General features: G+C 40.6%; 4 protein-coding genes across 4 annotated transcripts in view; all 4 read right to left on the bottom strand.

The window, feature by feature from the left end:
- Positions 1 to 19,315, bottom strand: part of LOC308368370 (NLR family CARD domain-containing protein 3-like) — a gene marked incomplete at both ends in the record, with an annotated part of 23,092 nt that extends 3,777 nt beyond the window's left edge. The window contains 5 exons of the mRNA XM_080842542.1: positions 3,013 to 3,186; positions 12,958 to 13,131; positions 15,613 to 15,789; positions 16,274 to 17,864; positions 19,060 to 19,315. Coding sequence (XP_080698668.1) covers positions 3,013 to 3,186; positions 12,958 to 13,131; positions 15,613 to 15,789; positions 16,274 to 17,864; positions 19,060 to 19,315 — 2,372 coding nt within the window. The remainder of the gene's footprint in view (positions 1 to 3,012; positions 3,187 to 12,957; positions 13,132 to 15,612; positions 15,790 to 16,273; positions 17,865 to 19,059) is intronic.
- Positions 19,316 to 29,188: 9,873 nt separating this feature from the next.
- On the bottom strand, positions 29,189 to 41,721 carry LOC308368360 (uncharacterized protein; the record flags this gene model as incomplete). The annotated part of the gene is made up of 8 exons (XM_080842531.1): positions 29,189 to 29,730; positions 32,654 to 32,700; positions 33,236 to 33,409; positions 35,070 to 35,243; positions 38,520 to 38,696; positions 39,083 to 39,770; positions 40,890 to 41,060; positions 41,469 to 41,721. 8 exons carry the CDS (start codon positions 41,719 to 41,721, stop codon positions 29,189 to 29,191), a joined length of 2,226 nt encoding a protein of 741 aa, XP_080698657.1.
- A 17,451-nt stretch (positions 41,722 to 59,172) lies between these two features.
- Positions 59,173 to 94,653, bottom strand: LOC308374268 (NACHT, LRR and PYD domains-containing protein 12-like). The gene is made up of 13 exons (XM_080850006.1): positions 94,543 to 94,653; positions 90,368 to 90,876; positions 88,351 to 90,151; positions 78,971 to 79,141; positions 71,656 to 71,826; positions 71,353 to 71,505; positions 71,062 to 71,232; positions 70,466 to 70,633; positions 70,123 to 70,293; positions 69,304 to 69,474; positions 67,343 to 67,516; positions 65,081 to 65,127; positions 59,173 to 60,207 (listed from the first exon to the last, which is right to left on the bottom strand). The coding sequence occupies exons 1-13, from the start codon at positions 94,608 to 94,610 to the stop codon at positions 59,687 to 59,689; spliced, it is 4,296 nt and encodes a 1,431-aa protein (XP_080706132.1). The 5' UTR covers positions 94,611 to 94,653; the 3' UTR covers positions 59,173 to 59,686.
- A 6,963-nt stretch (positions 94,654 to 101,616) lies between these two features.
- Positions 101,617 to 128,003, bottom strand: LOC308368350 (uncharacterized protein; the record flags this gene model as incomplete). The annotated part of the gene is made up of 8 exons (XM_080842519.1): positions 127,908 to 128,003; positions 121,808 to 121,886; positions 109,543 to 109,627; positions 108,692 to 108,805; positions 105,561 to 105,674; positions 104,867 to 104,980; positions 102,480 to 102,593; positions 101,617 to 101,755 (listed from the first exon to the last, which is right to left on the bottom strand). Exons 3-8 carry the CDS (start codon positions 109,590 to 109,592, stop codon positions 101,617 to 101,619), a joined length of 645 nt encoding a protein of 214 aa, XP_080698645.1. The 5' UTR covers positions 109,593 to 109,627; positions 121,808 to 121,886; positions 127,908 to 128,003.
- Between the last annotated feature and the right edge of the window lie 16,176 nt (positions 128,004 to 144,179).

The raw sequence follows: 144,179 nt of genomic DNA, 5'->3' as shown, positions 1-144,179 counted from the left end.
TGATGACACCACTGGCATAGGCTTGATCACTGGTGGTGATGACAGGGCACAGGAGTGAGGGGTCAAGCTGAGTGACATGGTGCCATATGAACAATCTTTCCCTCAATGTCAGCAAAACTAAAGAGATGATTGTGGACCCGAGGAGAAGGAACAGAGGATATCAGCACCAACATCATCAGTTACTTCGCATAGACGGGTCAGTAAGTAAGTGGCAGTAAGCTATCTGCAACTAGTCAGACAAAGACTTTAAAGAGCCAGTGAGAAGCGGGGCTGACGGGAGGGAGAGAGAGACAGAGGGGAAGGTGCCGGTAGCTCTGATTGTAAGCCGGAGGGTTTACCCCATTTTCTGTTCATTTGACTACCTTTGTTGTAAGTTTGAAGCCTTAATAAAGAACCTGCCTGTCAGGATCCTGCTCTGTCTGTTTTGTGTTTGCCCTTTTTTGTCACGTGTTTCTTGTGTGTTTTTTTGCCATGTGTTTCCCTGGGTTTGTTTATCAGTGCCATGTGCTTCTTTGTGTCGGTCTGAGCTCCGCCTCCACCTGCCTTCCACCATGTCCTGGTTTTTTCCATCAAGGGGGTTCAACGACGGACTCGTGAATGTCCGCACAGGAGGCCATTTTAAGGACGGAATAGTTCCGGGAGGGATCAGTGGTACGGTAGGTAACGTCAGTGATCTTCACAATCGTTTACACTCATATCTCGCGGAAATCTTGACGGATTTACAAATTACTTGATTTACAAACGTCATTACCTTGGTAATAATTCTTGATGCTTGAACATGTTGAAATGTGCAGCTTTATTGTGTATCACGGCTATTGTGTTTCATTCAATCATTTTACATCAATTGGCGAGGCATAATTGTTCTTTCTTTTCAATACAACTTAAGTTGCACATAATAAAACTGAAGTTGCACATGATTTCCAATCGGGTTGGTTTGTTAAACATCTACATTATGATTTCCACAGGAAATTGCTGACTTTATTGCCAATGAAGATGCCAGAATTTTGTGCAGTCTGTTCTATTGAACGTTCCCTTGAAACGAGATCCCGTGGCATCACCTGTATTTTATTATATCAGTAATATTGCTTTTAAAAAGTTGATAATAAAAGTATACATTTATCTCCTGTTGCCATTCTGTATGCTGAGTTTTAGTAGCCTATTGATTTTACATAAATAGCTTGTGCATGTGTATTTATGGCACCTATCTGAGCGAGCTATTCCGTCTCAAAATGGCCGAATTGTGCGGACATTTGACTCCGTCAGCCAGCAACGCGGGCAACTTATCTAGCCTTTATTATAGATATCTATGTTTTCCATCCCCTACCAAACCTGCCTTGTTAATCACTTAGTTTGTTTCCCTAATTGGTTCCTGCTGTGTCTTGTTAATCAACCTGGTTTTAGTTTACCCGTGTCTTGTTAACTAACCTTGTTTTCAGTTCACCTTTGTCTTGTTAACTAACCTTGGTTTAGTTCACCTGTGTTTTGTTAATTAACCTTGTTTGTAGTTCACCTGTGTCTTGTTAATTAACCTTGTTTGAGTTTGCCTGTGTCTTCACGTCTAGTTCCCCCTCTGTTATTTAAGTTCAGTCTGTCCTGTGTTCCCTGTCGGTTCGTAACGAAATGTTAGTTTTCAGTCCAGTTTGGATGGTAAGCAACTCTGTCTGCTTTTGTAATACTTTTGGCGTTTTTGCAAGGATCTGCTGTGTTTTTTGTGAATAAATCCCAAGTTTGTGAACATCCGGTCTGCGATTGGGTCCTTTCCCTGCTGAATCCTAAAACTGCCTTTGAGGAATTACCTTGTTGCATCTTGCTGAGAGCTGAGCTGCCACATAGTGTGTGTTTGTGTTTGTATGTCACACTCTTCAAGTTTGTGAGACTCAGGAACTGGAAAAGGCCAAAGCGTGAGGATTTAGACACGTCCCCAAAGACCCCATGCCTATCATGTCCCCAACTTACACTTTGAACCAGACCACAGACATACCCTTTATGCTAATTTGTGTATTGTATTGACTTCAACTCAAATGTAAGCTAAAAAAGAGGTCTGTTATATTAAGGTATAACAGTGGTGTTTTCACGGGAAATCTGATGGAATATGCCGATATTCTGTGTAGCATTTCCACCCAGCCCCAACGATATATTTCACTGAGGAGTTGAGTGTAACCTAAAGAGTGTGTGCGTGGAGTAAATTAGCCACCCTTAATGGTGGTGTAGCTTTATCATGTGTTTTGTTCACGCCTGTATTATAATGCCAGTGTTGTGCCTAGCTGAGGGTTGCAGTGGCTGAGTCATATGGGGTCTTTACTTTTGTGTTTCTTTTCCAATATATTGTATTTATTATTTCCAATTGGCCTTTCTGCTAATAGTGTTGTTCTCCTCCCTCTTTGTGGTGCCTGTCTGTGGCTACTGTGCTTAGCCCCTGTATGTGGCGATAGGCCTGGTCTAACCACATACTGTATTTTGCCCAGGGACTGTGTGTGTAACTAAGTGTGTGTGGCTGCTGGGCCTCTAAAATAAAACTGGTAAACTTCAGTTGTGTCTGGTGTTTTGTGTCTCAGAAGGGTCTGAACCTGTACAACATTGAGGTTGCAGTGCCAACAGAAGGAGTGTAAAAACGCTGATGCTATGGGGACCAGAGCCAACTGGATCCACCCACAGCACTGCTGGGAAACTTTGGATGAGACTGACGTCTGGCAGCAGAACTGACTGCCATCAGTCCTGGCTGCAGAATGCTGTTACTGAGAGACGATGAGGGGAATCTAAATGGCTGCTGACTGGTGATACTAGCAGGAAATGTGAACCCATGACTTCCTGGAGTTTAGGAAGAGGAGCATCATGCACATCCATGTAGGAATAGAAAGACGATGCACCTCCAGCAGTCCAGACTTGGTGCTCTTAGTGAAAAAACGTTCCCCATCCGCTACATATGAATCTCCCTCCACACCCCATGAGCCTTGTTGCCCTCAGCAACTGTTTAAAATGTTATACACACCCAGATTAACACCCAGCACTCACCTGCAAGTCTCTAGTTTACAGTTAGGATCATTCAGTCTGTCTGTGAGCTCTTTGACACCTGAGTCTCCTGGGTGATTGTAGCTCAGATCCAGCTGTTTCAGGTAGGAGGGGTTTGATTTGAGGGCAGAGGCCAAGAAAGAACAGCCCTTGTGTGTGATGAGACAACCAGACAGTCTGAAACAAGATATCATTTTTCTTCATTATTAGAGAAGAAACATGCATTAAAATGTATGCAAGGCATTTGCAAATTACTTAATATTGTTAAATTACTATCAACATTAATAAACTGACTCGGTCTGCTTTAAAACAGAGCTGATGATGAATGAAAATTAAAGTTAAGGGATCCATTTTTAGTTTTTTTTTAAAGAAAATCTCAAAATTAACCTATTTTTAGAATCCCTTATTTTTTCTTTCTTCATTTATCTGAGATATTCTATTCAGAACTAAATTATAGTTATTATATTAATGTCCTATTACTCTTCTCACATGCCTCAATGTTTCTTATAATTAGAAGTAGGGTAAGCATATAGCTGTGTGTTCCTAAATGTGCCATTTCTATATGTGTGCCTGTGTGTTTCTCAGTGATTGGGGTGTTTTGGTTATGTCTCATAGGTCATAGGGTTGCTCTAACTCCTGAGTCTGAACCCAGGGATGCCCACGTGATCCGAGCTCTTTGATGGACTCTCCTTTGAACTGATAAAATACTGTACTTAGTCATGTTTGTTGCCTGTCTAGTTAGAGAAGTTGTTGAATCTTTATGTGAAGGCATGCTCTCTCTCCCTGGATGCGCCTTGTTGTTCTTGATTTTACTACCATTCTCTGACTTAGGTCCCTAATCCTGTGTTTTGAAATTCCTAACATATCTTGGCCTCCTTGAGGCACCTCTGTTTCCGAGAAATTTCGATTTATTTCAAACGGGTTAAGGCCAGACATGGCAGGTGAATAGGGTAAACATTTACCAGTTGATTACATACATCATTAAAGAAAGAAATATATTACAAGTTTTTGAATTGTGCATATTTAATTATGCTAATTAGGCTGAATCTCATTAAATATGCACGTTTTTGCACATATTTCCGGTGCAACAATCTTAAACTGTGATAAAGCCAGGACCAAAATTCTTTTTTTATTTTTGTTTATACATCAAATGCCAAAAAATCCTCACATGGATTTTAGGATATCTGCTTTTATGACCTGGGAAATCAAAATATACTATCCATGGCCTTAAAACCCTATTTTCGCCATGATTTCCAGGTAAAATGACCCATACATCTGGCATAAATAAATACATGAGTAGATGTCTTCATAACAATGCCATGTGTGAAACTGTGAAGTGTGGTGTACCTAGGTTCTACATTGGCTGAGAAATGTGCACCTAAAAATGAAAAAACACTCATTTTGAGAAAACCGCATTTAAAGACAACACGTCAGGCACTGAGCGAATCACGTTAGCAGAAAAGCGCCGTCAGCCAATGAATCGACTTTAAAGTCAGAATTGGTTGCTGTAAAGAAAGGAAATGCCCATATGTGGATTACACAGCCTTCTGGTCGAGGCTCAGAGCTTTAAAATCATACCAGACATGACAGATGTCGTGTAAAAAGACGAAACGCTGAACGCGGTCGAAGGAAGAATTCTTGATAAATTTAGGAGAAAATGGATGCCGCGGCTGAACTAAATGCAGTGAAACAGACACATAAATGTGTCATTTTGACGTTTTCTTTATGGTAGTATGAAAGATAAAAAGTTAACTGTCTAAGGTCTATATCCCTCGTCCGGGATATTTTTATTTTTTTGTCAAAAAAAATGTTAAGCTCCGCGAGTTTTCGTCTTAGAGACATAAAAAGAACAACCACGGAAACATTGAACCCTTTTGTTTCATAATATATACAGTTCAAAATTTTAAAATAAATAAGCACTTTGTCAGGGGAATAGAACTGATGTGTTGCACTTTCTAGTATCTGAGTGGGGTTTCTGCTGCTAAGGACCCACCCATTAGCAAATGACAGCTATTCATATTATAAGGAGATGGTGATTCAGTGATCTCCATTGGGTCATGGTATGGCAAGATTCACTCCGGGGGTTTTGGGCCACCAAGTCATTCTAGGGCCATTAGGATTTGGCCTTTGTCTTTGCGAGAGGTGTCACAGGTTTGTTCACACCAACTCATCAATATGCATTTGTAGGGGCACAGATTTAGGAATGGCACAGGACACTCTGAAATTATAAATATGTGGTAGTGAAACAAGACATACTTTCTGAGTGCTAAACTAACATGTGTTTAGCCAACACCTATGTTTACAAGGCTCAGAAATAAAAAGTCTTGTGAATAAATCTTTACAATGTGTTTTTGTACAAAGTCTGAGCACCTCTGAAACAAGGGTATGTTTACATTTGATTTAAATTAAACTATTTTTGACTACATTCCTTTTACTTACATGATATTATTGCTGATGTCTTCTAGAATAGAATCATATATTCCATTTGTGCATCAATGTTTTTAGTTAAGCAAAATGTACAAAAACATCAAGGCATGTCAGACAACTTAGAAAAGTCTAAAAGGCCTTGGACCTTAGAGTGTTAAAGAGGCAAACTAGCCCAAAATCTCAAATTTGACCAGGGCATAACAAAAATCGATATTTCACCTGCCGTGTTTTGCATTAGTAGATTTATTTTTGGGCTTTTCATGCCTTTAATTGTATAGGCCAGCGAAGTGTATGACAGGAAGAGAGGCCGAGAAGAGATGGGTAGAGGACCGGGAAACGACATCAGGCCAGACTTGAACCTGTGTCCCCACGGGCAATGAAGCCCGTAAATGGGGGGCTTGTCGGCTTGCGCCACAGTGCCCCCCGGGTTAATAGACTTTTAATACAAACAATACAAATGGGACCCTTTGTATCAGTTCTTTTTAAACACTACAAATGTTCTTACAGTGAAGAATGAAAATAAATCATGAAAACCGATTCAATGTTTTTCGGCTGGCTCAGAGATTATAGAAGTGCAAAATGTTGGTATCCAAGTCCAAAACAATTCTGACCTATACTGGTTGACTGGACATACCATGGTTCAAAGTAATAATAATTATCCCCTGAAGAAATATCACTTTGAGAACCACTCTGAAACAATTTACTGACCATCTACACCCAAGCATTGGATAATCTGTGTCAAACCTTCATTACACCATTACATCTATGTAGTGTACCAGAAGACATTGATATGTGGCAGGAGTGTTCCTTCACTTTCTCCAAAATGCAGATGGTTTTGTACAGACAGAACAGATCTTACCCAGCAAACTTATCTAGCACATGCATCAAAAGCTCCAATCAGGAGTGATACTAGATATTAGAATGAAAGTCAAATACCAACCTTAATGTCTGTAGTTTACAGTGAGGGCTACTTAGTCCTCCAGAGAGAAGCTGAATACCAGAATCATTCAGGTCATTGTTTGTGAGGTCCAGTTCTGTCAGGGACGCCGATGACTGCAGAACACAGGCTACAACCTTACAGGATTCCTCTGTTAGCTTACAATCTTTAAGTCTGCGTAGAGTGAGAGGTAAAGAGACAGAGAGTAAAACATGTCATGGCAAGTTTAGAATGATACAGACATTGACACTTTAACCATCAAATAAGGATCCAAATGAACTGAAACAGTGCATGGACAGCAAACTAATCTAGCACATTTCTATGCTTTGTAAACTGTGGGGTTGTGCACTTTCATTAAAGGTCTATATGCTGAATTGGCTCTAACTCCGGATGCAGGGTGGCCCATGTGATCTGAGCTCTGTGATGTATACTCCTCCCCTTTCAACTGATAAAATATTTAGTCATGTTTGTTCCCTGTGTAGTTAGAGAAGCAATGCTTCTTTATGTGCCATGCATCTTTATGTGAAGGCATGCGCTCTCTCCCTTGATGCGCCTCAATGTTTCAGATTTTTCTACCATTGCCTGACTGAGGTCTCCATTCTTGTGGTATGAAATTAATAACATATCTTGGCCTCCTTGGCCTCCTTGGGGAACCTCTCTGTCTGAAAAATTTCAATTGATTTTGAAACGGATTAACAGACATTTACTTCAAACAATACAAATGGGACCCTTTGTCTCAGTTCTACTTGAACACTGCAAATGTCTTGATAGGCAGCGATTATACAACACAACAATTCTGACCCCACTGATTGACTGTCAATCCATATCTTGGGTCAAAGTTATTAAATAACCAATGACATCTAATTACTTCATATGCCTGCTGACATTTTACTGAGGTTCAACCATTTGTGTCATTAGGTTGCCACCCTTTTGTTAGTGTATTGCTCCATGTTGTGAGAATCAGGAACTAAATAAGGATCAACTGCGTGAATTCTGACCAATCATTTCCACTCTCTTCATGTCCATATACTGTTAAAAGTTTTTTTTTTAGTCTGAAACTTATTTTTTCAATTTTGGTATACATTTTCTCATGTTTCAATGTTCACAGGCTTTTAGTCACTCTTTATTTTCTCTTTTTTTCTTTCCTCTGGCAGGTGGGACTGCAATTTGAGCAGTTCCTGAGAGAAGTGGAGAAAGCAAAAGGGGAGGAAGGAGTGTAACAACACTGTTGCTATGGGCACCAGAGCCAATTGGATCCACCCACAGAACTCCTGGGAAGTTTTGGTTGAGACAGACGTCTCTGACAGCATCACTGATTGCCATCAGGCTGCAGCATGTTGTGACTGAGAGAAGATGAGGGGACTAGAAGTGGTTGCAAATTGTGATATCAGCAGAACATTTGCAACCATGACTTCTTGGAGTTTAGGAAAAGGAGCAGCATGCAAATCAATGTAAGAATAGAAAGAAGATGCACCCCAGACTAAGGGTACATCCACTCTTATACATTTTAGTTTCAAAACAGTTATTATTTTTACGCCTGGCGCCTGCTCTACACTGCTGAGTGATAGAGAAACTTGGACTTTAATCATGTATGTACTAATGTATGTGTGTTAACTCTTTGGTGACGGTCCATTCAAATTTCGGTCACTCATGACTGGTCACGTATCTGGTTACATTCGTGTTCTATTTCACTCAATCTTCTTCCCATGGTACTGAAAATGTTGTTTACAGTTGTCCAATCACAAGGATGTATTTTATTTGAGTACCCAATCTCAAATACCATTGGTTTAGAGACGTTTTACCGGAAAAAATAATTGACGGCGCTTCATTTCAAACATGGCGTTTTCAAGCAAAGTGTATACGCTCGATCAAGCGGTTCAGCTTTGTTTACAAACGGACAATGAAGAGGATAACGATGCAGATAGTTCAACTGGTAGGATGAGCAGTGGAGAAGAGTAAGAACTTGACAATCTGTTAATGAATGATTGTGATCTGATCAAGAATTGAGGTGAGATGCGTCTATGTTGACTTCTGAACGACACGCTGTTTATCCTTACATTACAATTTCCGCTTTTTTGCGCCATCAATATATACATAATTTTTATTAATACTAAACGTTTGAACATTATATTATTATTTGGAAGGGGTTATTGGAAGTTATTAGACGTTTTCTTGAAATAACCGATGTGTTTCCAGTGTTTTGGTTCCACGTGGAATGACGTGTCATTCATGCATTCGTTCGTGTCATATGTCCCGCATTTAGATCGCGATACAAATTATTTTATACAATGCTATCACTTCTGTCTCATAGTTCTTTTGTTTTGTATCTTGATCAACCAAAATAAATGCTTATATATTTCTATGCTTGCATTTGTGTTGTTATTTCTCGTAATAGCTTTGTAGTTTTCAAGTTTGGCACAGTAAGGGCTACCACAAATAGGTCACTCTTGACCTTCCATGCCATGTTTGTTTATTGAAGTAACCTGATCAAATAATTGTTGTTCATGTTGTTCAAATGTTCTATAGTGACATGTTTTATATCTATTTAGGCAAATACATTGTCGTTTCAACAAGATACAGAAAATATATTTTTTTGGGAAAAAATTATGTTTTTTTCTAAATAAATATGTTTTTCCGGTTTTTTCAGCAACCTATAGATGCATGAAAGGAGATGAAGATTTTCTCAAATTGACTCCAAACTTGGCAGGAAGATTCCTTACAATATATACTAAAACTTAGCGTTTGCACAATTGCAGTAATTTAAACATGATGGCAACCACAGCAGATTACACCTACATTTTGTGTTTTATTTCAGAAATATCGCCGCATAAATTAGCATAAATTATGTATTAATAATTTAAATTGAGAGAATTATTTTTCAAAATCTATTCTAAATTGATTCTACATTCATCACCCTTTAAAATGAATCATAATATATGGTGTTATGTTCAATATTTGCAGAGATATCCAAGATTTACAAAAAGTCACTAAAAATTGTCAATTTTGGGGCAGTCACCAAAGAGTTAATCAAATGCCTTTGTGAGCTGATTGTTTGATGCCTTTGCATTACTTTTATGTTTTTTCGGTACTAAAACATGGCTTTTTTGTGTTCCTGTGTAACTTTTATTCTTATGTGCGGACACCTCTGACTATACAGAGGGGAGTTACAGTGAGAGCCAGTCTTCTGTCCTACATCCAGACGAGCTGAATGCCTTTTACGCTCGCTTTGAGAGGGACAGTGACCCCCCTGCAGTGGAGTTACCTGAAGACCTATCCAGTGGTGTGCCTACATTAACTGTAGCTGAGGTGAGGCACTGCTTCAAAAAGATCAACCCTTGCAAGGCACCGGGCCCAGATGGCATATCAAGTAGGGCCCTTAGGGGTTGCGCTGACCAGCTAGCCGGGGTCTTCAGCGACATCTTTAACCTCTCCCTAAGCATGTCTGTACTTCCCACCTGCTTCAAAAGGACCACCATCATCCCTGTGCCCAAGACAACCAAGGCCATCTGCATGAATGACTATCGCCCTGTAGCACTGACCTCTGTCATAATGAAGTGCTTTGAGCGGCTAGTTAAATCCTTCATCTGCTCCTCACTGTCTCCCTCCCTGGACACTATGCAGTTTTCATACCAGTCCAATAGGTCTACTGACGATGCCATCGCCCTGACTATGCACACCGCCCTCTCCCAACTGGACAAAGGGAATACATACGTAAGAATGCTTTTCATTGACTACAGTTCCGCATTTAACACCATCATCCCCTCCAGACTCTTCTCTAAGCACCTCCCTATGCAGGTGGATCTTTGACTTTCTGACGGGGATGCCACAGGTGGTGAGAATCGGTGACCGCACCTCCTCCACAGTAATCACCAACACAGGCACCCCCCATGGCTGTGTGCTCAGCCCCCTCCTGTTCTGCTTGTTCATGCATGACTGTGCGGCTACGCACAGTTCAAATCTCATCGTGAAGTTTGTGAAGCCTTTTCTTTCTCAGGACACTGAAGAGGTTTGATATGGAATCAGTCATCCTCACTAACTTTTACAGGTGTACTATAGAGAGCATCTTGACTGGTTGCATCACAGTGTGGTACGGGAGCTGCACAGCCAAGGACCGTAAGGCCCTACGCAGTGTGGTCAGGTCTGCGGAGTTTATCATAGGCAGGGAGCTCCCAGCCCTTTACATCTTCCATACACAATGCATCAGGAAAGCTGGCAGGATCCTTAAAGACTGCTACCATCCATCCTATAAAATATTTTCCCCTTTGCCATCTGGTAGGCGTTACCGAAGTATTCAATTTCGCACCAGTAGATTGGAGAGCAGTTTCTTTCCAAGGGCCATCAGGCTTTTAAATGGACAGTGATACAGTCTTGCACCTTTCACTTTACATGTTACAGTTTTCCATTGTTTGCACTACAGTAATATTGCACTACCTGATACCAGGCACATTTGATTTGTCTTTAGGTTATTATAGGTATATTAGGTTAGTTTAGGTTACTTTATGTGTATTATATGTTTAGCAGATGGCGAAGCTGTGAAGCCACCTATTGGTTTTCTATTCATTATTATTACGCATCATCTTCTTCTGCCATGGGAGTCTATGGCAGCCCCTAGAACTGCATGGTCAAAAGTTGTGAAATTTGGCACACTTATTTGGACCAGTCCCCTCATAAATTTCACCTAGTTTCATGTCTCCCACTCCAACCCTCAAGCGCCACCAATGGGTCAAAGTTGAAGATGTTTTTACACATGTTACTTTTGAACAATATGCCACATTTTCCACAATGAGGTATCGTTGGATTCCCAGGATCAAGACGAGTTCAACGCACTCTATTACATCATAAACAGTTTTATAGATTTTCTGCTAATTCCAATGTTAAAGAAAAGCATTTTTTCGCAACTGCTCCTACAATTCTTGTAGAATTTTCTTCAAAAATTGCCACACATGATCTTCAGACCAAGCCTCACAAAAGTTATCCCCTGGCGTATTGATTTTCGCAACCGTTTGTTAGTTACAGTCAATCAAATTGATGTGGCAAAATTGATGTGGCTGCCATTTTGAATGAATGAAAATAATGTTTTTGGTGAATATCAAATATTCACCAAATTTGGCACAGATTATCTTCAGACCACAATCACCTCGACTTGTCAAAAGGACTGAATTACAGCTGTTTAAACTTGGTCCAAATTTGACAACCATTGCCACAGGAAAAAACACTCCTATTTTGACACAGTAACTGAACTCTGAATTTTCCATCACCTACAATAGCTCACTAGGTAAGTGAGTTGGTGATAAGTGTCCTGTTGTTGGTAGCCTTATCGGTTCGAACCCAGCCTCTCCTGAGTATATCAAAAGTCTCTTCTGAGTGTATCGAAGGCTTCTTCTAGGTCATCGGACCTGCTTGGCAACCACATCGCTGCTTGCAGCTATATTTATTTTGTAGATTTATTATATGTTTATTATATGTGGAATTTATGTTCAGAGTACTTTTTATGTTATGTATTTTATGTTATTCTATGGTAGGTTGTTGTGAGGTGTCTTGTCCTAATAATTTCAATGCCCAGTCTGACTCTGTTTTTCTGTGTATATGACAAATAAATACTTGAACTTGAACCTCTTTCTCTGTACAAGTGCTTAAAATGCTACCTTTTGTCTGTGTGTGAGTAAAAGAAGGGCTGATGGGAAGAACTACGTATAAATCCTTCTTTTATGCATTGCTGATGCAATACAGTATGTTGCAAAAAGAATGGCAAGATGACCTAGGATGTGGGAGACCCACCACTAAGTTATCTCTAGTGCTTTTGGTAACAGAGAACACTAGCTTCATACTATATTAACCTGGTGTGATGTGTTTAACTTTGCTTCTCTCTCATCTGCTGCAGTCTAGAAGTGAGCCTTTGCCTCTCTCTTGTCTGCCAGGACATGAGACATGAGTGAGTCTGATATGCATATTGAATAAAATTATACTCTGTTGAGGTAAACTTGAGTGTGAATTTTGGTGAACACTGGGTCTTTTTAGTCACAGCACTTTTGGAAACGATGACGCAGCCACCCACGTTCGATTCCTGAATGAGCCTTAGTCACAACACATCCTTCCCTGATTTGACACGCTTATATCATGTGACCCTTTTCCTGAGGAAAACAACAGTATCAGCCTCAACCACCAGTGGCAAATGCAACATGGATAACGAATTACAAGTGTAGCTGATCTTTGTCTTTTGCTAGAAGCTGTTGTGCAGTTGAAATCTGTGTTTCATAATGCTACAACTGCCTACATGCCCAGGAGGAGAGCTATTATTTAAGCGATCTGCAACAATGCCTGTGTCCATGGTAATCAACCCTACATAGAGCACATGCCCAGTGTACGTAAATGGTCATGTGATATGCATGTTAGTATCGATCTTATGTGCCGTGGTTCTGCCTAAGGTTTCTTCCTGCCTCACAGGGAGTTTTTCCTTGCCCCTGTTGCCATTGTGCATGCACTAAGGGGGTTTAGGCTCTGGGCTCTGTTAAGCGCCTAGAGGCAATTGTATTGTTATGGCGCTATACAAATAGAATTTAATTGAATTGAATTGAATAACTGACCTCACTGTCTCCAGCTTGCATTGTGGATATCTTAGTCCCGCACAGAGCAGCTCCATTCCTTCATCCTGCAGGTAATTGACACTCATATCCAGTTCTCTCAGATGGCAAGGTGTCCCTTTCAGTACGGATGCCATCATTTCACAGCTTGCTTTGGAGAGGTGACACTGATTAAGCCTGTTTAAAAAATATTAAATATATATGTAATAATATATATGTGCACATTTGATAGAAACTGATTTAGCCTGTTTGGAAATGAAGATTTAACATCATATTGTCGAGGTATCTCAGTTACATATACAACTCTAATGCTTTTATTCATGTTTACACAGTTAAACAACACAATGCATTTTTATACGCATCTCTCTCATCCAGTTTGTCAGAATACATTTCCAAAAGGGTCCCAACTTGTATCATTGTTGTTAACCAGGCTTTAACCCCTTGGTGCCGCTCCGTGTTAATATCGTTCTTATTCGAACGATGACGTTTTGGTGCCATGACAACGGAAAATAACATATTTTTGCAAAACATTTTTTTTACAGAACCTCAAGACCCATCCAATCATATTGCTTTTAAAATCCATTTTATTGATTGGCTAGTCCCACAGAGCTCGTCAAATCAAGCTACGCGAGTGACATGACTGAGGTTAGATAAAACAAACATGGCGTCCGCGAGTATGCGACACCTCAGAGAGAAACAGGGATTTTCAGCACAAGAAAAAGCAGCATTTCTAATGAATGATGAGTGGCCAAGAAACTAATGTACAGAGTGGTCCTGGATGGATTTCTAGTGGAGTAAAAGTTTGAATTTTTACCGAGGATTGGAAGAAGAAACCGCCGGAGAAAAGTACTCCGACTGCGTTTCTATCACAAGGTACATTTCATCATACACACACCCAACAAGTAGTCACTGAAATGCATGCAAGCTTTCCTCATTTGTTTCTCGGAGTAAATAATTAACTTTATCAAACCTTTGTATTTAGTATTGTGTTCGGCTATCAATTTGGCTAGATTTATAAGAAATTTGTTAGGGCGAACATTCACATGTGATTCGTTTACCGCAAAGTACCGCTGACGCAAACGCACCTTGTGCTAATAGCAAACAACATGTTACTGGGTTTACATTTTAGCATTTGAAAGGCATAAGCAAGCAGGGACTTACAAGGCATTTAGAAGAAAAGATAAAGGAGCATTTATTTTCCTTTCAAGATATTTTTTTTACCTAATTCATGACAAAAATTTGACTGTTACTTATGGTTTTTGTGTAGTTCTGTAAATATTTCGTTGTTGATTTGAGACCTCAAGGTTTTGTGTGCTTGTTATTTCAGCACTGTACAACAATTAATAATAACTTGTATATATATATATATGTGTGTGTGTAAATGAAGAATAGAAAAATGATCTGTTCCTTTTTCTGATCTGAATTGATTTTCAGCTTAGGTAATGGAATATTAGCCACGAGGAGAGCAGCGATGATGGTGCTCCTGAAAATCCGCCAGCCAACCCAAGACCAGCGAGAGGGAGAGGTGTGAGACCAAGAGGGAAAGGGCCAAGAGGCCTACAAGCCAGGATAGTTGGACCTTTTAATATATTGACAAATTCCAGATCTGGGCTTTTATCTTTCAATGGACACATTTTGAAAGGGCTGATGCAGAGCTTTGCAGCGCTCTTTGAAATGGTCAAGGAAAGTTCTGACTTCTCTGAGCTTATGATTTCCATCCTAAGCACTGGGGTCTACCTCATGTAACATGGCCATAAGGGCTTGAGGGTGAATGTTTGGCACCCTGTAGCCAGGCCAGGTGAGTTGACTATGCTCTCTGTTTGCTACAAATTATGTGAGATTTGGGATGGCTTCCCGTGAGGTCATCTGAGGCGTGGCCGTAAAACTGTATGAGGGACCCCCAGGTAGGTTGAACCCTGTGTAAGGGGCCCCGTAGATGGGTAAAGCACATGTGTGTGTGTGTGTATGGAGGTGGGGGGGCACTCTCGATGGGAGAAGTACTCTTGGTGGATGCGCGAGGAATGCCTATGTGCATGAAGCACAAGGGTGCACTTCCCGAAGTGGAGGGTAGTGTGACGGAGTGCTGCACTACAGATGAGTATAGTGCTCTTACTCTGACTATGGAGCCTGGCTCATTGGTATGGCAGTCAGAGTGCATGTTGGCACCCTGTAGACCTAGGTTCAAATCTATGCTTGGGGTAACGCAATCTCCCATATTTGATCACACAGAATTATACTGGAATTTTGAAATGTACATAATGTGGAGGACGCCAGATATTGGGCTGTAACATTTGAGGTTTTGCTCAGATCAAGCTGAAATTTTAGAGTGATATGGCTGATTGATTATGCTTTGATTTGACACTGAATTCTTTTAATACAAATGTATACTTTGCTCTTCAGATGAGAAATTGTATATAATGTATGCGCATAATTAATACAATTTTGCATAATGCTATTTTTAATAAACAAATATATTTTAAAAATGAAAAAACTGTGTGCTGTGTTGTACTCCATACTTTTCAATTTAAAATGATGTGTCACACATTAATATATGTTACAAACTGTTCTTACACCACTGCTTTAATTGAAAGCACCCTAAATCGGTCATTTTAGGTGCTGGCAACAAAGGGTTAATCCAAGAACCCAGCAAAAACTCACCAAACTCTCCGAGAGACTTTCACAACAGGAAGCAGTCTGCAGAGCCCCTCCTCTGATCTCAGGTATTTCTTTAGATCAAACTCATCCAAGTCTTTAGCTGACATCAGCAGTAGATAAGCCAAAGCTGAACACTGGGCTGTAGTCAGGTTCTTCTCCTCATCTGCCGAGTTTCTGTACCTGATTATCATTTTAAACACAATATTCATAATCTTAGTGATACTTAAAAAGCCTCTTATTTAAAAAGTGAATGCTCCTCTCTACTTTCAAAACAAAGTCCAGATGAAAAGAGCAATACAAATGATAAAAATCAGCAGTAAATAGCATCAATATCGACAAACATCAATTTCCTACGGATAAAAAACATTCTGATGATTGTTGTGGACACTAAGATAATGAATTTGAGGACTATTCCTTTACCTGGGGAATATAATTGCACACACTGCATGATTTCAATGGATTTATGATTATTTTCCTTACCACAAACAGTCACAGTATATATAGGAAACCCCAATATGTTTACAACAGTGAACCACCCCCTCCCCCCCCTCCCAATAACTGAGCCCTGCTTATTAGTATGTTTCAATAACAAATATATGACACTGGTATGTTGACATCATACTCTACTAATTGTACTATTTATGAAATGGTCTGTATTAATTACCTGTTGATCTCGTCAACCAGTGAGTTGTCCCCTATCTCATTCAAACAGTGGAAGATGTTGATGACTCGTTCTGGTGAGATATCTTCCTTGATCTTCCTTTTCATGTATCGAGCTATGTTCTCAATGCTTACTTCTCTGACAGCTAATTGTGGCAGCATCACATTCAGGGGGGGCCTATGCTGCACCTGCCTCTGTGCCAGGCCGAGAAGGAAACGGATAAACAGATCCAAATGTCCGTTCCGGCTCTGCAGTGACTTATCCACTGCCATCTTGAAAAGGTTGTATCTTGAGTGTGAAAGCAGCCAGCTGATCTTTTCCCACCATGTCTGTGAGAGGCAATTTACCCCATGAGATGCATTTTCAAGGACATAAAGAGCTGCCAAGAATTCCTGTACACTGAGGTGCACAAAGCTGAAGATGTCCACTCCAGCTTCACTGTCCACATTGAAGAGCTGTGTACAAACACCAGCCTGCAGTGCTCCACAATCTACATCAATGTCACACTCTTTCAAGTCCTTCTTATAGAAGATCAGGCTGCCTTTCTCCAGATTTTTGAATGCCAGTTTCCCAAGTTTAACAAGGAGCTGCCCTTTTCCCTCTGCACTCATCTTCTTGTTTTCTGGGTATCTGTCATTCATTATTTTTATCTGAGAGACACAATACAGTGTGTACAAACCCGTCAATGTTTTGACTGATTCTTCTTTGCTTTGATCTTCCAGTATTGTGTCCATTACATTGGCTATAATATGACAGAATACTGGTATGTGACACATGAGGTCGAGGCTTCTATTCTTGTTGATATGATCAACGACTTCCTTGGCCCTCTCTGGATTCTTTATGTTGTTTTGAAAGAACTCAATTTTCTGGAGGTCATTGAATCCTTGAATCTCTGTCACCAAGTTGAAGCAGCCTTCTGGGATCAAACTGGCTGCTGCTGGTCTGGTTGTAACCCAGAGGAGTGCAGAGGACACTAGTGTACCTTTAATGAGACTTGTTATGAGCATGTCTACTGATGACTCTGCTTCAAGCTTAGAAATCCAGTTGTCAAAGTCCAGATTGAGTCTACTTTCATCCAAACCATCAAGGACAAAAAGAATTTTGCATTTACTCAATCCAAGGAAGTTTTTCAGATCTTCCAGATTAGGGTAGAATATCTGAAGAAGATCAAGAAGGGTGTACTTATCTTTCTTCAAGTTCAACTCCCGAAATAGAAGCACAAAAACCAAGTCTATATCTTGACCTGCTTTTCCTTCAACCCAGTCCCTGACAAACTTCTGCACTGCAAAAGTTTTCCCCACGCCAGCAATTCCAAATGTCAAAACTTTTGTCTTGTTTCTGAACAAGTCTTCCAACTTGATTTTCTTATATTCAGAGCTTAGTCCTCTCCTAATCTCGCTAGTATTAATTGTCGACACTTCATGTGTACTGATGGCCCCACCTGTGCAGCCCTCTACAATGTCAAGCTCAGTGTAGATATCTTGTACTCTGTAGCACTGTAGCGCATCAGCAGGAAACCTTTTTTTCAGTTGCTCCTGAAGATTCAGTTTCAGTGATGATTTCCTCTTTTTAACCTCCTCTGCTGCATTTGAATCTTAAGACAACAACAGTCAGATATAAAATGGTGAAATGGGGAAATAATTGGCTGCTTATAGTACATACTGCATGATACCTTCATATGATATTCACATTGTAGCTTTGTATGCATCATCAATGTAGCATGTTATTTCCATCTTTCTCTGGTTATTTCTGTAGTTATTTTTGTGTCATTGTTAATGATAACATGTTGCATTGACAATCTTCCTTTTTACTTAACTCTACATATCAGTGTATCAATCTCCAAGTCTGACATATACATTCACCAAGGTTGATATTCTTTCATATGTGAAATGCAAAACTATCAGTTCCAGTCAAGGTTCAATACAAGTGCATAATGACCAATACATATGAAACCCAACAATTGTAAGTAAAGCAATACTGTATACATGCCAAAAAAACATTTAGCAAACATAGGGACCAATGCATTTGTACAAAACCATAACTGACATATTTCCTGAACAGCACCCCATCCATAGTGGTACCATTTTTGTATCAGCAATAAAGGACACGTGACACAACTGTTGATCTATCTTCACTGACTTAAGCTCTGATGCTTCATTAGATTGTAGCCACCCCCTCAACAACCTGCGTTTCTATTGAAAAACAATATGCCACTGGATCTAAATGTAAAATTGCAGAGATTTGGGTTCTTACCCCCTCCTTGTTGTGGCATGGGTGATGTCCCTCCAGAGTGGGTGGTATCCAATTTGATCCCACCATCCCCTCTGACCTGCTGGCCTCCCACTTAGAGAGGGTTGGGGGGGGGGGGGTCATAGCAGATAGCAAAGGGAGAGGGGGCAGATAGCAAAGAGAGAGATGGAGAGTGAGGGAAAGTGAGATAGGGAGAAAGAAAGAGGAGAAAAATAAATGGAAAGTGAGGTTGGGGGGGGGGGGGGGGGGGGTCATAGAGTGCGTGTGAGAGATGAAAGAGAAAGATACAGAGGGAACGAAGCGACATATAGATACCCAGTCAGACAGAGGTGAAAGACAGAAACGGGAGTGAATGAGAAAAAAAGAGGTGACAAAGAAAAGTAGGAGAAAGAGATGAAATGACACAGATAGACTCACAGAGAAAAAAAGCAGAGAGAAAGTCAAAGAGAGAGAGAGAGAGAGAGAGAGAGAGAGATACGATAAATACATGTGCCTACATAAGCAGGCACCTCATCAGAGACTGTGAACTACACACTTACATTCTTTTAGATGTCTCTCCAAGTCCTTTGCCTTCTGGTTGAGGGTCATCTTCTTCAAGATGGTCACCATGATGTCCCCAGCTCCTGTGGTGTACACCTGTACCATCAAGTCCACAGTGTCATCTGAGTCTGCCTTCTCCAGCTTTCCCCATGCAATTTGGCCCTGGTCCCGAAGGTAGTGCTTAAACCTCTTAAAATCGGCCCCTGTGAGGTTGTCCAGAGTGTTCCTCAGCACTTCCCTCAGGGATGAGGCCATTGTGGGGTCTGGATATAAGTCAACTACGAACTGGATGCTTGGGGTCAGGCTGGACCAGCTTTCAAATAGACCAGATGTTGGGGGATAGTTCATGTTAAAAATGAAAAAAATATATATTGTTAAAAGCATAATTGAATTTTCACAATGAAATAATACTTTCTCTATTTGTATGTGTGTTGATAGTACTTAATTTTAAAACCATATATTGAAAGACTCAGTCATGGATTTGTCAGTCATTTCCAGGTTTAATCTTGAAACAATGGCGGCCAAACATTGTTGAGACAGAGGTTGAAAATCCACACTGCTTCTCAGCATTTCACCTCAGCATAATTTGCCTGTCTCTTAAAGGACACGGTCTTATATACATAATGTTTAGGGGTGTAACCACCTAGTCAAATAGGCCCTGGCTGCAGACTCTCTGTGCCGACCCAGACGGGGAAGGGATTTCTCACCTCTGTCCCCAGGTCATATCAAAAGAGTCTCACCCAGGAATGCTTACATGCTAATAAAAGTAATATTTATACTAGGTACAAATAAGATGGAATTATTGACTATGGCATATCATTATTACCTATAAATATCAAATAACCGGTCCCTTCAGTGTGTGTGTGTCTTTTTGCGTGTTAGTGTGTGTGTTTGTTTATGTCTATTTATTACTGTAGTGCTGTCAGTTTAACGGGTTATTAATGGCGTTAACGCAAACCCATTTTAACGCTATAAATTTTTATCACGCAGAAATAAAAAATATTTTTTTAGATTAACGTCATTTTTACCCTCCCAAACTGTGTAGTAGGCTACCATTACGTTTGAGTGAATGGTGAGCGCGATACGGCGAAATGGATGACAAAAAGCTTCTGAATAGAACGTTTACCTTTTAAAGTGTGTTGTGCAAAAGAAGTGAGCTCCACTGTTGTCTGAAGTTGTCAACAGGCAGCTGGCTAAAAGCACATAAGTAGTATGCTTACCTTTTATTGGTAACCTAACTGTTACGGTTCATTGTTTTTGAGATAAGAGGCCTGACTTTTATGTTCACAGCAAACTTGAAAAAAAGAAAATATTATGCCATGATTTAACTGCACTATAGGCTTGAGTCCTTGTTTATCTGAAATGTGCACTTTATAATTTTATTTTGTACCGCCCTGTTTGGCAATTGCATAACATTGCATAAAGCAAGCCAATCCACTTTTCCATGTTGATAACAACAACAAACAAACAACAAACAAGGCTGACCATGTTGATAAGAGCATTAAAATAAAAATGATGCAAAGAAATAATTGGAGGGACATTTATAATAGATACAAATTTGCGATTAATCACAATTTATTTTGAGTTTACTATGACAAAAATGCGACTAATTGTGATTAAATATTTAACAATAACACATTGACATTGACATTGTTTTATCTCATTATACACATGATGAGGTCTGTAAGTCAACCATCAATGCATACAACATCTCTATGAACAGGCCCGTAGCCAGGGGGGGTTCAGGGGGTTCGGACGAACCCCCCCACGCACTGGGAGATAAAAAAAAAAAAAAAAAAAATCAATCAATCAAAATTATCAAATCATCCTGCTTGACAGCCCACTGGCTATAGAACTCAGGCGGGAAGCAATTGGGAGTGGATCGGAGACACGTGTAGGCCTCCTTCCTTTGCAAACAAAACAATATACCATTGAGGAGAACGCGATGTTGCAAAATGTGCTCTTGATTAGGGACAGTGCAGGGATATAACATCCCTCAGTGAGCGCTTTGCCCCTTCTGCTATGATTGCAACTTCTTTGATCGGACTCGTCCCAAGTATTCTCTGTTCAAGAGATGTCTGCCTTGAGGACGCGGTCACCATGTATGAGACAGATATGCCGTCACCGGAATTGTTCGAAATGGAACTTAACCGATGGAAGAACCACTTCTTGTCCGACCCTCCAGAATCGCGGCCCGACTCTCCCGCAGAAGCAGTAAAGAGATGTGACGCCACCCTGTTCCCTAACGTCGCTGTGCTCCTGAAAATATCATGCACTATCCCTGTGACTTCATGTGAGTGTGAAAGGAGCGCAAGTGCGTTACGAAGGCTGAACAATTACATGAGAGCTTCGATGGGAAACAGCCGGCTTTCTAACCTTGCGCTCCTTCATATCCACTACGACACTGAGGTAGATTTGGACAATCTGTTGCGTTAAACGTGAGCTTTACGAAAATGTATAGGCCTATATGTATGTAAGCTGGAGCATTTTCTGTTAAAGTTAATTAAATTAGAAGTTATATTTTATTGTTGGATTTTATAGTTGGGATTTTATAAATTACATTTCACCTAGTTCATTTAGGACTTCTCTTGTTAGTTAAGTTATTAGGCTATATATAGACGGATGTTGACATGTTATGATTTTGGGAGGATCAGGGAAGTGAGGTTAGAGTTTGGAAAGTTGAAGACTGAAAAGTGAGCCATTAAAACTGTTCAAGAGCATCCTTGTCTCCCTCCAGTTCGTCTGTTCAATAAGTGAGGATTTCACCTGAACGAACCCAACACAAAAGGTTACATGTATATAATAACATACTGCGTAAGACAGTTATTGGCAGTCTCCATTTCTTGCTTTGAAATCGTTTCAAAAACGCAGGAAATGCCATTTCAAAGGGTTGAAATTAAAAATGTCAAAATTTGTCCCAAATTATTAAATTAAGAACCCCCCCATACAAAATCCTGGCTACGGGCCTGTGAACCCACAACTCATCAACATTCATGCCATGATCCACCTTACCTCAGTGTCAAAAGGAGAGAAGGAGGCTGGATATGGCATGATAGAATGTGTGTGTTTGTGTGTGTGTGTGTGTGCTTGTATGGAAAGAGAGAAAGAGGGGATGGATTTGACAAGACAGAATGTGTGTGGCTGTTTATGGAAAGAGAGAGAGAGAGAGGGCGTGCGAGAGGGTGATGGGAGAGAGAGGGGATTGACATGTAATGGGAGAATGTCTGTGTGCTATTAGAGCAACACTATACAACAATTTGCCACTTTTTGAAGTTCGTTTTTTAAAATAAATGTTTTGGCATCATCTTCAAATTAATTTTGATGGTTTTTGGTCAGTAGACGGACAGATAAACACAACTGTCCTGCCCATTAGCCATCAAGGCTATGCAGTATGTACTGTAGTTATGTGGGCCTGGTTGTAAACCCAGTGACAACGTATGAAAAACTTTCACAACACGCCATCTCCAACAATATCACTAAAAAGACACCAGTCGGCATGTGATCAAGCTTTTATCAGTGCCAGCTGGGTTGTTGGCGGTGTTTTATCTCCATATCCATAATTATATATTTTTTTGTATCTAATAATTTTCTATTTAGCAAAGCCTTATTGTTGCGCAGTGTTGCCTTCATCTCCACTGGAGTAATCTATGACGGCGGAAGCTGCAGAGATTAGATGTGCAGACTAGTTTAAAAGCATGCATGGATTTCAGCCATGTCTTTATTTCTTCTCAGCTAATTCGTTCCAAAGGATTTTCCCACAGAAGCAACACGACAGACACAACTCACATACAAACTTGGTCAGGTGACTTTTTTTCTAGGTTTGGATTTGAGATCAAATTGATCTTGACAAAAGAGAAATGACAAAATACCCATAAAGCGACTATCTGACAACAAGACTCAATGCTCAGAATGACTGCCAGGCTTACACCTAACAGCATTAATATTTGCAGGTTTAACCCAGAATGCATACAAGACTAAAGAAACTGTTGTGATGCTTTCACATAATGGAACCGACAGCTTGGGGGAACAAAATAACCTGCTAGTATTTGGCAGTGTGAATCAAGCTGCTGTTCCTATGAAGGGGCAACTTTGGAAATATATCAGTTCGGTACAAATACAGTCCTACAACAGGTTTGAAGGAATGAACAAGACTCTGTGAATGACCCAGCCATGCAAACAAAAACATGAAAAGTGCAGAATATTTGGACTAATGCAATCGTATCCCTCACCAGCTACATCCAATAACAATCACTTTGATCTCCAAAGTTTGAAAGGTTAAAAAAGCTGGTTTGCCGTCTGCAGTTGTAGACCCACCACCCTTTACTGTCACCACATGATAACACTAACTTACTGACTGACGGCTTCACGCTAATGTCAAGCTAATTCCAGCGTTGCCCAGAAAACCCAAAGCACAAGACTGACGGAGCTTTTTCAAACACTGGAATTTCAGTAAACATCATTGTGCCACAGTCTAAGGTTTCAGCTTCACGTCTAAACATTCCTGACAAGAGACAACATGCTTCATGTCTAAACATTCCTGACAAGAGACAACATGCCTCTACTGCTCTAGGGGAGCTATTTGGAACTTTATCTTGACTCATAATCATTGAAAGCCATTTCTCATATATCACTTTGTATTGATGAAATGTACAATAACTCACATGCCTGTTTGTGTGTTTGTGTGTGTGTGTGTGTGTGTGTGTGTGTGTGTGTGTGTGTGTGTGTGTGTGTGTGTGTGTGTGTGTGTGTGTGTGTGTGTGTGTGTGTGTGTGTGTGTGTGTGTCTGTATGTGTGTCTGTATGTGTGTCTGTATGTGTGTTTGTATGTGTATGTTTGTGTATGGAAAGAGAGAAAGGGAGAGAGAGAGAGGGAGAGGGGGTGGTAAAGATATGGAATGACAGAATGTGTGTGGCTATGTATGAAAAGAGAGAGAGAGTGCCTGGGAGAGGGTGATTGGAGAGAGCGGGGATAGACATGTCATGGGAGAATGTGTGTGCTATTAGAGCAGCACTACACAACATTTTGCCACTTTTGAAATTCGTTTATAAAAGTATTACATTTTGGCATCATCTTCAAATTAATTTAGATGGTATTTGGTCATTAGAAGGACAGATAAACACAGGCGATCCAGGCTATGCAGTATATAGTTCTCTGGTCAGGATCGTAAACCCAGTGACAATGTACGAAAAACGTTCACAACACGACATTACCAACAATATCACTAAAATGACAGTAAGCATGTCATTAAGCTTGATTTAGTGCCAGCTGGACTGTTGGTGGGTTTTGCATGCTTTTAAGGCGAGACACTACAGGTGAATAGGGTAATTTTTTAAAATAATAGATATCACCATACAACTTCCTCAGTTGATTACTTACACATGTATGAACAAAAAATGTATTACAAGTTTCTGAAATTATTATGTTTGATTATGCAAATTATGCCTTATCTAATTAAATATGCGGACATTTGCATATATTTCCGGTAGATATATCTGGACATACGATAAAGCCAGGTGATTTTTTTTATTTTCATTTTGTTTACACACAAGATGCAAACACATTTACAGAGGGATTTCAGGATATCTGCTTTCGATTTTCGCTACTTTTTTGGATCAAAATGTCACATAAATCAGGCCAGGGATGATTTATTTACAAATCCCTCTGTAAATATCTTCAGAATACCGCTAAATGTATAACTGTAAAGTTTGGTGTACATAGGTGCTACATAGGCTGAGAAGTATCTACCGGAGAATGATAAAAAACTAATTTTGAGAAAAACACATTTAAAGATTCAAGGAAGTGACAAGCCATACCACGTGATGCGTCTGAACGAATCACGTTATCAGAAACCACCGCAAACCAATGAAATTGCGTCCTTAGGTTTAAAGCCACGTTTTTACTAACATCATTGGTTACTGCTGGAAAGGAAATGTCCTTATTTGGATTACATAGCGTTGTGTGGAAGATAGAGAAAACATCATTGTGCCACAGTCTAAGGTTTTAGCTTCACGTCTAAACATACCTGACAAGAGACAACATGCCTCTACTGCTCTAGAGGAGCCTGTTGGAACCTTATCTCGATTCATAATCATTGAAAGCCATTTTTTTTTGTAGTTCTGTGGGCCTGGTTGTAAACCCAGTCACAGTGTAAGAAAAACGTTAACAACACGACATCTCCAACAATATCACTAAAATGACACCAGTAAACATGTTATCAAGCTTGTATAAGTGCCAGCTGGGCAGTTGGTAGTGTTTGCAAAATGTTGCATGCATTTCAGGTAGTTATCTCCATATCCATAATATTTTTTTTTTGTATCTTATCATTTTCTATTTAGCAAAGCTTTATTGTTGCGCATTGTTTCCTTCATCTCCACTGGAGTAATCTATGATGGTGGAAGCAGACTAGTTTAACCGCATTCATGAATTTCAGCAATGTGTGTTATTTCTTCTCAGCAACTTCGTTCCAGAGGATTTTCCCACAGAAGCAACACTACAGACACAACTCAGATACAAACTCAGTCAAGTCATTTCTGTACTTAATTTTTCTAGGTTTGGATTTGAGAAAAATGGATCTTGACAAAAGAGAAATGACAAAATACCTATAAAGCGACTATCGGACAACTAGGCTCAATGCTCAGAATGACTGCAAGGCTTACACCTAACAGCATTAATATCTGCAGGTTTAACCCAGAACGCAAGACTGAAGACACTGTTGTGATGTTTTCACATAGTTGAACCAACAGCTTGGGGAAACCAAATAGCCTGCCACTATGTGGCAGTGTGAATCAAGCTGCTGTTCCTATGAAGGGGCAACTCTGGAAATGTATCAGGTCGGTACAAATACAGTCCTACAACAGGTTTTAAAGAATGAACAAGACTCTGTGAATGATGAAGCCATGCAAACACAAACATGAAAGGGACAAAATGTTTAGATTGATTCAAACGTATCCCTCATCAGCTGCATCCAAAGTTTGAAAGGTTAAAAACAGCTGATTTGCCGACTGCAGTCCACCACACTTTGCTCTCATCACATGATAATACTGACTTACCTACTGACGGCTTCGCGCTAATGTCAAGCTAATTCCAGCATTGCTCAGAAAACCCAACGCACAAGACTAACGGAGCGTCTTCAAACACTGGAATTTAATGTCGGTAAACATCAGGCATGTGCACAGACATTTTGGGGGGCAGGTGCTCAAACCAAAAAGAAGGGCATCCATCGCCAAAATTATTAATGATATTAGAATAATAATAATAATAATAATAAATAAATAAAAAACACAATAAGATATTCTCAACTCAAATATTAATTTCTGTTAACAAACTAACTATCTCCTGAACATACTGTAGCCTGCCTGCCTGCCTGCCTGCCTGCCTGTCTGTCTGTCTGTCTGCCTGTATCTCTCTCCCCCTCTCTCTCTTCATTAAACATGACAAATGTCAGTAAACAGCTGGACAAAGCTTTGAAATCACGGATTCGTCACCAAACAACGTTGGGGATTTGTCACCAAACAACGTTGGGGATTTGTCACCAAACAACGTCGGGGGACTGCACAAACACCGTCATTACCTGTTTGTCTGATGCTGCGGGTCAGAGAAGAAGAAAGCTGCACCCGTTTTGCCTGGCGCTCAGCAGTAAGTGGAGGAGGATGAGGGAGGGGCGCAGCAAGGGCTTGAGAACGCCACGGAGCTTGTTGGGCGAAATTCTCCCAAGAACTCAAATAAATTCCCCTTCAGATATTAAAACGGATGACTGAGTAATTTATATTCTTGATTATTGATGGCTGAAGAAAAAATTGGGCTCCAGCAGAAGGGGCACTTATCTCATCCACGGCAAAAGGGCAGGTGCTTGAGCACCACTAGGGGTCTATCTGTGCACATGCCTAGTAAACATCATTGTGCCACAGTCTAAGGTTCTAGCTTCACGTCTAAACATTCCTGACAAGAGACAACATGCTTCATGTCTAAACATTTCTGACAAGAGACAACATGCCTCTACTGCTCTAGGGGAGCCTGTTGGAACCTTATCTCGATTCATAATCATTGAAAGCCATTTTTCATCTATTACTTTGTATTGATGACATTTACAATAACTCACATGCCTGTTTTGTGTGTGTGTGTGTGTGTGTGTGTGTGTGTGTGTGTGTGTGTGTGTGTGTGTGTGTGTGTGTGTGTGTGTGTGTGTGTGTGTGTGTGTGTGTGTGTGTGTGTGTGTGTGTGTGTGTATGGAAAGAGAGAAAGGGAGAGAGAGAGAGGGAGAGGGGCTGGTATAGACATGTAATGACAGAATGTGTTTGGCTATGTATGAAAAGAGAGAGAGAGAGAGAGAGTGTGTGCGAGAGGGTGAGTGGAGAGATAGGGGATAGACATGTTATGGGAGAATGTGTGTGTGCTATTAGAGCAACACTATGCACCAATTTACTACTGTAATACGTTTTGGCATCAAATTAATCTAGATGGTATTTGGTCATTAGTAGGACAGATAAACACACCTGCCCTGCCCACAGGCCATCCAGGCTATGTAGTATGTAGTTATGTGGTCAGGGTTTTAAACCCAGTGACAATGTACAAAAAACTTTCACAACACAACATTGCCAACCATATTACTAAAATTACACAAGTAAGCATGTCATTAAGCTTGTATTAGTGCCAGCTGGGCTGTTGGTGGTGTTTGCAAAATTTTGCATGCTTTTAAGGTAGTTATCTCAATATCCATAATTACATTTTACAAATGGATCTTGACAAAAGACTATTTCACAACTGCGCTCAATGATCCACACCAATCAACTAAAATCAGCAAATACAGTCACCACTGCCAGACCTACATCTAACCACACAATATCTGCAAGTTTAACCCAGAACGCATACAAAAGTGATTAAGCTGACTTACATTCTGACGGCTTCATGCTATAGTCAAAGCTTATTCCAACGTTGCTCAGAAAACCCAAAGCACAGGACTGGTGGAGCTTCTTCAAATCACTGTAATTTAACTCCAGCTGAAGAGGTAAAAAAAAAAAAAACACGTCATTGTGTCACAGTCTCAGGTTTCAGCTTCATGTCTAAACATTCATGACGAGAGTCAGGAAATACAATCACATAACCCCTATTTTACACTCACTACACTGGCTCCCTGTCTCATCCCGCATTGAATACAGAGTCCTCCTACTCACCCACCAATGCATAAACAGTCATGCCCCCCCTTATCTGTAAGAACTCATCACTCCCCAAGCATCAAACCGCCTCACCTCAGATCCAATAACAGTTTGTTCCTGCAGGTCCCAAACACTAGGCTACGCACCATGGGCGACCGGGCCTTCTCCGCTAGAGCCCCGCGACTGTGGAACAGCCTCCCGGACCCGGATGTGTGTGTGTGTGTGTGTGTGTGTGTGTGTGTGTATGAATGAGTGTAAACTGTATGTTTGTGAGTGTGTGTGAGTGTGTCAGGAAGGCAGGAAGGCGTATATTGAGTGTGTGTGTAAATATGTGCGTGTAAATGAGGGCCAGAGTCTGGAATTGTATTCAGACCGTTGGATTATTGGTCTAGTGAGGATCTCAATGAGTAAAGTAGGACCCAAGTGCAGAACTGCAAAGAAGAGGTTTTCTTTTATTTCTCAAACAAATAAGGAATAATCCAAAGCACAAGATTAAGGCAAAAACAAAAGGTCAGTCTGAAGTTAAAACTCAGAAGATATCATTCAAAAACAGAGAGCAACTTGAGTGAAAAACAGCTAAATTGTTTATTTGGTTATGTGTTAATCATAATTCTATCTGTGTTAGATGTGTATATCTTTGTTTGTGTGTGTGTAATTGTTTAGTTGTGATATTGTTTGTGATGGTCATCCTGGACTCATTTATGATTGTGTGTGCGTGTGAGTGTTGACTGTTGCCAGACCGAGACAGATTCACAATTTTTTTCTTTAATCTACCAGCATATTTTTTACAGTGTAACTATGAATACAGTGATGTTTAATTAGCCTTGGTCTCCATAGTAACATGCTGTTCAACATGAAAAAGGCTCAATAAGGAAATAATAAATATCAATATGTTCATCACAGCATCACACAATGGTGTTTGAACAGGAGTGTGGGACTCTTCTGTAGACTTTGGTGATCCTGCAGAATTAGGAGGTCATGTGATCTGGCACAGAGACACTGAGGAGCCAAAATAAACATAAAACCCTGGATAGAGTGGCTCAGTGAATGTGGAGTGGAACGTGTGCAGGTGGGTGAGTGTGTCAGAGGAGACGCTGTAGAAGGACAGCGTGCCCTCTGGCCAGTCCAGGTACACTCCTACTCTGTTGGAGGTGGGAGCTTTTATGGTAGTTGTCTTAGCATTGTGCATGGCAGAGTACCACAGCATTTGTGCGTCACCACAGCATTTCAGACTCCAAGACTTGTCATTATGTCCAAACACACTGTCATCACTCCACCCTTTCCTCTCCATGCTTTTGTATGCCACTGCTATATGAGGACTACTACCACTCCACTCAGCCTCCCAGTAGCAGTGTCCAGATTGACCCTCTCTACACAGCACCTGATACCACCAGTCAAATCTCTCTTGGTGGTCAGGATACGGCTGCTCCTCACTCACATGGGTCACATTTCTGTTCCCCTCAGAGAGGGAGAGTTCTCTGTATGGTGTGTTTGGGTCCAGTGTGAGCTCACAGGCATCTGCAACCAAGAGAAGAGAACATCCTCATCAGAATATGGGGTAGGAAAGGTACTGTTCACTGCACTCATCCACAAACACACACACAAAAACACACACACACACACACACACTCATAAAGATATAAATGTGTTTTTGTATCTCTATCTCTGTCTGTGTGTGCTTATGTCTACTAAGGAGAATTAGTTGTCAGGAAGCATATGTATTATCTCTTGCATGTCAGTCAGTGTGTGTGTGTGTGTGAGAGAGAGTGTTTGTGTGTGTGCATTCTTTTGTATTTGTGATATTTGTGTGTCTCAGGAAGTGTAAGTATGATCTATTGTGTGTGTGTGTGTGTGTGTGTGTGTGTGTGTGTGTGTGTGTGTGTGTGTGTGTGTGTGTGTCTGTGTGTGTGTATGTGCATCCTTGAGAATATGTGTTATTTTTGTGTGTTATTGAGTCAGTGCTCAGTGGGTCTCTTTCTATGTGTGTGTGTGTGTGTATGTACTAGAGTGTGGATCGGGCTGAATTTTTCTCTCAGGGCTGGCCTGCTTCCAACAGAGTAGTGCCCGTGTCCGGCTGAGCCTGACGTCCATTGAAATATTTTGTCCGAACCTGACGCGAGCCCGACGGACTTACTGTCTTAATTGTTCATACTAATGACATATTTACATACGTTTTTTTATGAATAGCCTGCCTTTATTAAACTCGGGCATCAAGGATTCACTCACTCTCACACACAAAAAGATACTACTTATTCTTACTCGCAATAATAGCTGAATTACAAATACACAGGCATCCTCTTACCTCAGAGGCCCCAGCTAGACTGCCCTCGCATTACCTGGATGCAGGTTATATTCCCAATAACTCCTCCTCCCAGGAGTTAACCATTATACAAAAATGAATTATCTTAACAAAAATACTTTGTATCCAGTTAACAGGTGTATAGAATACAACAATTCATATTTGTCATGCTCACATGCACAAATAGAGCGATTTGGCTTCTGACAGCTAGATTTAGTAATGTTTTCCAAACTTGACGAACACATACCAGTCACAGGTGGAGCAGTCCATTGTTTGGTGTTCCTGTGCGAATAAGAGAGTCCAGCTACATGCGCTCAGCTTTGCCCAACGCCAGTTATGCTGCAGGTAAGCTTCCGTGATTTAAATATTCTCCGTATCCATGAGTGATTCTGATCACTGGCTCACAGCACGGCGCCATGTTGTTTCAGCCGCAATTCGGTTTAAACCAAACAATTCCCCAACGTCTTTCAGTGTGCTTTTTAAAGTGACACTGCATATTTTGCTCCGTCACAATATCCTACAGCTTCATTAGAATACGCATTGACTACTAAGCAGGAATATCTCCATACAATAGATTATCCTTCATTTTGTATTATTTAAACCCTCCAGATGAAGAGTTTCTTTCACTTCTTCCATGATGCCAATGTGCTGCCTGTAATCGCGTTGTCACAGCTAGGAAGCACACAGGAAGAAGGCTGTCATCCTAAATATGATTTATTTTATTCTCAAAAACAAACTTCTGCATCATATGAAGCAAACACGTTGACTCCCCTACTTATTCAGATATTTTAAACGTGGAATGTTCACTGCATTATCACACTGATGTGTCTGAGTCAGACCCGAGCCCGAGTATAATTTCTAAATAATTGTCCGAACCCGGCCCGGCCCATTAGGTCCTTTCCTGTGTGTCAGGAAAGAGTATAAATGTAAACTCTTTTCTCTCTCTCTCTCTCTCTCTCTCTCTCTCTCTCTCTCTCTGTGTGTGTGTGTGTGTGTGATTACATGATTGAATGCACCTGTTTGTGTGTGTATGTTGGTCGTTGTGGACTTATTCATGATTGTGTGTTTGTGTGACAGAGTGTGTGTATCAAAACGTGCAAATGGACTGGATTGTGTGTGTGTGTGTGTGTGTGTGTGTGTGTGTGTGTGTGTGTGTGTGTGTGTGTGTGTGTGTGTGTGTGTGTGTGTGTGAGTGTGAGTGTGTGTGTGTGTGTGTGTGTGTGTGTGTGTGTGTGTGTGTTTGATTACATGATTGAATGCACCTGTGTGTGTGTGTGTGTGTGTGTATGTTGGTCGTTGTGGTCTTATTTATGATTTTGTGTTTGTGTGACAGAGTGTGTGAGTCAAGAAGGAGTAAAGACGTGCAAATGGACTGGATTGTGTCTAAATAAGTGTGTTTCACTCGGTTTGTTTGTTTTTGTGTTTGTGTGTACGTGTGAATTTATCTCCCTCTCTCTCTTTCTCTGTATGGCTGTGAGTGTGTGTGTGTTTATGTGATACAGTTTGCATTAATCATGACAATCTGTCAAACTCACACACACACACACACACACACACACACACACACACACACACACACACACACACACACACACACACAGACACACACACACACACACACACACACACACACAGACCAAACACTGCCAGTCTTGGTTCAGTAATTGTCAGATATCAATTCTGTTCAGGTTTCATTGTCATGATGGCACATGCCATGATAATCTTATGGCAGTAAGCTGGCAGCAGTTTTCAGGGCCAGACACTGCAGTTGCTCAGCAGCAACTGTATTAGCTTGGAATGGACTTCTCACATTCATGTTTTAGAATTATCAAGTGAAATGGCATTAGATAATTACGAAATGAAAACAAAGAAACAACAGCCTCCCGTACTGAAGGGACACTGATCTCACACACACACACACACACACACACACACACACACACACACACACACACACACACACACACACACACACACACACACACACACACACACACATACACATACAAATGCACTGCTAAACCTGTGAACATACACAACCACTTTCTCCATTTCATACACACACACACCTCAATGTTTCCATGTGTTCATACACAATCATGCATTTGTATTTTTTCAGGGAACAATAATACAATCACTCACATTTTCTCGGTCCTGGTTTAATCCTGAACTCTCCTCCATGGTCATACCTCAAGAAAGGAGGGGAGAAGAAAATAAAGTTGAGGCACAAAACTGTGAGTTAAGCATATGCACTGATTTGTTATAAGTGTATCATTCTAATCAATCAAAACTATACATGGTTTGTAGATCAACAGGGAAAAAACTGAGGATGCAATACAAACAGTAATATATTTCATAGTCTGGATATACCTGGGATATTTTTTCAGGACAGCTGGCATAAAGCTGTACACAAACACAATGGACCCCTTCAGTTTCCCTATCAACAAATCAGCTCAACCAAGGATCTCATGTACATCATACATGTGTATCACATAAACATACTAACTATTCCCATCCCCTCCATTAGACATATCCTTCCCAACCCCTTGAGCCTTGGTGCTCTCAGCAAAAGCCTGTGTCCCGTACACCAAGAACCACCACTGTGTCCATTTTAGGATGTGGGACAAAAACCCACACATACATGGGGAAAATGGCCAGTTTATCCAGAATGTGTCACCTAAGATCAAAATGTAAATCACACCCAGATAAACATCCAGCACTCACCTGAAAGTCTTTAGTTTACAGTTGGGATCATTCAGTCTGCATGTCAGCTCTCTGACACCTTGGTCTCCTGGATGATTGTAGCTCAGATCAAGCTGTTTCAGGTAGGAGGGGTTTGATTTGAGGGCAGAAGCCAAGAAAGAACAGCCTTTGTGTGTGATGACACAACCGCTCAGCCTGAAACAAGAGATTACAGTTTTTTTCAATCGGATACACACTAAAATCAAAAGTGTAACACAATTATCAAAACCTTCACTCAAGGAGCAAAACAACGGCTCAGATCTGCACAACTATAAGCACATTTAAACATCACACTTTTTGCGAAACCATACACACAAGTGATTTGCAAAGCACTAAACACACTTTTATGCCTTAGACACAGACGTATATCAAGAGGTCACTTCCTTGCAATTCCAAAACACTCTGTCAAGTTACCACACCTATGAGCCGGTCAAATAAACACAGCCATCAAGTGCCCAAACACATGATTGCTTAATTGTAGACACAACAAACAGGTTTAAGCACTATAGAAATGCAGCAGATGAGTAACTGTAATCTGTCTTCAACCAAAATGGAAGGAGTCAAAAGAAGAAGAGTGAGGGTGAGAGGGGGAATCCACAGAGGAGGAGAAGGAGGAAGAGGCCGAGGCCATGCCATGAGGCTGAGGTCAAGGTGGAAGTAGAGGAAGAGGAAGACCTGTAGCGGGAGGAAAATGTGCTCAAAGAAGAAGACCAAATGTATCAAATACAGTAAACTTGAAAGGAGGACAGGCCCATATTCACGCAAAAACAAGATATAGAGATCATAAACAGGCTTTTGGCAAATATGTAATGCTATCAGGCTCAGAGAAATTCAAGCAAATATTATCGGTGACCATGCCATTTTCAATACAGTAATATCCATCAGGTCTCTCAGTCCACTCTGGCGACACTGACAAATCTGTACATTTTACTGTAAATGGAATTGTAACCTGTATTGGAAACATCTTTTCACCTTTGTCTGATATTTGCTGAGTTACAGTGTTATGCACACTACTGAAGTAGCATGAAAACTGGGACATGTTTTGTTGTGATTCTCCATGTTGACATGTTGACTGATTTGGGTATATGGAGAGAATTACGCAAATAATATTTTCATCTGCATTGGTCTTGGTTAGTGTTTTTACTGTATTGTGTATTTTCACTTTCTCTGTGTACTTCAATTACACTACTCTAATCACTGAGAAGTAGTATTGCTAAAAGTGTTTTAGGTTTATAACAGAAGTGTGTAAGTGGTACAAACATAATTCAGTATATGCAATGTGTGTGTTTCATATGGTAACAAAATATGGTTTTGTTAAATGAGTGTATAGATTTTACAAGAGTGTTTCATTTTGCAATGGATCTGATGTTTTTGCTCATTGGGTGTGTGGTTGTGCTTATTGTGTGAGGCGATTGAAAAGCAAAACAAAGCAGTCAAAATTGTGTGTATCCGATCGTAAAAAACTGTATCTTCACAATTATAGTCAACAGTCAGACAACACATTCATAAAAGATATTGTTTAACTAATATTTTATAAACTGACCAAACTTCTTCCAGATTGTATTTTGGATGTCTAAGTAATGTTGATCCTTTCCCTTTATAAACTGCACTCATTCTTATACAGCAGGACACATCTGTTCATAATGACAGCTAATGCAGGGTTCTCAGTACCTCTGCCTATTTTGCTTGTTCTCTGTGGTTCATATAAATAGAAACAAACAGACATGCACACAAACACACACACACACGCATCATTTATGAGCAATTGCTATTGAATTTCACCTATTGAGCCTTTCTTATATGACTCATAACTGACCTCAGTGTCTCCATCTTGCATTGTGGATCTCTTAGTCCCACACAGAGCAGATCCATTCCTTCATCCTTCAGGTCATTATCACTCATATCCAGTTCCCTGAGATGGGAAGGTGTCCCTTGCAGCACTGATGCCATCATTTTACAGCTTGCTTTAGAGAGTCGACAGTGATTAAGCCTGTACATATTTTGTATGTATGTAATTATATATACGTACACATTTTATATTATTCAGGACCTTCATTCAAATTGGCCCACCTTTTCACATAACTCTTCAATATCCTCTCTTTTGACCCTATATGACTGTCATTTTCTATTTGTATCTAAAGTAAAAACACTGGATTACAGAATTGTTGATAATCCAGCACATGCACAGGAGCTCATGGACAATTCTTAAGGGTTCAGACTCTTTCTACAATATGTATGACATGATGTAGACGTGGAAATGTATCCGTTCACTTTATAAACTGCACACAGTCTCATACAAATGAATGCAGCAGGACACATCTGTACATAAAGACAGCAGATGCAGTGTTCTCTGTATCTCTGTGTCTCTTTTGCTTGTTTTCTGTGATTCATAAATAGAAACAAACAGACACACACACACACACACATTGCTTTTAAATTTCACCTATTGAGTCTTTATCATGTCTCATAACTGACCTCAGTGTCTCCATCTTGCATTGTGGATCTCTTAGTCCCACACAAAGCAGCTCCAATCCTTCATCCTGCAGTTCATTGTTACCCATGTCCAGGTCTCTCAGATGGGAAGATGTCCCTTGTAGTGTAGATGCAACCATTGTACAGCTTGCTTTTGAGAGGTCACAGCGATTTAGCCTGTTTAAAAAATACAGTTGATGTACACATTTGACACTATGTATCACTTCTGTTCATACATTTATTCTTTTTTTCATAACTCTTCAATCTCCTCTCTTTGGAAATATATTTTCACGAAGATGTGTTTGTATATAAAGTGTCGACACAGGTTTAAAAAAATATATATATTTATGATCCAGTACATTGACCTGTCCACAGGAGCTCATGGTCAATTCTAAAATGTCTGTATGAAGTAATGAAGACATGGAATTATATCCCTTCACTTTATACACCGCACACACTCTCATACAGATGAACACAGCAGGACACATCTGTACATAAAGATTGCAGATGCCATGTTCTCTGTGCCTCTCTCTCTTTTAATTTGTTCTCCGTGTTTCATAAATATAAACAAACAGATACACACACGCACACAGAAACACCATTTCTGAGGAATTGCTTTTGAATTTCACCTATTGAGTCTTTCTTGTATGCCATAACTGACCTCAGTGTCTCCAGCTTGCATTGTGGATCTCTTAGTCCCACACAGAGCAGCTCCAATCCTTCATCCTGCAGTTTATTTCCACTGATTGCCAGTTCTCTCAGAGAGGAAGATGTCCCTTGTAGTGCAGATGCAACCATTTCACAGCTTGCTTTTGAGAGGTCACACCAATTTAGCCTGTTAAAAAATACAGTTGATGTGAGCATTTTACACCATTCAGCACTTATGTTCACATATGTATACATTGTTTTACATAACTTGTCTATTTCCTCTCTTTTGGGCCTATATGATCATTATGATCAGTTTTTATATGAAGTGTTGACACAGCTTTACAAAAATATTCATGATCCAGCACACTGACCTGTGCACAGGAGCTCATGGTAAAATCTAATGGGTTCAGACTTATACTACAATCTGTATGACGTAATGTATACTTGGAATTTTATCACTTCACTTAAACATTACACACTCTCATAGAACAGGACACATCTGTACATAAAGACAGCTGATGCAGTGTTCTCTGTATCTCTTTCTCTTTTGCTTGTTCTCTGCTTTTCAGAAGAAGAAACAAGCACACACACACACACACACACAGAGAGAGAGATGCAACATTTCTGAGGAATTGCTTTTAAATTTCACCTATTGAGTCTTTATCATGTCTCATAACTGACCTCAGTGTCTCCATCTTGCATTGTGGATCTTTTAGTCCCACACAAAGCAGCTCTATTCCTTCATCCTGCAATACATTGTCACTCATGTCCAGTTCTCTCAGATGGGAAGATGTCTCTCGCAGTGTAAATGCAATCATTTTACAGCTTGCTTTTGAGAAGTCACACCGATTCAGCCTGTTTAAAATACAGTTGATGTACACATTTGACACTATTCAGTACTTCTGGTCATACATTTATATATTTTTTTTTACATAGCTTGTCTATCTGCTTTCTCTTAGGCCTATATGATCACTATGATGTGTTTTTAAAGTTAACGCCAGTTTACAAAAATATTTATGATCCAGCACATTGACCTGCGCAAAGGAGCTCAGGTTGATTTCTGAAAGGTTCAGACTTTTTCTACAATCTGTGTGACAAGATGTTGAAATAAAATAGTGATCCCTTCCCTTCAGGCCCCCTTTACACGGAATTTTTCACACAAATCAAATTGTTTAATGTCGTAACAACCATAATGTATAAACAAGCCAGTAGACAAGCTACAATTAGCAATGTTTAGCCTAACGGCATAGCCTACATTTAATCTGCACAGTAATTCATTATGGTGGTTAATAAAATCAGTGATCAGAGCAGACTTTAGGTTATGCTAAAATTAATTATATTTTCTATGGATAATAAAGAGTTTGGAACAGTGCAACATGACATGTCTGTGAGTTGTTTAAATGCCTTTGCTTTATTGAGAGGCTGAGCTAGAGCATGGGACACCACAATGGAAGTGGTGTGGATCCTGGATGTTTCAATGTTTACTATTGCTTCCAATTTCAATTTATTACTAACAACAAATGTAGGCTATTGTTGAGGGCTTTCTCCTTCACGTACTGTAACTCTGAAGTAATGTCTCTTTTGCTTGTCCCCATGTTGCATATAAACACACACACAGTAACAATTTCAGAGGAATGGTTGAATTTCACCTAATGAGTCTCTCTTATATGCCTCATAACTGACCTCAGTGTTTCCATCTTGCATTGTGGATCTCTTAGTCCCACACAGAGCAGCTCCATTCCTTCGTCCTGCAGGTAATTCCCACTCATGTCCAGATTTCTCAGATGGCAAGGTGTCCCTTGCAGCACTGATGCCATCATTTCACAACTCGCTTTGGAGAGGTGACACTGATTTAGCCTGTTTAAAAAAAATATTATATTGAAATATTACATTTGGTACTATTCTGCATTGAAATAATTCTAAGACTGTTTAGACAGATTAAACGTAATTTTGTCTAGGCTTGTCTATCTCAGTTACATATACAATTATAATGCTTTCATTCATGTTTGCGCAGTTAAACACACTCCGTGTTGTAAGCATCTCTATCAGCCAGTATGTCAGAAAAAAAAAATCCAAAATGGTCCTCATAGATATCATTGTTGTAAACAAGGCTTTACTTTTAGAACCCACCCAAAACTGTACTCACCAAACTCTCCTAGAGACTTTCACTACAGGAAGCAGTCTGCAGAGCCCTTCCTCTGATTTCAGGTATTTCTTCAGATCAAACTCATCCAAATCTTTAGCTGACATCAGCAGCAGATAAGCCAAAGCTGAACACTGGGCTGGAGTCAGGTTCTTCTTCTCATCAGCTGAGTTTATATACCTGGGTAACATTTTAAACATATTCATAATCTTAGTGATACTTAAAACGCCTCTTATTATAAGCATTTTGATTTCAATGCATTTACAGTTACATTCAGTCATATGGCAAACGCTTTTATCCAATGCAATCATGAGTTCCTCTAAGTGATGCAATGCGCCTCGAGCGCGCGTCATTCACAAAGTTTTCCTTGAACCACAAACAGTACAAGAAGGAAAACCAATATATTTAAAGCAGTAACACTCCAATAACTGAGCCATATTAAGGGTTTTTTATTAGTATGTACTCTTTTGGAATCAAACCTATGACACTGGTGTTGTTGACACCATGCTCTTCTAATTGTGCTATTTACCAATTCCTTTGAATATGAAATGGTCTGTGTGAATTACCTGTTGATCTCCTCAAGCAGTGAGTTGTCCCCTAACTCATTCAAACAGTGGAAGAGGTTGATGATCCGTTCTGGTGAGATATCTTCCCTGATCTTCTCTTTGATGTATTGAACTGTTTTCTTGATGCTCACTTCTCTGATAGCTAACTGTGGCAGCACCACATTCAGGGGGGACCTGATCGCTGGCTCCAACATTGGAGCCAAGCCAAGTAGGAAACGGACAAAAAGATCAAATTGTCCGTTCTGGCTCTGCAGGGCTTTTTCCACAGCAAATCTGTAAAGGTCAAACCTTGAGTGTGTGAACCACCAGCTGATCTTCTCTTTCCATGTCTTGAGGAAGGGATTTCTCCAATGAACACCTTCATAAAGAACATAAAGAGCTGCCAAGAATTCCTGTACACTGAGATGCACGAAGCTGGCAGAGTCTGTGAACATGTTTGCCAATTTGACTTGCTTATCTTCAGAGCTTGGTCCTGTCCCCATCTGTCTCATGTCAATTGTCGACACTTCATGTTCATTGCTGACTCCACCTGTGCGGCCCTCTACAATGTTAAGCTCTGTGTAGATATCTTGTACTTTGTAATCTCCAGACTCATGATGTACAGCAGAAAACCTTTTTTTCATGTGTTTCTGAAGCTTCAGTTTTAGTGATGCTTTCGTCTTTTTAACCTCCTCTGCTGCATTGTCATCTGAAGATAACAAAAGTCAGATGTAATATGGTGAAACAGGGAAATTACTAGTTGTTTATAATACAAATGACACAGTAATCTTAAGATATGTTTTTCACTTTTAGCTTTGTATGCATCTTCAGTGTAGCATTTTACTTGCACCTTTCATTTTTGTAGTTATATTTTCAATTTTACCTATTTATTTTTCTAAGCAACTATCATCGTTTTAAACATGTAATGGATAAACTTTCTGTTTTCTTCATTATGTATTCTTATACTTAACTTTACATGTCTGTGTATCAATCTCCACTCATGAATCCCCAAGACTCACCTTAGTAATATCAAAAATATAACAAGGTTTGTGTAAAATGTGTGTGTGTGTATTGCAGCTAATATGGCGCTGAATCCAAATGTGAAATGCTTGACATTGGGTCATTACCCCCTCTTTGTTGTGGCTTGGGTGATCCTCTGCTCAAGGCTGGGGCGTCCAACATATCTCTAGAGTGAGCAATGACGTCCACTTTGACCCCACCATCCCCTCTGACCAGACCTGGGAAACACTGTTCCCCTCCCACTAGATAGGGGGGGGGGGGGGGATAGCGAAGAGAGAGATGGAGAGGGAGGGAAAGTGAGACGGGGAGAAAGAAAGAGCAGAAAAATAAATGGAAAGTGAGAGTTGGAGTTGGAGGGGGGGACAGAGAGAGAGTGAGGGAGATGAAAGAGAAAGATACGGAGAGACCGAAGAGACAGATAGATACCCAGTCAGACATAAAGAGTGAATGGATGAGAGAAAAAGCAGTGAGAAGGTAAAATAGGAGAAAGAGATTCAATTAAACATAAAGAGTCACAGAGAAAGTAAGCAGAGAGAAAGTCAAAAAGAGAGAGAGAGAGAGAGAGAAACGATGAATACATGTGGTTCTTCCTACATACGCAGGCACCTCATCAGAGACTGTGAGCTACACACTTACAGTACATACTTCCAGATCTCCAGTCTCAACTACTTACAAATTTCATAAACATACCTAGGTTCATGCAATGGTTGTGTGTGTGTGTGTGTGTGTGTGTGTGTGTGTGTGTGTGTGTACACTGCAGTTACAGTAATATGCCACTGGATCCAAATGTCTGACAGAGGGCCATTACCTCCTTCTTGCTGTGGCATGGGGCTTTGTCCAAAGTTGAAGGTGACAGGGCCTCTGATGGTGCAGCCAGTCAAGACTGGGGCATTCACCATCCCTCCAGAGTGAGCAGTGGCGTTCACCTCGACCCCTCCATCCATCCCAGCCAAACCTGGGAAACACTGCTGGCCTCCCACTTAAAGAGAAATAAAGAGAAAGACAGAGAGATGGAGAATGGGGGGAGATAGGAAAGAGAAAGATGGAGAGTGAAAGAAAGAGAATGAGAGGAAAGACCATATAAAGAAATGGAAAGTTAGAGTGAGAGATGGACTGATAGAAGGGGTCAGGGAGAGAGGAAGAGAGAGGGAAATGCAGAGATACATTGAAAAAGACTCAATGGGAGAGATGTGAAGAGGACATGATAGATTAAGAACAGACCGAAATGAATGTGAAAGTTAAAATTAAACAAAAAGTCACAGATAAAGTTAGGAGGGAGAGCAAAATAGAGACAAATGGTGTTAGGAGAAACAGAAATTATGAATATATGATTCTTCCCACATGCACAAACAACCGCCTCATCAGAGGCTGTGAGCTACACACTTACATTCTTCCAGATGCCTCTGCAAGTCCTTGGCCAACTGGTTGTGGTTCATCTTCTTCAAGATGGTCAACATGACGTCCCCAGCTCCTGCGCTGTACACCTGCACCATCAAGTCCACAGTGTCATCTGTGTCGGCCTTCTCCATCTTTCCCGATGCGATTTGGCTCTGGTCCCCAAGGTCGTGCTTAAACCTCTTAAATTCGGTTCCCGTGAGGTTGTCAAGAGTGTACCTCAGCACTTCCCTCAGAGTCGTCATTGTGGAGTACAGATTATAAATCCGCTACGAACTGGATGCTTGGGGTCAGGCTGGGCCAGCTTTCAAAAAAGGCCAGATGTTGGGGGGATAGTTCATGTTAAAAACAAAAAAATCAGAGAAACACTTAATGCAATTGTTATTCAAAGCTTGATTTTGGAGTTTTAAACTGTACATTCTGATCTGTAAAAGTGCAAAAAACGATTGTTTTTGAGCATAATCTTATCAAGTGATTTTTGGCAGCTTTCAACAATGAAAAAAAACAATTTCCTGATTTGCAACATATCTTGCCTTCAAGAAACCGTAAGCTGTGACTGATCCAGTATTAGGCTTAAAACATCAGAAGGGTCATGCAATTCTGGGAAGAGAAGCCCTTTTTTTAAACCACTGTTTGGTTTACTTGTAAACGTTAATACGCGTGCTTTGTCCAAAATCATTATATTTTCTCATCAGCACGCTGGTTAAACTAATAGCTTATTTAAACACGTCTGTCAGGATATTGATGTCAGATATTCATATTTTACCAACATTTTAGATTTGTTTCTAGAGAGATATCCAGTTTTTGACATTTAATTAAGTATTTTCGCTTTGAGTTTGATTTTTATTATTATTTGTAGTTATTACCTTGACTTAGATGTTCAGTTTGACGGATAACTAACTCCTTTTGGTGTCAAAGACTGTTCAGTTTTGATTGTAATTAAAACTCCAATTATAATCATCAATCAACAGATTTCCAATCAGTTTTGTTTGAAGAACATTTAAATGTCGTTGGATTATTTTTGAAGGTATTCTCCGTTAGTCTCTACCAGCACACAGCACTGACCTCAGCACACTATGTGCCCCCTGAGCAGACCTGCATTAGCCTTAGGGACAGGCTCAACAATAAGGGCCTCTGTGACCACAGGATGAACCTCAACCCTCTTCTCTACCTCTGTAATTCCTTACCTGATACCAACAAAAGGCAGGAAATCAGCCAACATAACTATTCACAATGAAGCCAAGTCTTAATCTAAGTTTAAAATCGAAGAGACCATCAGATTCTGTGTATGTTAATCTACCTTGACAATCCTCTAGCCAGCAGGTCTATAAGCTTTTGTTCAGAGCATTCGTGTATATACAGTATGCCTGAAAATCCAGATCACTTATTGATTATATTTTTCATTTTCACCCATATCCATTTCAATTTAACAACAAAAGAGGTAAATGCACTTACCTAGAGATCAGTGTAGCCACCAAAGACATATTCCACCTGTAGGCCTACAGGTTGTTTACTGTTTCAGAGTGAACTTTGTGTTTCTGTAACAAGAAGTCATAAAAGGTTTTATAGCTTAGATAACAGTCTCCATCGGAACACCCTCCTTTAGCCTTGAGTTCATATTCTAAAAGAAACAGTTACATGGTTTAGGTTGCTGTAAGTGTTTGGGCCCAAACCTTTGGGTATCCTGTTTCAGCTCTGGGTGCAGACATTGTTCAGGGTTAATGTATCACATTTTCACACTCTCAGTAACACCAAACCCAGAAATCCATACAGGCACCACTGACCACAGACTGAATAGGCAAAAGTGAATGTCACCTCAGGCTGATCTGGAGTCAGTCCCTCACCTATAGTGTCATTAGATTAACTTCTACAAGCTGATCTGTAGTCAATCACATGATATTCATGCATTAAGTCTCACAGAATGGTGCTTTCAGAATTTAGCCTAAATTGTGACACAGATTTCAGATTGGCTGTATTAAAACACTAGACAATCCAGGGACAAAACCCAGAAGGGCAGGTAAGCTGGGCAGAGTCCAAAACAGTGAGACATGAGAACCACTTAATTTGATGTGCTATCAGGATCATTACATAGCCACTGATCTCATATCTGCTCTGTGTATTCTTTACATGATAGAGGATCATTATCATAGCCACTGATCTCAGATCTGCTCTGTGTATTCTTTACATGATAGAGGATCATTATCATAGCCACTGATCTCAGATCTGCTCTGTGTATTCTTTACATGATAGAGGATCATTATCATAGCCACTGATCTCAGATCTGCTCTGTGTATTCTGTACATGATAGAGGATCATTATCATAGCCAATGATCTCAGATGTGTATTCTGTACATGAAAGAGCCACTGATCTCAGATCTGCTCTGTGTATTCTGTACATGAGAGAGCCACTGATCTTAGATCTGCTTTGTGTATTTTGTACACACACACACACACACACACACACACACACACACACACACACACACACACACACACACACACACACACACACACACACAAACACACACTCACACACACACACTACTCGATAACAATAATAGTGTGTCACAATGGCTCAGGTGCTTGCACTGTCGCCTCACAACAAGAATTGATATTCCCCTAAGGGTTCACAACCTACTGACTCATATTTAAAAGTAAAGTAGCCTTTTAGCATAAATCACAAACACACACGCACACACAGAGACACACACACACGCACACACAGAGATACACACACACACACACACACACACACACACACACACACACACACACACACACACACACAAAGAGCAGGCCCCCACTCCAGGTCAGTGAGGGTCTTAATCCTGCTCCCTGACCTGACTGCCACCTCACAGATCCAGGCTGGTTTGTTTGGCAGTCAGAGCTCAGCCAGAGTGACCACACGCCGTCACTGTCCTCATCAGCCAAAGGTCTGGCTGGACGCGTAACTGACCAGTGTGTGTTCACTCACCATATTGTCTCTCTCTTATAGCGTGACCTTTGCTCACAAATACTGACGGCTGTGAAAACATTGTTCCTCATCACCAAATCCATGCATAAGCTTTGTCTCTTCACCCTGGAGTGAAATACTGCATAGGTGGTCCTCAAGCACCTGCCTTTATGTTTACTATATTGATGAGAGCCCTTTTTGCAGGGCATTTTTATCTTAAAATCTATTCTTAATTAAATATTAAAGTTTTTTTTTTACTTATGGCACCAAATTTCAGTTAACTATGCCCAACAACTGCATTTAAGTTCTAATTCTGTAAGATCGCATGAGCCCTTGCTCCTCCCCCTTCAACTTCTCTTGACAACAACTTTAGTTGCTACACGCAGATTAAGCACTCTGCATAGCAGCATCCACATCCACCTTACTTGCCATCATTGTTGACAGCCAGATAACCACACTTTGACCTTCACCCCCAAGTTTATCACACTGTTGTGAAATTAAACCGCTGTTAATCATTTTGGTGCTGACTGCAATGGGTAGCCAAATGTAGACAATAGCCCTAAAAAAACAAAGCTCTGCTAGTTCCTTTGACAGGCAATTTATACAAAAACTGTCCTCTTGCAAAATAATTGTTAATTGTAATAATAATAAGTAGAAACTTTAATAATGATTTGACTAGCATAGCCCAGCACAGCAGTTGGCTTTTGCATGCTATTGAGCAGGCTCAGAGTGTACAGACGTTTACACATAGGCCCCGCAGCCATGGTAACCTGACCACAGACCCTTTTCAAAGGAAGTCCTCGCTGTTCATGCAACAACAGTTTGTCCGTTTTCTTTCGGCATTTTGTAAAAATACCCTGCATGTCATTGTATGCATGTATCGCTTAAATTCTTATAGTATTTAACACCTCACCACTATATTCTCAAATGAGATACATTCATATATTAACAGGTAAGATTTGCATGACAGGTTTGACAACTTTTTTAGATATCTTGTAAGTAATTCCACTGCCTCTTGTATATGCTTGTAATAAAGTACATATTTTTTACAACAAATGTCTGAAAAAGATTGAAATGTTTGTTGTCTTACTTCAGTTTCCAGTGTTGTAGACCCCGAGGTTCAGGACGTGTGTCGTACCCTCACAAAACATTTTCTGTGTGAGAGGAAGTATCCACACATTTCCTACCAACAGTCAAGGGGTGGGGCAATTTGGTGATTCAAACTTTTCCATTAAACAGTCTTCACATTTTGTTTTTTTAAATATGTTGGTCAGTTCTCTTGAATATGTTATGTAACGAAGCCACTTCCAAAAAGACAAAGTGGGACAAGTAGTATGTTTTGGTGGGACAAGGTGGGTCAGACGCGACAACTTAAATGTTGATCAATATAGCCTATATCTTACCAAGACATATTTGTATCCTGCTTTTGAACATTTGATAGGCCTTTGGTTTTTTTTTTTTTAAATTGTGGCTGCACTTTTCTCTGCCATTATTGGGTAACTGGCTAGCTAGCTTCTGGTATATGCCCAGCTTTGTGGAGGACACGGGTCACTCACACACAATGAGTGCACGCAAGCAGGCAGATAGGTAGGTAGGCAGGCAGTCAGGCAGGACATCCCATAATTTCATTCAGGACAAATGTATAAATGAATATCAGTGCTGGTTGAGAACATAAGAGCATTTAAAGATCTTAAGTTGATCTTAGATAGGGATCTGGGCAAGACGACAGGATCCTCAGGAGCTGAAAAAAAATGGTGTCCTTAAAAATGGCCACAACTTTATTAGGTGCTTCCCAGTTAGGAGAAGCCCACGCCATGCGGTCCACGACATGATCAACATCTTTCAGATGTACCTTGAACCTGTTGAGCTCCTTTGTGTTGAGCTTGACCATCATTTTACGCCGTATGCCTGGGACTACGACACTCTTTGCCATACAGCAAAGAGTTCAAATTCTTCCAATTTGAAAAAAGATGTTTATGCACTCAAATAGTAATTGAAACTAATTTATTACATCGCCAGTCCTCTTACTTGCAGACCTTATTATGTGCGTAATGGCATGTGCCTGAAGAGAATAGCAGGGTTCAGACCTGCAAACATACATCTGACAGCTTATTGTAATGAGAGACAATTATCTTCAACATTATTCTGTTGCAAAACAAATATCATTTTTGTACACAGTCACTGTATTTAGACACAAATGTATACATTCATTCAATATAAATTAGTTTTGTAATGGCATTTTAGTTGTTTTTTTTCACAAGCACAAAAACTAAGTGGGCAATGGCATTGTAACAGTACAAGTTTAATGTAATTATATATATAGAATGTGAAAGTGGAAAGAATAATACAAAAAATTGTCCTCTTAAACATTTATAAGGAGTGTTATAGAAAGGAAATTTCTACATCAGAAATCATGTCTTGAGTGAAGGCTGAAGTGAAATCCTTAACCCCACTCTACAGAACAGGACGTGTGTTGCAATCATCATGCAATTTTAGAAAATACCAAATCCAGTTAAACACTAAATTGCAGTCCATCGACTACCTAACACATCATTTATTTGCACATTGTATTGTTTATAGCAGAAAACCACTATTGGATGACCCCTAAATAGCCCAAAATATCCCTGGGGGATAGTAGTCAAAATTGTGAAATAAACCTGCGTTATCTTGAAATAAAGGCACAGCAAAGGACATGCAATGGCTGGTACAGGGAAAAAAGAAGGATGTGTAGAAAAACAAGATGTGTGTCATCATATCATATATCGTTTCATATAAGTATATTAATTTGAACAACAACAACAAGTTGTCAGGCTCACCCACCTACTGGCAAGCCAGAGAGAGACACAGGCTCACTCTCAGAGAGAGAGAGAGAGAGCAGACGAGAGAAAAGCAAAATAAAACACATCATACAGTTGAAAAAGTTAGCATTCTCAATTAACAGTTCACTTTATTTAGCATGGATAGCCACGTGGTGGGTGTCTGTTGTCCGAGGTGCTCTTACTCTGCTTTTTGCCAAGTAATGCATCAGAAAGGCGGATTAGAAAGACTACATCACACACACAGAAGGTACACTTTTTAACACATACACAGCACCGTCAGCACTTAAGAATCAAAGATATACAGAAACAGAAAAGTCATGATTCACACATACTGGCTCTTTGGCGTTGCGGTCAGTGATAGGGAAATCTGAAACTCTGACTTTCACTGACCGCAACGCCAAAGAGCCAGTATGGTGGTTTGGCAGTCAGAGCACATACTCATGTGTAGTGACGGCACTTAGTCACACAATGCATGGTATGTACACTGCCATTCTTTTTCATATGCTAGATGCGCAGGCAATTGAATAACAGTGATTTGACTGAACAACGTTTGTGTAATAAAACTGTGAATAAAAGGGTGTGCTGAAGACACCTCCCAAGCTTCTAATTCAAACAGATCTGGCAACCTTTTGTTGTTCTGTAGGATACTCAGGTTTCTCTGACCCGAGATTGTTCTCAATGGCCTACCCCATTCCCATACTATGATTAGTTGCAGTCACTCATACTTCAGTTTGCTTCCTGACCCCAGGTGACTGAGCAATACCAGTATGGGGCATTTTCCTTTGTAACCATGATAAGATTACCATTTTGGAGATTGTGCTGTCCGACTTTCGGTACCGACGGCCAGTCCGTGCTTCCCAGCAGAGCGCTTGCTCGCTGAGCGCTTGCTCGCAGTACTCAAACCTCTGGCGCCGGGGACTGATGTCACCCACTGGCTCCTCTGTCCTCCTCAGACAAATCAGGAAAGAATTAACAAGAACTCTTTAGGTGTGTCTGTGTGAGAAAGAGAGAGAGAGAGAGACAGAGAAAGAAAGAGAGATACTGGGATTAAGAGAGATAAATCAATAGAGAGAGTGAGTGTGAGAGAGAGAAAGAGAGGGAGAGAGTGTGTTTGTGTGTGTGAGAGAGATAATGAGAGAGAGAGAGAGAGAGAGAGAGTGTGTGTGTTACGCAAGTGAGTGTCTAAATGTTTGCGTTTGTGTGAGCGACAGACATGCTGGTGCAGAAAGAAAGCACAGACTGAGAAAAACAGGATGTGTTTGGCCTGAGCCAGAGAACAGAGAAAAGCCATGAGTGTTGTAAGCAAAGGATGTCTCTTTTGTGGTTGATGTTGCAATCTCAATCTTAGTTCTCAATATAGTTTGATGTTGCAAACTATATACCAGTAAAGATCACACACACAATCATACTTTCAACAAAATGATAATCCCGTCACAAAAGGGGCATGCACAGAGAGTGAAAATGAAACAATGCCTGAGATGACTCTAATAAACCTAAACCAAATAGCTTAAAGTGACATTTATCAATACAGCATCAGACAGCATTGTTGGCATCATTTCTCCACTTACTGAATATTAAAAAACCTCCCTCCTTGCTTAAAGATTGTCCTTCAAGACACCAGCTGTCCAGTAGAGTCAGCGCACGGAGCTAAATGAACGCTAACAGTCACATTGCAATGTGCACAACCACATTCAGACAATCAGCGCTCTCTGTTAAAAGAGCAGCACTTTGGAACTGTTTAGCCACTAAGTTAATAAGAAACACATCTTCACTGTTTTCAATAAAGGTGTTGAACCATGGCTAAAAGAAAGACAATGTTGTTCTCACACTTAATATCCTTGCATAGACACACCTGTGTTGGTATCGTGTTGTATTTAATACCTGCATTTTATTTGTACCTGGATTTTTTTTCTTCTTGTTTTCCTTTCTCATCCTTTTTTAACCCGTGGACAAGTGTTGCTTCAAACACTAAACACAGTGCATCTGGTGCTTATGCATAATTGTGTGATTAAGTTCTAATGCTACTGTAATGTCCTTTGCAAATTAATACATTTAAATAATTTATTTGATCACAATCTCACCTTAGATTCTGAACCTTAATTCAAACACATAGCACCTGCTGCCACCTCGTGTTGAAATAAGGTATCAGCAGAGCTGTAAACCCTAGACCACCATGGCTTTCATACAGGAAAGTTTGAATAAGAATCTCATCAACGACTACATCACAAATGTTATACAGTATTTCAGTGCATAATTCACACAGCACCTGCTGTCACCGAGCTACATATGCAGTCTTTAATTCATGTGTCGTGTAGAGACAAAACTTGTGTGTGAAATGCATCATGGCAGTTGTGTGTACTTATGACCCAAACTTCTGATTGTAATGACCAATAGGTTAAGGTGGGTAACTGGTAAATATCATTTTTAATTATCATGTGAATTGACGTAAATCTTGTTTCCTTTGTTTTGTAAAGGCCAGTTCAGATGATTACAGGTCACAATGTCAGGCTTCATTCTTCATAATTTGGACCACTGAGCTTCAAGCAAACATATTCTTCTATGACCAATCAGCTTCAAGCAGACACATACCATATCTTATAACCCTGCAGATTTCAGCACTATACACACTGTATCTTTAAGTCATTACAAAGTATGTTAGGGCTCTCCCTACAGTTGAACTGGAGTCTCTGAATCTTTTTCTGGAAGAGGATCATGGCAGGTATGGCAGTACTCTTATTATTGTGCCAGGCAGAGTATCTGTTACCAGTCACATCTCTTTGGGTGTTTAGGATACCCACAAAAGAGGATCCCCTCCTCATCCTATGCTGCAATTTTTCCCGTAACCTTGTATTCCCATCCTGTCTCACCCCTTGTCAGATGTATGTTTGTGTATATGTTTGGACGGGTTGATTGCCACTTTCACTAGTTTACTATACGACAGGCTATGTAACTGGTACTTGTGTACTTCTGCTGGAACAATAAAGGACTACTACTACTTATCCAGTGACCATAAGTGCAAGTTCAAAGTTCAATTCATATCTCTCTGTAACAACACTGTTGCTATGGGTACCGGAGCCAAGTGGATCCACCCAGAGCACTGCTGGGAAACTTTGGTTAAGACAGACGTCTGACGGCAGCACTGACTGCCATCAGCCCTGGCTGCAGCATGCTGTGACTGAGTGAAGATGAGGGGAATAGAAGTGGCTAATGACTGGTGATACTAGCAGGACATTCCTAAGTCTCATGGGTGGTTGTAGCTCAGATCCAGGTGTCAGGTAGGAGGGGTATTATTTGAGGGCAGAGGCCAAGAATGAACAGCCCTTGTGTGTGATGAGATCATCTTTTCTCAGGAATGGAGAGGGAAAAGGCATTACAGTTATACAAGGGTTTTGTGAAAAATCCCACACATTTATTTTGAAAAGCGATTTATCTACACATAAGTTTGGCTGAATTACTAACAACATTCACAGATATATAGCTTGAGTTTACACAGGCAAAGGTACATGTCACAGAGGGATTTCAGGTTGAGGATGATAAAAACAATACGGAGTCACACAATCATGCAAGTGCAACCGGCATTTCATGTTACATTATGGGTAAAATAATAGGTTACACACACACACGCACACACACACACACACACACACACACACACAGTTACTTTGTTGAACATACACACACACACACACATATGTACAGTGGGGAAAATAAGTATTTGAACCCCTGCCGATTTCGCAAGTTTGACCACTTGCAAAGAAATGTGTGATCTATAATTGTAATGGTAGGTGTATTTTAACAGTGAGAAATAGAATATCAACAAAAAAATGCAGAAAACTGCATTTTATAACATTTATGACTTTATTTGTATTTGATGCAGAAAATAAGTATTTGAACCCCCAAGCAAACAGCAAGAATTCTGGCTCCCAATGACCAGTTATGTGCACAAGAAGCACACAGATTAGTCCTCATTAGGCCTAACAAGTTACACCTGATCACTTGTGAAGTGTATAAAAGAAACCTGTCCAAAGAATCATACTTCACACCTTCAACCTCACCACCATGGGCAAGACCAAAGAGTTGTCCAAGGACATCAGAGATAAGATTGTAGACCTGCACATGGCTGGAATGGGCTACAAAACCATCGGCAAGCAGCTTGGTGAGAAGACAACTATTGGTGAGATTATTCGTAAATGGAAGTAACACCAAACAACTGTCAATCGCTCTAGGTCTGGGGCTCCATGCAAGATATCCCCTTGTGCGGTATCCAGGGATTAGAAACGGTTCAAAGAACGAAAACGAAAACCGGTAAAGAACGAAATTTTGTGATGAACGTAATCGAAAACCGGAACAAAAACTATTTCAGCTGTTCCAGAGTGAAAACAATATTTTCAATTTTAAATAACCGGTTAATAACGTTATTTTTCGTTCCAAATAACCTTTCTTGAAATATTGTGGGAATAAAATAATTGTTAAAATAAATCTTGAAATAAAGTTTTATTCCGGAAGTGATGGGCTTGGCTACCTGCCCGCTAAATGTTACCCAGACCTCCTGGCTGAAGTCAAACTACTGTTGACACTAGCGAGCCGCGAGTAGCCTAACAGATCTGCAATGATTGTGCTGCCTGTGCCCGTTACCTAGGTCAGTGTAGAGCGTGCCTTTTCGCCTCTCAAATATATCCTGTCTCCTTTGCGCAGCAATCTGAAGGAGAATGTTTTGGAGGACATACTTTTCCTTAAACTGAATAAGCAATTTGGTATGTAAGCTATCTGTTGTCCATTTCAAATAGGCTAACTCTCGAGTTAATAGAAGAGAGTAGGCATAGGCCTCTAGCTATGGACATGAGTTGTGTTTATTTTGCGCGTAATGGAGAACGTTTTGTTGGAGATGCTTTCCGAATTTGAATGTAGGCCTAAATGTGACCGGCTGAGTTTGTTGTCATTTTGTTTTGAATAGCCATGGGTCTAAGCTGCTGCATTTCTTGCTTTCTTTTTTTTTAACGGACTTCAGTTCGAAAGACATGTTTGCGTTTAAATGGTCCTGCAGCCTAATTTCATGTTGCCGACTCGAAACAAATAAAATTGAACTGCAAGGTGATATAATGTTGTTTCATTATTTATTATAAGTTGTAGGCAAACTCCGTTTCCACAACGTTGGAAAAGTGCGCATTGCATTTAGCCTATAGGCTTCACGCACGCACCCGAATAATGACAAACATTAAGCACGTGCCCCCCCCCCCCCCCCCCCCCCGCATAATGACAAACATTAGGCACGCGCATCCCCCCCCCCCCCCCCCCCCCATGACATTTTTGAAAAGAACGTTATTAACCGTTCTTTTATAAGGTTCTAACCGGTTAATAACATGAAGAGAAGGATAGGAACACTGGAACGGAACAGAAAAATAACGTTTCTGGTCAGAACGAAACGAAATGAAAAATATTTCGTTTTTAATCCCTGGCGGTATCGGTGATCATCCGGAAGGTGCAGAATAACCCCATAACTACACAGGGGGAGCTTGTGAATGATCTCAAGGCAGCTGGGACCACATTCACCAAGGAATCCATTGGCAACACACTACGCCATAATGGTTTGAAGTACTGCAGCACTCGCACTTTCCTTGCAAGTGGCCAAACTTGCGAAATCGACAGGGGTTCAAATACTTATTTTCCCCACTGTATATATAAATAGTTGAAGTTGCGTGTTCACACTTACGTATAGTTGAACATACACACACACTGTAACGATCACGGCTCCATGAACGAAACATAAAAGGGAGGCCACGCAGAATTTATGTTATAATAATATTTAGGTTATTTATTAAGGGTTACAGTTAAACATTTATCTAATAATTATAACAAACGTGTGGTAAAGGTCAGTGTTGTGAAGAGAAACAAAAGATGTAATGTAAAGCCAGTTAAATGGTAATACAAAACAAACAACGACGATAATCCAGAGCCAACTACAATCCGAAAACCAACGACAATCCCAAATCCAATCACTATCCAAATCCAAGGATAACCACAATCCAACGACCCATCCACAGCTCTCACGACCAATCCAACGCTCTCCCGACTGCAGACTGATCAGGGCTTTTGTAACCCATCTAATCATTGGGTCCACCTGTTTCCAATCACCTGTTGTAATGACAGAGACAGAACAGGCATACCAATATCATGGGGCGGGGCCTAGACCTGCCAGGGTCGTAACACACACATACACACACACACACACACAGAGACATATAGTTACATTTACATTGTCATTTAGCAGGCACTTTTGTCCAAAGTGACGTACAAGGGAAAGAACAGTCAAGCTACGAGCAATAGAAACCTGGTGTAACAATAAATACTACTTTACAGAAGAAATAGAAAAACGAAATAGAAAAGATAAGTGGTGAAGAAGAGGTGCAGGAATGTAACTGCTGTAAGTGCAAGTTAAGCACTAGTCTAAGGCCGAATCTCGATTCTTCTCCTTGCCCCTTTTGCTTAATCTTGTCTTAGTCTTAACCCTAGCACTTGCAAGTGTAAGGGCCAAGGGCTGAGATCTTTCCCCTATGAAATGAGACGCCACTAGGTTTCGGGTACGTCATGCGTGACTGTATGAGCTATGAAACTAGCGATTTAAAAAAAAGTCTAATGAAGAACATGGTTGCAAATATATATGTATACAACTGTGTAGAGCACGAAACAAGACTGTCGTCATTTTTAAATTAATTATAAGCCAAAAATACTTACATGTAGTGTATTTAGCATGATAGCTGGCAAGCTACCATATAAGCCAATGGAGTGGTGGTATACGCGCTAAATGTATACTAAAACTACCGTTTGAAAGCTTCAGTTAAGACCTAAAATACTATACATCGTTCGAGTAGCACATTTCAGATCAAACCGAGTCATTATAAACATATAAAAAGTTGTGTAGATAGCTTTATTCATGTAAAATATTCCTCGCTTCAAGCAGCCATGTTTTTTTGAAAATTCCCGAGCTGGTTTCGCGGTGTGCTCTGGGATAGCCCTTGGAGTTAAGGTAGCCCTCCGATCATCTCAAAAACGAGGGCCATACACCCCTTAACCTTACCCCTTAATCTTGATCAAGTTGGGTATTGAGACACCACTAGCTCTCACATGAACGCGCAATTTCAAGGGTAAGGGGTAAGATAAGGGGTAAGGGGAAGTATTGAGATTGGGCCTAAGTGCTAGTTAGGAAGGGAGGTGCTCTCTGAAGAGTTGGGTCTTCAACAGCTTCTTGAAGGTAGAGAGGGACACCCCTGCTCTGGTAGTGCTAGGCATTTCGTTCCACCAGCGTGGAACTACAAATGGGCATAGTCTGGATTGCAGTACTTGCACTGACGGCAGAGCCAAACAACGATCACTAGGCGAGCGCAGCATCCTGGGTGTAACATTTGCCCTTACAAAAACATTTAGGGACTGTAGGTGGGAGCAGAACCAGCAATCACTCTGTAGGCAAGCATAAGTGACTTGAACTAGCAGCCAGTGGAGCTCAATGTGTAGCGGGGTGAGGTGCGCCCTCTTCGGTTGGTTGAACACCAGGCGCACCACCGCGTTCCGGATCATCTGTAGTGGTTTCACCACGCAAGCCGGTAGGCCTGTTAGGACTTACGCATCTCTGACTTACACATTTCAATAGACACTCAAGAATATATCAGCACTTAAAATACATACATTGCAGGTATTCGCAAAAAAAACTTTTTCACACAGTATGTAATACTCTAGTAGCCAACTAGGTGAACCCAGAAATGTTGAGTACACCAAAGTTTTTTTGCAGAAATGTGAAGTATGGGTCCCCAGTATACAAAAACTGCTGGATGTGAATTTGCATAATTAGCATTATTAGCTTGCGAATGTTGAGCAATTTGCATAATTAGCATTATTAGCTTAATTGTCCAATTTGACCACATATTTTGCACTGTGTGACCAATTCCTACAATATTGGAGTCTTTTTACAGATTTTAGAGGATGCTGAATTCAATTCTGGCACTTTCATACTATAAAATAACCGATTGGATACATTTAAACACATTTGTTATTCATTTTGGACGAAATCTAAGGTTATTTTAATGGTACAACACAGCAATCTTACATATCAGAATCATGAGTGCTCTTGTGAATGTTAAAGCATTTTTTTTCTGGGTGTAGTGAAGCTGAATCCCCTCCTGATACTTGACTCCTGATTCAAATTTGCATTTCTAGAGGAAAAAGCATTGCGATTGCAATAAACTCCTTGTGGTTAAACACCCTGTTGCCTCATGTGAGCGCTGAAGCTGAGAAGGCCAGTTTGCTTGTGAAGTGGCTAGGGTCAACAGATGTCACCAGAGTCACAATGTAAACACTTTGATGGTGATTGGGTATCACCTCTGGCAGACCCACTAAAAACATGGTTAAACTACCTCAAAAGCTGCCGGTGCGATCAACATACTATGTACAAATATATACACTATATACATGCCATACAAGACAGGCCCCGCAAGTCACTACGGTCATGCCCAAAGGCAGAAAGGCTGCCCAGGTTGGTCCGCAAGTCGCAAGATCCAACGAGGACCAAGTTAAAACACCCCCAGACGCAAAAGTTAAAACTGAGTCTGAGCAACCCGGGTCAGCCCGCCAGACGCAAGACTAAACAAGAGGGCCTCACCTCTGCACCACAAAAAGCACACACTGGCTAACACCTTCAGGCAAACGGCTATGCCTCACAATTAATCAACAAAAGGCAGCCTCCTCATCTTCACTATCCTTGTCTGTTCTGTCATCATCTTCTCCAGACCCTTCATTACTCTCTTTGTGTTCTTGCTGAGTGAGTATGTGGCAGCATATCCCATCATTGCCTTTTCAGGAACAATAACTGGTACAGGCCAGACCTGCAGCTGCACAGCTACACTTTGCTGATGTGTAAGGTTTCAACCCGGCTTTGCAACCACAACTGACGACATCCAAAATAGCCGGAGGAGCAACTGGACTTGAATCCTGGGTGGGCATAATCAGTTCCTCTCCTTCCTTTAGGCCCATCTTCTTGTCCCATCCAAACAAAGTGATATCAACAGCCGGTGGATCAGCCTGGTCTGCTGCTTTCCATAAGAGCACCTGTAGGTAGGCACGTATTCCATGAAGGGGCATATTACACTCTGTAGGAGGTAATTTTGTTTTAGCGCTGGGGGCCTTTAGCACTTTCGGTAAATGTCACACCGAGCTGGATCAAAGGTCACAGAGTTCCTCTGATTGTACAGAGCCAGAATGAAAGTCCTTGTTACTTTGGTGATCTGTAAATCTGTGGCTTCTGCCTCTCCAATACAGTGGAGAAGCTTGCCAGGTACAATTCTCATGGCCTTGAGTGCAGATACCTTCCCCTTCCCAACATGATATGTGGTGGTATCACATCCTGAAAGAGCATGCATGGCCAGAATGGAACATCAATGGTCACCCAGGTTCTTTGAAGTTGCATTTATGCTGAGAACAGTGCCATTCCATTGTTCCATCTGTAGGTTAGTTGTGATACCATTCTTGCAACACCAATAAACCATAAGCACAAAGATATCTGTCTCATCACTAAGAATGCAAACAGTTGAAGCCCCATGTCTGACAGCATCTAACATTTAAGATACAGTATAACTGATATATCAGCCTCATCATGAGTGTCAATGCTGTCAGCTTTACTGACCATCACATTCTTACTTCCTACATTGAAAGTACACAGGAGTTCTCTCAGCCTTTGCTTGTTGTGCTTGTTTTTTCAAAACTTTGTCTCCACTGGGTAGAGGTGTAGTCAACGAGAGCTTGTACTCTGTGGAGCTCTCCCCTGCTCTTCTTTGTCTCTCATGGTCCTTGGCAGACACCTGCAAATATTTGTCAAAGATGACTAACAACTAAGCCGATGTCCCATGCTGGCTGCAAGATCTGCCACTGTCCCAGACAATGGCCAAACCACTTGATAATTGAGCTGAGATGCATTCACAACAAGAGCAATCCGAGATTTCTGAACTCCAGCAAGGGTCCGTTAATTGCAGTACTGCGTTTCAACGACGTTGTATTCACAAAGTGACGTTGTATACACCCAAAACTCAGTGTAAATCTTGTATCAAGCACTTGCTCGATCCCAATGCACAGTTTTCGATTACAGTGACAACGTATCACATACGTTTAGTTAGTCACGCAAAGCAATGTTAGGATCAATATCGTATTGGGACATTGAGAGAAAGATCGTGTATTAGTCTTAACATCATTCCTTTCAATATCGTATTGGGACATTGAGAGAAAGATCGTGTATTAGTCTAAACATCATTCCTTGTTTTGACAAATAACCTCATTGGGATTTTCCACGAACCAAAATCCTCACCCATACTACAATGTGAATCATTCAACGTCAACCCTTGCTGGAGGCCAGAAATCTCGGATTGCTCCAGATCCGGATCATCCTGAAATTTTAATGGGGATGTCCCAGGAGGAAGATCCACCTCTTGTGAATTTCAGAAAGATCCGCCCAGTAGTTTCTGAGAAATCTTGTCCACAGACAGACAAACAGACGGACAAATAAATAAATAAATAAATAAATTAACGGACCCGATCGCATAACCTCCTTCCTTGGAGGTAATGACAACATCTGGTGGCTGGGGATTGCAAACTGGAATTCCAAGCTGCTGGACAAGCACTGACTTATTGCCCTTTCGGACACATCGGTTGTCATCAATGATTGACAAGGGGACTGGGCTAAGCTCATATTTGAAGAGAGAAGAGAGCTCCATTTTTCTCTGGCCTCCCGCCACCAACAATCAAGCAAATAATGACACAAGGTCACAAACTTCTGGATCTTAATAGTCACTACCTTGTGAGAGATGGGTGCATTAAATGCCTCCGGAAGTGATGAAGAAAACCTTTTACACATAGCCTGGCCAATCTTCAGCGCATCCTGCACATTCACTTTTTCATTAGCCACCTGTCCATTTTTGATGTGGTAGAGCAGTGCTCTCTGTCATGAGAGGATTTGTGTTTTCCCACAGCATCCTCACAATTCTAAAGCGGTCCTCAGCATCAAACTCCCATCGTGCTTCACCCTCCTCTTTGTATCTGTTGGACAGAGTCTTCTCTGATGCTACTTTATCACTATACATGTCATCCAATGACTGAGAAAGATGTGAACATGTGCCAAATGATTGGATCCAAACTGCAACCTGTTCAGGGTTGGTGGAAATACCCTTCATGCCCCCTGCTCCCTTCCCTTGCCTGATGAATGTCTGTTCCCCAAAAATATCTGCACTCACTGCAAGTGCACCATCTGAATGGCGGCAGACATGACTTCCGAAAAGAAGGTCATCTTTTGCAATGGAAGGAAGGTGTTGCATTTCATGTATATGCCAAGTTATCCATCTAGCATAGTGGTGATGACCAACAGCAAAAAAATAGGGTAGCATCTCTTCAAGGGAGTGTTGTTGCAGCAACCAGTCACCCTCCCTCTCTGCTCGCCAGCATCTACAGTATGTGCAATTATTTGCATAAAAACATGACCGTACCTCAAAAATGTAAACAAATTTAGGTTATCAACATTCACACCAAAGAGTAGGAGCTCTTGTGATTCTGAAATGTGAGTTGATTATGTTCACCATGAAAATAACTTTAAATTTCATCCAATATGAATTTAAAAACCTGTCTGAATGTATCCAAAATTGTTATACAATTAGCATTTTGATGTCTGAAAATGCCAGAATTGAATTCAGCATTGAATTCAGCATCCTCTCAACTTCTAAAAAGACTCCAATATTGTAGGAATTGGTCACACAGTGCAAAATATGTTGTTAGTCTGGACGATTCAGCTAATTATGCAAATTATGCAAATTGCTCAACATATGAAAGTTAGCATCCAGCAGTTTCTGTATACTGGGGACCCGTACTTCACATTTCTGCAATAAAACTTTGGTGTACTCAACATTTCCGGGTTCACAATGGGGCTCTATGGGCTGGCTACTAAACTATAAGCACATATAACTCTTCAAACTGTTAATTGCAAGCATATATGGATATAGGTTTGTCAAACACGACTCAAGCAATTTCAAACATTTGTCATATGATAGTAAGACATGATTCAAGCAATTTCAGAGAGCATACATTTGTTGTATGGTCATCAGCCATAACTTAAACAATTTCAGAAAGCATACATTTTTTAAATGATCATCAAACATAACTCAAGCAATTTCAAAAAGCATACATTTGTTATATGATCATCAAACATAACTCAAGCATAAAATGCATAGGGTCAATGTCGTGGCTGGCGGGTCCATCTTTCTTCGGTTCGTTCAACCCTCCTTACTAACATGTGTATCAACATGTAATAGGCTGAATAATTATACATTAATTATCAATATTTTCCATCAAAGCTCAGTGGTGTTTGAACAGGAGTGTCTCCTGTAGACTCTGGTTTCCTCCAGGATAAGGAGGTCATGTGATCTGGCACAGGGACACTGAGTTCTCTAAAACCCTAAACCCAGGATAGAGGGGCTCAGTGAATGTGGAGTGGAACGTGTGCAGGTGGATGAGTGTGTCAGAGGAGACGCTGTAGAAGGACAGAATGCCTGCTGGCCAGTCCAGGTACACTCCTACTTTGCTGGAGCGGGAGGAGGGGGCAGGTATGTCAGTACTCTTATTATTGTGCCAGGCAGAGTAACTGTTACCAGAGCAATCCAGACTCCAGGATTTGTCACAATATCCAAAATCATGCCACCCTTTCCTCTGGATGCGTTTATATGCCAATGCCATCACAGCCCCATCACCACTCCACTCAGCCTCCCAGTAGCAGCGTCCAGACAGACCCTCTCTACACAGCACCTGAGACCGATCAAATCTCTCTGGGTGGTCAGGATATGGCTGATCCTCACTCACATTTGTTACCTTACTGTTCCTCTCAGAGAGAGAGAGATGTATGTCTGCTGTGTTTGGGTCCAGTGTGAGCTCACAGGCATCTGCAGACAAGAAGAGAGAACATCCTCATCAGAATATGGGGTAGGAAAGGGACTGTTCACTGCACGTGGACACACACAAACACACACACACACACACACACACACAATCATACAGATATTCAAATACATAACATTTCCTGTTTACACACAACCAAACGCATGCTCAAACACACATACACACCATCACACACATATCCAACCAACTTGCGTGTTTGTGTGCGTGTGTGTCTCTGTCTGTGTGTGTGTTTGTGTGTGTGTGTGTGTGTGTGTGTGTGTGCGTGAGTGTGTGTGTTACGGACGCTCATATTCTTGTAGTTTATTTCTAGCACCCCCTGCTGGGGCAGTTATGTTTGTACCTTTTGCTTTCACCCTTTGTCCGTCTTTTCACAGGCTGATTGCCGTGTCCATTAGGCGCACCTGGCGTTCCCCATTTAAGAGCACAGTTCTTACCTGAGCTCTTTCTCTCTCTCTCTCAACACTCTCGGAAGGACTGCGTGACTGGCTTCCGGCTTCGCCACCGCCTCCGTTACCTTTTTCCCAAATTCTCTCTACACTCTCGGAAGGACTGCGTTACTGGCCTCCGACTTCGCCACCGCCTCTGTTACCCCTTTTTCCCAAATCCTCCCTCCTGCGTGGGAGCGTTACTTTTTGGCCTTCGGGTCTTTAACCAATTGTGTGCGGGAAATGAAATAAAATACCCCTGGTTTTCTATAATTCCCGCCTGGTCCTCAATTCTTGTTTAGAGCCTAAGATGGGCCGTAACAGGAATTGATTGGGGGCTCGATCCGTGTCTTTTGACTTAGTTGTCATAAGATTTGAATTCGGCCTTTTCTAGTCTTGTCTCGTCGTAGCTTATATAGATTTTTGCGAGTGTGCAGAACGAGGTAAGTGCATCCCGTTTGAGTGGAGTTCTGCAGGGAGGCCAACCTTTTTTCCACCTTTTTTTTCGGGCAATATCTGAGGAGGGGGCTTTCGAGGCCTCAAGCTCAGTACGGCCAGAAGACTAGGTTCAGGTATAGAGTTTCCAGTTTAGGGAGGAGGGAACTCTGCTGATACGGTTAAATTCACTGTTCTGGTTACACTGCATGTTCTGTTATTTGTTGCTGTGACTTGACTGACTTTTTGCGTGTTATAAAACTTTTCCGCGTTGCCCTTGGTAGCGCTTTAAAAAGGGTCTTTGAGCGTTGCATTTTTGTGTGACGACTTTGTTACATCGCTCTGCAGTGTTGTGCTTGTGCGCCGCTTTGTCAAGTTTCACCATAGCTTGACTTGCGGTACACATCACCAGTGGTTTTAACGCCACTTCCTTAAGCTTTGCTTAATTCAGTAGCTACGTGCTGCTTCCGAAATCGTTTAGATTTCCCGTGTGTCGTTTGCGGGCACACCTCCAGAGAGCATTGGTCTAACCTAGTGTTAAATCATAATTTGTAAAGGGTCAATTCAGTGTACGTTATGGCGTCTGTAAAAGCATACCACATTGAGTGCCTTTATTACTTGTCTAGTTGAGGAAGGTATCATTCCTAAATTAGATGTTAGTTTTTTTTTTCTCTCTTCTGATCTTTAGGCTTTGATCATGGCCATTTAGGTTTACTCAATTGAATTAAATCGTCCTTTACCTGACGGGCCGGAAAAGTGTTCCGGGTAAACGCCTAATTTGAGTCCCACGTTAAAGTTAGGAATAGCCTAACTGTTTTTGTGTTTTTGGATATGATTCCCCATTTAAGAGCACCTTTCTAACCTGAGCTCTCTCTCTCAACACTCTCGGAAGGACTGCGTGACTGGCTTCCGGCTTCGCCTCCGCCTCCGTTACCTTTTTCCCAAATTCTCTCTACACTCTCGGAAGGACTGCGTGACTGGCCTCCGGCTTCGCCACCGCCTCCGTTACCCCTTTTTCCCAAATCCTCTCTCCTGCGTGGGAGCGTTACTTTTTGGCCTTCGGGTCTTTGACCAATTGTGTGCGGGAAATTAAATAAAATACCCCTGGTTTTCTATAATTCTCGCCTGGTCCTTAATTCTAGTTTAGAGCCTAAGATGGGCCGTAACAGTGTGTGTGTGTGTTTCTGAGTTCAACATTCAGGGAGGAGAATGAGATGTGTGTATTTTTGAGAGGAAAATGAGTAGTGTGTGTGTATCGAGAAGGCAAGAGGGAGTATACGTGTAATCTCTTTCTTCTGTGTGTGTGTGTGTTTACCTCCATGTATGTGTGCTTATGTGTGCTTATTGCACTTGTATATCAGTGTACACACACGGATGGATATACATACGCAAAGGAGGCTAGGACACCAATCTTGGTTCCCCCCATTCATTTGAGTAAACCGAGAAACTTGTGAAATGGATTCATAGATTACTGGCTGGTTGGGGGTTTGTGTCCTTGTCTGGCTTGTCGGTCCGACGGTGTAAGAAGTGCCGCCAGAACTAGGGGGAACCAAAATGTGCTACCCAGCTTAACCCTCTAAATCCCACAACGACTGTGACGGGCCTGTTAGAATTCTACTATAGCGGCTGCGGCTGGCTGCGATTTTTATGACACATTTCTTATACTATAACATTCATTCATATAATAATAACCTGCTAGTGGATACATGAACAACATACTTTTATTTTGAAACTGAAAACTGGGTATGCTGTTATTGACTTTTCTGAAGTATTTCTTTGCTACACTTCACTAATGACAGATCATCTGAGGAGTTACAGTGTGTCTTGCACTTATGGCTAGCAATCCTATTCCCACTGGATGAGACCGTATTTATGTGCACCAACGATGACGACCCACCACATTTAAATGATAGTGATGACTTAAGAAATGTCAAAATTCTAAAACGCATTAGAAATAGTAATATAAAAAAAAATACTTTTTTTACTGTGATGGCTTCTACTGTGACGGCTTACAATAATGGCATAGGTTGTTTTTTTTGTCAGGACGTTGGGTGTTCCAGCTCAACTGAAAGTAGTGAAGCGAGTGAGGGTGCTGTGGCAGCAGAGAGGAGTGAGGAAATGGAGGAGGAGAGGAACAGCGACAGGTCTGCTAAGTGCAGGGAAAACTCTGTAAGACAGAGGAGAGGAGGAAGCGGCAGAGGAAGAATGAGGGGAGGGCAGGGCAGGGCAGATGGTTAACAAAGCAGAGAGCCAACCAGTCATTCCCTTGGGTTAGAGATGTAACTGATCCTACCCTTCAGCCATAGTGAGGCAGGGCATCAGACCTGGTAGGGCATGCCTTTTTTGGTTATTTGGTGGAAAACACCAACCTCTATGCTTCTTCAAGTGCATCCTGGTGCATGTCGCTCATTGGTGTTTTCATAGCAACATTCTTAGCTATGACAGTGAAGAGCAGGCAACATTTCACAGAGCAAGCACAAACAGAACTAGCCATCAACCTTTTAACAGAGAAAATACCGAAAGGTAAACGGTCAAAAGTGTGGCTGTATTTCGCACAAAAAGATTCATACATCGCGACATGCAGCAAATGTAACAAAATAATTGTGTGTAAAGAGGGGAGAGAAGGCAAGAGTCAACCGCAGGTCAGCAACCGCAAACTGAAAAATAGAAGGAGATGACAGCAAAATGTATCCTAGTATCCTAGTTTCTTAAAGGGTAGGTAAACATTTTCTCGTACTCCGTGTGTTCAAGTGACAAGATCAACTATAAACAAGATAGAAAATATAGGTATGAACAAATCAGAAAATGGTGAAATTTCATGAAATAAATGCAAACAAAATAATACATTTTTGAGTCCAAAGGCAAATATGCTCATATTTTTGAAGCTGGAGAGTGTATAGAGTGTGTTTTTTGTATTTATTTATATTTATATTATTAAGTATACTATAAACTATTGTTTACAGTTAATATAAAATTCATATTTTGAAGTTAAAAAGTTTGAAGCTAACAAACTAACAAACAGGCTGACAGTGTGACAACAGCACTGTTCAGGACCACCAAAGAGTCATCAAGACAGCAGAGAAGGAGCTCCACTCCCAACTCTGGAGCTCACTCACTACCAAAGAGTCTGCAGACACACCTGAGGCATAGTAAAGAACCCACCGATGCTGTTATGTCCCTGTGTGTGCACAAGATTTGTGCTTGATTGCTGCTGTGTCTGCATTTACATGTTCATATGCATGTATTCCAGGATGTCCCGTCATTTTGTGCATTAAAAAAAAAAAGTATCGGCTCAGGCACCGTTTAGGCACCGGTATCGTTTTAAAAGTATCAGAAAAACCCAAACGCTACCCATCCCTAGTTATCACTGTTGCGGACCTTGTGCTTAATTATAATGCCAATATGGGGGTTGCAGACCACATGGATCAGCTAAGGAGCTACTATAATGTAGAAAGAACAGTAAAGAGGTGATGAAAATGTTTGTTTTGGGGAATGTGGTTAAGACTTCAGAGGCATCTGCCGAAAAATAGAAAGCAGTTTTCATTGAAATGAAACTTGTGCATGAGTTGTGTGATGGTTACAGCGGTAGGAAGTCAAAAGCAAAGGAGCAGCTGACTGTCAGTGAGCGTGTTTGCATGTCAAAAGCACCTTTGGAAATATATTTACTGAGAAAAATGGTGACGTGTTCAATACTTATTTTACCCTCTGTATATGTGCAATCCCTTACCTCTTGTGTGTGTGTGTGTGTGTGTGTGTGTGTGTGAGTGTACATCTGTGTGTGTGTGTGTGTGTGTGTGTGTGTGTGTGTGTCCTTGTTTATGTGCAATACTAATAATTCATGATTGTGTGTGTGAGTGGGTAAGTAAGTGAGTGAGTGTACTGTATGTGTGATTTTATTTGTGTTTTCAGATGACATTCATGATTCTCTGTGTGTGTGTGTGTGTGTGTGTGTGTGTGTGTGTGTGTGTGTGAGGGAAAAAATAATAAAATCACTCACATTTCCTCAGTCCTGGTTTAATCCTGCACTCTCCTCCATGGTCATACCTCAAGAAAGAAGGGGAAATAAATTACAGCAGGGGAAAAACTGCATGCAATACAAAAATGTTCAACTGTACATTTTGCATTGTCTACCCCCTTCTGGTTGGATGCTAAACTGCATTTCGTTGTCTTAGTACTTGTACTCTGTGCAATGACAATAACGTTGAATCTAATCTAATCTAAAGAAACGATAATATATTTCATAGTCTGTTTACACCTGGAACACCTTTTCAGGACAGCTGTCATATAGCGTTACAATGACAAACTGGACCCCCTTCAGTTTTCCCATCAACAAATCAGATAACCCAAGGATATCCAGAGCAAACAAAGACAGCCATGTTAGAATGCGGTTAATTATCTACAGCTCAGTATTCAGCACCATCATCCCCTTCACACTAACAGACAAACTACTCATGCTGAGCTTTATCCCCTCCCTCTGCAGATGGACTTCCTCACTAGCAGACCAGCACTGGGCCTCTCTCCTCAAAGACATTAATAATGAACACTGGCTGCCCTCAAGGTTGTGTGCTGAGCCCCCTGCTCTACACACTCTTTACACATGACTGTATTGCCTCCCATAAGAGGATCTCCTTCATTAGGTTAGCTGATGAGACGGCGTACAGGAGTGAGGTATCAAGCTGAGTGACACATGACTGCACTGCCTCCTATGAGAGCAACTCCATCATCAGGTTTGCTGTTGACACCACTGTCATAGGCTTGATCACTGGCGGTGATGGGACAGGGTACAAGAGTGAGGTGTCAAGCTGAGTGACATGGTGCCATAAGAACAACCTTTCCCTCAATGTCAGCAAAACTAAAAAGGTGATTGTGGATCTGAGGAGAAGGAAGAGGACATCAGCACAAACATCACCAGTTACTTCACATCTGAAAAGGTATATAAACTTCTACAGGTGCATTATTGGGAGTTAAAGAACACTTACATCCGTATTCTCTTTATAGATTACAGTTCTGCATTCAATATGATCCTTCCAGGCAAACTCATCTCCAAACTTCAGGACTTAAACCTCAATGCTACATTGTGTAACTGGGTATTGGACTTCCTGACCAATCGCACACAGAGCGTACAACTGGGGAAGCATCACTCTTCAAATCTGACCATCAGTACTGGCGCCCCACAAGGTTGCGTGCTCAGCCCACTATTATACACTCTCTACACCCATGACTGTACTCCCTCCTGCCCATCCGACTACATCTTCAAATTTGCAGATGATACAACAGTGCTTGGCCTCATCTCCAACAATGATGAGTCTGCCAACAGGCAAGAAGTGGGAAACCTGGCAGTCTGGTGTTCTGAGCACAACCTCAGTCTCAACATAAAGAAAACGAAAGAGATGATCATTGACTTCCGGAAGTCTGCCCAGCATAATCACCATTAATCACCATCTCCCACTCTACATCAACGGGGAAGAGGTTGAGCGAGTCACCTCTCTAAAGTTTCTGGGTCTGACACTGACGGAGGAGTTGTCCTGGGTCAAAAACACAGCTTCCGTTTTGGGGAAGGCCCAGCAACGCCCCTTTTACCTCCGGAAGTTGAGGAAAGAACACCTTCCTCAGAGGCTGCTGCATAACTTCTACCGCTGTGCTATAGAGAGTGTGCTTCCATACTGCCTCAATGTATGGTTTTACAGCTGCACAAAGGCGGAGCAGGCAGCCATCCAGAGGCTGATTAAAATAGCGGGAAGGATCATTGGAGCAGAGCTGCCCGACATCTTTTCCATCTCCTCCTCCCGTTGCCTGCAGCGCTCTAAACGCATCCTCACAGACCCTTTCCATCCTGCCCATCATCTGTTCCTGTTACTCCCGGCAGGGAAAAGGTTCCGATCAAAAAAGGCACGCACCTCCAGGATGGCAAAGAGTTTCTATCCCCGTGCAATAAGGCTCCTCAACAGCTCAGGAGCCTTATTGCACTGATGTGCCCTAATTGACAACACCTCTGCCTGCTGATATTTCAATGGGATTCAACCCTTTGCAAACACACTCTTCCAGTTTGTGAGACTCAGGAACTAGACAAGGCCAAAGGGTGCCGATTCAGACATGCCTGTTTTGGACCAGATACTGTTAATGACAGGGGTTTGACACACACAGACATGTAGAGACATGGCCAGTTTATCCAGAATATGTCACCTAAGATCAAAATGTTATTTACACCAAGCAACGGCTTCAAATGTTATGTACACCCAGATAAACACCCAGCACTCACCTGAAAGTCTCTAGTTTACAGCTTGGATCATTTAGAATGTCTGTGAGCTCTCTGACACCTGATGCTCCTGGGTGATTGTAGCTAAGATCCAACTGTTTCAGGTAGGAGGGGTTTGATTTGAGGGCACAGGCCAAGAAAGAAAAGCCCTTGTGTGTGATGAGACAACAAGACAATCTGAAACAAGATAAACTATTAGAAAAAAAGGGAAATGCACTAAACAACAAGGCATTTGCAAATCCAGCCATTTTGTCTATCAAAATCCCACAAACTCAAAATGTACCTATTTTATGGTCTTCTACTGAAAGTGTCTTATTATTCTACTCGGATGTTTCTTAGAATTAGAAGTAGGGTAAAGAGATATCTGTGTGTTCCTGAATGTGCCATTTTGATTTGTATGCCTTGTATCAGTGATAAGGATTGGGGTGTTTTGGTCATGTCTCAAAGGTCATAGAGTTGTTCTAACTCCTGAATCTGGACCCAGGATGACCTACGTGATCCAAACTCTGTCACTCCTCCCCTTTCAACTAATAAAATTCCGTCAAGTCATGTTTGTTCCCTGTGTAGTTAGAGAAGCTGGTGAATCTTTATGTAAAGATTTCATCAATCATCCTACTATTGCCTGACTGAGGTCTCCATTCTTGTGGTATGACATTTTTTACATATCTTGGCCTCCATGGGGAAACTGAAGGTTCAGCGAAGTGGAGATAGATATATTGGTTCACGTTCGCTCAATCACTGAACCTGATTCAATGTGTGCACTGCTATATTGTTGTTCAGCCCTCCATCACCTACAGCGAGATGCTTAAAAGAACACGATTATAAAGAATATGCTATTGGTGGCATTAATGCATAAACTGTCTACTATAACAATATAGATGTGTACATGGCGAGATTAATAATTTCTACAAGGGACATGGGTTCACTACAATATATATGGACGTGGGTGCAATCAATGGTTCCAATTACGTTCGGAAAGTTTGCAATTTCAAAAAAAGTCCTGTTTGTCTCTAATTTCAGCTATGGCCGTGGGGAAATGTATTGACCAGTGCGCCGTAGCAATGCGTCAAGTACCTGGGTGAATATTTGGCTGAGTGAAGGCTGAGATATACCAACTGCTGATGCTATAACTGTTTGAAATGATCCGATGCCAATATTTGCAATGTTGTCCGGAGTTTAACATGAATGTGATCTCCGGTTGGAGGGTTCTATGTCGTCTCTGATCTGGTTCAGTAATTGAAGTATTGCATGGCTGGTTAACCTGTACTGTCTAATGATTTGTGGATCGCTTAACTGAAACAGTGTTATACGAGTTGAAAAAAATATTTCTGTGCGCTGTCTCTGTCTATATCTTCGCCTTGCTCTTATAACTGCTGCTCTATCAACGTTTTCAGACTCAATGGAAATGCGCTGCCTGGTTAAGATGTGCTTTTATGAGGCGGAGAATTATCCCGCAAATTAGAGACGTGCGCTGGTCAGGCAATTTTAGTAAATACCACGCAATACATCATTAGGCGCACTATTCTTCTCTCCTCCCATATATTTTGCGCTAGACGCCCATGTTTCCACCCACGTTTCGTGTCCTCCCCGTCCACACCCACAAAGCGTTAATATGCGCTGCACCCCCTTAGTAAATACCGTTTTATGTTTACGACCGCTATTTTACGCCTGAAATGGGTGCAAACCTGTTAGTAAACCAGGCCCTTAGTCTACCAGGAGACATCGGTGTCACGAGTGTTCTGTCACTTTCTTCAAAATGCAAATAGTTTCGTATAGACCAAAATGTAAGCAGTTAAAAATAATGAATTTAAATACAAAAATATTAATGATTAATCGAAAATGAACGTTAATTTTCCCGACGATCAATAAAGACAATTTAACCGAATAATTATACCCTGAAGAAATATCTAGCATATGCATCAAAAGCTCCAATCTAGATACTGGAATGAAAGTCAAACACCAACCTTAATGTCTGTAGTTTACAGTGAGGGCTACTTAGTCCTGCAGAGAGAAGTTGAACTCCAGAATCTTTCAGGTCATTGTTTGTGAGGTCCAGTTCTCTCAGGGAGACTAATGAATGCAGAGCAGAGGCTACAGCCTTACATGATTCCTCAGTTACCTTACAAGCAGCCAGTCTGCAAGAGGGTGGACAGAAAAAGAAAGAGAGTGTTCAAAATTAAGCAATAAGCCCCAGAGGCCGTAGTTTGCGCTGATTTTAGAACAGGTAAGGGGAGTTGTTAGGCACGACGCGAAGCGCAGTGCCATTAAACCCCCTGACCTGTTCTAAAACCAGCGCAAACCACAGACTCGCGGGGCTTATTGCTTTTGTAAAACTGTTACTACAAATATTTGATATGGTTTCATAAATAAAGACAATTCAATTTAAGAAACAATGATGAACCGTCATTCTTCCACCACTAAAAATTATAGTTCCTAAATAAATCGTTGCCATGCAACCCTTGAAGCAACGCAACAGCCAGATGGAACACTGGGTATGATATGCGCTATATGAATGCCTTGCCATTCGCTGTGCAGTAATATGGAATGTTATCAGGTCAAATTGTAAGGTAATGCTGGATTTTACAACGGCTTTTAGCCAATCACAATCAAGGATTTGAACAATCAGTTTTAGAAGTTTAGATTTACACAGATATTGGCATTTTAACAATCAAATAAGGAGCAAAATGAACATAAAAAGTTGGATAGCAAACTAATCTAGAACATGCATCAAAAGGTCCAATCAGGAGTGAAACCTCATCATAGAACGAAAGTCAAACACCAACCTTAATTTCTTTAGTTTACAGTGAGGGTTACTTAGTCCTGCAGAGAGAAGTTGAACTCCAGAATCCTTTTGGTCATTATAACTCAGGTCCAGTACTGTCAGGGAGACCAATGACTTGACAGCAGAGGCTAACGCCTTACAGGATTCCTCTGTTAGCCTACACGCAACAAGTCTGTCAGAGGGTGGAGAGGAAAATAGTGTTGGCATCATGTTACAAAAGGTTCTGTTTAATAAGGGTTGATTCAAATACAAGACACTAGTAAAGATACTGTGTAACATAAGAGAAAATATATGTTGGTAATTTGAAGCCTCTATGAAACAGTATTCAATCTCCAAATACCAACCTGAGTGTTTCAATCTTAGAGTGTGGATTCAGTGCTTCAGAGCGCAGCATTCCTCCACAGTCACCCAGAGTAGTCTTACTCAGGTCCAGCTCTCTCAGGTGACAGTTTGCTGACTGAAGAGCAAAAGCTAAAATATCTCCAGCCTTACTGGTTCCACAGCCAACAAGTCTGGAAAGCATACATGGTATAATAAAATGCACCAGTAAAGAACATAACTCTCACTAATAAGCAACCTGATGGGTTCCTAACACATCATTCTATAACCCACAGTGAGATGGAGGATAGGAAATAGTATGCATTGATGCCAGTGTGAGGAACAAGAGGCAAAATAGAAAATACCACAGACTACTCTGTTAGTTTACAACCACAGAGGAGATGAAATAGAGCTTTGCAAACTTGTACAGACTCCTTCAAAATGTATTTTTGTGTCTTCAGCACAAAGTGTGGATTCAATGCTTGATATTTACAGTTTATAAATATATTTATACACACACACACACACATACATACACACACACAAAGCAGCAACATATTAGGCACAACACCTAAAAAAATGTAATGATGTAGATAAGGCCTCTGTGAACAGTTTTACTGACTTAAGTGTCTCCAGTTGGCATTTGGGGTTTCCAAGACAAGAGAGCAGCTTCTCTTCTGATGTTTGCAGATCACAGCCACTCATGTCCAAGTCACTCAGTTGAGGAACACAAAACTGCAAGACTGACGCCACAACCGCACATGAGCTTTCCTTGAGTCTACAACAGATGAGTCTACAGGGGGGAGGAAGAGACTGTAAGAAACAGGTCCTCTACATCTCTTCAATTTCCAAATAAGGATACGAGTGAAGACATGGGTTCTCTGTCCAACAGCATTTCTGTTACTATACAGACCTGACTTTACAGTCTTGATTCAGTGGTTGATGAAGCTGTTCTTCTACGCTGTTCTGAAGCTCGCAGTCACTGATGTCGATCTTTCTCATGTGGGGGTTTGCCCCTTGAAGAGTCAAGGCCAAAAACCTTCCTAGCAGTTTACAGCCAGCAAGTCTGCAAAAACAAACAATTGAGTAACAGACAAATTATAAAATCAGAGAGCAAATTCTGCCTAGAATCAAACATTGGTTTTACTTTAATCTGCTTAATACAGTCTAAAGTTAACAGTATGTGTCTATTAAAACAGTCTTCAATATTACATACCTTAGTGTCTCCAATTTGCAGTTTGGACTCTGAAGAGCAGAGAGCAGCTTATCTCCTGACTGCTGCAGGTCATTCTGACTCAGGTCCAGCTGTCTTAAGGGTGAGTTTGCAGACTGCAGAGCTGAGGCAACAATCTCACAGGACTTTTCTGTTAGATTGCAGCCAGCAAGTCTACAATTATAAATTATACGTCAGTTTGTGGAGGAGATTGCTATGTGATTTTCAAAAGTATACATTGAAAAGAAACACTACATCTGAGCTACACTTAAGAACTGGCAATGAAAATTATGTTTGATAACGCTTTATAATAACCTTTGTTAACTTGTTACTGCTTTAACGCCCCCTAATGGACCCGCGGGCGGGCCCGTACTGAATAAATCGCCAAAACAAATCCTCAAAATTCTATTTCTGAAAATATGATTCAAACTCCCATTTAATATTTTTTTGTGGTAATCCAACTATGTGTAAACCGATTTTCAGTTGTCTACATGCATCCGTTACAAATAAATACAATTTTAAACACACCAAGACACATCCTCATTTTTTACATATGGAGCAGCCTCCTCCCATAACTAAGCCATTTAAATGTGTTTCTGCATTATCCGTACCTTAAATAACGTTATAGAACATTCATTTACCTTCAAAACATCTAAAAAAACAGACTTGAACTGCATGGTTATGTCCATAAAGTTGTTTATTCACTTGCTCACGACATTGAGAAAAAACGTTCACTTTCTTGTATGTTTCTGATGACGATCTCCTCGCTCTCTTCCTGACATCACTACACGTCAGAATCTTTGGATTTTATTGGCTGTTAAACACATGTTTGTCATGAGTGACAGGCATTACCACCAATGGCATCAGCTCTCAAGCATGAAGCTGCTCAGGCATGTCCTATCATATCACTTTACACTTCTTGTAAGACTTCTCAGTAGTGATTGACACCTGTTTTACCGAATAATAGAGATTCTACCAAAAAAGTAGGTAGGTCATTTGCCCTGATTGCTCAGTCCTGGAGTTTAGATTTTTGAAAGCGTAACTCAAGAGTCTCAGCTGCGCTCCCGGTGCGTAAATGGGCCATTTTGTTTACCTTCAAATGCGCACAGCAAGTGGTTTGGTCCACACGATCCTGAGGGCTTGTTTGTGCATATTTTTGGCTGCAATTTGTCTCCCTTGTACTCATCCATCATGGCAAGACGAGGATTGCAGATGAGTGAAATACATGGGATGATTTTTGATGATTTTAGGGGAAGCCAGTGGACTCAGCATGGACTAGCATGCTAGCATGGACTCAGCATGGACTAGCATGCTAGCATGGACTCAGTGGAAGAGTGAATGGAATTGATGCCATCCTCGATGCGTAAGTAATTTAAACCAACTACTTTTCAGTGCATACCAGTAAGCTATGCATATGCCTTATTCTCTTTAGTGCTTTATTTTTTGTATCATTGTGGGATGTAGTTTGCTAGTAATGGATATTGGTTAGCATGCTGCTGCTGTATTTACGTAGCTGCAATGTAGGCTACAACATACTAACATAGCACAACCTGCTTCTTGCCTCAAAACGCATAGAAATGTTTTATTTACATCTGCTAAATGCATGCTAAATGCATAATGCCTATGTTATTATCACACTTCAGCTTGACTATGGTGTTTTTTACATATGTTTACATTTTACATATTTGTGCATTAGCTTAGTAAATAACATGAAGCAAAATTCAATTGTAAGGCATGACCCAGTCAAAATATTTATATTGTCCAACGTTTTTATCTTGCAGTGACCCAGCCCCAGCTCCAGCTCCAGCTCCAGCATCACCCTCACCCCCACCACCACCCCCGTCGCCACCACCACTACTACCAGCTGCACAGCCTCCAACAGTGACACAATCCAATTTCAAAAGAAATTATAATATTAGTATAAAATGGAGTTATATATGTCTGTACAACGAAAAAAAACAATGATATACAATGAGAATTTTTTTTTATGCATTTGGAGAGCTTGGAGAGGTTTTGGACATTGGAGACGCCTGAATGCACCATTTAGATATTGCTGTGCAACACCTGGACATTTTTAGATATCTGCTCCAAAATTTGTACTTTGTTTCTCAGGAACATGTTGAATCAGGAAATATAGAACATGACAGAATTTACTTCCCTTGAAACCATCCACACACTGTCAAACATAAAAATGAAAGGCGTTTTTTTACATTTTTGACATTTTGTTCTGTATAAGATGCTTTGAAATTGATACTTAATGATGAAAATAAAAGTCAGGAGGTGAATGCATGTCTTGGCCCATTTGTCTTCTTCAATTTAAGATATGAATGATCTTTGTATCATGTGTACAACTTCAGATATTGAGTGTTATTATGTGTAAGTACAAATCGTTCCAAATTAAGGCGAAATATCCCACTGCAGTAACAGGTTAATAAACAGTTTATGTTTATGTCTTTTCATAGTCTGTTCATCATTTACAAATCATTATTGCAACATTTAGAAACATTAGTTCGCTATTTATAAATTAGTAGAAATGTATTTATGAACATGTTTCAAATGATTTTCTAATGATTTATAAGATTGTTTATAAGGTATATGATAATGGTCTGTTCACATTTAATAAATCATTTAGAAATGACATATCAACCAGTTATACAATATTTACAAATTATTTGTAAGATAATGTACAAAGTATGTGATAATGGTCTACTAACTATTTATGGGGCATTATGAATAACCTTTATCGTTCATTAGCTATTGTCTAATTCATGAGTGTATTCATAAATATTAATAAATGTAGAAATACCTCAGTTGACACTCAATATAGGTCTTTAGAAACCATTTAATAATTATTAGTAGTGTTTTGCAGTGCTTGATCTAAAGTGGGCACTTTCTATACTTTATAAACATTTATAAATGGCCCGGAAAAATTACAAAAGTACAATCTTAAAAAGACACAGGGGCATATAAAGTATAGTGACCGGCGGAAGTCTACGCCCAGTTTCAAAATGTCCACCCTTTGTTGCCTTACAGCCTGAAATAAACATGAAAAACTAGAGTAACTGATAAATTGATTGATGCACACCAGTCACATGCAGGAGAGAGTCCGCACACCTAGCCTCACAATGGAACATGTTCATACTCTGCCTAGTGCTAGTACAACCTCAAAGTTGGCCACACTTTCTAGACCCCTAGACCTCTAGAACACCATGAAGAGAAGTCATCGTGTGATTGATAAATCGGTTGAGTATGACAAAGCGGACACTTTTATCACCGCTAAATAGCAAGCCAGGCTACTGTAAATTAGTGAGCCGCAGTGGTTAGCTAGCTAACCAGATTCTAACATTAATGCTAGCTAGCTTGCCATCAACAACTATTGATAGCTAGAATTCACTTGTATCAGCGGTCACATGCACAAGTATCGTCCCAACATGCAAAAATGGACCCTTTTTCTGTATCATTTTCACAACGCTCAATTCCAATGATGGAAGTTCAATGACATAATGATTTGAACGGTGGTCCATTTATTCATGTCAGTACGACACTAGTGCGAGAGACAGCTGATAAAAGTTAACCACTGCAGCTCACTAAGGAGCAGTAGCTTGGCTTGCTGCTTACTAGTAGAAGAAGTGTCCGCTTCGTCCTCCTCAACCGATTCATCAATCACACGATGACTTCTCCTTACGGTGTTCCGGGGACTAGAAACTGTGTTTACCTCCTATATGTGACTGGTGTGCGTTAATCAATCCCAGTCATTCTAGTTTTTCATGTTAAATCCATGAAATCCATAAATCCATTTTCAGAAATGTTGTAAGGTTATATGGTACAATAGGGCTGAACGATTCATTGCATTTGCCATCTTGAAAAAATTCAATTTCAATTCAATTTCTTGAAAAAAGGTGCTTACTTTGACACTGTGACACACTAGTTAGTCAACAACTGTCCCAACACAGTCAAACATCGAGCAAGTGCAACACAAGATGGCAATTAAGCTTCAGCCACACCTACATAACGCAGTCATTTGCCTACGGACCCTGGTATGGCAATGGCATGGAGCCAATTCTCCATATTAAAAGTCATGTAGCGCCCCAATTTTTTGAAATCTGTTATTTTAAGGTAAAACTGCTTATCCTAACCCTAACCCTGAAGTACAATTACTGCATAAGGCCACTTAAAAAAGTGCATGCCTTGTGTTTATACTTGACTTTGTTTAAATTACTTAAATGCACAGTGGCAAAGCCACCGATTTGTCTCTGTAATGAGCAGTTAAATAAAAATGTAAAATTTATTTAATATTGTGTTGGTCATATTTAAATCATTCAGTATGTTTTGTTGGAAAAATAAGAGGAAAAAATGGAAAAAAGTATCACAAAACGAATCGCAATATTTTGGGGAAAAATCGCAAATTAGATTATTTTCCCAAATCGTTCAGCCCTAGGGTACAATGTGTAAATAACAATGGAACAAGTCTGATGAAATATGTTTTAATTTCAGGCTGTAAGGTAACAAAGGGTGGACATGTTGAAACTGTGTGTAGACTGTCGCCAATATATGCCCCTGTGACTTTCTTAAGATTGTACTTTTGTATTTTTTCCCAAAAATATTTCACTTTATTTCCTCAACGCCATGTTCTGTGTTTTTGCCATAGATATGAATAACATCTTAATGTATGAGGTTATTTTTGGGAATGGGCCATTTATAAATGTTTATAAAGCATAGATATTGCCCGCTTTAGATCAAGCACTGCAAATCACTTTAATAATGATTAGTACATGGTTTCTAAAGACCAATGTTAAGCATCAAACAGTTTATTAACGAATGTTATTCTAAAGCGTTACCATAGGGGGTATATCTACAGTGCCTGTCTTGTCACCTATCCAAGTTGTAGGCATAACAGTTGATAACTTGATTTGTAGTTGATCAATTGGAATCAGAAATGGCTCATATGAAAGGCAAATGCCTCTAGATTATGCTTATTATACCAACATAAAGTTGTGTATCATTAATTGAGTTTTGTCATGTAATAAGGACAGACAGGTCAGATTGGGTTTGGACAAAAGTCTTGTCGCATACACAAAAATATTTTTTTTAATTTTGAATTTTACTTTGATAACACAAGAATGCTACAATAGCATCAGAGCATAAAGTCATGGTGCCCTGGGGGAAAAAAACAATATCATATATGACTCAGATGAGCTTGGAGGACTGCATCCATACTGCATCCACTTTGATGTGGAGGCCGAAATATGAGAAGAAGCACCATCCTGCTGAAGAATTTGCCGTCTCCTGTGGTTTGGAATGTAATCGCCATCAAGAATCCCTTGATATTTCAGGCTGCTGATGTTGCCATCCTCTCTGCAGATCTTTTGCACACCCCCATACAAACCATGATTTTTCCTCCACCAAACTTGACTGTTTTCTGGGTGAATCTTGGGTCCATGCGGGTTCCAACAGGTCTTCTGCAGTATTCGTAGCGATCGTAATGCAGTTTAATGGATGATTCATCAGAAAAAAAAACAACCTTCTGACACTTTTCCACTGTCTATCGTTTTGGCAAAAAAATGGTTTGGGGTTACAACCAGTATGGGTGTGCAGAGTGGATGGCAACGTCAACAGCCTGAAGTATCAAGAGATTATTGCTGCCTATTACATCCCAAACACAAGAGAATGTAAATTCTTCAGCAGGATGACGCTCCTTCTCATACTTAGCCTCCACATCAAAGTTCCTGAAACCAAAGAAAGTCAAAGTGCTCCGGGATTGGCCAGCCCATCACCAGACAAGAACATTATTGAGCATGTCTGAAGTAGGATGAAGGAGGAGGCTTGGAAGATGAAACCAGTCCTGCAAGACTGCTTTCTTTGCCATTCCATACTTCATCAATTAGTTATTTGAGTAATTGCCGAGACATATGGATGCAGTCCTCCAAGCTCATAGCTTGGGAGTCATACACAATATTTTTTGTTTTTTTCCAAGGCACCATGACTTTATGCTCTGATGTTATTGTAGCATTTTTGTGTTATCAAAGTAAAATTAAAAATTAAAAAAAATATTTTTGTGTATGCGACGAGACTTTTGTCCAAACCCAATCTGACCTGTCTGTCCTTATTACATGACAAAACTCAATTAATGATACACAACTTTATGTTGGTATAATAAGCATAATCTAGAGGCCTTTGCCTTTCATATGAGCCATTTCTGATTCCAATTGATCAACTACAAGTCAAGTTATCATCTGTTGTGCCTACAACTTGGATAGGTGACAAGACTTTTGTCAGGCACTGTATAGCACCAACTAGCAAATATGCGGCACCAGATCTAATTCCTTGAAATGTTTCTTTTTTGTTTGTTTGTTTTGAAATGTTTTCACAAAACAAATAATAGGTTTTCCTGTTGACCAGTAGGGTGAGAAGATGAGGGATTTTCAATTAAGTTTGAAACAAATATATATAATTTGTATTACATTAACAACATACCATTCAACTCTGGTCATGCTGTCAACTAGAACATCAATAAATGCCAAAATAGCAAAAATAGCTTTAGTCAATTACCAGATTGTTAGTCAAATACCAGACAGTTGAACAACATCAAAATGAATCAATCAGGTGTCAGTACAGTAGTTTTCTTCCATGCTAATGGGGCTTAAAGCAAAGAAAATGTCTGTACCTAAAATGATCAGATGGAGTTTGTATTTTTGAAACTATTTGTCCGTTACAGAGAATCGAAATTGACAGCAAATCCTGCAAACAGGGAGTCAACTCATATGTTTGCCTATTTGTTGTAAACTCATTAACTGCATATAGCCATGCCCTTTACACAAATTTTGTTTCTTTTGTTTACCATCTTGTGCATGTGACTTACAGTGTTGATTACAACTGAACGTGATTGGATACCTAGGCTACTGTCTCAAAATGGGAAAAAAATATACGTGCACAAAAAAAAACACAAATAGAAGACATTAGAGATACTTATATTATGGTTAAAACATAGCCTAGCTAGGCTGTGACGCTTATGGAGAGCTTTTTCAGAAAGGTAAGATGTTAATATTTCAAATCATAAACCAGTTCATGTTGACTCAGTCTGTGTTAACTAGATGAATGGCTGCCTATGTCTGGTAGCCAAAGCTAAGCCTGTTATCCCAAAAACAAAAAACTACTCAACAAATACACACTCTGGAGTTGGAGTTACTACTTTCAGGCCCTGATAAAAAAAAAATTAAATCAGAGAGCAAATTCTACCTAGTACAACATTGATTGTTGCTATTGTCTGGTCTACAGTAAACAGTGTGCGTCTGTTAACACAGTCTAAAATATTACTGACCTCAGTGTCTCCAGTTTGCAGTTTGGACTCTGAAGAGCAGATAGCAGGCTTTCCAATGACGTCTGCAGGTCATTCTGACTGAAGTCCAGCTCTCGTAAGGGGGAGTATGCAGACTGCAGAGCTGAGGCCACAATCTCACAGGACTTCTCTGTTAGTTTGCAGCCAGAAAGTCTAAAATTATAAATCATAAGACAATATGTGCAGAAGATAATTAGGTGATTTTCAAAAGTGTACATTGAATACATACATGCAATAGTATGAGCTACACTTAAGAAATTATCTGACAATCCAATAAATATGTTTCATACTTATAGCACCAAATAGCGAATCTGAAGCACCAGATCTACGTAATTCCCTGTTATTTTTTTGTTCGTTTTGAAAATGGTATTTCTTTTCTTGGTGCCAGTGATGAGCAAGAGGCAAAATAGAACATCAGAGTCAAAGTGGTTATTGTTCCATGCACCAAATCGCTTCAGCACAGCAAAATTCTTAAGACTTGGCCAGCATCATCATCTTACAGTAGACGTCATACAGATTACCAAAAAATAACATATAACTCTATAACACTATAACAATAAAACATATAACGTATCTATCTATAAATCCAGGAATCTCTGTGTGTCTGTCAGTCTAGGGCGTATCTCCCTGACGGTAGTTACGTTAGTTATGAGATTTCGCATGTAGCTTACGCATGTCATGAACCTGTGCATCCTTGATTTTGAAGATTTTTGAAATCATAGTTCGCGAGATATTTTTATTTTACCGTTTCACGTAGGCACTAATGGGTTATCGTTTCCCGTAGCACCGAAATTACGTCACAAATTACGTCACCGCGCGCGACGTGAATGATGTTATAGTCATAGAACAGTCGTGTGGTTAGCCTAGAGCCTAGACCACTGACCATGCGTTTATTCATCTACTGACGCAATGAGAGAGGTTTTCCGATGTATTAGTGTCCGATGTATATGTTGTAATTCGTGTGTATTTTGTTTTCTCATTATTGCAATATTATAAACCTCAGTCTGCATTTGCCCTGGCTGGGAGAGGCTGTCATTCCGAAGATACTGTGTGTGATCGCCTTTGCTCTGTGTTCATTAAACCTGTCAGAGTGTATGAATAAACGGCTGGGTGCCAATCAAATCACAACGCAAGAGTGGAGTACTACACAGCTATTAATGGTAGCTTATATTGATAAGCCTCGGAGGCTTTCAGATTGTCCATTGCTTTCCCATCTGTTGCTATGGAGTCCACGGAAATACGCGCAAATCTCGCTGTAAATTATGTTGGGCCACGTCGTCATGTTATCCTCCAACTGTGTTACCATTGTAAGGACATTATTGGCTTACAATCTGTCTGAGAGTGGGCTGTCAAAGCTAGCATCATCGAAGTCATACAGTAGGCCTACAGTACATACATTCAATAAAATGAACCTACATTTGAGTCCAACTGCATGACCATTCTTACCCACACTTACCCTTACAATAAAGAAGTGATCCTATTTCAACCATAACTTCATTTTTTAAATAATTTCTTTCTTTATGGCATTTAGTTTATAGTTTAGACAGCAACTTTGACATCTATATTCCACTGCATCCACTACATAATCTCAAACTTTATTTGTTGGTATATCTCCAAAATGGCTATACAACATTAAACCCCTTCGTTCAGCACGAGACGTGGGCGTTACACGGACCTCCCCCCACCTTTTTTAGCAACGTGTTTGAATTTTCCTTAACTGCTCGCGGCCAAGACAAATGTTTTTTTTCTGAAACATACCTTGATAATAAAAGCCATATATGCACTCTACGAAACTGTGTTGTTATTTTTCGCCAAAGTACATTAAATTCCTTGTTCTTAATACATTTACCTTCGTACTACACACTGCAACCTAACTTTGGTTTGAATGCTGGTTTTACGAAAATGACTATTCCTCCTATGTTACTAAAACCTGATTGACACTTGTTTTATCCAATAGTACACATTCTCAGGTTTAAAATGGTACCTCTTTTGCCTGTCGTTGAGTAATGTAAAAGTCTGATTGGATAATGCGTAACCGACAAATCAAGATTTATGACTGTGCGCAATGACGCAGGTCATTGAGTCCGTCATCACCACAGCGACAGCGTACAAAACAAGGCAGCTGAAGTAAGAGTTTCGTGCGAGTTCAGATCTAATTTATATTCTAATCCTATAGTTTAGATTAGTTTATATCCTCTATTGCATTATTGTCTTTTCCTTCATTCAAAAATGAAGAAATATACCACCTAACATGCTTTAGAGTTCCTGTTTTATGACGGCGAAGGACACTTTGAATTGGCCGATGATAACTCAGATGGGGCAATCCCACGAGGAGTTGGATTGGGAATATCGCATTGACGGTGTCCTTGACATGTAAGTACATATCTGCATTAACTACTAAGAGCATGCATTTCGGTATGTTTCCACGAGATTATTACCAAGTAGTATCTGACTAAAAAGCAGGAATGCTAGCAAGCAGGCTTAGCTACTTATGTTATGTGGGTGGATGCAACCGTCATCACAAATAGGTTATTTTGTATAGCACGTTTTCCTGGTCTTATTTGTTTGCTGTTTACATAGTAATATTGTTATAATAGTAGTAATATAATCGAACTAATAGTGTTGTTTACATAGTAAGAAATGCTCATACGGCTGATGGAGCAAAATATACTATTGTAAATTAACTTTGATTTACGGACACGCACCTGACCCATTCGCACCTCGATAAACCAGCCTAATTCCTGCTATCAAAACCCCCGTATTCACCCTTTGTTCCCTGATCTCATCCCATCAACCCTAGAGAATTCTCATTAGTATGTATTATCAGACTCTGTAACCAAGACATCAAGATATATATTCTCTTTTGTCTCACAATCAACTACGCAATTAGCACCCCCCATAATATCAAGATCTAGTCACCATGTTGCATATATCTTATGTTTAGTTGCATATTGTGTTTTGTTATTTTACAAAGTTGTTTTGGTGATGTACAGTTATGCTTACTCAGTAATCTATTGTTTTATTTTCGCTGGGTTGCTTGTATAACATTCGCCAATTGATTTTGTTCCCCCAGAGATGTCCCTGCACAAGACACACCTGTCCTCTCCCAACACCCCTCAGCTCTTTGACCTGCCAGGACCATCAAGGCCTCCAGCTTGAAGGTTTTTCATTTTGATTTTATTTTATGAAAGACTGAGACCACTGGAACAAACACCAGGACAGGCTTCACTTCAAATAAGTACAAAACCACAAAAAACATTTGTGATGATGTAGCCTACTTCTTAGTGGATTTGGGTAGGTTTGGGTAGGTTTTGGATAGCCCAAAGGCCATCATGTATATTTTTTTACAAGAAAATACAGTACAATTCAAATGTTTACATTGAAATTAATTCAAATTGGTTTGCTGTAGTACAGATGGCAAGAAAAAAGTTTGAATGCTGGATATTCAGTGACTTTTGTATTTGGTGACTTTGGAGAAGTTATGAGACACTTGGAGACGGCTAAAAAGACACCATGTGGAAACTGATGGGTAGCACTTGTAAACTTTTGTCTATCTTCCTCAAATTTTTTACACACACTGTCAAGATGTTGGTGAATCAGGAAATAAAGGTTTTGGTTTCCTCTGACATTCAAAACCCAGTTCTATACTGGAAAAAAAAAAAAGGTTGTTGTGTTTTTCCCTGACAATTCTTACTTTTACTGCTCTGAAATGTAAACTAAAATGACATAATAAACACTTTAACTAATTGCAGTTGATGGCCCAAGTGTCTTCTTTAATTTAAGCAAAATGAATGGTTATTATGCAATGTATAGAACCAGATATATTCAAGTTTTAAATGTGAGAGAGACAACAGAGCAAAATGGGTGAACATTGTGAAAAAACGCCCTGCTGGTACAACAGGTTAAAACATTTATTATTGAAAAGGAAACATGCATCACAATAATACTTCAGTGTAACCTGTACCTATGTGGAGTGCAAATATATATATTAAAAAAAAGCTATTACACTACCCAACAGCTACACCTACGTCTGCTAACACTACAGAATGCATAGTTCCTACGGGCACTGCACTAGTAACATTAACATACAACAATTTAAAGAACAACATATAACTTTGTAACACTATAACATTAAAACATATAACCTATAACATTAATATACAACAATTAAAAGTAAAAGAAGGGCTAGCAGCAGTTTAAAGTGTGAAGAAGTGAGGAATATTAAAATTAAGTTAAACATTTTTTTTAAATTGTGCAAATATATGTAGGAAGTGTATTGTATGAGTGGGGAAGTAGGGAGTAAGTGGTGGTGGCGACTGGGGGGAAAATCTGTTTGTAAGTCTGGTAGTCCGTGTTCGAATGCTCCGGTAGCGTCAACCAGACAGCAGCAATGAGAATATTCCATAGCCTGAGTGGCTGTGGTGCTTTAAAATCTTCTGTGCTTTCCTCAGGCATCTAGTGTTATAGATGCCTTGCACGGAGAGGAGATTGCTGCCGGTGATACGCTTGAGTCTCAGCTTCTGTGCAGTTTTGACTGCTGAGCCTGCCTGCATGGACCAGGTTAGGTCATCCTTGATGTACAGTCATGGCCAAAAGTTTTGAGAATGACACAAATATGCATTTTTCATCACATTTTTCATCACAATTTTGCCTAAGAACACAGCCATGAATAAAAAATGGTGCCAAAACATCCTCCGAGAGCCACTTCTTCCGACCACCCAGGAACAGTTTGGTGATGAATAATGCCTTTTCCAGCACGATGGAGCACCTTTCCATAAGGCAAAAGTGATAACTAAGTGGCTCGGGGAACAAAACATTGATATTTTGGGTCCATTGGCCAGGAAACTCCCCAGACCTTAATCCCATTGAGAACTTGTGGTCAATCCTCAAGGGGCGGTTGCACAAACAAAAAAAACGATTTCTGACAAACTCCAAGCATTGATTATGCAAGAATGGGCCGCCATCAGTCAGGATGTCGCTCAAAGTTAACTGACAGCATGTCAGGGCGGATTGCAGAGGTCTTGAAAAAGAAGGGTCAAAACTGCACATATTGACTTTTTCCATTTACTTTGTGTAATTGCCAATAAAAGCCTTTGACACTTAAGGCGAGACACGGCAGGCAAAAACATTGTTTTTTTCAGCAGTGGTCAATTTTAAGATTTTGAGCTAGTTCACTCCCTCAACATGTAATCTTTCATACTAGCATAAAGAAAATATCTTAATTATACATTAATGTGTATATTTATTCACATTTTGTCTGTTTGCGGCTTCAGCATGATGAGTCCAATTTTCAGCTTTGCCCAACACATGGTCGTCTGATGGTTAGACGGAGACCTGGAGAGGCCTACAAGCAGGGGCGGACTGGGACAAAAAATCGGCCCGGGCATTTTGAACCAGACCGGCCCACTAAATTCGATAACACACCTTTTTAATCTCGAATGTCTACACCAACCAGGCTTATAGCTAGCAGGGCGTCTGCCCTATAGTCTACTAAAAAATAAGAAGAAACGGGACGCCCTACTTTTAGGCAGGACGGCCTAAAGACGCCCTATTTTTCTCCCGTTTTACCTGTTAACTTCGCTGAATGTGATCAAAATTCACCGTTTCAGTCGCTTCAGTGCTTAGCGAAGTCTAGAATCATACATATGACCTGCCAATTAGAAAATACAAATAGCATTGCTGTATTCCCGCTACAACAACGTTACATCATGATTCCAACGAAACATTGATTCACGGGCTCGCAGAAGCTCCAGAAGACAGCTGTCTCACCGCACGTCACTGAACCTACTACTGTATGAGTTCAACAAGAGTTTGTGTGTTAAGGTGGTGGTCTTAATTAATCTAAATGCAATACACATCATACACTTTAAAGCTTTGTTCAGAATACGGAGGTATAAGATCGGTCGATATTTTCCATGAAAATAGCGACTGAAGAACCCCCTGTTCTCGTCTCCGAGAGGACAGGCTGTATTGCTCCCTTTTCTAGAAGGGAGTCTATTTCCTCCTGTAGGAAACGCGCTTGATGAGGTGGCATTAACGTTTGAACTACGCCCCTGAACTTCGGGGGGGACGGGAAAACTGGAGCGTATAACGGGCTATCATAATTCGGTATCTGGACAAATTGGCATATTTTCGGAATACCAGGGTTTGGGAATACTGGGCTTTCGGAACAATTGACATGGCACCGCGCACCACTCAAACACATAACATAGAGTGTAGGCTAACGGCTGGCTGTTTCAGAGTACAGTAGGCTGAGGGCTAGCAACAGCTACAGACTTGTCTTGTATTTAGCTATGCAAACGAACTTGGCCATAGAACATAGGTTCTAAGTCAAACATATTTTAGAGACGTTTTAATTCATGATCAGTAAGCTTACCGTAGGTCGTTGTATCGTATCTCCCTGGCTGTAGCCACCAGCACTGTCATCCATGGGAGCTGATGGCAAAGTTTAGCTAAAGGTAGAAGATGTTTGCTGATATGATTGGACGAGACCCTAGTCACTCAAGAAGACGGCCAATGGGCCGCAGACTAGCGTGCGCGTGTCAAGCAAGTCAAGGCCATGGGCCACGCTGTTTACCGTCCTAATGCATTATGTAGGCAGGTCCAAATCGAAAGGGGTTTGTGTTGGGTCAGCCCAGGGGATGTGATTGGGCCAGCCCAGTGTCAGTAGGGCCGCTGATGAACTAATTTCGTGGGCCAGCCGGTCAGACCATTATATGGGGAAAAAATTAATTAATAAAAAATTAAAATTCGGGACCATCGGCCCATATTGCACCCCGGCCCAGCGGGCAAACGCCCGGTATGCCCGATGGCCAGTCCGTCCCTGCCTACAAGCCACAGAGTCTTGCACCTACTGTGAAATTGGACTCATCAGAGAAGACGAACTAGGAGACCCTCCAGTCCGCTTTGGTTCAATCCTTATGGTCTTTTACAAACCTCAGCCAGGCAAAGTACAACGTTGTCCCGGAAGAAAAACTTGCTTCCTTTTGCTCTGACAATGTTCCCCAACTCTGAGAAGTGTTTTTTCCAGCAGGGCAATGCTACATGCCACACAGCCAGGCCAGTAAAGGTGTGGATGGAGTATCACCAGATCAGGACCCTGTCATGGCCAGCCCAATTTCGAGACCTGAATCCCATAAAAAAAACTCTGAAATGTGATCAAGAGGAAGATGGATGGTCACAAGCCAAGAAAAGAAGCCGAGCTGCTTGAATTCTTGCGCCAGGAGTAGCATAAAGTCACCCAACGGCAATGTGAAAGACTGGTGGAGAGCATGCCAAGACACATGAAAGTTGTGATTTTAAATCAAGGTTATTCCACCAAATATTGATTTCTGAACTCTTCCTAAGTTAAAGCATTAGTATTGTGTAGTTTAAAAATTAATATGAGCTTGTTTTCTTTGCATTATTCGAGATCTGAAGACACTGCATCTTTTTTGCTATTTTGACCAATTGTCATTTTTCTGCAAATAAATGATCTAAATGACAATATTTTTATTTGAAATATGGTAGGAATGTTGCCAGTAGGTTATAGAATAAAACAAAAATGTACATTTTACTTTAACACATACCAATAAATAGTAAAACCAGAGAAACTGATAATTTTGAAGTGGTCTCTTAATTTTTTCCGCGGCTGTATGTGTTGCCCTTTTCCAGGTGGGAGAGGGTGGTGTGTGTTGTTAGGGCAATGGCATCATCTGTTGATCGGTTTGGGAGGTATACAAACTGAAAGGGGTCCAGGGTGTTTGGAAGGGTAGAGCAGATGTGGGTTCTGACCAGCCGCTCGAAGCACTTCATAATGGTGGAGGTCAGTGCTACAGGGCGGTAGTCATTCAAGCAGGTGACTGATGTTTTTTTTGGTATGGGGATAATGCTGGCCTGCTTGAAGCAGGTGGGGACTTCAGACCTCCGCAAGCTGGTCAGCGCACCCCCTGAGGACGCGGCCTGGGACTCCATCGGGCCCGGATGACTTCCGAGGGTTCACCCTTTGGAGCTCTCGCCTCAGGTCAGCCATGGTCAGGGACAGAGTGCAGTCGTCCTGGTCTTTGGCCAGTCTTGCGGAAGGAAGGGGGTTGGTTGCCTCAAACCTTCCGTAAAAGGTGTTGAGGTCATCAGGGAGAGAGGCGGCAGGCTGATTATCACTGCTATTTCTCCCTTTATAGCAAGTGATGTGACGCAGGCCACCCCACAGGCGTCGGGGGTCAGAGCTGAGGTAGGTGGAGTCCAGCTTGTCCCTGTATTCTCTCTTTCCATCTCTGATGGCCGTCCGTAGGTCACATCTGGACTTCCCCAAAGCCTCCTGGTCACCAGAGTTAAAGGCAGAGGACCGTGCTTTGAGCTTAGCACGGATATTATCATTTACCCAGGGCTTTTGGTTTGGAAAAGTCCTAACAATTAACCTAGGTACAACATCTTCGATGCATTTGGAGATGTATGAGGAGACAGAGTATGTGTATTCATGGATGTCTCCATCAGCTGCAACACAGAACATCTGCCAATCTGTTGTATCAAAGCAGTCCTGTAGAGTGCGAATGGATTCAGCACTCCAGCGTTGAACTGCCCTAGAAACCGTTTTTTCCTGTTTTAGGCATTGTCTGTAGGTAGGGATTAGCATAATGGAGGTGTGATCCGATTTCCAAAAAGCATACCACAGACAACTCTGTTAGCTTACCACCAGAGGGGAGATGGAATAGACCTTTGCAAACTTGTACAGACTCCTTCAAAATTAATTTGTGTGACACTGTGTAATTTGAGCACACAGTGTGGATTCAATGGTTGCCAAAATAGGCCAAAAGATATACAGATATACTTACACACACACACAAACATACATATATATATACACACACACACACACACACACACACACACACACACACACACACACACACACACACACACACACACACACACACACACACACACACACACACACACAAAGCCATATGCTTGCTTTGAGACGGTAACAAAATATGTATATACAGCTAATATTTTCCACAGACAAACAATTACTGTATCTATTTTCTAATTTAAAACCGCCCGGCACTGTGCCAGATACGTTTATACCATGTGCCAGATATCACCTCAAATATGAGGAAAAACAGCTAGCTGACAATATAAGTAGAATATACATTGCAAGTTGATGCGCTGTATAAAAAAAAAGAAAAACATGAACATATATTTTAAAATTATCACAATCTCAGAAGAAAACTGCAAATAATTTAGTGTCACCTGGGCTGTTGGTGGTGTTTGCATGCCTTTTACGTAGTTAGCGTCCTAGTTTTGGAACATAACTCCTTATTGCTGCTTTAAGCTGATTTCTCAGACCTTTATTATTTCAATATGGGATGTAATTGGTAACTTACCGGGCTTTTCTGCTGCATCTCACAGCTGGTATTAGTCTCCTCCGTCCCTCCTCTGATGTGTTGTATTTCCTCAAGTCAAACTCATCCAGCACCTCCTCAGACATCAGAAGCATGTGGGCCAGTGCTGAACAGTGAGCAGGTGTCAAACTATCTGAGACACCATCTGAAGATTTCAGATATTCTTGGACTTCTTTGTGTAGAGAATGATCATTCATTTCAAATAAGCAATGGAAAAGATTGATGCATCTTTCAGGAGATAGATCCTTTCTCTTCAGAACCTTGATGTACTGACAAGTTTTCTTGATGCTCTCTGAGCTGCTCTGTGTGTTTGACAGCAGACCTTGTAAAAGGGCCTGATTGTTCTCCAATGAGATGCCTACAAGGAAGCGGAGGAAAAGGTCCAGGTGTCCATTGTTGCTGTCCAAAGCTTTGTCCACGGCTCCCTTCAACAGAATATGCAAGGCAAGGGGAGCTTGCAGGTCTTTGTGTTTTTTACTGATGAATGACTTAAGTATCTCCAAATGCTCTGACATGTAGGAGTGAAACACAAACATGGCTGCCAGAAACTCCTGGATGCTCAGATGCACAAAGCAGAAGACCTTCTTGTGGTGAAAAACACATTCTTCCCTGAAGATCTCAGTGCACATGCCAGAGTACACTGAGGCTTCTATCACATCGATGCCACATTCTCTCAGGTCTTCCTCATAGAACATGAGATTGCCATTCTCCAGATGCTTGAAGGCCACCTCTGCCAGTTTCAGTATGATATCTTTATGTGATTCCAGGAGCCTCTGTCTACCTATTTCATTTTCCTCTTGATACTTCTGGCTCTTCCTGGTGGTCTGGATGAGCAGGAAGTGTATGAACATCTCAGTTAGAGTTTTGGGGGCTTCCTTCCCATCATCCTCTTCCAGTATCTGCTGAAGGACAATGACTGAGATCCAACAGAAGACTGGCATGTGGCACATGATGTGGAGGCTCCTGGATGCCTTAATGTGCAAAATTATTCTGTTGGCTTGATTCTGGTCACTGATCCTCTTCCTGAAGTACTCTTCCTTCTGTGGATCACTGAACCCTCGTACTTCTGTCACCTGATTGATGCACTGAGAAGGGATCTGACTGGCTGCTGCAGGTCTGGAGGTTATCCAGATGAGAGCAGAGGGAAGCAGAGTTCCCTGAATGAGGCTCGTCATCAACACATCCACTGATGATGTTTGTGTCATATCAGACAACTTCTGGTTCTCTTTGAAATTCAGCGGAAGTCGACTCTCATCCAGACCATCAAAGATGAACACAATATGGCGATCTTTGTACTGACCATCCTGTAGCTCCCTAAGCTCAGGGTGGAAGTCCAGCAGGAGCGTGTGAAGACTGTACTGATCATGTTTGACCAAATTCAGCTCACGGAATGGAAGTATAAACATGAAATCTATATCCTGGTTAGCTTTCTCCTCTGCCCAGTCAAGGATGAACTTCTGCACTGAGACGGTTTTTCCGATGCCAGCAATGCCCTTTGTCATGACAGTTCTGATGGGTCTCTGCTCTCCAGGTAAGGGCTTGAAGATATCATTGCAGTTTATTGCTTTGTCTTCTGTAGTTTGTGATCTGGATGCTGACTCTACCTGCCAAACTTCATGTTCATTATTCACCCCTTCACTCTCTCCCTCTGTGATGTAGAGCTCTGTGTAGATCTTGTTCAGGAGTGTTTTAGTCTCTGATCTTATGATGCCTTCAGATATGTCCTCAAACCTCCTCTTCATACTGACTTTATGATTCACCAGTGCAAAGTTCAGAATATCATCTGTTTGGCATCAAACAAACAAACAAACAAATAAGCAAAACAGATCAGCATCATACATGTGTTATTGTCTCTTTTCTCCCACATTTCAAGAAGAGTAAAAGTGAACAATGTACTTCAAAATGTCCCCAGCATTTTGTTTTTTAACTTAATGGTGTTTCTATTTGCGTAGGAACCCAACTCTTGGAAGCAGTTTCAAAAAAAAACTTCAAGACTAACCTGTTAGTTTGGTCCTTTTGACAGGAGCAGGCTCAATTTGGAGAAGTTTGCTTCCTTTCATGACAATGTGCTCATCCAAAGGAGGCTGTGGAGAAATCTGTGGCATGTGTAAGTGTGGGTATAGAGGGTTCTGCCCCGGATCTGAGTGTGGGTATGGAGGAACTTGTGCCATGGTTGTAGATTGCCTGAGATGAAGCAGTGCCATTTCTCTGTGTTGGTAGAGAGAAGATTGTGCCATGGCTGTAGGGGGATATACAAGAGGTTGTGTCATGGTAGTATGTGGGTATAACAGAGGTTGTGCCATGGTTACGCCAGGGTTAAGAAAGGGTTGTGTTCTGGATCTCTTTCTACACTGGGGACAGCTGTAGTCTCCTGATGGACCAGACTGGCCCCAGTAGCTGCTGATGCACTGCCTGCAGAAACTGTGTCCACAGTTGGTGATGACTGGGTCCCTCAGTCGCTGCTCACACACTCTACACCTGGACTGATCCTGGGTCAGAACATTCCTCCTGTGACAGATAAATCACACAACGAGTCACATTATTCATTGATGTCTAAGAAAACCTTACACCAGGATCTGCACAAACACACAGACAAACTCTTTCTCACACACATCTTAGGTTTTTCTAAGCTGACTGCAGAGACACCAATAATTGCACAAAGACACACATCATTCACTGCATCCTAACATTAAAGAGCAGCTGATGGGGGGTAACATGATGCATTCAGAGAGAGCGTTTGCTTTCTGTTGCCCTCCTGCCTAGAAGGCCGAATATTTTTGACCGATTAAACAATAAACAATTATATTTTTTTTTTATAAGAAACATGTCTGTGTAACAGGGTTAAAGAATACATGTTTCTTCTGATATACATTTTCCTGATACCTGTTGTGTGTTTCATTATTTACATTGCTGCAGTGGATATGTATTTCTTACTGTATGGAATTACAACTATTGCACGTATCAATAAGTTATGTCCGTGAGTTCTGATTGGTGGAGGATCTGATTGAAGAAGTAGACTGGAATCCGAGAGAGAGGAAACCCCAGGTATGACACGGAGGACAATGAAGGCAACACGCTTTCTCCAGAGGGCTTTGCGTTCGTTGGGTGGACTGTACAGCATGTTGGCCTAACAATCTATGACGGAGAGATTCAACAAACATACTGACCGGAGAGATTCAACAAACACACTGACCAGAATGAACTGCATTAGAAAATTCTTGCAAATGACAAGTACAATTGCCTACAGTTTGCACAAATTTCAAATGATTTAGCACATCTTTGAAAATGGTTAGGTTCAAATGCCTTCACTTAGCCCAATTACCAATTGAATACATCTTGCTGGTCTAAACTGACTGTTGCTTCTCAGTCAAGTCGTTGTTCTCTGCAAAACATGTTGGCATAATTTCCTTGTGTACATCATCACCTGCACAATAGTTCACTCCACTGTCAAAATCCTTCAGGCACATAATACCATGAAAAACATCATGGTATCTACTGTGATATGGAATATGGATGGTGCTCTCATCACCTTACTCCCCATACCTCAATCTTATCGAGGAGTTTTTTTCTGCATGGAGGTGGAGCGTAGCCTGACGATGTCATACTCATAATTCTAGTCAGAATATGAGTCTGAGATCGGACAATTGGGCTGTGATTATGGGGCGTGTTTCAACGAACCAGGAAAGAAAATTCCTCTTCGCTGAATTGGATACCTAGAACCAATCAGCGCAACGTAGTATTACCATCTGACAGATTAAACTTTTACCTGCTCCCGTAGGAAGGACGGCAAAAACATCTTTTCAATCGACAAATGCCTTGATCGCGTTTCTCTGTTCCTCTTTCAAAATGAATGCGCTGTCAATATCTGCTGAGATATGCCTGCTCACGTTACTTAATTAGCACTCAAGGCTAGAAGCTACCATTAGTTTCAACGATTATTTTGGCCAACGCGTTAGCATAACCGATCAATAATGGTCTAGAGTGCTTTAGTTAGGACCTAAAATCCTCGGCAACACTCGTTTTGCGTATACACAACTAACCGAGTCAATGTAGACATAAAAAAGTCGTGTAGATAGCTTAAATCATATAAAATATGTCCCACTAACCTCCCGAGACGGCGCCATCTTTGTTTGATGTATATTCCGGTATATTCTATCTATATCTGTCCATCAACGTATAAAGCCCGCCCTTACAATTTGATTGGTTTAGATTGCGTTTCAACCTTTTTGAAACGTTAAATCTCTCCCAACTAACTCGATTCCAGACTGAATCTCCCAGCCCAAAAATTTTGTGGGCGGAGTTCAGGCTGGTATCCAGGCTAGGTGGAGGGTGTACCAGCATCGGGCTCTAAACCAGAGGTCCCTTCTTCAGGCAATGGATGCTGCTTGTGTCGATGTCACAGCAGATCAGTGTAAGGGCTGGTTGCGGTATGCACACCAATTATTTCCCCGTTGCATAGCAAGGGAGAACATCAGATGTGATGTTGATGAAAATCTGTGGCCAGACAGTCATGAGTGTGAGGATGAGCAGGAGAGTGAGGACGAAAACTCAACTCCATCTTTGCTTTACTTTCCTACTGTATGTGTTGTTACAGTAGTGGAGGCTTTACATAATTTTAGTTTTGATGTGCTATTTGTTTGACAGTATATTGTGCTGTACACATTTTCTGTTTCTGTTTGGCAATTTCTGTACAATTACTACAATTTCCATGGCAGTATGAGTGCAATACAGTGATGTGAAACCTTGTTGGCTCCTCTTGCATTCATCTTTTTTCTGTTTGAGTCACATTGTATTCTGGAAAGAAAACATCCACTACAGTAACCATTCAGTGTCAAAGGACTAAGCCAAGATTGAAATATGCACATGAGGGATATTTCTATGGTCCCCTGCCATACTGAAAAAAAAATCTGAAAGTTTGACCTGCAGTGTTTAAACAATGCCAAAGGGACTTTTTATTTTGGGGGCACTGACTATTTGTATGAGAAAATGAATTAGTTTTGACTGATGAGTTGTCTGTTTTGGGAGAGATATGACCTTTTGCAGGTGTGCCATAGTGTTTTGCCAAACCATCTAGCTTATTTTGGCAAATGTAATTAAAGCTTGAGAATGACCTTTTTATTTTCGAGAGATGAGCCACAGCAATCGAGAAGGAACTTTTAATTTTGGGGGCACTGACTATTTATATGAGAAAATGATTTGGTTTTGAAGCTTGATTTAACTGTTTTGGGTGAGATATGACCTTTTGAAGGTGATCTATGTAGTTGTGCTGAACCATATAGGCTATTTTGTCAAATGCACTAAGATCTTTGAGAATGTAATTTCTGTTTCGTGAAATGATCCAAAGCAATGGAGAAAAACTGTAAATAATGCCGGTCGTGTCCGTTGTTGTGGCTGGTCTTTTAAAAATGACCTCCAATTGGCTAAGTTAGACTACGGAAAACTATCCACATGTGGGTAGAGCAGCAAACTATCCCCATGCAAACAACTAAGCAGTAGAAAATTGTAAGTCACGAAAAAGGAGACACGTCATACATTTAGTTTATGTTGTTGCTGTTATGAAGTAAAGCAGTGGGGTTAATACGGGTTCAGCCTGAGGTTGCGAGGCGATCATGTGGGGCAATGAAATCATCTGATTATAAAGGGTTGCGGATAGGCGTGCACACGAACACCAACCCGCGGACAGATTCGAGTTTACTCACTTTGGAACCACGATTCAAAGGAGTGGGGATGCAGTGTGCGGATACAGTTGGTTTGTGTGCACGATAGGGCTATCCGGAGACATTTCAGGCAATCTAGACTTCGTGTGCACAGCACAGCTTAAGTCATCTTTTAGTTTTTTCTCCATTCTTTAAACTAAAATGTCATCATTTGACAGTTTTTTTTCATTGACATTGACTGATTTGGTTTAATAGCTTTACACTGCTGAACGGCCAATATGGTGGGGGGGCTTAACTTAAGGGCTGCTGATAAACTGTTCTTTTAGTGATGGAGGGTCGCCTCTCAGCTTCACTTAGCGCCGGACAGTCTGAGCCTTTATCTGTGGCCAGAGGTGTCCGCCAGGGATGCCCACTGAGCCCTTTTCTCTTAGCCTTGGCATTGGAAGACAAGGAGCATAACATTGCCAATTGTATGAGTAAAATGTAAACATGTCAAATTGCATAGGTGACAACTGACTTGGAATCAGACTGTGGTGGTCCACTGCTGAAATTGGGAGGGCGTCCCATGGACCAGTCACTCTTCATAGACACACAGCTGGGCACTGGAGACACTGGTCTGTGTGTCTGTGGCCTGGTTACATAAGAACACAAAATAATAGATTCAGCTAACACTTCTCCCTAATAGTTAGTAAGGTTAGCATGTCTACATACTCCCTTATACATACTCTCTCTCTCTAACACACACACAAACATACACAAAAATACACACACACACAAACAAACTCTTTCTTCCGCTCACAAAAACACATTCTGGGTCAAATAATGGATTTGGCATTTGCCAAGACTTTTTCCTAATAGTAAGTTAGGTTAGTATGTCTGCATACACTCTCGTTCACTCTCTCTTTAACACACACACACGCACAAAAAGACACACAAACACACACTCTCTTACGCTCACACACACACACACATCCTGAGTCAAATAATGGATTTAGCATTTGCTAAAACTTATTTTTAATAGTTTGTAAAGTTAGCTTGTCTGCATACTCACTCCTCTCTCTCTCTCTCTTTAACAAACACACACACACACATACACACACACAAACAAAATATCACAAGCACACACAAGAAAATAAATTCTCCACTCTTGTACATATCTATGTGAGTAAAATTTAAACATGTCAAATATAATAGGTGACAACTCACTTGGGATCAGACTGTGGTGGTTCACCGCTAAAATTGGGAGGGCGTCCCATGGACCAGTCACTCTTCAGAGACACACAGCTGGGTACTGGAGACACTGGTCTGTGTGTCTGTGGCCTGGTTGCATAAGGAGACAAAATAATAAGCCCCTTATACATGCGTCAATGTAAAGCTGTTACATCGCGTCTACTACGATAGAAACTCGCGAATGTGTTACAATTGCCTCATGTATAAGGGGTCTAGATGTGAACTGTTCGTTTTTCCGCCGATCGTCTGAAGCTTTCGAGAGAGGTGGTTTACCACGATCGTTCGGCTTAGAAAAGGGCGTGTCAAATCAGGCCGATGTGTCATGGGGGAGGCGGTGCGTGACTGGGGGGAGACGGTGACAGGAGGCTAGAAAGTTAGAGGCTAGAAAGTTCACTCCATCATCTCTTTGAAATTCCTTATTCCACGAGTGGTAGGCTACAATGACTGGCTGTTTTAAAATATAACTAATAGCCTAACGAAACAAAATAACCCAGGAAGTTTCATCTTCGAGACGTTAAGGCTTCTTCCAATACTGACAGCTGACTCATAGCTTGCAGGTTTGCGGGAGACGCGACATTTGAGGGATGTCACTTAATTTAAACCTTTTTTGCTTCCGTTAGTGTGTGTGTGTGTGTGTGTGTGTGTGTGTGTGTGTGTGTGTGTGTGTGTGTGTGTGTGTGTGTGTGTGAGTGTGTGAGTGTGTGAGTGTGTGTGTGTGTGTGTGATAGAGACAGAGAGGACTCATTAAAACATCGGAAAACACCGTGTCTCGTAAGCCTTAAGCTATCAATCACCCCCACAATGAAATATGCCATTACAGTCGCGACAAACTTCTTGGCATTGTGGTGCGCCCAAAACGCAAGCTATAAACGTAGCCATCCTAATGTAACCAAAATATACCTCTGCTGATATGCCTAACCTTCGTTCTATTTAGAATTTGTCTTAGCACTATGCAGGAATAAAATAGCATCTACAGTGTCAGGATTCAGGCGAGAGCGTCTGGCTTCTATAACGCGCCCTGCTGCACTGAAGGAGCGCTCACTTGCAGCACCTGTTGCTGGAACGCATATAATTCGTTTTGCAAGGTGCTGTAGTCGTGGGAACGACTGGCCTGGTTTCTCCCAAAAGGAAAGTAGATTTTCCTCTGCTGATCCCGCGTCTATATCGAAGTTTGTAGAGAGATTGCGGGGGAGTAAAATGCTCCGCTGCCGAAGTAGATTACATGTTTTTATCTTCGGGTTAAGTCCCTTTCCTTTACGTCTGCTGCTGGCTAGTAATACAGACAGCCGGAAAGGTTAATAAACGGAATGAAATAGCTACACATTACACACGCTATGTTTTAATAAAAGCCACGTTACTCACATACTGGTTAACACTGTTTGTTACAGCACATAAATGTTTGTCGCTACATCCAAACTGCGTCACCGTTGTCCCTCCCTGTGCTCCAGCCGCACCATTTTACTTGCAATGTGAATCATTTAATTTAAATATGCTTATTGGCATTTGTTGCACCTTAATCATTTTCTACAAACATGATATGCTGTAGTAGACTGAGACTCTATTCACTACTGCACAAAAACTAGACAAGTTTGAAAAACTAGACGTTTGCAATGAAGTAGGTTAAACAACTTTCGCCAATATCTCTGTAAGGGAGATGGGTTATGTGCTCAAGTTTCCTGGGATCAAAGAAGACGTTAGTATTCATGTGCAAACTAAAAATCACGTCTCAGGATTTCTGCGCATGCAAGTTATTTCTGGTGTCTCAACTGTAACTAATACCACTGTCATATAATTATGAGTCCAGTAAAAGACGGAGCAAACACAGTTTTCTACCGTTGTTGAAACACATCCACGCGTAGACTCGTTTTCTTTCCATCCGAGAGTGGTTATTCAAAGAAAATATTAAGAACTATATGCTGATAGAAAGAGGGGGTAACTTTAAGCCACTACACTGCCTGTGCCAAATGCGGATCCACGTTGATGTTGTTAGTAAACAAACCAGGTGGGAGCACATCTCTGTGGTCTTTGCGCATGCCCGAGGCAATGTAAACGCTTCACATTTTGCACATGTATAAACGTAACGACAAGAGCCGTTTCCCTTGAAAATCTTCACACTTACACGCGAATACGATACGATAAACTGATCTGATCTCAGTGGCACATGTATAAGGCCCTATAGATTCAGCTAAGGTAAGCATGTCTGCACACTCTCTCGTACTCTCTCTCTCTCTCTAACACACACACATGCACAAAAATACACACACACACACACTCTCTCTCTCTTCCGCTCACAAAAACACATTCTGGGTCAAATCATGGATTTGGCATTTGCCAAGACTTTTTCCTAATAGTAATTTAGGTTAGTATGTCTGCATACTCTCTTGTTCACTCTCTCTTTAACACACACACACTCACAAAAAGGCACACAAACACACACTCTTACGCTCACAAACACACACATCCTAAGTCAAATAATGGATTCAGCATTTGCTATCACTTCTTCTTAATAGTTAGTAAAGTTAGCTTGTCTGCATACTCACTCCTCTCGCTCTCTCTCTATAACGAACTCACACACACAAACACACACACACAAGTAATTCTCCACTCTTGTACATATCTGTGTGAGTAAAATGTAAACATGTCAAATATAATAGGTGACAACTCACTTGGGATCAGACTGTGGTGGTTCACCGCTAAAATTGGGAGGGCGTCCCATGGACCAGTCGCTCTTCATAGACACACAGCTGGGCACTGGAGACACTGGTCTGTGTGTCTGTGGCCTGATTACATAAGAACACAAAATAATAGATTCAGCTAACACTTCTCCCTAATAGTAAGTTAGGTTAGCGTGTCTGCACACCCTCTCGTACTCTCTCTCTCTCTCTAACACACACACACATGCACAAAAATACACACACACACACACACTCTCTCTCTCTTCCGCTCACAAAAACACATTCTGGGTCAAATCATGGATTTGGCATTTGCCAAGACTTTTTCCTAATAGTAATTTAGGTTAGTATGTCTGCATACTCTCTCGTTCACTCTCTCTTTAACACACACACACTCACAAAAAGGCACACAAACACACACTCTTACGCTCACAAACACACACATCCTGAGTCAAATAATGGATTCAGCATTTGCTATCACTTCTTCTTAATAGTTAGTAAAGTTAGCTTGTCTGCATACTCACTCCTCTCGCTCTCTCTCTATAACGAACTCACACACACAAACACACACGCACATACACACACACAAGCACAATATCACAAGCACACAAGTAATTCTCCACTCTTGTACATATCTGTGTGAGTAAAATTTAAACATGTCAAATATAATAGCTGACAACTGACTTGGGATGAGACTGTGGAGGTCCACTGCTAAAATTGGGAGGGCGTCCCATGGACCAGTCACTCTTCAGAGACACACAGCTGGGTACTGGAGACACTGGTCTGTGTGTCTGTGGCCTGGTTATATAAGAACACAAAATAATAGATTTAGTTAACACTTCTCCCTAATAGTAAGTAAGGTTAGCATGTCGACATACTCCCTTATACATACTCTCTCTCTCTAACACACACACACATACACAAAAATACACACACAGACAAACAAACTCTTTCTTCCACTCACAAAAACACATTCTGGGTCAAATAATGGATTTGGCAGGTTAGCATGTCTGCACACTCTCTCGTACTCTCTCTCTCTCTCTAACACACACACACATGCACAAAAACACACACACACACACTCTCTCTCTCTTCCGCTCACAAAAACACATTCTGGGTCAAATCATGGATTTGGCATTTGCCAAGACTTTTTCCTAATAGTAATTTAGGTTAGTATGTCTGCATACTCTCTCGTTCACTCTCTCTTTAGCACACACACACTCACAAAAAGGCACACAAACACACACTCTTACGCTCACAAACACACACATCCTGAGTCAAATAATGGATTCAGCATTTGCTATCACTTCTTCTTAATAGTTAGTAAAGTTAGCTTGTCTGCATACTCACTCCTCTCGCTCTCTCTCTATAACGAACTCACACACACAAACACACACGCACATACACACACACAAGCACAATATCACAAGCACACAAGTAATTCTCCACTCTTGTACATATCTGTGTGAGTAAAATTTAAACATGTCAAATATAATAGCTGACAACTGACTTGGGATGAGACTGTGGAGGTCCACTGCTAAAATTGGGAGGGCGTCCCATGGACCAGTCACTCTTCAGAGACACACAGCTGGGTACTGGAGACACTGGTCTGTGTGTCTGTGGCCTGGTTATATAAGAACACAAAATAATAGATTTAGTTAACACTTCACCCTAATAGTAAGTAAGGTTAGCATGTCGACATACTCCCTTATACATACTCTCTCTCTCTCTAACACACACACACATACACAAAAATACACACACAGACAAACAAACTCTTTCTTCCGCTCACAAAAACACATTCTGGGTCAAATAATGGATTTGGCAGGTTAGCATGTCTGCACACTCTCTCGTACTCTCTCTCTCTCTCTAACACACACACACATGCACAAAAACACACACACGCACACACACACACACTCTCTCTCTCTTCCGCTCACAAAAACACATTCTGGGTCAAATCATGGATTTGGCATTTGCCAAGACTTTTTCCTAATAGTAATTTAGGTTAGTATGTCTGCATACTCTCTTGTTCACTCTCTCTTTAACACACACACACGCAAAAAAAGGCACACAAACACACACTCTTACGCTCACAAACACACACATCCTGAGTCAAATAATGGATTTAGCATTTGCTATCACTTCTTCTTAATAGTTAGTAAAGTTAGCTTGTCTGCATACTCACTCCTCTCGCTCCATCTCTATAACGAATTCACACACACAAACACACACGCACATACACACACACAAGCACAATATCACAAGCACACACACACACACACAAGTAATTCTCCACTCTTGTACATATCTGTGTGAGTAAAATTTAAACATGTCAAATATAATAGGTGACAACTGACTTGGGATCAGACTGTGGAGGTCCACTGCTAAAATTGGGAGGGCGTCCCATGGACCAGTCGCTCTTCAGAGACACACAGCTGGGCACTGGAGACACTGGTCTGTGTGTCTGTGGCCTGGTTACATAAGAACGCAAAATAATAGATTCAGCTAACACTTCTCCCTAATAGTTAGTAAGGTAAGCATGTCTGCACACTCTCTCGTACTCTCTCTCTCTCTAACACACACACACATGCACAAAAATACACACACACACACACTCTCTCTCTCTCTTCCGCTCACAAAAACACATTCTGGGTCAAATCATGGATTTGGCATTTGCCAAGACTTTTTCCTAATAGTAATTTAGGTTAGTATGTCTGCATACTCTCTCGTTCACTCTCTCTTTAACACACACACACTCACAAAAAGGCACACAAACAAACACTCTTATGCTCACAAACACACACATCCTAAGTCAAATAATGGATTCAGCATTTGCTATCACTTCTTCTTAATAGTTAGTAAAGTTAGCTTGTCTGCATACTCACTCCTCTTGCTCTCTCTCTATAACGAACTCACACACACAAACACACACACACAAGTAATTCTCCACTCTTGTACATATCTGTGTGAGTAAAATGTAAACATGTCAAATATAATAGGTGACAACTCACTTGGGATCAGACTGTGGTGGTTCACCGCTAAAATTGGGAGGGCGTCCCATGGACCAGTCGCTCTTCATAGACACACAGCTGGGCACTGGAGACACTGGTCTGTGTGTCTGTGGCCTGATTACATAAGAACACAAAATAATAGATTCAGCTAACACTTCTCCCTAATAGTAAGTAAGGTTAGCATGTCTGCACACTCTCTCGTACTCTCTCTCTCTCTCTAACACACACACACATGCACAAAAATACACACACACACACACTCTCTCTCTCTTCCGCTCACAAAAACACATTCTGGGTCAAATCATGGATTTGGCATTTGCCAAGACTTTTTCCTAATAGTAATTTAGGTTAGTATGTCTGCATACTCTCTCGTTCACTCTCTCTTTAACACACACACACTCACAAAAAGGCACACAAACACACACTCTTACGCTCACAAACACACACATCCTGAGTCAAATAATGGATTCAGCATTTGCTATCACTTCTTCTTAATAGTTAGTAAAGTTAGCTTGTCTGCATACTCACTCCTCTCGCTCTCTCTCTATAACGAACTCACACACACAAACACACACGCACATACACACACACAAGCACAATATCACAAGCACACCCACACACACACAAGTAATTCTCCACTCTTGTACATATCTGTGTGAGTAAAATTTAAACATGTCAAATATAATAGCTGACAACTGACTTGGGATGAGACTGTGGAGGTCCACTGCTAAAATTGGGAGGGCGTCCCATGGACCAGTCACTCTTCATAGACACACAGCTGGGTACTGGAGACACTGGTCTGTGTGTCTGTGGCCTGGTTATATAAGAACACAAAATAATAGATTTAGTTAACACTTCTCCCTAATAGTAAGTAAGGTTAGCATGTCGACATACTCCCTTATACATACTCTCTCTCTCTAACACACACACACATACACAAAAATACACACACAGACAAACAAACTCTTTCTTCCGCTCACAAAAACACATTCTGGGTCAAATAATGGATTTGGCAGGTTAGCATGTCTGCACACTCTCTCGTACTCTCTCTCTCTCTCTCTAACACACACACACATGCACAAAAACACACACACGCACACACACACACACTCTCTCTCTCTTCCGCTCACAAAAACACATTCTGGGTCAAATCATGGATTTGGCATTTGCCAAGACTTTTTCCTAATAGTAATTTAGGTTAGTATGTCTGCATACTCTCTTGTTCACTCTCTCTTTAACACACACACACGCAAAAAAAGGCACACAAACACACACTCTTACGCTCACAAACACACACATCCTGAGTCAAATAATGGATTTAGCATTTGCTAACACTTATTTTTAATAGTTTGTAAAGTTAGCTTGTCTGCATACTCACTCATCTCTCTGTCTCTCTCTCTCTCTTTAACAAATACACACCCACATAAACACACACAAACACAATATCACAAGCACACACAAGCAAAAAATTCTCCACTCTTGTACATATCTGTGTGAGTAAAATGTAAACATGTCAAATATAATAGGTGACAACTCACTTGGGATCAGACTGTGGTGGTTCACCGCTAAAATTGGGAGGGCGTCCCATGGACCAGTCGCTCTTCATAGACACACAGCTGGGCACTGGAGACACTGGTCTGTGTATTTGTGGCCTGGTTGCATAAGGAGACAAAATAATAGATTCAGCTAACACTTCTCCCTAATAGTAAGTAAGGTTAGCATGTCTGCACACTCTCTCGTACTCTCTCTCTCTCTCTCTCTCTAACACACACACATGCACAAAATCACACACACACACACACACACTCTCTCTCTCTCTTCCGCTCACAAAAACACATTCTGGGTCAAATCATGGATTTGGCATTTGCCAAGACTTTTTCCTAATAGTAATTTAGGTTAGTATGTCTGCATACTCTCTTGTTCACTCTCTCTTTAACACACACACACGCACAAAAAGACACACAAACACACACTCTTACGCTCACAAACACACACACATCCTGAGTCAAATAATGGATTTAGCATTTGCTAACACTTCTTCTTAATAGTTAGTAAAGTTAGCTTGTCTGCATACTCACTCCTCCTCTCGCTCTATCTCTATAACGAACTCACACACACAAACACACACGCACATACACACACACAAGCACAATATCACAAGCACACACACACACACACAAGTAATTCTCCACTCTTGTACATATCTGTGTGAGTAAAATCAGGGTACCCCCAGGATTTTTCGTCTCAAATTTAAGACTTTTTAAGACCTTTTCAAGACCACTTTAGATGAAATTTAAGACCAACATCGCACCTTTCCTGATATGCATAATTTTATGAAAAAAAAAAAAAATGTAATCATAAGACAACCATTTAAAACAATAACTATGAGGGGTGGACGTGTGAGTGTGTGTTTGTGTACATGTGTGTGTGTGCATGCGTGTCTGGATACGTCTGTGGGTGAACCTGTGTGCGGTTATAATACAACAGATCCTACAGCCTTTGGAGCTCTGCGCTTTTGGCAGCAATCTGTTCATCCAGTATGATGAGTTCAGCCAACTTATTATAGCGGGAGCTTTTCCATTAAAGTTGCTGTGTTTTTGAGGTGTTTGTTGCAATTTAATTGCGGAAGCAAGTGGAAGTTGTGATAGAGTTGCGAATGTCCCTCTTTGTAATTATAATTGAGTTATTTGTTAAAAATAAGTTATTAATAAACAAACATTCATTAAATAACAAAACCATTGAGAAATGGTCCTCTAAAATAATAACCTCACCAACATGCCAAATAAAAGATGTAGCAAAAATGTAGCAAAATAGGCTGTTGAATGTATATTACTTGTATTGTTGTTATGGAAACAAACACCGTTTAGTATTGGACTTTTACTTTGACATCATTCAAATGTTCCTCTTGTGGAAATGGCAACAGCTGTTATCAAGAAACATAGTTATGCGATGTAATGCTAAACACGTAGTGAGAACAGTACATAGCAACAACGAAGTGCACCTGTTGGTATTACAAAAGGACCACCAGTAAGACTGAATAAAGTGTTATGAATATCTCAGCCTTCACATATAATGGGAAAAAAAACTGCCTGTGTCACTGATCTGACGTCCTGTCATGCACGCCTTTCTGCCGTTTTCAATCGGTTTTGCTATCCTTGTTAATTTATTTTATCTGTATAGGGGTTTATGTTGTTCAATCTCATATATGAATTTAAAGTTGTCCAATTTCAACTAACCCATTCTTCAACACTATGCTACCTTATCTTCAAACAGAAAGTAAGTTAAAATCTCAATTGCAACAGCTTTCGAGGGTTTGGGAAATAATCGCTGCTGATTTGATGTTTGGTGGAGTCAATCCAGAATTAGTGTTGATGAAATTATAATCAAGTCACCCAAACTGCCGTGAAAAAAACGGGAGTCGCTGAAACTGTTGTTGTATCCCTGTACAACAGTGTGTTCTTAAATGTTAGACGTTTCAATTTCTTTAATCACCCAAAAGCCCCGCTCCACTGTTGCCTGTGATAGCAGACGCTTATTAACTAGCATTACCCTGTCCCGGACAGGGCAGTGTCCTAGATAACTGTCTAGCTAGCTAGCGCAGCTAGTGAATAGTTAACGTTAGCTAGTTTTATCCTATATCGTGTCAGCATCTCAGCCAGTTCAGAGTCATATACAGGTTGCCTGGTATTTTGGATGCGACGTTTGGATGTACTAAGATTCGTTGTCACAACGAACAATAAACAAATGTGGACTTGATGAACGAAATTTAAGACCTGTTGACGAAATTTAAGACCGGTTGACAAAATATAATACCTTTTCAAGGCCTTAAATTATCAATACTAAATTTAAGACTTTTTCAAGTTTTTAAGACCTCGCGGGTACCCTGAAAATGTAAACATGTCAAATATAATAGGTGACAACTCACTTGGAATCAGACTGTGGTGGTTCACCGCTAAAATTGGGAGGGCGTCCCATGGACCAGTCGCTCTTCAGAGACACACAGCTGGGCACTGGAGACACTGGTCTGTGTGTCTGTGGCCTGATTACATAAGAACACAAAATAATAGATTCAGCTAACACTTCTCCCTAATAGTAAGTAAGGTTAGCATGTCTGCACACTCTCTCGTACTCTCTCTCTCTCTAACACACACACACATGCACAAAAATACACACACACACACACTCTCTCTCTCTTCCGCTCACAAAAACACATTCTGGGTCAAATCATGGATTTGGCATTTGCCAAGACTTTTTCCTAATAGTAATTTAGGTTAGTATGTCTGCATACTCTCGTTCACTCTCTCTTTAACACACACACACTCACAAAAAGGCACACAAACACACACTCTTACGCTCACAAACACACACATCCTGAGTCAAATAATGGATTCAGCATTTGCTAACACTTCTTCTTAATAGTTAGTAAAGTTAGCTTGTCTGCATACTCACTCCTCTCGTTCTCTCTCTATAACGAACTCACACACACAAACACACACGCACATACACACACACAAGCACAATATCACAAGCACACACACAACCACAAGTAATTCTCCACACTTGTACATATCTGTGTGAGTAAAATGTAAACATGTCAAATATAATAGCTGACAACTCACTTGGGATCAGACTGTGGTGGTTCACCGCTAAAATTGGGAGGGCGTCCCATGGACCAGTCACTCTTCAGAGACACACAGCTGGGCACTGGAGACACTGGTCTGTGTGTCTGTGGCCTGGTTACATAAGAACACAAAATAATAGATTCAGCTAACACTTTTCCCTAATAGTAAGTAAGGTTAGCATGTCTGCACACTCTCTCGTTCACTCTCTAACACGCACACAGCACAACAATACACACCAAAACTCTCTATTCCGCTCACAAACACATACTGGGACAAATTATGGATTTGGCATTTGCTAACATTTCTTCCTAATTGTTAGTAAAGTTAGAATGTCTGCATACTCACTCCTTCTCTCTCTCTCTCTCTCTCTCTCTCTCTCTCTCTCTCTCTCTCTCTCTCTCTCTTTAACCCACACACACACAAACACAAAGAAACACAATTTCACAAGCACACACACACACACACAAGTAATTCTCCACTCTTGTACATATCTGTATGAGTAAAATGTCAACATGTCAAATATAATAGCTGACAACTCACTTGGGATCAGACTGTGGTGGTTCACTTAAAAACTTAAAAATAAGTCTAAGAGGATTTGCGAGGTGTATGAGCCCTCTATCTAATGTTAGCATGCTACTACCTACAAGGTTAACAACTTGCGGTGTGATTGGTTTGTTGACCTGTCAATCTCACTATAAAGTCTCTGTTGTCAACACGACCCCATGCGTCAGACTCCTCATCCATAATCTGTTGGATTGTGTCAGTCAGGAGTTATTGAAAAGAAGATACATCTCACTAATGTGGGAGGATGTGTGCCATCGACAGATGCTTGAGGATTCACTGTCCCTTCTTTATGTATGATGAAATAAAAACATATATCTGTGAATTATTATGACCGCCGCGCGAGAGCAATTTGGTGGGCATGTAGCCTTACTAGATTAGCATGGAACCACTGATTTTTTTTTTGATCCGTTTCACCCCCGTCGGACTGGACTCGTTTTAAAGAGGGTGGGGCGATTCAGTTTTCTGTGAATAACTCGAAAACCGTAGGGCTTAGGAGGACCACATTTTGTTGTATGTTGTTCTTAAGAGGCCACGTCAACCATTCCACTACCACTTATTTCATGTAAAGCGCCACCTAGTTACAAATGAAAAAGCAAAAATGGAGTGTTGTTAAACATTTTAATTGTAAGTTGACAAGATCAGAACTGCACGAAATCGGAGGTATGGGATCATTATGACACCTTCTGACTGACTGCACGTTAAGTTTTGTGGAATTCCATTCACGGGGGGGCATGCAAGAAATTGATTTATATGATTATACACCAACTGGCCTATAGGTGGCGCGACACAGTTTTCTTCGAATATCCCGAGAACCGTAGGGCCTTGGTGGGCCAAATTGTTCTTGTATGTTTGTGTTAAGGGGCCATGTCAACTCATACCATAACCAGTCATTACATTTATAGCGCCACCTAGTTCAAAATTTAAAAAAATTAGGTGTTTTAATCGAATATATGTCAAAGTGCTCGAAAAATTACCAAATTTGCCAGGGACATCAAGCCTGTAACCGTCCATCTTCGGTAGAGTTTTTGTCCATGGATGGAGCAAAATGGCTCTGTAGCGCCCCCTAGAACATTGCAAAAACCCCTGCGCATTGGGGTTATTTTGGCATAGCTTGACGGAATTCGGTAGACGTCTTCATCATGCTTGGACGCACCAAAAAGTCTCTCGACGCCATGGTAGCAGATCCACAGGAAGTCGGCCATTTTGCGTTTTGACGGCGTTTGCACACCTCACATCTGATCGAACTCCTCCGACAGCTTTAATGGTAACGCCTTGAAATGTGGTCCGGCTACTCTTCAGCCATGGGCGACTAAAAGTTATATTGGATTTTCTCATTAGTCGGAAGGTGTGGGCGTGGCAGACCCTCAAACTTTGCCAACTTGTTAGTGCTTGCCACAAAACACAAAGTCTCTTATAACTCTTGCGTACATTGTTTGATCCAGAGAAAATGTCTTAGGGTGGACGCTGGATCCAGCCCGAACGCGTACATAAGCCTGACTGATATCACATATAGCGCCACCTGTTGGTGGTTGGAAACTTCACTTTGTTTCCACACCTCTTTATTTGACCTGTTTTAACAAACTACATTGCAAAAGAAAAATATACCAAAACAATCCACAAAAAAGTAGTACACGAAACATTACATAACCAAATCATCAAAATCTATCACAAATAATTCCATTTATAAATTTACATAAAAAATGAAACACAAACTAATTTACACACACAAAACACATAAAAACACACAAACACACTGACAACCATGACTCATTCTGTGCCCAAACCTACTGAACCGTTCGGCGGTCATATTTTGTAACGCTTTGCGTTACGTCTAGTTTTAATAAGTTGTTATTAATTGTTAGCTCAGAGTTGTATGCAAGATGTATGTTTATAAATGGCAGTGGCACGGCCACCCTGTACCTTTCATATTGTTAAATGTTAAATAAAATTGTTTATTAAATAAAAAAGTGTGCAATGTTAACAAATGTTAAGTTAAATTCAATGTTAAAAATTGTTAAGTTAAATTAATTTATCAAAAATGTTAGGTTAAATACAATGTTAAAAAATTAAAATGTTAATGAATATATTAACCTTTGTATTATTTGAATAGTTTAGTATTGAATGCACAATAACAGGGTAGCTATGTTTATATGGCACTAGGCCCTATATATTATAAACAAAATGTTATGCAATTTATATAGTAGGGGTCTCTGCTCATCTCGCCATCAGTATGGGGGTCCCTGCCCTGAAAAACGTTTAAGACCCCTGCCTCTCTTAACACGCACACAGCACAAAAATACACACCAAAACTCAATTTTCCGCTCACAAACACACATACTGGAAAAAATGATGGATTTAGCATTTGCTAACATTTCTTCCTAATTGTTAGTAAAGTTAGAATGTCTGCATACTCACTCCTTCTCTCTCCCTCTCTCTTTAACCCGCACACACACAAACACAAACAAACACAATATCAAAAGCACACACACAAGTAATTATCCACTCTTGTACATATCTGTATGTTAAAAATGTAAACATGTCTAATATAATAGCTGAAAACTCACTTTGGATCAGACTGTGGCGGTCCACTGCTAAAATTAGGAGGGCGTCCCATGGACCAGTCACTCTTCAGAGACACACAGCTGGGCACTGGAGACACTGGTCTGTGTGTCTGTGGCCTGGTTACATAAGGAGACAAAATAATAGATTTAGCTTACACTTCTTCTAAATAGTTAATAAGGTTAGCACGTCTGCATACTCACTCGTTCACTCTCTAACACACACACACATGCACAAAAATGCGCAAACACAAACAAATAAAACACAGTGAGAAGGTTATTTCCGTGGCACCAAAAGGGCATTTCACTCATGTTGCCCCCCATGTAAATGGTTGGATCCAATTGGACCAGTTTAGCCAATTCCGATTGGATCAGTTTCATTGTTATTATTTAAAAGGGTGTCTCATTGCTTAGTTGCATGAGATTGGAGAGGCATGAGAAAAAGAACACTTTGTGTTGGGAGGACTGTATTTAGATGCTTGAAAACAGTTTGGCCTACAAATTGTGCTTAGTAGTAGTGCCTAGATATTGCCTAGTTTTGTGAGTACTGGTTGTGATTTTAATTTGTATATGAGTTGAAGTCGATACCGGAGAGTTCCCATGTAAAATAAATAGATATATTTCAATATAAGAAGCCACCATCTCCTGCACCGTGTTTCCTTCTGACTCCAGGCAACCTGCATCCCAAAACGTGGGGTGGCCACAACGGTCCGTCACAAAAGCACACACACAAACAAACACACACACTCACTCACTCACAAAAAACAAAACCACAAACATGCAAGTAATTCTCCACTGTTGTACATATATGTATGTGTAAAGTGTAAACATGTCAAATATAATAATTGACAACTAACTTGGGATCAGGCTGTGGTGGTCCACTGCTTAAATTGGGGGGGTCTGCCATGGTCCAGTCACTCTTCCTAGACACACAGCTGGGCACTGGAGACAAAGGGGTTAAATGTTATGGTAAATGGTATATCCCTATTTAATGCTATTTAATGAAAATATTTTATGGTTCAAGTAAGAACGCTTCTACTGTTACCACCATCACTGCTTAAATCAACTGTAAACAAAACCTACTTTACAAAATCTGCTGATATATTATTCAGAAATATATTGTGACAAAAACTTTTGAGCCCTAAACTTTGTAAACACAAGTGTTAATATGGAATCAGATCAATGCCATAAATATTTTGTAATCTGTAATATAGATTTTGTATCTGTGAAACCATCTACACTTTCAAAACCTATCTACAGATACGGATTTAAAATACGAAATGTATCTACACTTTCAAAAACTATCTACACTTACAAAAACTATCTTCACTTTCAAAATCTATCTGCAGATATGGATTTCAGTTACGGATTTCAGTTACGCATTACGGATACGGATACGGATTTGAAGTACGAGTTACGGATTTCTGTTACGAATTACAAAATCTTTTTGGCACTGTCTTTACTTCCTTTCTAAAGAGCCAATCAGCGCTTTTGGCAGATTTTCTAAAGCGCCAATCAACACATTGTATCCTGTACTGACTAGCCAATCAGCGGCGCTAGCTTGCTGGTAACTGGGAAAGTTGAGTGAAACGGTGTATGCAGCAGTCATGGATCAGAGACCGAGAAATGGCACAAGTTAAGTAAGAAGTCCTATATTTGGAGTTGTTAATAAAGTCATTGTAAAACGCACAATCATAGTCAGTGGTTTTCACTCCACACTTCGTTACACCTGTTTCAAAGATCCTTGTCGTTGTATGGAAGATATTAGGATCTGCTTTGGTAGCTAACGAAAGCTAACGTTAGCATTTTCGTGACCGATCTCCTATTCACATTTAATTAAGTTAACAATGAACAGTATTCATATGACCCATTATCACGATGAGAACATTTAGCAGACAGACTGCTATTGTCTTGTTCTCCAGACACATGCAAAGTGATGGTGGGGGTATACCGTTAAGTGCATCCTCAACAGCTGGATAATGACCAGCCTGTTTTCAAAACCATCTTGTAATGTCATTTTCGTTTCTTTTCATGGCACTTTGGGGTAGGCTATTTGTAACCCTTTTCTGAAGTCCTTGAAAACGTTGTATTGTGTATTTTGTGTGGAAGCGAGTTTTCTAGCGTCTCAGTGGAAGATATATGAGACCAATTTCTTAGTTACAATGCGTTCTGCAGCCAAGCGATCTCTGAATCGCCAGAGCCTAAGATTAACTAAATAGTACAGGTGTTCATCAGCCCTTTGGGCCAGACATAAGGCATGCTTGTTTAACTTCCCCCACGGTGTTCGTACACCGAATTGTATTCAAACCGTGCGGGGGAGACCCCAGATCTCTCCCTAGGCAGAGCGGTGGCAGATTTAGGTTATAACTATTGAATAATGAGCGGGCCAGCAGCAGTTGCCAGCAAGCTAGCGCTGATTGGCTAGTCAGTAGAGGATACAATGTGTTGATTGGCGCTTTAGAAAATCTGCCAAAAGCTCTGATTGGCTCTTTAGAAAGGCAGTAAAGACAGTGCCAAAAAGATTTTGTAATTCGTAACAGAAATCCGTATCCCTATCCGTAATGCGTAACTGAAATCCGTATCTGCAAATAGATTTTGAAAGTGAAGATAGTTTTTGAAAGTGTAAATAGTTTTTGAAAGTGTAGATAGTTTTTGAAAGTGTAGATAGTTTTTGAAAGTGTAGATACATTTCGTATTTGAAATCTGTATCTGTAAATACATTTTGAAAGTGAAGATAGGTTTTGAAAGTGTAGATGGTTTCACAGATAGGCTACTAAATCTATGTTACATATACAAAATCTATATTACAGATTACAAAATATTTATGGCATTGATCTGATTCCATATGTTAACTACATAGAGAACTTGGATCAGTTTCATGTAAGATTATATTAGATAAGATTTAACTTCATTGTCATTACTGAGCAGAGGTGTAAAGTAACAAATTACATTTAGTAAGTTTTTTTTTTGTACTTTGTAATTTTTTGTGTAGTTTTTGAAATTGGTAATTTTACTTTTACTTAAGTAGATTTTGACTGAAGTATTGTACTTTGCTACATTGGAAATCACATCCGTTACTGAGTAAAAAAAAAAACACTGCAATTCATTTTGGAGTTTATCACATTAATTTAAGACTCCAACCCATTTATCGGTAGAGTGCCTCCAGCATAACTGTATGCCTAAGGTACATGTATTTGTATGGCACAGGATGTAAAACTCTGTGAACAACCGATTGACGATGGATGAAGTGACGAAACGTTAATACAATGGCAAGGACAAACAGGATTATCAATGAATAACATTACTTTCCGACGGGCTAAGGTAAATGATGTCAACTTGTTATTAATCGCTTGTTTTATGGCTTCATAAACAGCGAAAATAGCTATTTGCTTTGTGAGGCGTCTCAAATTTTCTTAAAACTTCAGGTAACATTTGCATTTTTTTCCTGAATAAACAAATATCTTGAACTGACATATTCTTCAAGGTGTTTACAAATTGCGTGTGACGTGATGCTATTCATTACTTCAAAAATGAAGGTCTTCTAACCAATGATTTGCACAAACACTATGCAGATACAAAAACAGCGCCTTGACAAGCAGTGGAGCACTGCGTGGACGCTGATGCGTCCTTTCGTAAAGTGGATCTGGCCCTGTCATATAACGTAACAGACCTCTAACGGCCGAAATACAGATCTTTAACTTAGCTAATTGAGATAGTGGTAGTTTATTGGTATATTCAATAGTAGTTTCGCACAATTCAAAACCAAAAGCTTGCTAGACAGCCTTTGCCTGTTCCAACATGTTTAAAAGGTTAGCAAGCTACAGTACGTTAGCATATTATGCTCTCTTACACATTTGCTTTTTAGGAAATCCGTTATTAACAACGACTACAGGTGCTCTAACAACATTACACACATACGGTACGTTTTTTATTGCTGCCGTCATGTGGTTCATGTCTTATCAAATAATTCCTCAGTTCTGTCAATAAAACAAGTGCGCTCACACTTGGTTGATTTTGGTTATATTTGAGTCAAAACACTAGCGACCTTGATTTGCACTATACCTGTTGTATTGGTGACGGGAAAAACTCGTCCATAGAATTCACAATTATGCCACTTTCAATTGTATCTGAAAATGTTTTATGGGATGGGAATTGGCACATGATAGCTACCTCCCGAAAGGTCCTAAATAGTGTGTTGACAACTACATTTTCCTTAAGTTGAGTAGATTTTAAGATCAGTCACTTTACTTGTACTTAGGTAAAATTTCAAAGTAAGGGTACTTTTACTTGAGAACAATATTTCAGTACTTTTTACACCTATGTTTCTGAGACAACAAAATGCAGTTTAGCATCGAACCAGTGCAAAGAGTGAGAAATAGCAGTAAAAGTGAAGAGCATGTGCATATGTACGTGGAATATGTAAATAAATAAGATGTACAGTATAGAAATACAATGTACAGTAAGGAGTAGAAATATGGAATATGAACAGTATGGATACAAGACTAGCAGCAATAGAAGTGGGTAGTGTAGATATAATTATATACAGTGCAGATGGTTTAATTAAAGTGGTGGTAGTAAGTGAAATGGAAATTGGATGAATGAGGTGATAGTAATATTATATACAGAGTAAGTTAAGAGGTATGGTATGATATACAGTGCCGCTTGAAAGTATGTGAACCCCTTGAGCAGTTCAAAGTTTTTTTGTTGTTTTACCATGATTTTTCAATATTTTCATCACCAATTTTCCATATATGAAATGTCAGGTTTATGTTTATCAATTGCATGTACTTATTTAGAAGGAATTGTGTGAAATTGTGTTATATTTTTTTAAACTAAGGTAGTAGGTTAATATTTTAGTAATGTAGTAATATTTTGTGTGTTGTGATGGCTCAGCCACTGAGCAGTGCCACATAGCTAGAATAGCTACAGAAATGCAACCAAGAGGCATGGTGTTGGATGGGCGGTACTACCCCAGAATAGTGTCCTAGGGAACTCCCCCAACCACCAAGGTGTCTCTGGTTATCCTTCACAGGTATGCTGAGTTGATCAAACAATCAGGAGGAACTGAGAAAGACTATATTGAGTTCCTGAGGAGGTCTGGTTTGAGTTCCGGAGAAGTGGGAGCCAGACGACTGTTAAGCCAGTCTCAGGGTAAGAGCCCTAGGGCCACCGTATTTTTGAGAAGAATATTTTCGGTTGCTAAAGCAATGCAACCAGTCTACTGTTGAAGTGGAGATAAGTTGGACCGAAGACGTCCGTTGAGTTGAATTGTATTTCTTCGGATTGCTACGACTGGAACGGGAGGGGAGGCCTGAAAATGGAAGATGAGAGCCTGTGCACAGCGAAAAGTCAAAGTAAAGTGAAGAGGTGAGTTGCAGTGATCAAACTCCTCACTAACTTTGGCCTGTCTCTCTCCCTCTCTAATATAAGGAGCCCTCAGACGTGAGCGGTCAACCCAGGGAAGATTTGAGTTACCTTTTTTGCACCACTTCCCTTATTCCCCACTTATTACAGTGCATGAAATGCCCTGTATTGTTATTCCTAGGCTTCTTCTTCTTATTAGTGTGCTTGCCCGAAGGGAAGCACACTATTGTTCTTCATAAGTTTTCTTTATTCTCCCCGTTTTTCTTGCAGCTAACTACGCCTCGCCCGATTGAGATAGAGACGCCGTTCAAACACCGAAACGTCCGGCCCGAAACGGTGCAACCTGCTATGACTTTTCGTGGCGGTACTCCTTGCCACTCAGTTTCCCCATAGAATTGCATGGCAGAACTCTGTGCCATTATGACATCATAATGGGGTCATTAAACTGGCTTGCACCTGTGCTTCACTGACACCTCTCACTGACACCTGCGCCAAGGCTCCTCTTGTCTCTGTCCCTCTCCATTCAACTGTATAAAGCGGGGTTCACACTAGACTTCTTTTTTTTAGAAAAAAGCGCAGCTTTCAGCGCCTTTTGAGCTCTTCAGAATTCATGGATATCATGTTACGTCACTGTCTTTTAAGCACCGCCATATTTGTGTCTGATGCAAACACATTACGGTCATAACCTACGGTCACAACTCATAGAAAGTTCAAAACGCTAGGGGATATGTTGTGCTGTTGAATGTGACAACCTAGATATACAATTACTAAAGATTTAGGGAATGACATTTAATTTAATCATTTAATCATTTAATGAAATGCATCACGTTGATACAGTCGCAGTAATGGCTGTGTATTATCAAAGCTATATAGCTACTATCTTGAGCTAGTTACAGTGCTAGCAGTAATAGCTAGCGAGTTGTTTACATTCACAACCCACAGACAGTTCAAAAGGCCCGGGATATGTTGTGCTGTTGAATGCGACAACAGTCACCAAAGAAAACCTAGATATACAATTGATACAATCGTGAATAGTTGCTGTGTCTTAGCACTCTACTGAGCAAGCTAAAGTGATAAAAGCTAGCGAGCTATTTAGCCTTCACCCAGGGCTTGGCTAAAACTCGTTAGCCAATATTGGCACTCTTGCCTGCTTAGAAGAGTTTCTGTACGCTTGAAATCTCCGGTTTATGTGGATGGATTATGTACAACATAAATGTCAATGCCGGGAAAAGAAAGTTGGGGCAGATGCTCTGCAAAAACACAGTTACATTTCGTGAGCGGACAAGACACTTTATTTCTGTTCGAGCTACACGAGGTGGCTACAGCGGAGGCGGTGGCAGAAGACCGTAAATGTAAGTATCAGCGGTAATTAAACACTGTACTGATATTAAATGTACTACTAACATGCCATTCTCAGATTAATGCAAGTGACATGACATTGTGGAGTTAACAATACCGACAGTTTTCATACCTAGCTAGGTAGCATTAGATACCATTGGATCTTATCAATTATGCTAAACTAGCTGGATTAACAATGGATATCCTCAGTTTAAATAACGGGTTAACATGACAACGCCTACGTTTGCCCGTTAACACATGCCTTCTAATAATTAATACCGTTACGATACTTATCTAAGCTTGTCCTTCTAGAAATAATTGTAGCTTTCAATCATCTTTGTCTGTTTTGTTTTTGTCGTGGTAATTTCACGTGTCAGATGAGGAAGAAAAGTGTTAACAGTCTGAGTAATTTAACCAAATTTGAAGCATCGATACATTTCACAGCATTTCATATGGAGGATATGTGGTTTATTTAACTCTCAGACCAGCTAGGCATAGTAGTTGTATTGTGCCATCACATCATTTGAATTTTCAAAATCTAGACTCATTGATTAACACGACCTTTGGAGGAATAATTACACCCCATAAGAGATAATGTCACTTGGAGCCTATTTTAAGACTTCTTCAAGCTAAATGTAACACACTAGACCCTTTCACAATAAACAAGCAAACAAACAAACAAAAACAAAACAACAAATATACCCTCATATGTCTAAACGTCAGTGGAGCCAAAATATAATAGTTGAGCTTGGTTGCTTGCTAAAATATATTGGTTAAAAAAAAAGGTGTATTCAGTGTCACTGCAGATGGTTACACTGGAAGGCTGGCAGATTCATCCTACAACCTGCATTCAACATTGTACTGAACACAGAAAACACAGTACTATACAGAATTTGTTCTCAGATAGTCTGCGAGGCCCCTCAACAACATATGCGCACTCGGCCACTGCAGTTGCTTGTGCTTGATGGCCGCAACAGAGCAAGCACATTCTCGCAGTTCGTTCACGAAACGCATTCTAGTTATTCTTTGTACCGAACTTCTGCACTTAATTCAGCTCGAACTGCTTAACTTAGAAACTTTGTTCAAACTTTGGCTCGTAGGTCTTGTAAAGGACACTTATACTATGTATTTTTCACTTTTCTAAACTTTATACTTTTTAAAATATTATACAAAAACTAATACAATTTCTCCCATTGACTTACATTGGGCCATTATGACATCATAATAGGGTCTTTAAACTGGCTTGCACCTGTGCTGTCTCTGTCCCTCTCAATTTAACTGTAACTAGGAACATTAAGACACCTTCCATTCTCTACTTTTTTTTCTCTCCATCTCTCCATCTTTCTCTCTATCCCTCTCAGTCTACTTTCTCTCACACTCAACCTCTCTTCTTCACTCCATTTTTATCTCTTTTTTTCAATATTTTCACTCTCTCTTTATCTCTTCATCCAGAGCCACTCTTGTTCACTCTTCTTTCCTTCTTCCACTCTTCTTGCCTTTCTTTTTTCCTTCTTCCACTCTTCTTTCCTTCTTCCACTTTTCTTTCCTTTCTCCACTCTTTTTTTCCTTTCTTCTTTCCTTCTTTCACTCTTCTTTCCTTTCTTCTTTCACTCTTCTTTCTTTTCTTTTTTCCTTCTTCCACTCTTCTTTCCTTCTTTCACTCTTCTTTCCTTTCTTCTTTCTTTATTTCATTATTCTTTCTTTTCTTCTTTCCTTCTTCCACTCTTCTTTCCTTCTTTCACTCTTCTTTCTTTTCTTCTTTCCTTCATTCACTCTTCTTTCCTTCTTCCACTCTTCTCTCCTTTCTTCACTCTTCTTTCCTTTTTATTTCCTTCTTTCTATTCTTCTTCCTTTCTTAACTTTTGCATTTCATGCACTGGTATTTCCTTCAGGAAATGCATTTTCTAGTTATTCTTCTCACCTTTTTCTGCGATTAATTCAGCTCAAACCGCTTAACTTAGAAACTTCGTTCAAACTTTGTCGCGTAGGTCTTGTAAAGGACACTTATGCTATGTATTTTTTTTACTTTTTTAAACTTTATACTTTTTAAGATATTAAAGAAAAACTAATACAAATTTTCCCATTGACTTACATTGGGCCATTATGACATCATAATAGGGTCATTAAACTGGCTTGCACCTGTGCTTCACTGACACCTGCGCCAAGGTTCCAGGGCTCCTCTTCTCTCTGTCCCTCTCCATTCAACTGTATAACTAGGAATATTAAGAGACACCTTCCATACTCTACTTTTTTTTTCCTCACACTCCATCTCTCTCTCTCAATATTTTCCCTCTTCACTCTCTCATACTGTCTTTATCAAGAGCCACACTTGTTCTCTCTTCTCTCCTCTCTTCATTCTTTCTTCCACTCTTCCTTCCTTTCTTTTTTCCTTTCTTCCACTCTTCTTTCCTTTCTTTTTCCCTTCTTCCACTCTTCTTTCCTTCTTCCACTCTTTCCTTCTTTTACTCTTCTTTCCTTTCTTCTTTTCTTCTTTCACTCTTCTTTCTTTCTTCCACTCTTCTTCCCTTCTTCCACTTTTCTTTCCTTTCTTCACTCTTCTTTCCTTCTTCCACTCTTTCCTTCTTCCACCCTTCTTTCCTTCTTCCACTCTTCTTTCACTCTTTCTTTTATTCTTTCCTTCTTTCTCTCTTCTTTCCTTTTTTTATTCTTTCCTTCTTCCACTCTTCTTTCCTTTCTTCACTCTTCTTTCTTTTCTTCTTTCCTTCTTCCACTCTTCTTTCCTTCTTTTTTCCTTCTTCCACTCTTCTTTCCTTCTTTCAGTCTTTTCCTTCTTTCACTCCTCTTTCTTTTCTTCTTTCCTTCTTCCACTCTTCTTTCCTTCTTTCACTCTTCTTTCTTTTATTCTTTCATTCTTCCACTCTTCTTTCCTTCTTTCACTCTTCTTTCCTTTTTTCTTCTTTCCTTTCTTCACTCTTCTTTCCTTTCTTCTTTCCTTCTACCACTCTTCTTTCCTTCTTCCAGTCTTCTTTCCTTCCTTCACTCTTCTTTATTTTCTTCTTTCCTTCTTCCACTCTTCTTTCCTTCTTCCACTCTTCTTTCCTTTCTTCTTTCCTTTCTTCAATCTCCTTTCTTTTCTTCTTTCCTTCTTCCACTCTTCTTTCCTTTCTTCTTTCACTCTTCTTTCTTTTCTTCTTTCCTTCTTTCACTCTTTTTTCTTTTATTTATTACTTTCTTAACTTTTGCATTTCATGCACTGGTATTTCCTTCAGGAAATGCATTTTCTAGTTCTTTTTACCTTTTCCTGCGATTAATTCAGCCCGAACCGCTTAACGTAGAAACTTCATTCAAACTTTGTCGCGTAGGTCTTGTAAAGGACACTTAGGCTATGTATTTTTCTAAACTTTATACTTTTTAAGATATTAAAGAAAAAAGAATCTAAGTTTTCCCATTGACTTACATTGAGCCATTATGACATCATAATAGGGTCATTAAACTGGCTTGCACCTGTGCTTCACTGACACATGCGCCAATGATCCAAGGCTCCTCTTCTCTCTGTCCCTCTCCATTCAACTGTATAACTAGGAAAATTAAGAGACACCTTCCATACTCTACTTTTTATTTCTCTCCTTTCTCTCTATCCCTCTCACTCTACTTTCTCTCACACTCCACACTCCATCTCTCTGCTTCACTCTTTTTCTCGCTTTCTTTCAATATTTTCCCTCTTCACTCTCTCTACTGTCTTTATCCAGATCCACTCTTGTTCACTCTTCTTTCCTTTCTTTGTTCCACTCTTCTTTCCTTTCTTCTTTCCTTCTTCCACTCTTCTTTCCTTCTTCCACTCTTCTTTGCTTTCATCTTCCACTCTTCTTTGCTTTCTTCTTCCACTATTCTTTGCTTCTTCCACTCTTATTTTCTTCTTTTACTCTTCTTTTCTTTCTTCTTTCCTTCCTTCACTCTTCTTTATTTTATTCTTCCTTTCTTAACTTTGGCATTTCACTCTTCTTTCTTTTATTCTTCCTTTCTTAACTTTGGCATTTCATGCACTGGTATTTCCTTCAGGAAATGCATTTTCTAGTTATAAATAAAAATCCTAGGTTATTTTCACCACAACTTCTGTTTCTGACCACTCTGTTCCAATTTGTGTACCCACTGTTTACCCTCGTAAGGCCGGGATGTCACAGTGTTTATACCATCATGCAATTCTGCCTCAATCTAGGACAGCCTCCACCCGATGGTTCTCTACCTCTTGTGAGTGTGTGTGTTTCCAAGCGCATGCACAAAAATAAACTAATTTTTTCCAGCAGCAATCTCTGTGGAATGGAGAATTCAAATACTGTATTTTCCGCCCGATAGGGCGCACTGGATTATAAGGCGCACTGTCAATGAATGGTTTATTTTCGATCTTTTTTCATATATAAAGCGCACCGGACTATAAGGGGCATTAAGCAAACCAAAACAGTCAGCCAGTCAAACTTTATTAAACGTGTTCACAATAACTCTCAACATTGTTCAAACGTTAATAAGCGTATTCACAATAACTCCCTACCTTGTTCAGTTGTAGCACGTTTAAAACAACAGTCTGATACCGCTAAATCAAACCTTAGCGTATTCACAATAACTCTTAAAATGTTGCAGAGTATTGTAGGTCTTAACTGCTAACGCTAAGACCAAAAATCCATTGAAAGACATCGTAGCCAGCTAGCCTCGCTGCTAATAAGTATAACGTTAGCATGCTAGTATGCTCTCACACACCCCACTCATTGATGTAGAGGTACTGTTTGCCTCCAGTCTCTTTCACTGCCGTTTTATGTAAGGTCAGTCATTCTAAATAGGTTCTACACATACGTGAAATACATTCCCTATTTAATGGATAGAGAGCATCGCTCCCAGCATTACTCCATAGCAAATTACTTTAGTTGTAATATCAAGCTTGCTGGAGAAGGCACTTCCAACACCGAGCCACCAGCAGAGAGGGCAACAGTGGTCGGAAGCAATGTAGCCTACTGTTCGAGGGTTTATATAAAGTAGGCTACGGTAGGCGTAATGCTGCAAGCGGTGCGGCTTTGTAGTTTACCAAAGTCATACTAAAACAGTTTGACTGAGCACCATGTACCACACAAAATCGCTTCGAGGTCAGTAAGCACAACCAGAATTAATCCATATATAAGACGCTCCGGATTATAAGGCGCACTGTCGTTTTTTGAGAAAATTAAAGTATTTTAAGTGCGCCTTATAGTCCAGAAAGTACGGTAAGTAAATGTTGATAGACAAAGGGTGGAAAGTATCTCCGGAAGTAATTTAGTTACCTGACTGTAACGGAAAAGGGATCTATTTCTATATTAAGGCGAGACACGGCAGGCAAAAACATCGTTTTTTTCAGCAGTGGTCAATTTTTGAGATTTTGAGATAGTTCACTCCCTGAACATGTAATCTTTCATTCTAGCATAAAGAAAATATCCTAATTATACATTAATGTGTATATTTATTCACATTTTGTCTGTTCGCGGCGTTAGAATTCTCCTAGGTTTCCCGGAAAGTTTCCATTCTAACGTAACGTGCAGTATATCGGCTGTTTTCTGATGCCTGTCATGTTTGGTATCGTTGAAAAGCTCTGTATCTCCCACACAACGCTATGTAATCCAAATAAGGACATTTCCTTTCCATCAGTAACCAATGATGTTAGTAAAAACAGGGCTTTAAACCATCAAAATACAAAAAACTTGTAATACATTTTTTTCTCATCTAAACATGAGTAATCAACTGAGAAAGTTTCATGGTGATACCTATGATTTAAGATTTGTACCCTATTCACCTGTAGTGTCTCGCCTTAATTAATGATTGGTTAATACCAAGACCTTTGGTTGCCTGGTTAGAATGTTTTAATGACAGAATATGGTTTGATGTGAATGAGCTAAGAAAACATCATACTCATCCTAATTGCAGAAATTAAAGAAGCTGATATCTTGATTCAATACTCAAGATCTCATTTGTTACATGTCATACTGTGTATTACTCACTCTTGCATATGAATCTCCTCTGATGTGTTACCCTATTTCACCACCAGTCACAAAAAACACACTTCTAATGAAGTTACTGTCTATCAATGAATACTACGCACAGGGCAGGGTTAAACTTATATCAAATTATTATTGTTGAGTTTTCTCTGCTGTTTCCTTTTACGGCAAACCCTGGGCACTTACAGTGGAAAAGAAAACTGGGGACAGCATGTGACCTGAAGTGAAACATGCTGATCCTGGCATCATGTGATTTCAGCTCTTTCTTCGTCTTTTTTTGTCACTATAGGCAACATGTTTATATCCATATGCATTATGTCTGTGTGTTTCTGAAGATTTGCTGAAATTGTGTAACCTATTAAAGTATAGCCTATTCATATTGACAGTTTATGTTGTGGTTTGGAACATGGAAAGCTGGATATTGTTACACAACTACATGATTTACCTTCGGGTGGACGAATCAGATCTGTGGGTCAACTTCTGCTACCCCATTACCAGACGTGTTGACAGAAGCAGGGGAGGCACTGGAATGACAAGTAAGAGGAAGTAGAATGAAGATGAAAAAAGATGACAATGAACACCTGACATAAATCCTCACCTTCATAAGACTTACATGACAATTGCATTAAAATGATAAATGGTATATCCTGTCATAAGTTGTCATGACAGTGACCACTACTGGTAATTCCTAGGACAAATAAAAGATGGTACTATAACAACATACAGGCATGTGATTATTTAATGACATTTTTTCATGATTCAAGTAAGAACACACACATGCACAAGATGTAGTCATAGGTGCTGGGGAAACCCTGTTTGAGGTTTAAAGGGTTTTAACCCTCTGAAGACAGGCCTGTCACGCACCTTTGGGGTAGTTTGGCATGCCTTGACATTTATGAACTTATTGTATAGTATGTATAAAATATATTTCTGGTTTCCCCCCCTTCTTCTCCCTCCCCCTTTGCCACAATTCGTCTTCTATCTCTACCTATCTTCTATTGAGTGGGAGAAAACACTGGAGTTCAGATTGTCATTACATTTGCCACTTCCACTAGCTATGCTAATAATCCCTAGTGAAGTTAGCAAAGCATATATATATATATATATATGAATGTATAGAGTACACAATATATACAGATAATCAACTAACCTATAAGCTAAGCAATAGATAACACCTGAGACGTTAGAACACAAAGTAGCGTAGAAGTAGTCTAGGCCAGGGGTCCCCAACCTTTTTTGCACCACGGTTTAATGCGACAATATTTTTCACGGACCAGCTTCAAGGTGTGGCAGATAAATACAGCAAAAATAAAATAACACCACCTAAGTGCATGAAAAATACAACTCACCATCAGGGGCGGCGCCAGGGAGGGGCTAGGAGGTGCTACAGCTCCCCCTGGATAAGCCATAGCACCCCCAAAGCTCCCCCAAGAAAATAATGGTTTATTTATTAGTAGTATTTCATATCATTCTGCGTTCTTAATTTAATTTATTGTGTGATAATTATATTTCATTCACAAAAGAAAATAATTACAGATTGAAATGAACAGATAGTTCACGTACGACACAGACAGGTCGCATGCGTGAACGTTTAAGGTGGAACGGTCTTGTTTGATGTGTAACATTAATGAATGAGGTCCTTTTTGGCGTTTTCTGGATCCGCCTTAAAAAACAGAGCTTCTAGCCTAGGAAGAGCAGTCTGTCTGTGCTAGCCAGGTATACGCTTTTACGTTTTAATTGATTGTGACCTGAAATAATATATACTTTTTGAAAGCATTTCTGACTCTTTGACTGTTTTAGCACTGATATGTGACTAGAATTGTCTCACTTTGTACGGACATGTTTATAGGCCATCTAGAAATATCTGTATTCTGCTATTATTTGCCCTCTTTAGTTTAGAATGTATTGAACTATTTATGTTTAGTTTAATTTGTCAGACATGGTAGTGGTGGCTTGGTGGTCATCTGGCGCCAACTTTAACCCTCCACTGAAGTAAGCGAAGAACTTGGGATTGCGGAATCTATAACATGCTGCATGCATTTTGTCAGTGACCGTCGCAGATGAACGTAGCTATGTGCGTGTCCATCGGAAGTAGCCTAATGATAATAATAATAATAATACGATCGATTTGTATGCTGCTTTTCATGGACCACAAAGACGCTTCAGAAAGGAAACATGTAAACAGATGTGACGATATGGTGGGTAGGTGTTGTAATAGAGAACCATGTGACACATATGCTGTATCACCTTAATTTCATAGCACCCTCAGTAAAATGCTGAGCACCCCTATAGCACCTGCAGAAAAAAATCTCTGGCACCGCCACTGCTCACCATAACGATGAATCAGTGCTTGGTCTTCATGTGCCGAAGCAGTTATGAAGGATTCATTGGCTCGTTTGCTAGAGTGTCGCCACATATTATACAGAGCGGACTTGGTGCTTGAGAATCATCTGATTGCGATAAACCTGTATTTTAAGTATGACTCCTGGTATTGTCTGTTAAAAGAAGCGTTCTTTCCTGGAGGTCGTAGGCTCCTGTTTTGGCACCTCAGTTGGCCTTTTCCGATTTACAAAGAAGCTCTCCAAAGACGTTTTTTTTTTTTTTTTTTTTTTCGGTAGTTTGCGGGCTTATTTTTTGAGTGACGTATCACGTGAACGAGACAAGCGTCTTGACGTGACAAGAGGCACAGGCGAATGTTAAGTCCGGGAAAATCGTTTTTCAAAATAAAACACCTTTCAGACTCTAATAATTAATACAGCGGAAATTATATAAATTATTTATTATTTCTGTGCGGCCCGGTAACAAATGCCTCACGGACCGGTACCGGGCCGCGGCCCGGTGGTTGGGGACCACTGGTCTAGGCCAACTGTTTAAGGCCTTCCACAGGCTAGATTCAATAATTTAAATGCATTTATCTAAAGGTGACCTGTAACCCTGTAACAATGCAGAAATTTGTCAGGCACCTATGAGACATGCCTTGATATTTTCATTCCCTCTCCCCAGTCTTAAAACACTGACCCCAAAGTGCTGCATATGCTATTATTAAGCTCTTATAGCATGTCCTTTGCATGTCATCACTATATCCATTACGTACATCTATAAATCTATATAATTATCTTGTTGTTATTATTATTATTATTATTATTATTATTAGTAGTAGTAGTAGTAGTAGTAGTATTATTAGTAGTATTATTATTATTATTATTATCCACATGCCCTGGCAGCCAGACTCTACTTATTGACTTCTTTCTTCCCCTCCCAGTCTAGACAATCTTCGCTGTGGGATGTTGCTGTAGTCTCTCCATCAGATCTACTTGCAGAAACTCCTGGTCTACACCTACCCACCCCCACCACACTGTCATGCACTTATTCTACCCCATACTCTGTGCTAGCTTTACCTGCACTGTACATAATTGCCACCATTGATATAGTGTTCTGTTCCATTACACTACTTACCTGTGTAATTGTAACCTTACGAGCACACTGTATACCCTCTAAGCTGTTCTGCAATACTTGAATACTCTCTCCCCACCCTATCCACTATCAACTTTGTATGTATGCTGTATACACACCATGTTATGAACCATCAACCCTCTAGGGGGTTCAGGCCGCAATATAAATACAATTGAGTTATTATTATAAAGCACTTACTCAGAAACAATAATCTGTAACAGTAAGAATGTCATTATTTCGAGTTAAATCAACTTCAGTTTTCCAAAACCTATTCTAAGACGTGCACATTTATTATAAAAAAAAGAATGATATTTTATGCTTGTGAAAGACTTTTGAGCTCAGGACATTGTAGGCACAAGTGTTAACTACATAGAGATATTCAAACCATTCATCAGGTTCCTGTAGTTCGGTTACTAAACTTTTACAAGTTTGGAGTGACACAGCTTCTTTTGAAAGTCAGTGGCCTACAGATGAGATTTGGGTGTTGAGGTTTTAGTCACAGTAAAGCCCCCATTCCTCAAATAAAATGAGGAGACTTTTTACTAAATAAGTTGCTTAGGTCTGATATTGCTGGCTGTAGAATGTAGGGTAGAGTGATATTTCAAATATTTGCACCAACAGCCTAAAACAATCTGAGTGTACTCAGAATGTCTCTGTAACATAATAAGCAAAGTTCACATTGTTATCGTTTTTATAGCCATTATATAGCCATTATATTGTAATGACAATTAAGAGAGAGAGAGAGAGAGAGAGAGAGAGAGAGAGAAAAATAACTGTTTGTGTGTAGGAAATTACTTCCTGTGCCCAACACTGGCTGCAATATGACATATTACCAATAGTTTTTTTTCGTTTTTTTCAACAGAACATAGTCTACCAAAGTTAGATTTGCTAATAGTAAGCTATTATGTAGCCTATATGAAGCTGTGCTAAAATAATACATAAGCTACTTTTAACATGTGTGCACTGTACCACTTTGAAGAAAGTAAAAAACACAAGTGTCATTGTTTGCTTTTTTTAATGCTCCGTTCTGAAAATGATTTCATGAAATGGCATGCAGCAACTATGATTAGCCAGCAGGTGGCAAACGTGAGGATGCCTTAATTTGTTCATTATAGACCATACAGCTGTGTTACTAATGTGAATACATCCACTAATTATACATTTTTTACTTCTTTTAAAGTACGATTTTAACACTTTTAGAGTTTACATTTTCAGTGTGCATATGTTCTGTCTTACGTGTCTTATGTTCAAACACAAACACATACTTTCTGAGCTGTGCCCACCGTGTCCTTAAAGAGTGTTCTCTTTTGTGTTTATATTGGATCGCATGGTAGAGCAGAACCTTTTGATTTTATGTTGTGTTTCCCGTGATAAAACCTCTGTTCTCGTGTAAATTAAAGGCCAAACCACATTAAATATAGGCTATGCGTTTTCCCTCCGTGTAAACGGGAAGAAAGTGACGATATTAAATGTGCCTCCTTTCATGACTGGGGAGTTGCAAATGTACTGTACTCGGTCTACCCCTGCTTTGAGTTGAAATATGAGGAAAACACTACCACCAAACCCGCTAGCGCAGGGGTGTCAAACTCAAATACACAGAGGGCCGAAATAAAAAAAATGGTTGTAAATCGGGGGGGCCGGACAGTGGGGCAAGCGCTCCCTAAATTGTCGATGCTACCAACGCGGGGACAGTGCATTGTGGGACTTGCAGTATTTGTTCAACATACCAGCGGCCACTGCAGACAACCTCTGATAGATAAATAGATGGATACTTTATTAATCCTGAGGGAAAATTAGGCAAACCAAATAAAATGTCACCGTTGCTCATTCAAATCAATGGAACTTTTTTGCAACATTCTGAGGAGCTGGCGGGCCAGATTAAATGGTTTGTCGGGCCTGATCAGGCCCCCGGGCCTTGAGTTTGACACATGTGCGCTAGCGCCTCTCGACCCAGGCGAATCTTAGAATTCAGAAAAATACAAAGCAACTTCCTCAATAACCTCTTACAAGAAACCCAAGTAGGCTAACTACTCACATAAGCTCTCTCTATCCAGTAATATCACAGCTTAAACAAGTGGACTAGGCAGCAGTTTGGCACCCAGTGTGCTTGTTTTGGTGATGGCAACTAATGATAGATTTAATTGTAGTGCAGATAGCCAAAGCTATCGTCCCGTGCCACACCGACTGACGTACTACCTTACAGTCAGATAAATGAAGTGTAGCGAATGCTCCAAGTCCGACGTGCCCTGCATGCGGACGTAAATGATTCTCATCACTACGGGACACGCAGGGCGGGGGAAGACCCGTTGCGTGTGTAGTGTCGTTGATGTAGGCGTAGTCGCGGCACAGAGCCAAGATTTTCACTTCCCCTCCTTAACATCCAAATTCGTATAATGAGTAGCCCATCCTATACCTACGTAAAGTGGGATTCTCTTAAAACCGCAGTTGTCTTTTCCTTAGTCCTTTATTCTGTTTCACATTTTTGACCTCGACCCTGACAGGACAAACTACCCGACGCAGCCAGTGTCGAGGCGCCTGCCTCGAGTTTCCCATTGCTACTTTAACGAGTTTACCGTCGTCTTGAATGGAGCATTAATTCCCTGTTAAAGCGAAGGAGCTGAACTTTACCCATGAGTTTTTGTCTAACCTTTATTTAACGAGACGGGTAACATTGAGCACACAGTCTACATTTACTTGCTAGCTTAATATATGTAATTACATACAAACATACGGACAAAAATGTCACTTCCTCGTCTTCAAGCCGTTTTTCCGGACTGTTTAAATGTATTTATTGGAACTGCAGCTGGTCCATGGTGACAGTCTATGGATTTGGATAACAGACTATATTTATACTACGTTTGTTATTAGGCTTCAGTCAAGGCAAATTAGAGTAGCCTAAAGGTCTGAACAGGTGGTATCAAAAAGTAGGCATAATCTGCAGCGTGGCATGTCGCTAGGCCCATAAAGCCCGTGAAAACTTTCGTGTCGTCTCCGACTAGTGAACATGCATCTAACAAATGTAGTCCACGAAAATGAGATCACCACCTCTACCATCAATTACAACCGTAACTTTCACGAAGTAACTTACTCACCCTCATAGAAAGACGATGGACACGTTCTTGCATGCAGTCGTTCTCTGTTAAAACCTCACTTACTAAGGTCAAAATTACTTTCGTTTTTATTTGTTCTGCGTGGCTCATGAGATCGCATCTCCTTATGTAAAGTGAAAACCTACGCCCCTAGTGTTGGTGTTCCTATTCAGTTCACAGACTGGATTTATTAAAAAAAAATCCTACTACCAAGCCATCTCAGGGTGAAGTCATTGTTAAACAATAATTCAGTGTTTGTACAGTAACCCTCCTAACTATGAAAATTAGAAGCAATATTGTGCCATCTTTCAAAATGTTCCTATTGCTTATTGTGCCGCTCGTAGTGCGACCGCACATGAAAGATCCTTGGCACACACTCCTCTGCCTCGTACAACCGCTAGCCCACACAACCAGATATGACGTGTATACAAGCACACGGACTTGTATACTTGTACACATTCAAAACATCCACACACTCATTTGAAAGAACTTTAGGACGCTAAGTTAGGAGGTTAGTGCTATGTCGGGTACACGGGCAGAAAGCCCGGGGGGAAACAGGGGCTGTGACAACCCCCTTTCCATAAAGTTTTCCCCCCCAAAAATATTATTGTAAACACAAATTCATAATCTTTAATTATCTAGGTGTATAAATAAAACTACACAATTATAAACGTTTAATGATGTGTTTTAAAGTGTTGAAAAAATATGATCCCCCCCTATTCCTCAAAGTGGTTTGGCCCATATGCTGTTTTCCAACGGGCAGGGATACCGGCAGCTCCGTTTCATTCTAATAGCCAGTCAGCCTTACCATAGACATATCTACTATGAGCCTAACAGTACACGGTCAGATTGTGAAACCAACCGAACCTATAAAAACTCTACAAGTAAAAGCCAGTTAGTCATTGATCACACCACTTGTTCAACAATTACAAGCTTGTAACATGCTTGTAACAAGTGACATTTCTGCTGCTTTGTCCAAAATCAGCCTCTTTTTTTACCAGCATGCTGGTTAAGATAATATTCTATTTAAAAACGTCTGTCAGGATATTAATGTCAGATATTCATATTTCACTGACATTTTTGTTTTGTTTTGTAGAGATATCCAGATTTTTCAATTCAAAGTATTTTTACTTTGAGTTCGATTTGAATTATTATTTGTAGTTCTTTCCTTGGCTTAGGTGTTCAGTTTGACAGATATCTAATTCATTTTTAATTCAGATATTGGTCAGTTTTGATTGTTAAAAAACTCCAAATATAAATTATCACATATTTATAACCTATTTCCATGCAGTTTTGTTTGAATAACAGTTTGCTGCTTTTTGTTATACTTGAAGGTATTCCCTTCTAGTTTAAGAACTCATTTTGAGCTTTGTTGATGGACTGTAGTGGAAATTCGAACAGGGAGCATAGAAATGATGGTAGATGTGAACATATTTATCATTGCCACCTTCTAAAACCATTGTTGGTATTGCTGGTTGAACATACAAAAACCTGTATACAGATAGGGATACAGACTAATACAGAACAATGATATAACTACTACTATTACTTTTAATACCATTATTTAAAACATTTGAACATGCTGAGGGCTCAACACTGCAAGGCAAGTTGCAAAGGAGCGTGAGGGAGAGAGAGCAAGGGAGATAGGGCCAGACAGCAATTTTTTCATGCCCCCTCCAGGAATTACTCTCTGAAATTGTACTGTTGATTGTCGTCATCTGCCAGAGTATAAGAATGATTAACAGAGTCATGTGACCAGATGGCCCACAGTAATTGGATAACTGTGCTGCATGTAGAAGGGTGACCATGATTCTGGTAGAGAATCTGGTAAAGATTAAAGCTATAATTTACAGACAGAAGCAGATTAACCACTTAATTTATACTATCAGTGCATTTGCATACACTGGGCCCTAATTTCATAGGGCAATGAGCTCAGTAAACAGGCTTTGTGGCGTACCTGAGTTACGGTCTTGATAATGCTGTGTCTACCAGCACCTCATGACCTTTGGACTCAGTGGTGAGATGCGCTGATAAGAGAGACGACATGAGTCACCATGCTGACCTGGAGTCAGCCTCTCTGCTGGTACGACCAGATAAACTCCCATACACACAACACTGACCTCAGCACACTATGTGCCCCCTGAGCAGCCCTGCATTAGCCTTAGGGACAGGCTTAACAATAAGGGCCTCTGTGACCACAGGATGAACCTCAACCCCCTTCTCTACCTCTGTAATTCCTTACCTGATACCAACAAAAGGCTGGAAATCAGCAAACATAACTATTCATAATAAGTCTAAGTTTAAAAATTGAAGAGACCATCAGATGTTAATCTACCTTGAAAATCATTTAGCCAGCAGGTCTATAAGCTTTTGTATAGAACATTTGTGTATAAACAGTATGCCTGACAATCCAGATAAATTATTGATTCAAATGTAGAAATATTTTTCCTTTACACCCACATATCCATTTCAATTTAACAACAAGCCAAGTAAATGCACTTACCTTGAGATCAGTGTAGCCACATTAGACATATTCCACCTGTAGATCTACAGGTTGTTCACTGTTTCAGAGTGAACGTTGTGTTTCTGTAACAAGACGTCATAAAAGGTTTTATAGCATAGATAACACAGTCTCCATCTGAACACCCTCCTTCAGCCTTGAGTTCATATTCTTAATGAAACAGTAACATGGTTTAGGTTGCTGTAAGTGTTTGGGACCGAACCTTTGGGTATCCTGTTTCAGCTCAGGGTGCAGACATTGTTCTCTCGCAGGAAGTGGGCTCTAACCTGTTACCATGGGCAAAGTAATAAAAATAAACAGGTAACACAGCCGCAACACAGACACAACATTTGGCCAGGACCATTTGTTTGTGGTGTTGGCCACAATAGAATAGATTCTTCGAAAATGTCAAGATATAGAACCCCTTTGGAATCATTACCATTTCTTCTTAGAGTGTATATAGAGCTGGGTCTATAATCACAAAAACACACACATTGTGGATAGGCTATATGCTATGAGTCCATTTATCATAGTTAGCAGTAGCCTACCTGTCTGATAGACGGGTCGAGTGCGTCAGCAAATGTGATTACAAACACAAAGAGTGACTCAATCTCACGTAGGCGACGCTCAAACACAGTTAACTGTTTCATATCCGCTCCTTGACACAGGGTGTCCAATGCACCACGCGTTCAGTCCCTACACCACATATGTATGGCCTGTGATGTATTTCATTTTAATTTAATTTGTTAACATACTGCCATTAACAATGGACATTGTCTCAGGAGTCTTTTGCATTTGTACACACATATAACGGACAGCTAGGGGACCATGAGGTGAAAAATGACTGAATTTGACAAAAATATAAACCCTGTTGTTTCACTTAATTTGTCCTTTAAATTGTGTTTTCAGGTTTTGACCTCATGCCTAAGAGTTCCAGAGAAAGATAACACACCCCTACTGGTGTTGGGGAGCCTGAGGGAATTGTATCTCTTCATCCTCACATTCAGTGAATATGGGTGTACGGGAATCATTCTTTTTTCAAATTCCCTTCAAAACGGTAGGGAGAGGTTTGCTCTATGGTAAGCCTCTGAGGTTCCATCTTAACCATAGATTAAGCTCATAGCATGATACACAACACAATAACACACGCACACACACACACACACACACACACACACACACACACACACACACACACACACACACACACCTGTTTGACTGCTTCATGTTTTGGCTTGTTTTGTTCCCACGGTGTTTATGAAAGCACATAGACATACACCAGTGAACACAATTCACTCATTTGCCATATTTTAACTTTGGACTGAATTTCACATCTTCATCATACAGAGGGAGTGAAAAAAGTCCACAAAAGCCTTACATGCAGTCACTTAAGCACAGAAGCAGATTCCTCCTTATCCACATATTGAGCCCTTTGCAGGATTTGTATTTTATAATCTCTGAGACATATGTATATGACTCGTTCTGAAACCCATGCCCCACTTAGAGTCATAACCTATTTGCAACTGTTAAAACAGTTTCATTCATGCAATCTTTTTTGGGTGTTTGAGTCTGTGGGAAAGAGTGTCTGCATTAGACTGAACCATTACATGAAGAGATAGAGGGGTTCAATGTCAAAACTCTCAGGCTGAAATACCTCACTATAGAGACGAAGCCAGATCTAGGCAGGCATGCTGCCATTATTTTGACTATAGTTCATTGTCAATATTTCAACTGTAGAGAACCGTGGCTCATTAGACGCAATACATACCGAACCATGGGCCTGCTGTATCGCGGCATCCCTACAGCCTACCATCATTCTGAAATCTCAATCAAACTGTTGTTCCAAGGACGCATTCTGAGACTTGTCAGGTCATGAAACCTAAAACCACCTCAAATGTAACACTCATGCTAACCTCAGGCTTTTTTGTATATCTCAATAAGATGAAATATCAAGCTTCAAAATAAAATGAATGAGGGGCAGCCGTGACCTACTGGTTAGGGTTTCAGGCTGGAAACCGTAGGGTGGCCGGTTCCATCCCGGACCAGTAGGAAAAATGTGGGCGGGGGAAGTGGTAGACCACTGCTCTCCCATGCCCACATCCACGGCTGAAGTGCCCTTGAGCAAGGCACCTAACCCCAATGACTGCTCCCCGGGCGCCGCCAAAGGCAGCTCACTGCTCTGGGTTAGTGTGCTTCACTGTGTGCTTCACTGTGTGTATCACTAACCTGGATGGGTAAAATGCAGAGATAGAATTCAGAGTATGTGTGTGTCACTATCTCTGCCATAAACATAGTTCCAAGTCACTAGGGCTCATTTCCATTTAATTTATTTTTTTACACCAGGAAGAAAGGTCTGCATGATTCGGTTCAACTGAACAAGAGCAACATCGTAGATTGACTCCGTTTTGATTAGGAAGCTGATGAATTGTAGACCAACCTGCACTTGTGGTATTATAACACAGACTTACTGTTACCGCTGACTGTGTTTTTGCCTCAAGCTCTTCGCGAATCCCAGTGAAGCTAAATGATAGAATGTTTTTTTCTCCCTGATATTTAGCTGTTGCTATCTGGTTAAACAGGTTTAGTACCTGCATCACACCATATCTGCTGTGATGCATGTAAACATTGGACATATTACCACAACAACTTAGGTCAGTTGTGTTTGTTCTTCAGATATGACTGGCCCACCTCCCCCCTCAAACTACTAAAGTAAACATTTTCACTGAATAGTTTACTCTGAAATCCATGTCATGATAGCAAGGCCCCTGATCAAAGCTGAACAAGAACCAGATCTGCTATTTCAGCCAGGGTGCTGCATTACTCTTCATGTCTGTATGTGGTGTTTTTACACAGAATCAATCTTTCAATATCCAGTGTTGCCACTGTCATCTTTGAGCTGACTAGAGCTTATAAGGAAGCCGCCAGGGCATCTGAAGCTCCAAACCAGAACCTCCAGCAGCCTCATCCTCTATGTGAGAACTGATTATGGTCAGTATATTATTTAAAACCGCTGGGTTTAGTTTATCTCACACCTGCTGCCAGAAGATGATGGACATTGTACAGCTTATGTGTGTTGTGGTGAAGGAATAAGCTGAGTATGTCATTGTTGTTGTTGTGTCTCAAAAAGGAGATGATGATCAGTAGACACCCCCCGCACTCTTCTCCACAGTAACTCCACATCAAAAATGTACTGTTTTATCAAATGGAAGACACAATGATTTGATGTTGAGGTCAAGTGGAATTTACTGGAAGTACATTGAATGACTGATCATTGTGGATGCACATTTACATCACGTCTGTGTTTATCACCTGTGGGGGCAAGTGTCTTATCGTCACTCTAGTGTAATTCCGTCTCTTAGAGGTCAAATGTAAACGTGAGTCAAATATGTTGATATGGGCACTGAGCACCCAAAGTTCACTCTGGTATTCTCAGCTTTGAAGTGTTTTTCTAGTGAGGGAGAGAGAGAAAGAGGGAGATAGAAAGACAGGGGATAGACATGACATGGCAGAATGTGTGTGTGTGGAAAGAGAGAGAGAGAGAGAGATAGAGAAAGGGGAGAGACATGACAGAATGTGTGTGTGTGGAAAGAGATAGAGAGAGATAGAGAGAGATAGAGAAAGGGGAGAGACATGACAGAATGTGTGTGTGTGTGTGTGGAATTGAACGTCAGCTGAAGAAGTAAAAAAAAAAAAAAAACATCATTGTGCCACAGTCTCAGGTTTCACCTTCATGTCTTAAAAATTCTTAAAGAGACAGTACACCTCCTTCTGCAATAGATCAACCTTTTGGATCTTTGCTTGACTCATACTTTGGAATTTCTACAAAAAGCCTCAAATGCAGTAAGTTTACCACAAAAATGTTAAATGTTTAAAATAAGTTAAGAAGATAACATTTACAATACCCCCATGTCTGTTTGTACATTATGTGTACGTTTCTGTGTGTGTTTATGCTGGGTTCATAATTGCTAACAAAGACCCGGCCCAGAGCCTTCTGGGAGAACAGGTTTAGCCATGTCAGTAGCCGTAACAGAATAAACACTGTGGTGTCAGTTTGTACATGTCTTCAACATAATGTTCAATTGTCCAAAAACATAATGCTGTATTTTTTACTCTCACCACTCTCCTGCTCAAAATGACTAACATCAATCAACCAAAGTCAGCAAATGTAGTCACCACTACCAGGCCTACACCTAACAGCATTAATATTTGCGAGTTTAACCCAGATCACAGGGAAACCAAATAACCTGCTAGTATTTGGTAGTGTAAATCAAGCTGCTGACGCTATGAAGGGGCTGCTCTGGAATTTCTCAGGTCAGTACAAATACAGTCCTACAACAGGTTTGAAAGAATAAACACGTCTGTGAATGAGCAAGCCATGCAAACAATAATATGAAAGGTGGAGAATGGCTGGATTGAATCAATCAAATTCCTAATCAGCTACATCAGATCCATCGTTGTCAAGTCCCGTCCTGTGAGATAGTTTATGTTTCCCCTGTATTGTCATTATCTATGTTCTGTGTTGTGTTTGTTTACTCATCTCTCCTCTCGTTTCAGACACGTCACGCCCTACCCTTGTGTGTGCTCCGTCTCGTTGATTGTTTGTCCCGTCATGATTGTTGTCACCTGTCCAGTCATGATTGTTGTCACCTGTTCCTCATCACCTTGTGTGTATATAGTCTGTGTGTCCCTGTCCCTCGTTGCCAGTTCGTCTTTGTTTCTTCATGTCTCAAGAGTTCCAGCGTTTTTCCTTGTGTATTGATCTCCTGTTGCCGACCCTTGCCTGTCTTACGGATTACGTCTTTGCCGCTTCCCCTTTTGGATACTCTGCCCGTCTTGGACTGCCTGCGTGTGTACCGACTACTCTGCCTGCTAAACGGATTACGACTCTGCCTTTCCCTTCCTGGATACCCTGCACCACCATCGACTGCCTGCCTGTGTACCGACCCTGGACCGAACTGACAACGAACTCTGCCGCTGTTGTTGTATTGTGGAATATAACGTGTTTTTGGACTGCCTATGAACAATACAGTAAACAATTGAATTGCACTTACCTCTGTCTCTGTGTCGTGCGTTTGGTTCCACAAGTTCTACTGAAATCCTTACAATCGTTTTGATCTTTGAAACCCACCACCCTTTACTCTCACCACATCAATACACTAACTTACCTACTGATGGCTTCAAGCTGTAGTCAAAGCTAATTCCAACGTTGCTCAGAAAACCCCCAGCACAAGACTGGTGGAGCTTGTTCAATCACATGAATTTAATGTCAGCTGAAGAAGTTAAAAAAAAGAAAAGAACGTCATTGTGTAACAGTCTCGGGTTTCGGCCTCATGTCTAAACATTCCTGATAAAGAGACAGTACGCCTCTATGGCTCTAGATCAGTCTTTTGAAACTTTGCTTGACTCATAATTACATTGTTATTACTACAAAAAAGCCTTAAATGTAAGTGTACCACAAAAACATATATGTGTATGTTTCTCTCTCTCTCCTATTCTGTGTGTGTTGTTTTGATGTGTTCATAATGTCTACACACTTGACACCAACAGTGTGATCAAATGACACCCTCAATTATGGTTATGGTTAAGGTATTACACACAACAAAAGTATCAATTTAAAATGATTGCAGTTATTCTCTTACTTGACTTGGTTGGAAGATGGTGGAAACTGAATGGTTTTGCTCTGATGATTGCACACGTACGCCGTCTTCTGGATGCCCCTAAGCTGTAAGCTGATAAAAAAGACAATAATGGAACTGATGCAACCATTAGAGTATGAACAAAGAAACATACCCCACATGTGCACACACACACACACACACACACACACACACTCACACACACACACTCCCTTAGTTATTTAATGAGGTACATCTATTTAGATTAGATATTGTCTGTTATTGATATTGTCTGTTTTACTAATAATAGTCTTTCAGTATATTTAATGAGGCCTATGAGACTGATGTCGGGCTGATCTTTTATTATGATCACAATGGTAGACCACTGTTAATTACATTGTTATTGGAAAATTGCAAAATAACCTGCTAGTATTTGGCAGTGTGAAAATGGTTGGATTGATTCAAGCAAATTGCTCATCAGCTACATGACATATCGATCAATTTGATCTTCAAGGTTAAAAAGGTTAAAACAGCTGATTTGCCGACTACAGTTGTAAACCCACCACATAATAACACTATCTTACAGACTGTGGTACTCTGACGCGAGGTAGAGGGGCGTTATATTCCTCAAACAAAGAATCCGGTTTATTCACTATAATATTATAAAAAGCACTATTCACTATAAGTCTTTCAGGAAGCAAACATAAGAGTTCTTCAAAGGTAAAACATAGACTTCATAAAGGTACTCCTAACTTGAATCTTACCAACTGTAGTTGCAAAATCAAAGTTCCTCAGACGCCGAACTAAGTTTGTGCCACATACGATGCCGCCTGCTTGGGGTGCGTATCCACTCCTTTGTTCTGTCTCCCACACCTGAGCTCCAGCTTTAATCAGAGGGCTGAGGTATTTGCACCTGTCTGAGTAATGCATTCTGGGAGATGTAGTTTTTCCGGCAGCCATCTTGTGGCACGGTAGAGGAACATAACACCCCTCTACCACACGTCAGAGTGCCACAGTGTGTGTGTGTGTGTGCGCGTGCTTGATTGCAACACACTTCACACCCACAAGCTTTTAAAGCAAAGACTTTCTTTCAATTGGTTTGGCTGGATTCCTTTGCTAACAAGGGTCCAACCCAGAGCACTGGGAGAACAGGTTCAGCAATGTCAGTCATGGTAACATATTAAACACACATCACTCTTGGTGCCTGTTTGTACATAGTCTTGTACATAATAGTATACATAGTGTTTAAGATTAAAAGGGATGGACTATAACCACCCTGTTCAAACTGCTTAGTGTCCACCATACTCTCACCAGTATACAAGAGCTACACAATTAGTCTTACTCTTACACACTCAGCTCACTATCAGGAAATAAACACAGGAGGTTCACTTCTTCATCACTGTGATTGATAGGTTAAGTTTTAATGTTGTTTAATAAATATGGCATCCCATTATACTGTTTTTAAATGATGACACGGCAGCAAATTGGACTATAAGCTTACTCCCCCAATAAGCAATCGAATCAAATATGCTCCTTACTTTTTTATTCTAAGCCTCACCTACTTCTAACTCATCTGGCCAGGTTGTAGTATATGCGTCAGTATGAAATACAGTACACTACTACCATCTAGTGGTGACATGATATGAACATGAACAATGTTGTGATATCTACTTACAAATCAGATCACAATTCACAACAGGGAATAATTTCTTGTGTGTGTGTGAGTGTGTGTGTGTGTGTGAAAACATAGAATACTGCTCTGCCAACAGGTTAACATAATTGTAGAAATCTTATTTTAGCCTAAGATATTAGATAGTTGTAATTTTGTAGGTTAAATGGAGGAGACTGTTACATCAGTTAGATAACTACCTTTCATTTCATGCAAATGGAACTTGTTTAAACAAATGTTTCTTTAGCTAGCAAGCTAGTTGGAAAGCATAGCAACTAGAGTATACTAAACAACCATAGCAACCAGGACACATCATTTGCATGAAGCGCTGTTAAATTTCTCAAAATCAGCTCATCAGTCCCAGGCAGTCAGGTTCAAAACCACTCACAGATGATGATGAATGGCTTCACATGACTAAAACATGCATAATTAATAACACATCAATGAATTAACGTTCTGCTAAATCTGTTCTGCTTATAGCCTCCAGCCTCCAGTCTTAGAGCACTTTTTGAGCACTTCTTTGTGTGTTGAGTGCAAGGAGTCAGTCAATCAGTCAGCAGTAGTCTTTTAAAGGGTAGTGTTCACTGTTACCTGCCTCAGCATTAAGTTCCTTTGTGCGTTTTGTGTGGGAACTGAGCTGGTACCAGCATTAACTCTTTAAAACGTATGTTCCTGTTAGGTTTCATAGGGAAAAAGAGACCCAATAGCAGACCAAAATTGCGGGCAAAAATCTTGTATTTATTTGTCCACAAATGCTACTCAAAAAGGTTCAAAAGTCAAAACATAAAAGGTGCAAAAAGTCAAAGTCAAAAAGGTAACACACAAAACATCCAAAAACCAAAGCAGGCAGAGCAAAAGAGAAAAAAGAGAAAAAAAACAAGAACTTATCTCATACCGGCAGATAATCAGGGAAAGCAGAAGAGTTAAACTCTAGAATCCAGGTCAGACAGAGAGAGTCTTTCACACAGACTTTAGGTGACAATCAGACAGGGTAACAAATGTCAGACTGAACTTACATACAGGAGGGGAGACATGTAATTGGTGGGGAGCAAACAAGTGGCAGGAGAAACTAATCAAGACAATGAGTGAACTGATTAACGGACAGGTGTGGTAATTGGTGACAGGGAAACCCAGGAAGTGAGGGGCGGAGTCTTAGAACCAAACAGAAACACATGGCATAACAAACACACAAACACATGTCAAAACAAACACAATACACATGAGCGCCAGAGTCCCTTGAGCAGCATGGAGGATACTAACAGTTCCAGCATTAGCCTTTTAAAACAAATGTTTCCAGTGTTATCTGTAGAAGTGGAGTTATCGAGTTCTTCTGGTAAAATCCCTCAGAGGTCTGTTTGTGACAGGTGCTATTGGGACTGAAGTAGGGTCAGGTAGTCAAACACATAAAGATGTTTTTTGACTGACACCTGTGATAATGCCGTCTGTCCTTCTTTCTCCTGCCTCTTCCACCTCCTCCTCTTCCTCGCCTCCTGGCCCTTGACGGCTCATCGTCACGGCAACAGTCGCCGGCAGCAACCTCAGCGGGCAGCGGTGGCAGGACGTGGCGAGGTACGGCTGGAGAGACTCGCCGGCGACGTTGGAGAACGTGTACAGGTGTGTGTGTCGGTCCGCGTCGCTGAAACACACACGCCCCGACCCCTGGCTCACACGCACCTTCACCCTCCGAGGGCCTGAGGCCCCTCCCCCTGCGCGCCCATGGTGGACAGGGACAGCGCTGAGGGGGAGGGGGAGGGGGGCAGCGGAGGCCTCGAGGGCCTCGTAGTGAGAGTCGCACAGTGACATGGCCCAGTGGCCATTCTCGGGGCAGGCGGTAACCAGGGACTTCCTGGTGACAGAGCGGCGGGCCACACCCACTTTCCAGTTGCTGTTGTTGCCAACATCGACGACCCAGGAAGTGCAGCTGTCACCACGACGACGGCCACAGAGGCGGAGGGGCTGGCATTGTGGCTGGGAAGTGGAAATTACCTCACGGGCAAGCATCTCGCCACAGCTGGTGAAGCGCTCAGGGTTGTCCGGGAGACGCGCGGCTGCATCATCAGTGACGTCACCGCTGTCCCGGACACTGGTGAGATCATCAGAGACGAGCAGGAAGGGACCAGCAGTGTTGGGGTCAAGGGTCACAGGGGCTGAACGAGACAGAGAGGAGAGAAAGAAAGAGAGATACATTAAGGAAAAGAAGGAGAGGAGTGAGTAAGGGAATATAGATATGAGGAGGGAAGGAAAGATTGAAATTAGCAAGTGAAGAGAGAGGTTTGAAGGAAAGAGAGAAGTATGGCAGAAGAGAGGAGTGATGGAGAGAGAGAGAAGTATGGCGTATGAGGTGCTGTAGAGAAGAAGAGGGTCAAGGGTCACAGGGGCTGAACGAGACAGAGAGGAAAGAAAGAAAGAGAAAGAAAGAGAGATACATGTGGAAAATGAAGGAGAGGAGTATAAGGTAATAGAGATATGAGGAGGGAAAGAACGATTGAAATGAGCAAGTGAAGAGAGGTTTGAAGGAAAGAGAGAAATGAGCAAGTGAAGAGAGTGTGATGAAGGAAAGATTGAAATGAGCAAGTGAAGAGAGAGGTTTGAAGGAAAGAGAGAGGTATGGCAGAAGAGAGGAGTGATGGAGAGAGAGAAGAAGTATGGAGTATGAGGTGCTGTACAGAAGAAGAGAGGGATATGAGTGAATCAGGTGGAAGATGATGAGACTACTAGAATGGCGTTAGAATCTTCACAGTGGATGAAGGAGGATCATCAGAGATTGATGGACAGGATTTACAGGATTGAATGAGACGAAAAGATGTGTAATCATGCACTCACACACACACTCACACACACACATACACACACACACACAAACACACACACACACACACACACACACACACACACACACACCAATATCAGTACTTACTGTAGGGACAAATGTCCTGCATCTTCTTCCAAACTCTGAACCTCAGGTTGCCCACATGTTTGGGGACGTCAATCAGAGAATCGGAACTCTTCTCTGGACTCTGCTTAGCCTTCCATACTCTGCAATAACATTCAGGCCAAGCGCACACACACACACACAGACACACACACACACACAGACACACACACACACACACACACACACACACACACACACACACACACACACACACACACGCACACACACACACACATATATAGACTACATACATTTTGAATGGAAAAACACAGCGCAAACCGGTGAAGAGAGTTGAGTAGGATAGTCATACCTTTTCACAGTCTTTTTATAATTCTGGAAGAGAGGAATAAAAGAATGCCTTTAATTAAAACCGGCATCAACTCAACATTCAATTCAAATCAATCCAATTCAATTCAACATGAATGTCTCTTCTCTCTCTCAAAAATTAAAGTTTTTAGAAACATTTAGTCAGAACAGAACAATATAAACTGTGTTTCTCGGCAGGGCTGGAACCACAAGTGCTATTTTAGTGCTTATCTGAAATGAAGATAATTAACTAAATTAACTTTAGCGTTTATATGAAATTAAGCTATTTAACTAAATTAACTTTAACGTTAATCTGATATACTACAAAGACAGCATTGCAAATGAAGTATAGATTTAACGAACATTAACATCCCAACATATCACACGGAAAACATTGCAACAAATAAAATCACATCACAAACATAACATCACAAAAGCACATTACAGGCATCACATCATAAACACAACAAAAATCAAATCATAAATAATGCAGCATAAACACTACATTTGCCATAACATCACATGTCAAAATCAACATTATAATCATCACCTTACAAGCATCACAACACAACACATACAGACATTGCATAACCACTAAATGTACTTGCAATACTTGCTGTGCATCTAACCCGTCCCCCTCCTCCATCTCACAAAACTTACAAACACAAACAACGCAAACAACATCACATCACGGCAAAAACATCAAATCTACAATCACAACAAAACACAATCCCATCACAGACACCACAGCAGAAATAAATCTGCTTGCAAAATCACATTACAATCATCACATCACAATAATCATTACGTCTCAATAACAATACCAATATCATAAGATCATAAGTAGCAAACAATTCACATCACAAATAGCACATCACCACACAAAGATCACCTTACCAATATCCCACCACAACAAATTACCATCTTCATTCAAAACACAGTCAGTTGCATCAGTGCAAACATCTCATCAGTATCAACATCTCATCAGTTTTTCAGAGTCTTGTGTGTGTTTAACCTTTAGGAAGTGAAGCCCATCTCCCCCGTCCATCTCCGTCTCCATCTGGGAGGCTTTGAGCGTGTGAAGGAGTGCACACATCTCCTTCCTCATCCTCTCCGCCCTCTCTAAACGCGCCCGAGCCTTCCTCTCGTGCTCCTCCCTCAGGGCTGCTATCCGCGCCTCCTCCTCTCCCCTCAGGAACCGCCGGAGCTCCTCAAACTCCTCCTTTATCTGACTCTCCGTCTCCTCAGACTGCGTCTACACAAAGGATCAATCAAGATAATATTAATAAATAAATAATAAATTAAGACTTAAAAAATAACTATTGATTAATATCATCAAGAGTGTCTCTTAAGCAAGAAACCCTGAGTATGATAATACTACTCAAGCACTAACGTAAGAATGACCCCTTTACCACCAAGGACATGATATGGCATGTGTGTGTGTGTGTGTGTGTGTGTGTGTGTGTGTGTGTGTGTGTGTGTGTGTGTGTGTGTGTGTGTGTGTGTGTGTGTGTGTGTGTACATGATATAGCCTCACATAAATGCAGTGTACTGAGAATTGCTTATACTTTTCTTTTTCTCTTCAAATTTCTTTGCCTCTGATCATGCAAAAACAATAGCATAACAAAAACATACTGGACGTTACAATAACATATAACATACTGATCATAACATATAACATACTGATCATAACAATAACGTTCTGATCATATCAATAACATACTGATCATAACAATAACATTTTGATTATATCGATAACATACTGATCATAACAATAACGTTCTGATCATATCAATAACATTCTGATCATATCTATAACATACTGATCATATCAATTACATAACAAAATCATGAATTATATCATCAATAATCTATATGATTAGACTATAATGCTTACTGGGATGTGCTTGGCCATTTGTCTGCAGGCCTGCTGTGCACCTGTGACAGTCTTCAGGCACTGAAACAGAGGCTGCATGGAGGTCATCAGCTCCTCCTGGGAAGACAACCGTGAGTGCACACACACACACACACACACACACACACACACACACACACACACACACACACACACACACACACACACACACACACACACACACACACACCGTGAGCACTGATGCAGCACAGGTTAACATACTTGAGCACTGATGTTAGGTGTGTCAGTCCAACAACCGTGAGCACTGATGTTAGGTGTGTCAGTCCAACAACCGTGAGCACTGATGTAGCACAGGTTTTTAACCATGAGCAGTGATGTAGTGATGCAGCACAGGTTTTTAACCATGAGCAGTGATGCAGTGATGCAGCACAGGTTTATAACCATGAGCAGTGATGTAGTGATGCAGCACAGGTTTATAACCATGAGCAGTGATGTAGTGATGCAGCACAGGTTTTTAACCATGAGCAGTGATGCAGTGATGCAGCACAGGTTTATAACCATGAGCAGTGATGTAGTGATGCAGCACAGGTTTTTAACCATGAGCAGTGATGCAGTGATGCAGCACAGGTTTATAACCATGAGCAGTGATGTAGTGATGAAGCACAGGTTTATAACCATGAGCAGTGATGCAGTGATGCAGCACAGGTTTATAACCATGAGCAGTGATGTAGTGATGCAGCACAGGTTTATAACCATGAGCAGTGATGCAGTGATGCAGCACAGGTTTATAACCATGAGCAGTGATGCAGTGATGCAGCACAGGTTAACAACCATGAGCAGTGATGCAGCACAGGTTAACAACCATGAGCAGTGATGCAGCACAGGTTAACAACCATGAGCAGTGATGCAGCACAGGTTAACAACCATGAGCAGTGATGCAGCACAGGTTAACAACCATGAGCAGTGATGCAGTGATGCAGCACAGGTTTATAACCATGAGCAATGATGCAGCACAGGTTAACAACCATGAGCAGTGATGCAGCACAGGTTAACAACCATGAGCAGTGATGCAGCACAGGTTAACAACCATGAGCAGTAATGCAGCACAGGTTAACAACCATGAGCAGTGATGCAGTGATGCAGCACAGGTTTATAACCATGAGCAGTGATGCAGCACAGGTTAACAACCATGAGCAGTGATACAGTGATGCAGCGCAGGTTAACAACCATGGGCACTGATGTTAGGTATGTCAGTCCAACTATAGGAATGAAACTAATTAAACGGCACTTTAAACAACAGTGTAACATAATGTTTTTACTATAGTATACCACAGAAAATGTAGTATAAAGCTTGACGTTATCTTTGTTGTTATA

Source organism: Sprattus sprattus, assembly GCF_963457725.1.
Source record: "Sprattus sprattus genome assembly, chromosome: 1".
NCBI classification, from domain to species: domain Eukaryota; kingdom Metazoa; phylum Chordata; class Actinopteri; order Clupeiformes; family Clupeidae; genus Sprattus; species Sprattus sprattus.
The sequence above is the reverse complement of the archived record's forward strand: the minus strand, read 5'-3'. Positions and strand labels throughout refer to the sequence as shown.

What these genes read in the sequence shown, in the direction of transcription:
- LOC308374268 (XM_080850006.1), bottom strand. Translation starts at nt 94,610, where the DNA reads ATGAAGAGTGACTGGTCCATGGGACGCCCTCCCAATTTCAGCAGTGGA. An exon ending in CAAAAGGACCAAACTAACAG is followed by an intron (nt 90,152 to 90,367) that starts GTTAGTCTTGAA and finishes GATGCCAAACAG; the next exon opens with ATGATATTCTGAACTTTGCA. An exon ending in AGATGCAGCAGAAAAGCCCG is followed by an intron (nt 79,142 to 88,350) that starts GTAAGTTACCAA and finishes TTATAATTTTAG; the next exon opens with ACTTTCTGGCTGCAAACTAA.